This window comes from Pempheris klunzingeri, chromosome 1 (assembly GCF_042242105.1).
Source record: "Pempheris klunzingeri isolate RE-2024b chromosome 1, fPemKlu1.hap1, whole genome shotgun sequence".
Classification (NCBI taxonomy): Eukaryota; Metazoa; Chordata; class Actinopteri; order Acropomatiformes; family Pempheridae; genus Pempheris; species Pempheris klunzingeri.
This window is the reverse complement of record NC_092012.1, coordinates 5801786-5945964: the sequence shown is the minus strand read 5'-3', so window position 1 is coordinate 5945964 and position 144179 is coordinate 5801786. Positions and strand designations below refer to the sequence as shown.

Below are 144179 nucleotides of genomic sequence, written 5' to 3'. Positions count from 1 at the left end.
AAATGGGGCCCACTCATAAATATCACTGCTAACAGTCGAAAATTCCATTGGGTGCTTTTAAAACAGTTTTGAAAGCTTCAAGAAAAGGGTTACTGTGACATTTCAATGAACTCATCCTTGCCAAAATGTTTCAATTTGCGATTGTTATCTAAAAAGTAACACTGTGTGTAAATAACTGACGAAACCAACAGGGCGAACGCTCAGGCAATACTGCAAAATCCAGCTTTGTCTCAGCACCTCGTTTCAGCCCGGCTGAGGCAACCAGCCTGCCACCCTTGAGCTGCTTCTCTGCCACTCTGCCACAGCTTGTCTGCCGCCCCGCCACCACTCTATCACTGCTCCTTTTGTCTGATGCTCTCTTACTTTTCTGCCACTGCTGGACCTCCATGAAACTGTTTCTCTGCAACAAGTTCCATCCTTAAAAAGTTCAGACATGAAAATGGGAATATTTTATCTGTTCATGATTTTTATTTGACACACTGACACAACCTCAGGCAATTGAGTGTGGTTAAGATGAGTCCATTGTCAGTGGCTGCAGTTGGACTTAATGGTGTAAGACTTGTGTCACTTCTCATGTTGACTTAAATGATGTGTTCTCTAAAAGAAAAAATCTCGATTTTAAAGTGTCTTTTCATTCCGGTAGAAAACCTCTTTCACAATAATTTGGATATTCATGCACTCCACAGCCACAATCCAACCAGCAGGAAACTTTAATTTTTTGGCAGCTTTTCGGCACTTAGGAATCGCATGTGACGATAATCAAATTTCTTTTCCGCCAATCAACATGGTCTTGATAATAGTACAAAATAAAGATGAATAACAAGAGGCAGAAATGCAGTCAAGTCTGTCAATTAGTTTTCTGCTATTGCTTGTTCCTCTTGAATAACTATAGAAGCAATGCACAGCACTGTAGATCGTCACCCTGTGTGTGTGTGTGTGTGTGTGTGTGTGTGTGTGTGGGCCTGTGATGATGATGACTTTGCTTGTTGATGTCTGCTGCAGCTGCCATTATTGGCTGTTGTGCTTTGAAGTTTTTCTGCTTATAAAACCAACAGGATTTGACATATAAAAGTTGTGTCAAATTCACTTTGACTAACATGTCTAAAAAACACAGTGATAGCACAGAACACAAGTGTGCCTTTGATGTGCAGAACAGTAAGGCTTGGTACCAAAAATGCAGTGTTTGATCACTAAACCGAATTTCCTGCCTGTGCCTCTTTTCCCATTTTGGCACACTTAAGTTCAAGGTGAGTTACTCATTCCAAGCAGGTGCAGGCAGGGTTAAAAAAACTAAAGAATTAAAACCCTCAGTGTGCTTGATGAATATGCCGTTCCACTGGCAGTAATCTCCACAAAAACAGAGCCGACAGACTCACCTGGACAGTCCCACTGACTGCCTTGTATGAAGCTGCCAACGCATGAGAAGCAACAATTGTTTCCCCATGAAGAGAGATGTGACACTGTGCTGTCTTTGGCCTCAAACTCACTTGTTTGCAGCTCCCCTTTCAAAGTGCGAACATTAAGCTTGAAACATGACATATGAAGGAGCACGGAGCGAGATCTTGTCTTAAATTTGTTTAAGAAAGAAAACATGATGCTTGGAGCTGACAGGTCTGTAGAATCAGCTATACTTAAAAGGGTTTTAATGACTTGCAATCTCTTCATTCTTAAAAGTGAGTGAATGTCTGAGCAGTGCAAAGCGAATTTGTATTTGCTTTATGTGTATATTTGCATCAACTGGACCATTTATCAGTGAGTTTCTTTTAATCTGGGGCGCTTCAAGGTCCTGATAACTGTAACCGACAGTTTTCCACCAATTATAATATTCTAAATATCAAAGACACAGTGAATTTAAGAAAATACACTTTTCAAGTATTATTCTATGTCCCTGTGTTTATTGTTCACTCACTTCAATCTCTTGGAGTATGCCAAATATATTTCCAAAAATTACAAGTGTTTTTATATCATAAGCCCCTTTTTAAACTGTACCCAATCAAATGTGATTCAGAGTAAGGAGGCAGTAAGACTGTTGAAACCAGAATGTAAAAACAAGGAGTACAATTATAGGTAAAATATCCCAGAATTCCACAAAATATCAGTGTGCAAAAGCATTTTCTGATAAGGCAGAGCTGCACGGGAACATACTATTTACTGATAGCAAAATGAATTCCAGTTAGTCCCCCTGGAAACAAAGTGCTCATCACATAACCGGATACAATTATCGACACATCTAACCGAGGCAGCTCTTATTTCTACCAAAACCCCAGAATAAACAGCTAGAGAGGGCAGATGCACGGCACCAACCAGAGTCAATCTCTTTACCATCTAATGCTCAGCCTGCAACCCCTGGCTACAGAACAATATCCCTTTTTAACCCAGCATAGAGGTCCTCAGCACCCTGCTGACAGAATAATGACAAGTTGACAAAGGTCAAACATTGTGGTGGAAGAAAAGACAGAGGACGCAGGAGCATGGTGGGCTGGTAAATGGTTATGAGACAGGTAGGATATGTGGCATCTAAAAGCAAAAGGGCAGCGGGGCCACGTCAGCGAATTGGTTTATGGGCTGTTTAGGCGTGAATGGCAGCTTCTAAGTCACATTTCATGCAATTGGTTCCTGCTAGGATACAAGTGTCGGTGTCAGATTAGAACGGAAAGCTGTTATTATGGCAGCTGCAATGTATTTGATAGGGGACTATCACTTCGCTATTCCCTTTCTAGATGGACTGCTAGGTGCTTGCTTGGGTGAAGATTACAGTACTTCACAAGTCAAAATTGATTCCTGGAAAGCATCAGGTGACTGGTCTCCTCTGTGTCCCCGCACAAAAAAGGAAAAAAAAAAAAAAATGAAAATAAAAATCCATCCCTTAATTTTCCAACTGAACTCCCACTAATGGATACTTTAATATTTCTATTACCTTGCAGTGTTGTTTTGGAGGTTAATATTATTTTGCAATTAAAGCATCAATCCTCATTTATAAACTATATTAGGCAATATATCTCTCACTGATTGGACCTCAGCCTAATGCTGACTCTGCATCTCAGCTGTCGTCGCATACGCTGTACTACAGTATGACTGCTTAGCCCTAAACAATGTGTTTATGCAGACTTTGAAGAAACTGTGGGTGACTTGACTTCTTGGTCAACCAATTATCTATGCTTCACTTCATTTTTTGTTGAGATTTGACATACGTGAGGGCAGTTAAAGTGGCCCAGTTTAGGAGATGACATTAGTGTTCAAACCACCACCGCCGCTCGTACAAACACACACTAAAGATGAATTTGATCACATTTTCTCTTTAAAAAAAAAAAAAAAGGAGAATTTCTTGGCAGTACAAATGCAAATGCAGGTGAACTTTACCCACGTCTCACAGCAACAACCATGAAAAAACGAGGCGTTGAATAAATTTACTCTGACAATCAAACCAACTTTAGGTTCCTACTGGTTCAGCTACTTTTCACGTCCAGCTTGCCAAGTACAGGACATTTAACCAAAAACCACAGATCCTTAAAATACTTACAGCACCGGAGCTAATCACAGGTTACAGCTTGTCAGTGAAAGATTGCTCCTAACTTGGCACATGTGGCGCTGTGAATAGTCAGTGAAAAACTCTTTTATTCTTCTGAGATGGAAGGTTCCCCAGGAGTTAATTTTTCCAGGAGATCTGCAGCTAAACCTGGATTCAATAATGTGAGAATCTTCACAGCTTCAAAGACAATTATATTGTGATTAAAGAGATGATCAAGACTTATTAAAAGATTTGAAACCATGTTGATGGGCTTAAAACTTTATATGTATGTAACTTTTTCTTCACGATTAAAACCAGAACAGTTTAGTTATAATTGACTTACACAGAATACTTTAAATGTCAAGCAAATACAATGGATGAAATGAATAATGAAGACCACCTTCAAGTTCTCAACATGAATATCATTTTTGTGAAGCATATGAACATCAAATACTCTCTCCAGTAATGATCTGATCACATAATAGAAAAAGTGAATCTGATGAGTTGCGCCTATGTAGAATCAACAAGCACATTAGTGTTACAGAGTGTCCTGATATGTGAAAACCACGAGGTGGAGTCTTTTGTTTTTATTTTCAGGAGTGTATCATCACACCTACACCATGACCACTTGTCTACACTATAACCACTTCACTAAGAAGCTGTATTGAAACTTTCATCCATTTTCTAAATGAATAGTTTTGGGAAACAGTATATTCACGTCTTTTGCAAAGAGTTAGATAAGAGGATGCAACTCTCTTGTCTTGTCTCAGCAGCCGGTTTAGCTCACCTAGTCTGGCTCTGTCCAGAGGTAACAAAGCCCACCACCCTCAGTCTTCACACCCAGTCATATGTTTTGCTTTGAAAGTTACTTTATATTATGTCCGTGGGTTTGCAGCAAGTATTGTTGCTGTAGATTCATTTTGTAAAATATACCTACCTTAGATGTCAATGGGAGCTATGCTATAACTATTTGCATGGACACCTGCCAGCCAATCAAACAACTGTATACACGGCGCACAATATAAAGAGTTATATTAAGAGAGGAAGAGTAGAATACGGTGCGGCTGGTTGCACATGATGCCTGGTACAAAAGTAGCAGAGGACAAATGTGTCAGTGAAAGCCAATTCCCGCCAGATTCTGGACTGCTGCAGGCCCATCTCCACCGCACAGACACACACAGAGTACTGTGTATATTGATCAGAACTTTGAATTGTTGCCTTGGCGTTCAATTCATTTTCAAAGTACGGCACACACACACCGCGGCCAAATCTCTGTCATGTACCATACCCTGCCTGGCATTCCCCTAATTTGTCACTTGGCCTTTCATATAATGGTTCACAGGGACAGAGAGATGAGCAAATCATTTGATTAAAGTGGGGCATTACAGTGAGTGTGGAAATCAGGCTGACAAGGAAATGTCCCAGATGTTACGTTTTGGACAATGAATATGCGGAGGGGGTGAGACTCTTGGCAGTTGGCACAGGTTCATTCCCTGCATTCGGATGGCCTCATTCCTGTCACATTCACAGCCACACAGTGTCCGTCTGGAGAGCTAAAAATAGTAACAGAAGCAAAGAACAGTGGAGAATTGTGCTCTCTTAAGGCTGCACTGACCTGAGCACATTCAACTAAGTTGTACCGCCCGACAGCGCGACCTTTTTCTTACACAGGGCAGTAAATGGGAAACTGCAAGAACGATACATCGGAAACTACAATATGTCATCTTTCATAATGACTTTGTTTTTTTTTTTTTTTTACTGTCGAACACTCAGCTGTCCTAGTTAGAAAAAACACCGGAAATTCCCTGGAGCTCAACTAGCTTGTGTCTGAGTCACATGCTCGGTCCACAGATCACTCCTCCTGATCATTAAAATGACTCTCCAGCATTTGAGTTTTTGATGGCTCCTCGCTTTTCCACTGAAGAAATGACTGCCGTGCTGTCAGCCATCTGCAGTCATGACTGCCTGCAGCTCTTTTTCTCCAAGTTTTCATAGTTGGCTCTCCTTCCCATTGTTGCCTCTACAATTCCAACTCTTCAGGAACAGCCAGCTCTCAAGTGTGCGCACTGCAGACAGCCGTAAAATGTCCAGCCTGCTCAGGCATTGTTGCTACAGTGGTTTCTGGGAATCTGTGCTGCTTTCTTAGGGTCAACTTAAGATACACAATTGGTATTCTTGGCTGAGGCAGCGGCTTTCCCCTTGCTTTTCTCCCTCTCTGCAGATAGTGCCTGTTTCATCCTTCACTACCCGCTTGAGAACCTCCTCCAGTCAATGTCAGTTTGTCTTTCATCCAGATAATAAACTGAATAGTTGGGAAACTGTTGAGTTCTTTTCTCTGCCACTACCTGTCCCAGTCCACTTGATCCTGCTGAGCTGCATCCTGCTCAAACCTTCCTGCCACTCTTCAGTTTTAAGAGAGATACTTTATCCTTAAATGTAAACATGAGCAGCAGGAAACCTCCTACCTCGATCAGACTGATCTGGTGTGTCAGGAAAGAAAATAAGCGTTGAGTCCAACAACTTTTTTTTTCTGGAGACAGTGTCATAGTGGAAGTAGAAGTGCGTTGCTGTGTTCTGTCCTGCAGATGTGTGTAAACATAACCTGCTTCATTGTGACCAGCTCCGTATGGGAGGCACTGCTGCTAACACACTAATGAGGACAGAGGATCTTCCTGTTAAGGTTTGTGTCAACATACAACAACACGGGAGGGACCAGAAAAAGTCCCGTCATTCCAATTTCAGAGCTCTATTTGTGTAACATGTCTGCATTCACTATGAAGATGAACTAAAACAGAAATAAATATTAAATATTATAGTGAATCGACTGTATTTGCATAAAGCAATGTTATGCAACTATTTTACCTAAACATTAAACTATCACCTTTAAAATCACTCGTTTTAGACTGACTTGCAATGGGCAGAATGGCGCCTCTTTCATTCCCACTCCAAAGGCCTGATTATCTTATTATTATAAGACTCTGGACTCACCTGGTGCAGTAATTTACCTCTGTGTAATAATTTGTAATAATAATTTTTAATACATCTTTTTTTTTTTTATCCATACTTTTATATATTTATATTTTACTTTGTGTTTGAAGTGTATTCTTATTCTTATTCTCATTCTTTTGGAGCTGTGTGTAACAAAAAGCAATTTCCCCCTGAGGATTATTAAAGTAATTCTGATTCTGATCTCATACTCCGAATTACATCTGCGAGAGCGACCTTAACATCTTTTACAATGGGAGTAGTCATAATTACGACCGGTCCTTGAACGCAACACATCGGGCACACTGTAAACAAAGCGGTGGAAACAGGTGGCAGGACTGACTGACTAATTAAAACAGAAAGTAAGAAAGAGACAAGAGAAACATAAACACAGAGTAGGAGCTTTACTGTTAGTGATTTAAGACCTTTTTTTTCTGCCGCCTAGCGAAGCACATGGAGAGCAGAGAGTTTGGGATGTGAGGCCGAAGGGTGAATGAAAACAAAAACGCACCTGGACTTTATCATGTGGGATTTCCTGTCCTGACGGGTCTTCTTCACAGTCTGCAGTGAGCCAGAGGAGCCGGCTGAAGGAAGGACAGCTGCCTTGGCTGTGTGAAGCATCAGTGTGTCGGACTCCTGGAAGTCACCTGACTGAGTGAACCATTAGTTACCATCTTGAATTAATGGTGTGCATAAACCAGCCCGCCATGTTTTTTTCTGATCAGCTGACGTCAGAGAAATAGGTTAAATCCTGTTCTGGCATTCAGTACAGGTGCAGCAAAATGAAGGAAAGTTTTGTTTTTTTTGTTGTTGCCATTTTCCCACAAGACTTCTTATATATGTGTGTATGAATTTCATAAACTTCCTGTATTAGCTCGTGGTTTGGGTGGTCTCTACTGTGTGTAGGCTCACAGGCCTCTGTCCTAAATCTGTGATTCATGGCTGCCTCATCTTTTATACCTCTGAGAGAAGGACACTGCAGAGATGAAGTAAACATCAGTGAAGCTAGAGTTTGTGTGTTTCCGTGCATGGATGCCTGCTGCTTACTAATCTGAAGCTGTATTAAAGGAGGACTTTTTAAAAATGTACTTTCAAAATGTACTCTCTTTCCTTTTACTTTTATATAAGTAAGCACCTTAATAATGTTTCCACAATAGAATGCGCATGTATATTGAGAATGTAGGCAGGCAGTCTGTGAGCTTATTCAACTGCTTAAGTTTGGAAAATAAAGTAGACCTTCATCTTGTCATGAGTTTAATCGAGTTATACCGATAAACATAAGAATAATGTAGATGATTTAAATGTAACTGGACTGATTATCAGACACACTGATATGTATGGAGTCAGATCAGTCTCACTTTAATGAATGCATACAGAAGTATTCACTATGTATGTTGTAACACCATCCTTTTTAAAAACACATTTATATTGTTAAATACATTTATTTGTAACCCTTATTTTCTATGTGGATTTTTGCACGCATTTATATCAACAATCACTACTATTGTGGAGATTCATCTGTCTGTCTAGATAGATGAATCTCCCAGAATACATTTGTGAATCATTCTCAGACATTCAAAAGACGCCATGACGGGAAGTGTGAGAGGTGACAAAGTGTTATTAACATGCTGATGCATATGGACATGTTTGGCTAAGCTTTAGCCGAAAGCTAGAGCTCATGGTTCTTATGAGCGGGACTCAGTTTTCTCTTGTTGTTTCATGCAATAGCACCCACTAGGTCAGACTACAGCTCATGTTTGCATAGTGTAAAGATTTTCAGGTGAACGCAATGATGCCTGAAATCAATCTTACATTGCTCAAAGCATCTGCATACTTATATGGACCATGTTTGTGCACCCAGAGAGTTGCATTGGGGGAAGGCAAGGCTTTGAAGTACTGGTGGTAAAACATCAATCTATGGTACAAATTAGACGACACTGTAATATAAACTTCATCTTTTTTGTGCTTGTTCTGTCTGAACATTGATTACCGTCTCCCAAAATGCAGTAGAAGACTGCAGTAATAACAGAATCTATATCAGGTTGTTTTCCAGCCTACTTTCTTGTCGTCTTGTCTTGTAGAGGTTTTAAGGATGATGTGGTCTTTTGTGCAATTTGTATTCTATTATCGTATTGAACTTACTGATACAATGCATGAGTAAATAATCAGTTTTTAAGTTAAACAAATCCTTCAATTTTGTCTTCAGATTAGGTGCATAGACAGAAATACTTTATTGATCCCCGGGGGGAAATTCTGGTGTTACAGTAGCAGCATAGAAAGTTAAAGTGACCACCACCATGAATACAAACAAATAAGCAAAAAAATATTAGGTAAGATTTATGCAACGTAATCCTTAAAACTGACTTAGATTTTCCTCGCTTAGATGAACTTTGTTTTCTCTATCCTCACAAAAATTGGCTCCCTCAGAGGCCACAACTACTGACATCAACATAAACACGGAGACGCAAAATGCATGATGACAACGCTGATGGAGATGTGTTGGATGAGTATCTCTAAAGATAAAAGGAGACAAAAATCAGGCTGTTGTTCAGTGAAGAAAAACGTAAATTCAATATTAAACATTTGAAATAAAACACCCGTCTTGCACATCACAAAGAGCTTGTGGATTTGTGGATTCATAAACACAGTTTGCAGTGCAAGAAGAATCAATCCTAAACAGGTTAAAGTTGAAGGAGTTTTGTTTCTGACTAATTACCCTGACTTCATGCATCATTCTGCTGAACTGGTTGCAGGCATGACCTCAATACTGTACAATCAGTCTTCTGTTTCCCAACAGGGGTACATTGTTTGCCTCTGTGCCACAATGAGGCACTAGCAGGTTAATATCTGTCCTTATCATCTCCTCTGTGGCCGTGTTTTTGGTGAAGGACGTGTATTTTTGGGGAACTTTGTTGTGTTCAAAAGAGGGAAACTGCAACTTCTTTAGTTGAGTCTCAGGTGTTGCCCTGAGTAAGTCTAAAAGTAGGCCTACCAACTGTAACAAATAGATAAACTATTCCTTTAATGTTGATTATTTATTTAAGATTTTGGAAGATTAGTTCCTTTTTATCGGAATAAGATGAGAACATTGATGACAGTCCCACATCTTTGTGTTCAGAACAAGAGTCACGAGCATCGTGACTAGAAGCAGGAGGTGGCCTGGTTCTTCTTTTTCATGGGTTTGGTACCATCAGACCTGTACTGCGATCAAAACCCGAATAGTGTCCTATGCGGTATTCTAATCGGTTGTCCGGTATCAAATGCTTAGAGCACTTTCATGCCTTTCTCTGGCACGTTGGTGTCCATGTTCAGAGCAGGGAGCCAGAGTTTCTGTTGGTCCAGCCACATAAAAGCATGTCAAGGTTTTGGGAGCATTTTAAAATTGAGTGTCTGCTGTGGTTCTAGCTTCCATTATCCTACTGTATGGTCAAGTTAGTTGTGAGATAGGTTCTGTGTTAAGCCCACTGAATATTAACAATAACAACAATATGGACTTCTTTTTTCTTTTTTCAGCTTTTAGAGCTGCATAAGCACTGAATGAACAAACTGTTCCAGACTTTCGGTCAAAAGGCAGTACAGAATGTGAAATATTTGGCCTCACTCACTCAATCAGTGAGTGAACCACTATTTCGTACAATTCATGCAATCCTATGCAAGACAACTGAATGAGCATGAAAGCGAGTTAGAAGTGAAGGGAAACAAATGAGTCCAGATACATTTTTATAACATACAGTAAAGTATGACTCAAACTACCTGAATTCCTCATTCATAAAAGATGCAACACACATAAAACCAGTCTGTAGCATTGACATTAATTATTACTCACTATGGTAATGACATGCATAAAACAAATTCTGATGTTCTATGATCTAAATCTAACTGGGCCTTTAGATAAAGATCAAAGACATCAAAAATCTTGCATGTATCACACACGCGCACGCACACACACACACACACACACATATATACACATTCAATACTCAAATACACAGATCCTACATTTCATCAGAGGTTTGGAGCCGCAGAAGGACGCATGCAGGGAAAAACTTTACGAAGGGCCTAAATATGAAGTGATGCAATTTATCCAACACATCCTTCAATAGGTGTGATTGGAAAATCTAACTATTCACTGTTTTTCCCGCTTGAAGCCTCGCGCCTGTGCCTCGCGCCGTTCTCCCAGCGCCGGGGTGATGAGTGTGCAGCGAGCATTAAAGGGCTGCTTTGAACAAAAAGATTCAATATGAAAAGGAATGGGATATTAGGCACCATGAAGCGATCGTACAGCCACAGCTCTCCTCCCTTGAAGCTGTCACATAATTAGATAAAGGTAGACGCTCTGCTGCGAGTCCATCCCCGTGGAGAATTTTCAGCGACCCACAGGTCAGCCCGTAGATAGAACGGCAGGGGGAATGCAAGATGTTTCTACCTTCATGTCAAGGTGACATCACCTCACAACAATGAGGGAAAGAAAAGAGCGGAACACTCTAAGAATACTGTATGAGGATAATTTGATGATAAAAGGGAAAAAGAGGATACAAGGGCACATCTGTAAGGTAAAAGCAGACACATTGAAGTTGTCTCACTCTTTCCTTCATGCAACCAGCCTGCTGCACTGTACAAGTCACAGTTAAAAAGAAAATTGAGGGTCATGCTAACCTCTGTGGCATAATTTTTTCTTATAATTTATTTATTTTTTCATCCACCTCTCCCTAACAATGGAGAGAGAATTTATTCATAAAAGCCATGTGGTGAGGCAGGGAGAAATAGAATGGGGAATATTTGGTTAAAACTTCTTGACATCTGTAATCTGTCACATTTCAGCAACTGCTGTTCTCTGAGAGCAATCAATGTAATGCTCTCTGAAATATCTTTATCTAGAAATCTCAAAATATAAATGTTCTTTGCCTCAAGTTAGACACCCCGTGTAGTTCAATCAATCCCATAACCTGATATGCTTTAATAAGCATAGGTGCACATTTTCTACTCTCAAATCTTTTGCCTCATTCTGACCCAGTTTTCACAACCTGTGTATGATGTACTGACAGGCAAACCCCTCTGCTGCACACACAAATGTTCTGAAATTTGTAGAATTGCAGGCAGTGCAGGCCTTTGGGCGATTGTTGTCTTTGGATAAGTGACATAAAATCTTGGATTTTCAGCACAGCAAACCTTGGAAAGAAGTCTAAAGTCTATTCTATAAGACAGCGTTTCTATATTGTAAGAGTCAGTTGATAGGTGAACTTGAGAAATAACAAAACAGACAGAGAATTAATCCACGGTGATGTGAGAGCGCTTTGCTTCACTGTGTAGGAGGCTGAATCTGTGAAATGATGGAGCATTTATTTCAAAGAATGATCAGAATTTCTTCATGGTGCTGGGAAAAAACACATCCACAACAGCACTGCCCATACAAATGTTCTCATATTGTGTGCTGTTCTCATTCACATTTAAGTTTGAAGGAAATCTTTGTAACAAAGGTGAAATACAGTACAGTACATACAAACATGCGTGGTAAATTATATGAAAAATGTGTTAACTAAATACCAACCACATAAATCCATCTGGTCAGAAACAAGTGTAGATGATGATGATTGGGCAGAGGGACACACAAACTGGGCTCTGTTTTGTGTCTTTTCTGACAATTTTTCCATTTACACTTTTGAGTGAATACTGAAGAAAATATTCTCAAACACGATTCCCTTTGCTTTTGGACTGTTAAATGAATGTTGATTGTTATACTACTCCCCAACAGTGACTGATCAATGTGCTTAATTTCCTGCAAAGTGAATGTCTCAAGATGTCCCCTGTGAGAAGATCTAAAGGCAAAGACTACCATACCTAGAGAAAAAGAGAAGGAAAGAGTCTACAGAAACAATAGGGTGCCGCTGCACCTTTAATGGATGATCATCTAATAATGATCAAAAGTCGACTGTAAGATCTCTCACACTGGTATAGACAGACAAAGACAGAAATAGAAAACTGACAAAAGTGGCATGGAATTATTTTTATGTTTAGATTAGTGAATACTCTGAGATCAGTTGTTGCCGTTGAGTCTTACATGAGTATTTCTTTCGGGGGAAATTAATCTCATATCACATTGTTGGATGTTGATTGTTGCATCAGTTCCCAAATGTGACAGACCTCTTTCATCTCCCCTGCCACTGCCAGTCAGTGTTGCGCAGCGGGTATGTGGTCGAATGCCCACAAATGAATGATCAAACAGTGGAAGCTATTGGGGCAGGCGTTAGAATGCATCCTGTTGAGAATGAGCAGGTGAATTAGGAACACAGGTAAATATTGGAATATTGCAAGATAATATAGATGTTAGAACTGTCTGTTAAAACCTACCTGAAACTAAATTGCCTTTTATTGTCTGCCACAGCATCCATATGTTCTTTTGTAAATCGCTGTGCTCTCCTTTTGAATAAAAATCAGAAACCGAAGGGGAGAAATGTATATTCTCTATGGTATCACAAATGTGCCCCCTAATTTTGTATTAATTGAAAAGAATAAAGTTCTGGTATCCGTTTGTATAGATGCAGACCTATATTTATTGAAGTCTCCCTCTTATCTGACAAACATGAATACTCGTCTTGTCCTACACCTTGGCTTTGTTGAACGAGCGACCAAACAAATTCATCGGGGAAAAGTCAGTTTGCAGGCTGGATAACTAATTAGCTGCTCATCTGCACCACATTAAACAGAATGTAAATGTACCTGCAAATCTCACTGAATGTCAAATGAGGCTGATGTGGTCCTTCACTCTTCAATAGCAGAACATATGACATGTTGACTGCAGTGCAAGTTTGTTTACTTCGTCTCTTATTCCCCACGGTGTAACACCGGCACTCTGCCAGCCTGCCTCGCCAGCTGCTGTCAATCAACCACAGCCATCGACACGCCCCTGCAGCCAGCTGAGACTAAATGCAGACTTTCTGATATTTATATACGGCTAGGACACCATAGAGCTTTTCAATTTGGAATCAGCCAGGACAAGATGTGTTTACTAGTTACATTGGCTACCATGCTCTTGACATACCCGGCATTTTTCCTGTAGTTCTGAAATTTTATCCATCTATATTTGGCAATGCCTCGATGTGTTTTGTGCTTTGAACTGCATTAAAATTACAACACTGTGTTTTGGGGACATCATTTTATTTCCCAACAAAGGTGTAGCTCCAGCCGACCTCAACCTGAGCAGATATGCAGGTAACCCTGAAGGTGTGAGTGTGAAGATCCTTCAGTGTAGTATGAGAGAGAGAGAATGCTTTCACAGTTACAGGAAAACAACATTGACTTTTGCTAGAAAACTGGACTTTGTGCGTTGATCTTTTCACTGCAGCTTTTGCTAAGCGATAAGAGCATCACACATCCTCGTTCCTGCTTTGGTATTGAACAGAAGCAGGTGGTTTTAAGCTTTAAGCTTTTTTTTTTTTTCTTCAAACAAGTGGCACCACTGCTGTCATCTTTCATGGCATTGTATATACATTCATGCTAGATAATAATGCAAACCCATTAAACAGTTGTATGCGCTACCTGTTTTGACTGAATGTTGATGTGAATTAGAACAGATTTTTTTGCCTTCACTGAATCAAATGGGACAAGGACAAGCATGGTAATGCCTTCTTAACAACTTTATTGAAGCGTCCTTCTGTACTCATTCTAAATGCAGTATGTATTCTAAGTTCAGCCTTTTGTTCAAGGACTTGTGAGTTATAGACTTATTTGTTAAGAATTTTAGTAAAAATTGAGTTGGAATCATTTCAAATATTTACATGGAATGATGGTAAACATAAGTAATAGTAATCTAGGCCACTTTATTATTAGGAGCATATCTCAGTGTTCCAAGCAATGTAATTAAGTCAATATGCATAAAAAAATACACCAGTAATGACTAAAAGCTTATCCTCTGTGACAGGAACCATATTTATCAATGTAAACCTGTCTTATGCGGCAGGTTTCGCCTCATTTCCCCTGCAGCTTTGATCCTCCTCACTTGTATTGTCTCAGTATTGAGCTCCGCTTATCAAACTACCCTAATGGGAAATGCTTGTATAAGCAGTGTATGTAAGCTAAGATGCACTATATTGGCAGCCAAGGCTCAGCTGCGACTCTTGAATGCTGGGAAATCCCGTGTGGATATTTGCTGCCGTGTATCCCCACCCTCTAACACTGCACTCAGTAAGTCAGACGTTTGCGGGCAGGGTTATGTCAAGCCTGGCTCCTTGGTAAGTTTCAGGGGCAGCTGAAAAAACAGCTGGTGAGTCTGGCTGGAGAAAGTATGAAACTATCTAATAATAAGTAAGACAGATGCTTCAATTTATCATTTGAAAGTACTGTGGCGAAAGCTGCATTAGGTAGGCACTCAGTGTCTGCAGGTCCTGGTGTATTTATTTGTTTTACATAATTGGAGCTATTGTTTGCCTGTACAGTGTAGTTCACTAAATGCTGAATGGGCTTTTTTACAGCAACAAGTTCAGTTGTTCCATTAGCGTTTGATTGCCAGTACCGAGGCTATTGTTACTAAGATTGATGTTACACTCTGAGATTATTTTCCGTAGATAGGGTAGGGTGTGAATCGAGTATTCGGTGCAGTGTCGGTATGGTGGTGCGTGCACTGGAGTTTAGATCACTGTTTGGAGAATGTATTATTGGTATGCGCTGAGTGCAAAGTATAATGTCTTGTACAAACTGTACAGCATGTAAGTCGATCAAGATCTACATCAGGCCTTAGATTAACAGCAGATGCTTCTATTTACTTCAAATCCCTTTACAGTGAGTATAGGATTATGCATTGAATGGCTTCCAATGAATGAGCTCTTTGCTTGCTTCTGGGATTGTGAACATGAGTTTATCTTCTACTGTAGCTAGAAAGCAAAAATGGACTGTGTTTAGCAGAAAAGTACTTTCCATGATGGGATAGTAAAAGTGTGAAATACCAAGTGTGAAAAGAAGTTGGACAATACATTTTGTTAATTATCTATAAAAAATGTGAATGCCAAAGGGTTTTTGATTATACATGGAATAAAAGCTGCACACCCCACCATTGTACCACATACTCTGCACCTTTTTGAGTTGTTTTGCAATACAGTACACATTTTTCATTTCCTTTTAATTATGTTTCTTCTACACACAATAATTTATCTGAACAATTTTGAAAATGTTTTGTATTAAAAGGCAACTTTTTTCACACCTTGCTTCAAATAGAGAAGCGCCTCACTCAATCTCACAATAGATTTACGCTTTGCTTGTGGCTTTACAACTCAACAAACAGGAGGTGGAGGACTGCTTGACTCTTTTTTTTTTTTTTTTCTGAATCAAAGCCCAAGGTTTTAGCTCACAACTTTGTCGGGGTTTAACAGAAGTGATGAGTTAGAAACTACTTCATGTATTTTATGTATAATTCCAAACATGTCCAAGGCACCCTATTGGATAACAGCATTATTTATCAGGATGCCATCACCAGTATCTCTACCTCTCTTCACTTTCCCCATATCAGCACCATCTCGCAGTCCATTTAAACGAACAACTTGTAAGGTTGTAAAAAAAAAAGCCCTTTTGAAACACTTGTTTCAAAAAAGAATTTTCAGGTCATGCCCAGTTTAAAATCTAATCAAGTCAAAATCTTGTTTGTTTGTTTTTTTTCCATCATGATGCTATAGACTTCTTAAAAGAGTCTTTAATTGTGGTCGTTTGTGGATGTTAACTGGATGGTCAGTGCTTCGTCAATTAGAGATTTTAACACAAATTACACTTGGTGGCTGTCCAGTAGCATTCTTGCATGGAAATGAGATCTCACAGTGGTGGCAGCACCGTGTTTTAATTGCATACTTGTATGCAAAGCAAGTTCAGCCACAACCTCTTGGTTTAACAGTGATATTGCTGTGAAAGAAAACCCCTGCATGCAGACATGAGGCCAATTGTAGCCTATTTTTAACACGATGACACACTGTAGAATGGCAAAGCATATAAATAGTCTATAGAAGAAGAGCACTGTGGGATTTGGTTTCATGCTTATTTTTTGGGGGTGAATAATACTTAGAATGCACAAGCTATTTTATATTTAATACTGTGATAATTGGCGAAATATAAAACAGAATATGTTTAGTTTCGCTTAACATGTACGTGTATATCATATCTTTCTAGGTATCAAAATAAAACGGGGCTGTAGAATGATTTATAGGTTTATGGAGTTCCTTGAATGCTCTGTCTGCTCTGCTGAAATTACTGTGCTTGGACATGTTGTCCCATTTATCATCAAATCAGTCTTTTGGAGGATTTGCTGTTCTCCTGCATTCTGTTTTACTTTTTTGGTCAACATAGAATAGTCTCAAGTTTTTAACATCTCTACGTTCATACTCTTTTTTTTTCTTTTTTTTCCATCTTTAACCCTTGTTTCTATTCTCTTCAATCAACTCATAATGTCTCCATGCAATACAATGTCTTAGGGGATGCCACTCACAACCAAGGGCCAATTTAGCACATGGTGGGAAGTCAAGACTTGCTTTCAGTGAGTCTGAAATAAATGAGTGCCAAACAGCACTTTCTGGCTTAGTAAATCACACAGTTGGAGTGATTTGATTAATCTCATCACCCGTTTCGGATTTACAACCGTCACACCTTAAATTTAATATTAATCAGGAAAAATGAGCTGTCTCCCCATCCGTCTACATTGCAGGCATGCAGTATGCTTGAGCACCTGGTCAGCAGATTATTTCTCCATAAATACCTTGTGAATTTCAGCGACTCTGCATTTTTTTGTTCTCGCTAAGATTCCAATGGCCATTTCACAAATGAATGTCAAAATTGACAAATTATATGACATGTTTTTGGAAAGCATAATTTTTTATTGATTGGGCCCTAAATGTTTTTCATTTGCATTTCCAGCTTTATACATCCCCCAAATAGGATCAGCTTTCCCCATTAAAATCTTGTCTGAAAGGCTGAGCGAGGCATACTTTGGCATGCTGTAACTAAAGAATCAGAGTTAAGTACATTTGGAGAGCAGTTGGACTGTTATCAATGACTTGTTCCAGGAGTAATGCTCATTCTGCTATAGACAATCTGCCTCCTCTTAGAGCAGGTTTTAATAGGTTTTAATAATCCCTTTGTGTGGTCTTTTCAGACATCAAAGGATTAGCACCATAGGCGTAGCGTAGTTTTAGAAGGTGTTATCCAGGGAATGTAAACGGTTACTTTTGGGACATGAGTGTGTAATTGGTATTGACAGTCGTTTTATTTATTTATTTATGATATACCATTTATTATATACTACAAAATCCTCTCCAAGATTCTGCGAAAACATGAACTTGTCTGCAGCTGGTTTACACAATGCTGCATTCTTGGAAACGCCGTGACAGGGGCGGGTTTGGTCTGCTGTAAGGCTGCAGCACTTTGTAAGGAGGCTAGAACAGTAGACTCCTTGTTTCCATGGCAACCCCGCGAGTGTGTGAGTGAAAAGGAGGGTGCCACGGTAGAGATGCTTGAGGTAAGTTCATGATGCAAAATGATTTGACCACATAATATTCTTCCTTAAATAACTGGGCTGGTAAAGCGGCATCTCTCCAATGTGTGTACTGAATCCCAGTTGTTCTTTATTTTTCCTCCCTGCTCAGCATATGGCCCACGCCTACTGTAGTTTTCTTCTAAAATAATAACTTGAGGGTGAAGGCTGCTGATAGTACATTAAAGGTGGGAGACTGACATGTCTGATGAGGATATCTTCACTTTTTTTCAGCGCTCATTATTTCAAAAAAGGGAGTGCTTTGATCTTTAAGAAAACTCTCCAGAGAGTTGTGAAGTATGTGTACGATGCATAATATATTTAAACTTTCTGAATCTCCAAAGACTTCCTTTAGAAACTCTTTTTATCTCCCATGACCTCTATAAAACTAACACCAGTATACTGTAGCTCAGTCATTTGTTGCATATAAAACACTGACTAGAAACAAATCAGCAAAAAGAATTGTTAATCATTTTGCTCCTGAAATTTGAATATAAATCAATTAGCGTTTATGTTTTTAACTTTTGGGTTCTATGTTCTTAGCTGCTGAACGTATAATTAAAGTAATAACATCATCTTCACATTTCAAACACACTTGGCAATTAATTAGTTTTTACATCTGGGCATCAAGGCAAATCCATCCATTTATGCATTAATAGTTTGTTTTTTTTCTCTGTACCTTTTTTAGAGACGAGGCAACAGAGGAAATGGAAAACCCATCACTTGAATCCATGTATTGATCCAGGTCTCAAATAAAAAGGCTAACTGAACATTTAATATTCAGAGATTATAAATTTCTAAAAATTTCTAACAGTTCAACATTTCTCTCTTGTCTTTTCAAATTTGGATGGAAAATTAAAAGGCTAAAAAGGTTGAAAAGGAGAATTACCCTCATTCCCATCAGCTGTCAGACACCAACAGCTTGTCCTTCAAGGTTCACTGAAGTGCTGCTGTTTCATCCTTCTAGCGTTTGGAGCATAATTTAGCTGTCCTTTTAGCTTTTAAATTAGAGCATGGTAAAATGAGTATGGCGCTTTTGCTCATGCAATACAACAAATGCCTGTGCTCATTTGGCACCACTGCTAGAGAGCAATAAAACTTGCTTTCTAGACATAAATGGGTGGCTTGATGTACCATCACCAGGCTGCGTAGATGGAATTGTCTTAAAAAGCTTCTGGATTTTCTGCGGGAAAGAGACCAAAGTACTTCAAAAGTCCATCTGGAGGCAGATTTAACAGATGGGAATGTTTGTCAGTGTCATTTACATATGAAAATGCTGCTCCTAAGGACAGATTCAGCCATCATCTGCATGTGCACCATTTCTATATAAATGATTATTGTTTGAAGTGTGCAAGCTGAGATCAAAGAATTTGATTTGAGATAAAACAGTGAGTTGTGTTAATAAAAAAATAAAAAATGGCCACCCAGCTATAGGAGAACATTAAATGGGTTAGAAAAATAGTGGATGAAGACTAAAACTTTTTTTCAGTCTGGCCTTTCTATCCTTGTGTTTTTCTTCGTTCTCTCTTGAGTAACAGGAATTTTGCTGCTTTCTCACGCTCCCACCCACTCCCATTAGCCTACAAGACGTGTTATGTTGTTGTTGATGTTTATTGCTGTAGCTGCTGGCCATGTAGTGCAGAAAACTGCAGCTCATCCTTCACCAATAGAAAAATCCTGCTTGGATTTCCCACTAACATGCACCCATAGGACTAAACTGCATCAGTAGGTGCTACACCATGAGGCATTTTAGCGATGCTGAGGTGGCAGTGGGAGTTTTTATTTAGCATCATGGCGAAGACGAACCTTTGGAATGCCATTTCCAGAAATTTTTAAATCATTATGGATTTTGCAGATTTCATTACCAATAAACAGTTATATCATATCATTCTGAACTGGAAACAAATACATCTCCCTCAAGCAACTCGGCAACAACTACTCCTTCCTGGCCTCATTATGGAGCAAACTCTGCCTCTAGGCTCCTCAAATAATAACATGATAAGTCAGATGAGACTTTATACCTATTGGTTCGATGCTGAGGGCTTATTTTGTCATTCCACATTGTCCTTGGCATCCATTGCAGCAATACAGGCAAGATGTGTTCTTAAGTTTGACAGCATTTGACGAACCACGCAGTCTCTTCTCGCCGAGTGTTTGATTTTAATTTCTGCAAGGAACTAGACGTCCCTCTCTTTCTTACCATCTCATTTAGTTTGATCTCACGTCTGATTACAGTACACCGAGCTGCTTGTGCCAACATAAGCAGATAATTATCATAGTGTGGAGGGCAAATATTGAGTGTGGGGGGGGCTCTCTTTCAGCCACCCCACTTTCATACCATTCAGTCTTCATTTCCCCACACATCAACCTCTATCGGAACTTCACTGCTTTTGCACCAAACAACATTGTCACTTTAGCGATGAGTCAACTTGTTCTTTGACACATTAATGATTTTGCTGTGGCTGAGGCTGAATGTAATGCATTTCCACTGCTCTTTGGTGTAAGTGCAACCGTGACTTGATTTAGAAACCACTGATGTATTTCGATATGCTGTAATTGCATGCTGGTTTCATTAAGATCAATTTATCAAACTCGGCTGTCTCCCCTATCAGTGAGAGACATTTCTTTGGTATTCTGTTTGATCTGAGAAATCATCAATTGTACAAGGAAATGAAATGTCTCTTGGAAGAAATGTTTCCATGGATGCAAAAAAGTTTAGGTTTGGAGGTAGAGAGGTAAATACAGGATAGACTTAGTGAGTTACTGACTTCACACAAATGAAAACAGGACGTAGAGACCCTATCTCTAAACTTATCTCTGTCTACAAGCTGTTAGTGAACAACATTGTGAACTAAGCAAAAATGCATCTATTTACACATCCAACAGGCAAAATTATTCACATGGAGGCAACTTGGAAAGTATAAGACTCCTTCTAACTTTTGGTCTCTACCAGTTCTTAAAGGGGAATATCTGCCTTTGTTCACCAGCTAGTTGCTCACTTTGTCTCGCTACTTGTGACCTTAATTTAACAGCATCTGGATCATCTCCTGCTGGCTTAATGGAAATTCTGAGCAACAGTCAAAAGAAAATCTGGGATTCAACCTTTGTAAATCACACCCCCAAACTATTGAACATGATACTTGGAGATTTCGTGGAAGCAAGCTCACTAGATACTTTTAAACCTAAAAGCTTATCTCTTCACTTGAGCCTTTAACTAGCTACGATTTTCCTGATTCTGGCTTGAAATTCTATTTTGCACTCTGCTCTGCACTTATGCAATATTGGCTTTGTTTTATGCATTGTATGAATTCTGTTTTTGACTTTGATATGATGATAATAATATTAATAAGTAATAATTGTTGTTATTCAATCTGTTTTATCCTCCATTTCATATGGAGCATGCATTTAATTTCTTTTTTCAGCTGCACCTCTTGTATGAAAGGTGCAATTGTAATGAAGTTTTATTACTATTATTATCTGAGTGGCGACTTAAAGTTGATGTTTCGTAACACTAAAAGGCACAGCACCATACATTTTACAATTGTTAATGCTTTGTATTATTACAGTGTTGGTAGTATATGCAAATGAACAATGTTACAATGTTTGACTTTCCTCGTTCTCCCGCAGTGAGAGGTCAGCAGAGCTCCCTCTAGATGTTTCGTCACAAGGCAGACACCATTACCAACACTGTCATGACACAAAGCCGGTAGAAAATCAGGAAATTACGCCCTTAAATTCCAGCAGCATATTCTGAGTCAGTTAGCCTGACACGTGTCGTCACCTTAGTAACAATACTATTAGCTGTCTAAGGAGCGTTAACTTTGTTACTGCACTGTGTTCGTTTTTCTGAGTGGTTTCCATCTCAGATGATGTATGCTTAGGTCTTAACCAACGGTCTTCGTCTGCATGCCCTCAAGTTCATGTCATTGAAACATGTCATATATGCTATTGAGAGATACTGCAACAACACATGCAACAGCAGAGGGAGCTCGTAGCCTTGTGCAGAGAGAGAGAGGTAGTGCGGCAAGTATGTTGTGCAGTGCAGAAGTCGGTCCACTTTCGCCCCGTTCGTCCCGCATTCTGAACGGTCAAATTTTAAGACATTTCTGTATAATAATTCAGGGATTTCCTGCATTAAAAGTGCTAGATTTGCGGGAATCGATTGCACTCCCAGTAATGTTGCACTGAAATTCAGGCCATGCACTATATTTTAGTTTTAGTATTTTGAATTCAAAGATATCGAATCCAAAATAATAATAATGATGATGATAATATTCAGACCTGAAACCTACATCCTGTGTAGTGTAATTGGTAAAATTTGTACAATGTAAAGTCCTTCAAGTTCCCCATATTTCCTGAAACAATACAGAGGACATGTGGCTCTGCCCATAGGTGAGTGTAATGTATGAAGGGATCTTCCTCCTCCTCCTCCACTCAAAGGTACCACACTTTTGTAGAGCTGGTGCTTGGTAATCATCAAAGTTATTGGTTATTTGTGGCTACATTTTCTAGCCAATTAAACACATCAGTTACTTCATGTCCGTGATGTAGCATTCATGGGGAAAAGGAAAAACATCTAATTAAAGATTTAAGTCATACTCAACAGCAATAAATACACCTGTATTCTCTGTGGATTTGAGTAATTCAGCTGTGCCCATAAACATTAGCTCCATTTGAGCTAATTCTGACATTGCACAGACTTTTCCACTTTTTTTCTCTCTCATTTGGGAATTAATTGTTATATAATTGAGTTTGTATCGTTTGATCTCGTTTTAAGTCATTCAGTTGGGAAAGCTGACGTCTAAATGTATATGTGTGTGTGTATATATGTGTGTGTGTGTGTGTGTGTGTGTGTATATATATATATATATTTTAGTGTGTTTATCTCACGATGCTGAAAGATGAAACTGGCTGCCATTCATTGATATTTACACTACATCAGAAGGAAAAAGGACCAGAAACATTGTAACCTTTAGGTTTTTTGAAGTGTGAAGAGTTGTATTTATTTCATTCACTGGTTTACAATATAAATTATGGCGGAACAAGCTTCCTCTGTGGATCAAATAGCCTAGACAAATTAGGGTATATGCACATGTAGATTTGAGACACTATACTTGAAAGATAACAGCACTGTCCATCTATGCATAAAAATGGTTTTCTCCATGACTTTATCTGGATTGAGTGTTTCCCGTGCTCAAGAGGCAGTAGTAATGATACCCTCCAGGTACATGAAGGGTTCATTTGAGTGACCAGTGAGGCAGACACACTGCTTCTCTGTGACATTCAGATGTTCTTTGACAAAAATTCTGCTTTCATATGATTATTTTCACAATTTGTACTATTAATCATCAGAAAACGGTGGGAAAAAAAAATTCCAAAGCATCCAAGGACAAAATTGCTTTTTTTTTTTTGTCTGACCAAATGCACACAAATCAAAGATATACAGTTTTACTGAAAGACAAAGCAAGAAGCAAAATCTCATATTTGGAAAGGTGTAACCATCAAATGTTTGGCATTCTCACTTAAAGAATTACTTCCATCATCAAACATCCATCATCAAAAGAATCAGCAAACTTTGGCTCTTTAAACATAACGGCATACGTGGGCACCATAACATTGCAAAAAGGTAAATGACCAGCACTTACACCAGCATTCTGAATGAGATGCATAAAAACATTTGTATAGGTTGGCAAATCTTGCCTTTTAGTATCCACCTATTAGGGAAGATGGCAAAGCTTTTTTCTTTTAGTCAAACTGTGATAGACACAGTTTTATCATGTCTTGAACACAGCATTTCCCAAACCTCTCCTAAAGTAACCCTTGTCCTGCTCCAGCACAGCTGATTCAAATGATTATGAACTCTCAAAGCTTCTTAAAACAAGCTGATCATTTAAATCAGCCATAGAGGAGCAGGGAGAGATCTAAAACACGCCGGACAAGGAGTACTCCAGGAGAGGTTTGAAAACAGATAATCACCCAGACACAAAGGCAGAGGTAGGTTTCATTATCCTGCTGAAATGACTAAAGCTGTCTCAGTTTGAGTGTTGAGTGTGTTCACGTGTCCTCTGAAGAGCAGGTGCAAATCTGAGGTTCCTTGATAAGAATGCTTCTGTTTGCAATGGCTTTGGTCATTTGTGCAAAATGGAGACATGCTGTGTATAACACATTAATCTGCTGATAGTCTCACACTGAATCTCATTTCAGCTTGCTGAAAAACACATTGTCAGAGGATGCCCATTAAGCAGTCAAGAGGACCTCAAACACTAGTGCCTCCCAAAAGCTTTCTCATTCACACTGTAATAGTAAAGCTCCCTGCAGGTTGACATTTTCCTCTTCCATCTAGACCAGTGCAAACACTACACAATATCCCAGCTGATATTGGAGGCTGTGATTCCAGGCCTATAATCTAAACTCTGAGCTTCAAACAAATTCTATTTCTGACACAGAGGCGGATGATATCTAGTGTAAGGCTTCAGTGACAATTCAAAGAGAAGTTGGTGGGCTGTAGATGGTCTGCTAGCAGGGGAGGTAAACTGGAGAGTTTCAGGAAAGGGCTGAGGGCAACCAGTGGGCTTTTGGCAGGAGACTGGTGAATTGGTACACTACAGCAATGCACAGAGTCAACATTATCAATTCTAATACTTCAACTCAACTGGATGCAAGTTGAAGCAAGTGAAAATAGTGGGAAAAGGTCAGATATATAAATTGCTTGCTGTTTTTTCAGCTACTATAATAGCCAACCAAAGTATCACAAAACCTGCAGGTTATACAGACAGACTTGTTTAAATAGACAAGAATTCATAAATATTGGCAGGGCATGGAATCATTTTATTTGATATAAATATTGCACTATAACTGTAGGTTGTAGTGTTCATCACTGTAGAGGATAATAACATAATAAAGCCACTGGTCTTACAACATACAGTGGTGGACAAACCACACATGCATATAAAGGCAGAATGGCTGTGCGGACATGTTCCAGACTCATAATATAGTAAAAAAGAAAGTCTATGAACCATCTTTTCAAGGACACTTTGAAGTTGCATGCCACCATCATAAACTTCAGAGTTGTAGGTAGATTATTTCTTGGCTGAGATTCCTCGTAGAATATCTTTAAATATCTTAAATCACTGAAAAGCAGCTCCCTAAATACAGTGACAATTTGTTTTGGTTTGAAGACCAAATTCAGCTTACATGGATGAAGTTTTTTAACGTTCAAATTGTATTGTGCCAGAAAAACATGAGAGTGACAAGGGAGGGACTGGAAACGCCACTGTGAATCGACTGGGGCCATTAGAGGCAGTGGAGGAGTAATAAAGGCAATTCTGGACAGCTGGGACTGAAGTAGTTCAACAAGATTCAGGTAGCGACATGTGATGCAGGGAAGGGCAGTGATGACAATTTCATCAAGGAACACACTGGATGTCTTGCTGTTAAAATGGGGCAGCTTGAGTTTTCTTTGCTGAAGACTTGAGTTGAGGAAAGAGAACTTGTTTTTCTTGTTGATGTTTCTGCTTTTTTATTTTGCATGACAATTTTAGGAAACTGTTGGTGTTTTGAATTTTAGATGGGCAAGAATTTGGACCTGCTTTTAAAAATCCAGGAATTTTAAGTAAAAATTGGTAGCTAAAAATCAAGGGATTTACATGCACTGCACTGTGCAGCATTGCTCAAAAGCCATTTCTTGATTATTTTTTTTTTCCACATTTAAGCCTCTTTCAAACTGTCACTCACTCCTGTTTTCATCCCTCCTGCATGAATGGGATAAATTAAATAAGTGAAACCAACATAATATGGCAGCTTTCATTTTTCACCTGTTTCACACAGCAATTTTCCCTTGTTCTGTTTGCTGTGTATATGGTTGTGCTGTGGTATTTCAATTATTAATGTACAATAAACACTTAAAATGAGCCAACACACACCAAAGTTTCTCCATTCTGAAATTGTCTCAAGACACTGACGCTGTGCTGAATAAGTTTCAGGGTTACTACTGAATTTTACACGTAAGGAAGTATAGCTGCAACTGATGTTTGTTTTATTTGTGTTTTCATTATCCAATAATCTGCAGATTATTTCTTTGATTATTGGTTTGATGTGTAAAATGTGTGAAAACTCTATTTTCACCTAGAGCCCCATGTAACAGCTTGAAATTGTTGTTCCGGTCAGATCAACAGTCAAAAATCCAGAAAAAATTCTAGGTATAATCAGTGAATAGGCTTTTTGGTTTTCAAAAAAATGGCTTAAATTATCATTGAGACATGTGGTGTAAAAGCATTTTCTTTGTAGGATGTAGAAACATTATTATTCTAACCAGACACCAATCAACCATAAGAAATAACTGTTACTTTCCAGGTGAACAGTTTTGCCTTGTCACATTGTTTTCCAGTTATTGCCCAAAAATGGTGTCACAGTGAGTGGCAGAATTGAGCTGTGTGGGAGGTATTTACGCTTTCTCTTTCAGTTGGTTCAGTCAGTTACAAAGGATCATTATAGGCTTTGATATTGTGAGACAAGCCAATAAAGACTGTTCACGACTTCTGCTGAAGCATTGAGACAGCTCATGGATGGGCTCATTCCCCAGGTCCACTGCACTTCACCTCCAAAGATTTGTGCTTTTCCTGTAGCTCTGGACTGCGAGTTGAGAGGCACCTTTTGTTATCACAATGCTGCAGGTTCGAACGATGCCCAAGTTGCATACTGTGGGCTTTTAAATTAAATTGTAAATCTAATAAATGGGCATTGTATGCTGTGTATGAGAATGCCATACCCCAAATTAGAATATTTTTATGGAATGACTCACTATCATACTGTTTGCACAAAACATATAAAACCTCACATGGTATCCTTATATATAAATCTTCCATATAAACATTGTGTTCAAACAGGGGTACAAAGACGCAGGTTATGTCTAGACTTTGTATCTTCTGAAAACATCATTTACACATTGAGCTCCAAATGACCACTGGTTTGGGAGTTGCTGCCTGAGGCTTTGCCTCCTGGTTTCACCACCACAGAGACTCATAAAGAAAAGTTCAAACATAACAAGGTTATCGAGGCCAGCCCCCCGAGTGGAGCAAACAGAGAAATTTTGCACCTGCCTTTTGGTTTTAGGACGAAGAGGAAAAAGAAAAAAAATCACTAACATTAGTAGTGCTACAAACTGACTTTTTAAGTGAAACTAACTAACTTGGCACATGGCCTTTGTCACTGCTTTCACCACCATCTAAAAGCAGCAACACTGCCACACACACTAACAATCTGTTATCCCATCTTTTACGAAATAACAAATGTTCTGTCGTCTTCTGTTAATTTGCACAAACAAATAATTAATTCGGATGAACAGAGTAATTTAGAATAACAAATTAAATGATTTAAGCATATTAATTGCCATTCATGTGCACACAAGTTATTAATTTGATGGTACAAATTTGGAATCCAAATGCAACTCCCAAAGTTTACCACTCTTACCTGCTGGGGCTCATAGAGGCTGTGTTTCAGTGAACATTTTAATAAAGCCCAAAAGTCAGAGCTGTGGAGTGTGAAGCTCTGCCGTGATATAAAGCCTGTATCAAGGTGCCTACTTCCAACAAAACACCAGGTATCTGTCAGTTACTGTCTCAGCACAAGACTGTATTTCAGGACATTCCAGTTTGATAGCAGTAAACAGTAATATCAAACAAAGCATATGGGTGTTATACTTTAAATTAGGGCTGCAACTAACGATTATCTTCATTATTGATTAATCTGCTATGTTCTCAATCACAAAAAAGCAATTTTTGTGTTGTTTTTTTGCTGTCTAGCACGACTGATTGATTATTAAAATTATTGCTGCTCTCCTAATATTCACAAAAACCTTTGGAATATGCTGGCCTACAACATACCCAACATTTTCTCAAACTATGCTGAAATAAAATACACAATATAAAATACACAAAATAAATTGGTATTTGTGCTCCTCTGTAGACGCGGAGTGACACTCAGCTGGATCAGAAATCATTTGGTTATGTCACACTCCATGTTTCACCGATTCAAGCGGAGGAATGCGCTTTATCTGGATTTCTACTGGAAACATGAGATGATTTATATTCATTTCTGCCTTGAGCTGCTTCTAAGAGTTGCCTGCAATTACTGACTGTGCCTGAGAGGTCAAGAAATGAATTTGTCCACAGTAAAGAGGTTTCAGTGCAGCTTTTGAAATCAGGTGTGAAGTAAAGATGTTTAAAAATAGTGAACATGACTCTGCATAATACTTTTGCTATTAAGGCCTTATGAAAATGTCTAGTTCATGCAAATATTGTTTAAAGGTACAGTTAACATTTTTAATAGTGTAATTCTAAGTCTAGGCAAAATGGCTGGATTATTAATGTTATTAACAAGTGTATTATATTAGAAATTTCATTTACATACTGAAACATGGATGAAATATGATATAGATGTTGTCCACACATTCTTATCATGCACATTTTAATACTTTGGGTAAATCTTAGTTAACATTGCACCTTTCAACCTTTAAGTTTTAAATGAGGTAATAATTTCTCCCCATAAAAATTCAAATTAACAGCATTATTTGTCTTCTAAAACAGCCTCCCTAGACTTTACCTTGTGGCGCTCAGATGTGATGTATATTTAAAGGAAAGCACGTGAAGCACAAGCAACCATGGGAGTAGCTAGAAATCTGTTAGAAAATATATCTTTTGTGGAAAAAATGTCTTAAAATGTAGAAGGGCATAATAATCTCTCAGGTGACTGGTATTTCACTACTAAATGTGCAATGGATAAAAACAGACACTCACAGATTTCGTGCTGCCTGTTTTGCACTGCCTGACTTGTTTTGTATGATTTTTGTACAGTATAATGAAACATTTTATTGCTGAACCAAACATGGTTCATTTTAGAGAATAATTTTATAACGTGCAATGTCATCCCACTCCTAGACTTCTTTGCTCTCCTGCACTGCAGCAGTCATCCTCTAAAAGCTCAGCCATCACCCTGGGGGTTTGATGTGGAGCTAAGAGGGGTTGGGATCTTCTCGGTTGTCTGCTTCAATATCAGATATGGGAGATTATGGAGGATAAAGGAGAGAAGTCTTCCAACTACAGTGACCCCTCAGTAGTAAAAGCATACTGAGACTCAGCGTCCCCCCCCTCTATAGCATGAGTGTAACAAGCGAGAGCGAGCTGTAATGAGAATATGAGGTGAACCCCTCTATCACTGAGACACTCACTATGTTTCTTTGTGGCTTTCCACCTCAATTATTCCCATATTTCCAGCTAGTCAGCAGAGACGGACTGAAAATTGTGTCTCAGAAATCTTTGATAAACTGAATCTCACTTTGATGCCAGATGCAAAAAAGTCTGATTTTTTTTCATTTTTTACATTTTTTCCAACTGGTGTGAAAAGGCATTTTGAGATATTGAGCATCATTGCGGAGGAGGTTTAAGCTTCCTGAATTGCAACCATTTTTTACAAGCATGTGAGTTATCACAAGATTATTGATTTAAAATGTCAGTGACTTGTGACCAGGAAGGTTATAAGATCTTTGAAGATTTACCTCCTGCCATTGGAGTTCTCTGTACTAATAAAAAACACTTTTTAAATGTGCCCAGTAGGAGTATCTCAGGTTAAAATGTGTCCTTTAGCTCACCTTTCTCTGTCTCGACTCATGGCTGCTTTCCATCCTAAATGAAAGTGAAAGTTTGTTTTCACTCCTCAGCCAAGTCAATGAGGATGAACAAATTGGAAGAGACAGTGGAGTCCAAGGGCATAGTTCACCTTCTTTCGTTCAGCTTCCTGTTGATAAGCGTGGGATGGAGGTGGGACATCGAGTTTAACAAGAGGGTCATGGGACATGAACACCCAGATATTTACAACAACAATTCCTCGTCTTGAAGCAGAAAGCTGTGTTGTAGTGCAACAAATAGGCAGGCATATTTCCTGCAGCATTAGAAACTGAGTAAATTTAGCTTTTCTATGAATTCAGCTTTAACCCATACAACACAAAGTTTGCAGTTTCCAAAACTGGCTGCAGCTCATAGAGAGCAATAGAATGCAATGAGGTTGCAGAAGTAAGCCTTTGAATAGTTTACTGATGTAGAAGGGCTTATGAGAGCAGGGCTAACCAGCTCTGGTGTCAAGGGAATAAGAAGCTTTTCTTTTTAAGTTGCCTCACATGAAATCTGCTGTATGCAATACTGAAGGGCTTTAACTATCCATGGCTATTTAACATTTATGGATTATTCTTTTTTTTTGGTCAATAAAATGTAAGTAAATAGTTGGAGTCCAATTTGACATTGATAAATATCTCGACCAACGGCGCAAAACTCAAAGTTCAATTCACTGTTCATAGAACTAAGAAAATTAAGAAATATTTGCATTTGTGAAGATTGAACAAGGAAGTTTTAGACTTTTTTTGCTTAAAAAAAATACTTTAACCTTTAAGCATTTATCCAAAGTACTGAGTATTAATTCAAATTGCTATGTATTCATTTTCTTTCGATCATCACTTAATAGCCTTATCATTTAAACTCATGTCATGATAACACTGTTACCATAACATTTGTGCATAATGTAGATATTAACATGTAATAAGTTCATATGAATACAACCTATAAAGCATGATGCGTCCATCTGTCAGTGGGCAAAGAGTTTGTCTTACCCTTCTGTATATTCTTGATATTTTCCCTTGTGGTATCCTACAAGTGACTTATGTACAGTATCTTAAATAGGCAATCAGATGAAGTTGACATTACTGCTCTTGCTTCTGGTGTCTCCTCTGCCACTGTGGTGGCAAGCTATCTATCTATCTATCTATCTATCTATCTATCAGGTGAGTATTCAGATTTGTTCGCAGATTAGTCATTGCGGAGTCATTGAGGCAGCTGCTTTTTACAAAGTCAAGGGCAAAAGGCAAGCAACTTTATTTCTTGGTAATTTTGCCATCCATAGAGTTCAATCCAAAATGCCTCCACACACATGCTTCTCTGACGCTTTGGCATTGTGATTCCTCCTCTGTTTAGATTTATTAGCCCTGTTTAGGGAAAGGTCAAGGGGCATACTATATAGGTCAAGCTGATAATGAATTCTGTGAGCAGCCTGTGCTTGACCATAAGGCAAATAAAATTAATTAAATTAAATGAATTAAATTAAATTAAAGTCTCATGTGCTTTCAGCTGTTTGTTTAAGTTTGAACAGGTCATTAGAGTTCAAAGTACTTAATTTTTTACCTAATTTGAATGAAAGTTCAAATAAAAGGCGACAGGCCCAGTCCCCATACAATTAGCTTGTTTATTGGTTTTTCTGCCTGGTGTTTACTCAGACGTGTTCTTTGTCAACTAGTTATGAAGCATCTGAACTCACTCACATAACATAACACACTCAATAAACCATGATAATTTCTCCAGTGAAAGATTACACCCTTAATAAATGCAAATCTCGTCTGCTGGTAATTAATTGTTTACATATATACAGTATATTGAACAAATGTTTAATTCAAATTGGAACCATTTATAAATAAGGGCTGTAATATATGTCAACAAGAATATTCCTCCTGCAGAGTGAGAAGGGATGCCAGAATTAATGGGTTGCCAGGTTATTGTTTGCTTTGTAAATGCTGAGTAACATACAGCAAATGAGGCTTAATTCAGCACAATGAACACTAATCAACATACATTCCAATGGGGCTATTTTAAATGCGCTGCAGAGTAGTGAGTCTCTCGAAATTCTCCACCAGCTATCAGTTGAGTACTCTTGTTTAAAAAAAAAAAGGACAGCATATATTTATGTTTTCCTGACAAGCATCCTCTTGTAGCAGTGCGAAAAATGATTGCTGTCTCTGAGAGGCAACAATGTATGAAGCGTGATGTCGTTATATCACAGCAAAGCCTCAAAGTGAGGAAAGAGGGTCTGACTTTGATACTAGAAACTACTGCTCACATTGTGCGTCCTACCAAGTGTCAGACTTGTGTTTTTGCACCTATAACCATGATTGCTCCCTAATCTTAACCGATTAATCTCACTTGGCAATAACTACATCACTATATCAACTATATCACTACGGAGTTTAAGCAACTAAATCTGAACCACAGTCTTGGAAGGTCATTGAACGGTCCTATAGTGGTGTAGGCACTAATGTTTTTGTCCGGCTGATTTTGTTGCCAAAGCAGAAAATGCTCATGTGGCGTTTTGAAGGGTGCTGATTGTTTGTGGTTCAGCTCTGAGGACTTGTTGATGATGGTCACTGTTGTGAAAGTATTTTATTAGCAACATTGTGGTAGCTCACATCCGAGTCTCAAAAGATTTCATGCATCACCACCATTAAACCTAAGCTGCTGATATATATTCAGGGAGATCAAACATTGTCATGTTTACACAGCTAGAACTTTACTTATACCAAGGTCTGGGGGAATATTATGATTATGATTGGCTGCTGTGTGTCGATGGAAAAAAGTGATGTAGGACACCCACTAAGTAGTTTGGTGAAACTGTCTATTGTTCGTTCTACATTCACACTTTGGCTGCATTAAATATGTAACCATAGCAACAAGGATACAGCCAAAGCCTTTTACAGACATTAATTTACTGCAAAATCTTTACTTTAACATGTCTAACAATCACTTCAGCATTTCTTTCAACCTAATTTGACAACTTTGACTAGGAGCAGCTGAAGAAAGAGAAATTAAAAGAAAAAGGGGAGGTAACCACCATCCTCCTCTGTGTGTCGAACAGTTCTCTGCCTCCAGATCATCCATTAACTCCTGATAATTGACACCTCGTTGGGCATTACCCCTTACTTAATTCTAAAACAATTCTAAGAGTTCCCACAATTAAAACTATTAGTTTTGACTTAATTCTAAGATACATCAACTTGGTTGGCTTATTTTCACATCGCCCATTAATTCCTGACAATGGACACCTTGTCAGGCATTATCCCTTACTTATTTCACCGTGGCACTTCTGGTCTGACAGCACCTTTTAGACTGGTGGCAGTCAGCCAGTCAACAACTGATGTGTTGTGTCTCTTTGTCCTGGTAATTTACTCTACTCCTTGTTCCTCCTCCTCCCTGCCTGTCGCACCATTTTCTTCACTGGTTTAATAACTGAAATTACTGACAAAAGAACTCAACAGTGGTTTTCTCTAACATTTGTTCATGCATACATATCATGCTCAGTTGGCCCAGACTTTCTTTCCACTGCAGTACTGACTTCCACTCCCCTTTCCAGGAGCCATAGGCAGCTGGACGGCCTAAATATGATGCTGGACAGCTTAGTAAACACTTATGAAACAATGTTGAAAGCGCTCTTCCCTCCAACTGAACCTAAAGGCGTAATATAATTTAAAAATACATTTAGAAGAATAAAAGAACTTCACAAGAGGCTGTTGTTTCCAGAGTCAAAGTTAAACCGGCCAAGACTGCCTCTCTTATCTTGACATCCTATCAAGAACAATTTGGTCTCCTTTCCCAAGTCGTATATGCGCACTTTAACTGTGAACAGAAGAATCATTGAGTAAGCTTGGCTGACTTGCTCACCTCAAAACATCACTTACAGTGGAAAACCTATTGGAATGTCCAGATTTCTCTTAAACGGCTGCACGATCAACAGATCAGGACAACTGAAATTACTTTGCTATTGCTTCTGGTCCGCCGTACTTGCCATAATCACACTATTTCAGTGTCTGCCAGTTTTTATTGTGCTTGTGTTACTTCTTTAACAGGTCAGGGGAACCTATGCGGTATTTTTTTAGTTTTTGTGCACAGAGCATGTTTGTATTTCAAGTCGCTGGGTTAATGTCACAAGATATGGGAGACCACACTCTGCATGGCTATAATATCTGCGGGACCTTTGCATATTTTTAATTTCACATCTCCAGTTACACCAAAACAAATGCAGATGCATGCCACTATTATGCAGTTTTATGTGTCTTGCTATCAGAGTAACTACGTCATCATGAACAACAGAAAACATTTGATGAAGCCAGAGACTCTCATTGAGAGGAGGTGGGTGACGTTGTTAAGATTATAGAAGTTGTAATGTGCATTGATTTAAACAGACTCAAAGCTGCATGAATCAGTATTTTGTTTACGTTAAATAGCAGTAACCCCACATTGACTTTCTGCACAACTCTGCAGGTGCACAGCGCTTTTATAGCCTGTCTTGTTTTAATTGTTTTATGCATCAACTGTTTCCCAGCAGCAGATAAAAAGCTGAAACATGACTTTAAATGGATGATAATGTTGCTCTGTGTCTGCTGAACACTAGGGCTGCCACTAATGATTATATTCATTATTGATTGATCTGATGATTAGTTTTTGTATTAAAGGATAAACTGTTTTGTTAGAAAATAATGAGAAATGGTCATTAAAATTTCGTTCAGCTCAATAAGATCTATATTAGACCAAACAGCTGGGATACGTTGCTTTTTCATCGTGATAAGTTAAAAAGTCCCCATGGTCACAGCCTCCATCTAAATTGATAGCTTCCAAAACTCAAACAGCCCAAAACCTAAACATAATTATTTTCCTGTCATATACCACAGAAAAAGGTATCGACTACTGACTTTTGAAAAGCTGGAACCAGAGAATATTTGGCATTGTTTTAGTTTAAAAATGACAAATGATTATCAAAATAGCTACTGATTAATTTTCTCTTGCAGCTCTATGAGGGCTGTAACTAATTGTTTGGTAACAACTTAGGCTCTGGAGTTCTTCTGCACCTTTGTGGACAAAATCAATGCAAGAATCACTACAAAGATGCAGTTTGAATTGTACTCCGTGTACATGATGGGAAAATCCATGAGGGTTCTGAAGAAAGTACCTTTTTTATTGAAAAAAAACAAATATTAGAGCTAAAAATGTAGAATGCTGTGGAAATTACACATCGGTTTGCTCTGTGTTAGGTGGCTTTATCGTCACTTCAATAGAATAACATGAGGATACTGAGACTTTGTTATCATGTGATGCAGGTTATCAGGTTTTTAAGTGAAACTCAGGAGAGTTGCCAAACATCTTGGATCCTAGAGCTGCTTAAATCCATCCTTCATTTAAGAAAGAATTATTTTTTGTACTCAGCACTTGGCACAGTTTTCTCTCCAGACATTTTGACTAACAAATAGATTTTTTTTTATGATATAGTGAAAACATGCAAATGCCTGCTCGCAACTGCACAGTGCACACGTTCAGTACATAGAACACACACGGTGTAGGCAGGGTTGTGTGTATGTGTGTGTTTGTGTATATGGTAGGGGTGCTGCTTAATAACACATAGAACTATAATATAATCTTTATTGGGCTGCACCAATCAAATATTAAAATAATATTTCCTTATTACTCTGATCATAATGTAGGTATTTAAAGATCCATGGTGCTGCTTAAAGTAAGAATTAAATCCATTCTAACTGGCTTGAGAGAGGAGAAGGATGCATTTGACCATTACAGTGTTTTGCTGTGCATTAGGCCAGTGAAGGCCACACTGTGGATGCTCTAAGATGTATTTTTATGTTGCTGGCATTAATGAGAGCGGTGACAGTTGCTATAAGTTTGGGATGGCTGAAGCGCTTAATGAGTATTTCCACAGCGTCTAAAATAGAAGTGCGCAATTTTCAACAAAGGCCTGTGTATGTTATTTGTAAATTATTCAAAAAGTTGCGTTTTCGCTGCAGCCTACTTTTAAATGCTGTCTTTGGAGAAGTCCTGCTGTTAGCGAAACATGGTACTCCAAACTCTAATGGTGCCCACTTGTTTACTGAAAATATTCTGTCCTCTCTCAGCAAGTGCCTGATTTCACAACATTTTTACAGAGAGTGGAACACTTTGTAGCCTTTTGTTTTAATGCATAGAGCACTATCTAGCATTTGACTCTTCTGCTACTGCACCTTACGGCAGACTGTTCTTACGAGTGTCAAAACCAAGTCTGGCTAATTGTAAAGGCGAAATGCTGAGTGATCACGTAAATATTGTGCTGCAAATAATTGACTGAATTCACTGAAATTGAATCTGCAGATATTTTTATAATCTATTAATTGTTTCAATCGAAAATACCATTTGCCAGTCCAAGCCTCTCAAACAGGATGATTTGAGGCTTTTCTTTATCATATAAGGTGGTGAAGTGAATATCTTTGGGTTTTGGACCAATTTGAAAATATCACCTTGGGCTCTGAAAAATTACGGTTGTGATGTGTTCTTTTTTTATTTCAATACTGTTTTTTGACATTTTATGGACAAAACAATTGATTAAGAAAATGAGTGGCATCAAAATCCAAGTAGATAGGTAATAATAGTGTCAAACTTTGGAGGACAGAGAGATAAGTTTGGGTTTCAAAACAGTGTAAAGACTGGAAAATGAGTTTTGTAAGCCAGAAATCTAACTCGCTTCATTAGTATTGATCAACAACCCTATCAACCTGGGCAGATATATCAAGGTCATCTTGTGCTATGAGGCAGTAAAACCTTGAGAAAGCTTATTTGATATAAGCCATGCCTGAAACCTGTCAATGTTGTTGCATTTCCTTGGTCACTAAATGAGGCTGTTTTCATTATGTGGAAGTCTTTCATCATGGACAGGCTAATTCAGAATTTGTCCTTGCAATTTAAGTTGGTTCTTGATTTTCAACTCATGTCCTTTGTTTATCTTTAATCACACTAAGTTCTCTTAGATTATTTGTCATCTTGTCATTTTGATACAAATGTCCCAGTATCAATACAGTAATACAAGCGCTGATCGTCTGATCTCTTATAATGCTTCTGCCTCCAGACCACTTACAATGTCAGGCAGAGTGAAAAGGCTTCTACAGGCTTCTTGTCTGTGAGCAAACATGCTCTTCTCTGAGAAGTCACTGTAAGCTCTGCAAAAAAAAAAAACTGTTTAAGTAAATGAATACAAAACACCAAGCTGAGTATTTAATAGTCTGGCATACACTGCGTATTAATGTTTTAATAACACTGTGAAAATGGCAATCACCATTGATTTCTTTTTCCTTTCATAGCTCATTTGAAAAGGATACTTCATTTAGTGACAGTGGCCATTTGCATTAATTGTTGTTTCAGAATTGCTCAAGGCTGGAAAATTGTGTGTTTTTACAACCCCAGGCCTTGCTTGCTAGGCTTGAAATGAGAGCTTATGTAACCAAAATGTGGGTGGTGTAATTATAAAGTGATTAAAACTGGAATTAAACAGGCATGCAGATGTGAGTTCTCTTTGTATCGTAATACAAAAGTACTTCTTTTTGTATTAGTGATAAGACTGAATAAATGTCTGACTGTTATTCAGTCTTATACCTCTTTGTGTTCTTTTGCCTTTGACTCCTTGATGAGATGAATTCAGCCTCAACAGTCTAGCTGGAACTCAAGCACACTTACAAATATACAAATGCAAAAGATCTGATGTAAAAATGAATTGTTGAGGCTTTGGCTTTGCAGGTGCAAAATTGAAAAAGGGGGGATTTAGGGCCAGTGCTCATATTGCCCAAAAGTCCAAGCGAGATGTCCAGTTTAGCTCAGCAGCCCTCGTATGTATTTGGACTGACAACCCCGGCATTTTTTTTAGACCACAGGGACATTGGGGCTGATTTCACAGACTCTTGGCTCAGGTGGGCCTCTGGTGTGGCCTTAAGGCACTGACTCATAAGGGCAAAAACTCAACTTGGTGTCATATAAGGGCAATCTATGCAAAACCCCCAACATACTTACTCTTCATCGTAGCTGTACTGATTCTGGGTTTATGAGGTTGATACAGATATCAGTAATTTGAAGTGTAAAAAAAAAAAAAATCAATAAAGATATTGCCTGGCAGAAATTTCTTTCAAACACATAACATGGGACACAAATGATCTTGATGTGGATCAAATTTGATACAAAACAACAATTAAATATCTTTTTAAAGCAATTTTAAGGCAATACATTCTAGCACGTCATTTTTCAGCTTTCAGCTTTTTTAGTGCAGTGTGGTCGACAAGCCCTGTAATGGTGACACCTTATATCTGCAATGAGGTAATACAGCCTCATTTATTGGTCTAGCTGTACTCAACATTGGGTCTGGATTTCAAAACCAACCATGTCTTTCCAACAGTGAGTGTCCTCCTTCTGTGCCTCATCCTCTGAACACAGCAGGATGGACACTGTAGCACACAAGCTGCAGGAAGTACACTGCCAAAACATACTAAAATATTAATTAATGATGTTATTTGCTTACATTACAGTTCTAAGAGTTTTTACAATTAAGATAATTGATTTTGATGACTATTATGTCATCAAGATGTAATCAGTGTTGTGTCAATGTACATCTTTTCCTTTGTCATGTATTAAATTTGCCTAATGAGGAAATATTGCTTTTTTTCATTTGAATAATTCAAGTGATTATAATAATAATAATAAAAATAATAATAATGTAGTAATAATTAAGCTTGAATTCTTCTTCTTATTTTGGCTCAATATTTTTTTGTTTTGTCTCAAGAAATGGTAATTGGGCCAATTCAATACTAAAATGACTTTTTTTTTTATTATGTATTCGATATTTTCTGGTAAATAATGAGGTATAGTTAGTTTGCTCTGTTGAAATTACAATGGATTATGCTTCAAATTTTAAGGGAAAATAAAGTGTGTGATGAGATGAAGGTGGAGGCATCATGGCGTAGCTGCTGTGACACTGACGTCCTGTTTACCAGAAAGATTGTGCAGGACGCAAATGCATATCTGTGTGACTCATCCATGTTCGTCCATTTGTAGCCGTGCTGCAGTGTAGGTGTGTTTTAAACTATGCGTCATAGATATTCAGCATTTAACAAGGAACAAAATGCTTTTGTTTTTGGTTGTTTTTATGACACTGTAACAGACCTTGCCTCTGCTGGCAGCATCTTTTATCTGAATTTCAATGTGAGATTAAGTGGATTCTGAACAGTTACAGGCCACATATAAGCGTGTCGCTTAAAAATGTGTCAAATTGGAGTGGAAAAGAGGATCTTCAGTGTCACATTAAGTTGAATGGTGATTGACCCTGAATTTCTCTTTACCATATTCTCCTTGACATTAAAGGATGGTGTTAAAAGAGGTTTTACAGTTGGTCAGGAGGAGGGAGTGAGAAACTGCTGATATTTGCAAAAACAGGGTAGTACAGATGGATTGAAATGACATCATACCTCCAAAAGATAGGGGACAAAATCAAAAACCAGTCTGGTCAGCAAGTAGAGAGATGGTTGACAGATCTATCTTGTATTTTTCAAGGACATGGCAAGGAGCTCTGCTAAAATATTGTTGTAGTTATCTTAAAAAACAGCATTTCTTTCTACATCTTTTGCTTCCCTATTTAAAAACGTATGAAAAATTCATGCACCATCCGCTCTGAAACTGTTGGAAAAGTGAGGCAACCTCTTTCAATAAACTCTTTCAATATTTGTTGTCCACTGTATCAGCATTTCAGCTCTGTTTTTTAGGTATTTATTATTATTTGCATCTGGGTCTTTTAAAAAACTTAGAATACAGCACCCACCCATTTTTCAAGTAAGCTAAATGGGTGTTTCTTGTTGCCGAGGTGTGTCCTATTATTTTGAATTGTTCAAACAAGGTGTAACCAACATGAAGACCAGCGAGTTGTGTATGGGTGCAAAGCAAGCACCTTTGAGAGGAATTTTAAGGGAAGACGGAAAATCAATTGGAGTCATTGCACAAACTTTAGTCATAGCCAGTAAGACCATTGGAAAAGAATAAAGACACCTCGGGTGTACAGATCAACAGACTTCAAACCAATAGACCAAGGAAAACATCAGCAGTTGATGAAACATTGTGAGAACTGTAAAGAAAAAAACACAAAACAAATGCCAGTGTCCTCATAATCAGTCTCCAGAGGGCAGGGTGAAGGAACCATAGTCCATCATTTCCAGAAGACTTCAGGAACAAAAGCACAGAGCCTCCACCGGTAGATGCAAACTACTCATCAGCAATAAGAGTTGTAATGCCAGATTTTGATTTGCCAAAAAGTAAAAAGATAGGGCTCAAAAGTTCTGGGATAAAGTTTTATGTAGTCATGACGCAAAGATGAACCTTCACCTAAGTGATGGGAAGAACGGATCTGTTCATGATCCAAAACACACAAGCTCATATGGGAAACATGGCGGATTTGGCTTGTGTGGCTGCATTGAGCAATGTTAGATCCAACCACCCATCCCCTCTCCCTCCCCCCTGCTGTTCGACACTACATCGCCTTTTAGCATTAGACGCAGAAAGGGTGCCTTGTGTGTCCGTGTCCCAAAGCGGGTGACAAAGTGGTGGGATTTGATGCCATGGAAATGAGAACTGGCTGAAATATCTGGGAAATGGTCAGACTGATGAAAGAACAGACATCTCGTTTTGTCAGAATATAATAACGTGGATTTGTTTTCCCTGAATTATGCTACTGATTCTATTTTGTTCTTATTTAGAAAGAAATGAAAATTATAAGTACAACCCATGTTCTGGTAATACTTCAGCCTAATTGGTTTCAGCTCTTGATAAATTGAATAAAATTCAGGAAATGAACACATTGTATAGACTCGGGGGCACAAGGAGGTACAAGAAATGTGTATTTGTAAATAGTTTCCCTCTGTTGTAGTCTAATTAGGTGCCAAGTGGGTGGTGTTCACCAAATGGGGGTCCTGGTACTAATGAGTGCTAAACGATCAGAGGAGAATATTAAAAGTCAAAGTCGGTGCTAATCTGTGACTGACATCTAACGACTCGCCACTGGACTGGTGCTCATGTGGTCCTTATTCTGGTGCTCAAAACAGGTTTAAAATAACTGCTTAAAAAATGTATCTGCTCCGGCTTTTTGACCCGGGAGTGCTTCCCACACCGTTCAGAATTGATAGGAGCGTAAAGCAGCTCTTCCATCACAACCCTCCACCTCATTAAAATCATTTACTCTCTCGCCGCATTAGCAAGCTGAGCTTTAAGAGCTGTGGATAAAAGAGCAGATGAAGTGGCCAATCTCGACACACTTGTGCGTGCTCTATAAAGATTTTGCAGTCATTAATTTGTGTCTCAATTCAGTATCATCCCTAACACCAGAAGTTTAAATAGAAGAGGCAGCTCCAGACTGCGTAAATAGGGTTTGTTTAAATACGTTTGTGTGCTTTAGTAGTGAGGGTTATTCACGGTCATGATAGCTGTCTTGAAACTTTGCCCCACACCTATTTCCTTCATTATAATTGTAAAAGAATGATATTTGCTAATGCATAACTGGATAGACAGAGTGGGGGGGAAATGAAACCATCTAAAAATGTTGACACTACTATCCATACCCTCAGTGGTGATTTAGTTGAAGCATACATACTCAGGATTACAGAGATATCTAATATGATCATGCTCTGATCACTTCACTTGAACCACTTACCACAGTGCCATTCACCTCATTACAGCTATCAAAGGCACCATTGTTAGTCATATGAAAAGGCTGGATGGTTATCACTGAGAACTAGAATATCTCAGCATACCAGTGTTTTCAGTTGCTACCTATGCCAAGTGCAGACTACAAGACTTTGAAAAAGGTTTTTTTTCTGCTCAAACTGCAAGACACTCTTTGTCCCAGACTGTATTCACATTTACATGAGACACACCTGATGTCAGACAGGTTGTGCTGATTACAGTACCGTTTAGAGAAACCCAATACCCAATGGTCGTGGTATTCAAAGAAACCCCATGAGAAGTGATGCAGAGCATGTGGGGGTTTCCAGGTGCAGATGTGATGCCTTATGTCCCAGGCATGTGTATCAAATGAAAGGGCAGGTGTAAAAGTAGCAGAGATGGGATCTACAAGGAACTAGAATGAAGAGAAGAAAAATAAATGAATCTTAGTGAAAACACCACAAAAATGTCCAGACTATAGTCTTGAGTTTAAATAAATGTGAAAAAAAAACAACAAAAGATTGAAATGAAAGCTGAAATGCCTTAACATCTTGAAAGCTAACAGTCATAACATCAGATCGCAGTAAGGTGTAATCCTCCTTCTACCACTGACTGTAGTAAGACTGGTTTCCAGTAATAAAGGCCTTTTGACAGGTAACATTTTTGACATTTTGACAGGTCAAAGTAGGAAAACCAAAGATGTGATTTATGAAAATAATGATGGCTGAATACCATTTAACTGGTTTATTTCCGAGGCTGTAGTTCTGCTTAGCAGTTCCACTTCCCCTCGCTTACTTACCTGCACCCTTGGCTATTACATAATAGGGTATGTTGCACTGAGGCCACTCAGAGAGCAGAGGGAAAGTGGGCGGAGGGATGAGTGGGGAGAAATAAATGGAACACACCTGCCCTTGTACACTTTCAGCTCAAACTTTTCAGTAAGGACGCACCAGTTGCATAACTGCAATGCAAAGTGAGGGATATACCTCAGAGAAGGTTTCCCATTGAGTATTTGTGGTTGTATAATGGGTGAGTGTGTGTGTGTGTGTCATTTATTTATTTAAAAAATCTAGTTAGAAGGAATGACAGTCTGATATTTAGCCTCAGTTTGAGTTTGTACCACAAAAACACTCAGCCCACTAGAGGTTGTCCAGCGGTGTAACAGAGCGATGCTTCTTTTACCTCCTAAACACTCTTTGGCTGAGTGTAGACACCAGCTTGCAGAGAGCCCACAAACCCAACAACAGCCAAGTTTTTGGCCGTTGTTGGCTTGCCGTCAACTTTCTCACCGAATTAATGTTAATTAGCGACAGCTGACCTGCAGCAGGTGACGTTTGTAATTCTAAGTGGCGAAAGCAACAGTCTGCGCCAGCTAAACATGAAAATCTGCTTCCTCAGTGTTTTGTACTTTTTGCTAATGAAAAAGACACAGGTAACAGATTTGTCACGGTTGGAGCTTATTGTATTATGTATGTCGGAATAGTCAATCATCGGTGCAACCAAATAATGTTCCACATCCACACACTCTAATTTTCACTCACATATGCCATGAAATGCTTGCATTGAAGAGCCCAGCTGTCATTAATGAGAGCACTGCTGTAACACTAGCAGGTTGAGGTGAGCAAAACACATTATGGATCAGTCCAGGAAGGATTGAATTCTGATCGGCTTTATTTTAGCTGATACCAATCCATCAAAATATGCCTTGACAGCTCAAATACCAATCCTTAGGATCAGCTTGGGACATCTCCAGCTTCCACACATTACTTCTCAGGTGGTTTACTGTAGAGATTATCCAGCACTGCTCACTAGTTTTTTTTCAATTTTGCATTAGGGATGAGAACAATATCCTTTTTTTACTGACACAGCAACCGGATTTAAGAATAGACTACAACCCTGCTGGAGTACAAGGCATGGCATATTGTACTTATTCTTTAAATGCTGAGTTCGGACAGATCATTGCAAATTAAATATTTGATTTTGTTCCACATCTGAAAGGAAGATTTGATACAGTCCCATCCTGCATACATGTTTTATGGTCTAAGACCTCTATGACACTTCCTGACTAGATAGAAGTTAACAAGTTAGTTAGTGTCATGAACTGACACTGTTTGGGAGTTCACTATCTTCTGTTAATAAGTGTGTAAGGAGAATCACTCTGGATTTGACGGTTTTTATACTTGTCCCAAATTGTAGAGTTGGAACAAAAAAATGATTAACTGGAAAGAAGCTTTTATTGTTGTAGTCTATGAGTAACATGAAGTCATATCTGCCTCAAGAAAAACAAAGTGGACGTGAGAATCAGTCAAAGAGGGGTGGAAGGGATGGAAGATTAGCAGGCATACATTTGTAAACTGAGTCCGTCCCAGCTCATGGTAGCAGGACAGAGCTGGTGCTGTAGTGTAGCACTTACTCTGTGTGTCACATGATCACATGAGTGATGTGCAGTCTCTGCATATGATTCAACTTTTTTTTGAGCAAGCACAATAAATTGGAATATCAAATAGAAAAAATCTCAGCACATATTTAATTAGCACTAAAGTATGATGATAGTATCGAATCGGAAGATTGTATTGTCTTTCCAATTGGCAATGACAAACCATTTTCTCATTGGCGTGATGCATTTGTTTCCTGTGTAGCTCAGAAAAATATTAAATCTGAGTAATTGTTCTCGGAAAATACAGCATTTCGACAAACTGTGAAAGGGGGGCAGTAAAATGAAGATGATGTACAAAAACCACACCGTCACTTCAAATCAAATCCCAAGCCTGTTTAATTCATAGCAACCTTGACCATCTTTCTTCTTCCCTATTGCCTCGGCCACTGGCAGCTCTGAGATTTAATGGCTGCATTTGCAAGATGTGCCATTGGTTTCCAAATCCTGGTGACAGGCCCTTTCGTTTGCTTCTCAGCAAGACATAGAACTGAAGGAGGCTCTCATACTTGCAAAAAAGATGGATTATGGGCCTTAAAATAGAGCTGTGCACCTGTCGCCTAACATTTTCCAGCGTGGACACACTTGTATCCAGTGACTGCACCAAATGTCACACCAAGGGGATGCTGTGACCACGAAGGAGATGCTGTGACCACAAAGCTGATTAAAGCAGTTGGTAGCTTTCAAAACCTAAAGAGGAGCCACAGAAGTTTTTCACAAACTACAAACGGCTCAACGGCTCCAGTCTGAAACGGCTACCTTGACATATCATTCTCTAGATACTGCCATAACATTGTAGAATCACATCAATGTCCTCTACAAGACAGCTGGAGACGGATGGGCAATTTATAGTGATAAAGAAACTGAAAGGTGAGGGAGTGGCTTGATTTAAAGTCAAATGTATGTGTGTGTATATATACATTTTATACTTTAAGAATTTCTTTCTTGTTTATTTGCATACTTTCTCTGTATGAATTTGGCTCAACTGTTTTTTAAATTCTTTGTTTATTCACCTGTTTATTGTGTGTCTGCTGTGTGGCTCTGATTGATTTAGTAACACCCCTGAGGACTCCAGTTCTTTCTGTTTGCTCCAGTTTCTTTTCTTTTTCCTTGACATTAATGGAGTGAAGTCATTCAGCCTCAGAATAAGCATTTTAACTTACCCGGTCAAGCTTTTGTCTCAGTTTATGATCTGATTTGTATCCATTTTGCATTGACTTTATAGGCATTCAGCACACCTCTGCTCCACGTTCGGTCTGAACACATGCATCTTAAGACTCATATATACTATTATAATCCCATAATGCTATAGCATTTCTTGACCGCAAACATCGGGCGTCGTGCTGTTTCCTTTGTAAAAATGTCCTTGCAGTCAAAATACGTTGGCTACATTAATGTTGGTTTAACAATACCTATTACCTATACCTATACCTAATACCTATTTGTTCACAATTCCGATCCAAAACATTAATAAACATCGACATTAACTGCAACAATTAATAATCTATTAATTGATAGAAAATTGCCTCATTGGCAACTCATTGGTTTTCAATTTTAAAGCCAAAATCTTGAACATTTGTTGTTTTCAGCTTCTAAAAAGTGAGAACATGTTGATTTTCCTTGTCTTACCCGATAGTAAACTGGTGATCTTGTCCTTGACTGAAGATGATTTTGGGCTGTGGGGTGTGATGACCTTCTTTCACATCTTGTAATGTTTTTCAGACAGAACAATTAATCGATTATGAAGACACACTAATGGACACACTGTGCATGACGGCACATACACAGCATATGAATTTGGCTGGTGTGAGTTTTACATAGTAATGCACAGAGGCAGCACATTTACACATGGCCTTCAGTGATCAAATAAGACTTTTAATAACCCTTAAAATATGCCACTCTGAGAAGTGAATGTGCTTAAATAAGTTTCACACGTTGTATATGAAGATTCACAGTCACCCAGGCTACTGAATAGGCTACAGAATCTGTTGCAGTGAAAGAAAACTTGCTTTGTAGGTTGAACAGCTGGAGCAAAAAAGGTCATGCTGTGACCTCACTCATTTGTAATAAATAATTATTCAACAAAGCCAATGTTTCACTTTTTTTTTTCCAGAAATACAGCTTTTGTTCTGACCTAAGATGTCAAAGCCTCACCAGCAACCTCTTCTACTGTAGCAGTGTCTGACATGTAATGAATATTCAGGAGGCGTGCATTTCGATTGCTCTTTGCACCGTGCAACCTTTTCCTATGTTGATCACAAACATATTCACTCAATTCTTTCCCACAAATAACCATTTATTCTTCACACATTTACTGAAAATTACAGTTTATTGAAAGGACACAGAAAGGTCAGATAACACAGATACATGTAGCTAGGAGTTACTACTCAGTGCATGGCACATTCTCAGGGAGACGACCCATTGTGAGTCTTTGGCTCTTTGCCTCTGGAGTGTTAAAGGCAGAAAGAGTGCTGAAGTATTAAATGTTGAACAGTTGGCCAGCCAACTTGAGCCTCTATATTTCAAAATGTGGAGGAGTAAATTAACCTTGCTACAATGAGTGACAAACAATATTCTAAGTTGGGTAGTAGTAGTAGTAATAGTAGTAGTATTTTTTTATTCGTCAATTGATATACTTATCACAGGATACAGTGTCAGACCTCACCAGTGCAAAGGGATTTTTCTAGAAAGATCACACATTTAGAAAGCAGTGTCCTCACTCAGAATAAAACTCAGATAAGTAAACAACAAATGAACAATCATGAAACAAGTTACCAGTGCCATTGCTACCTTTTTAAAAAGAATTTCTAGAATGCATGCCATTTTACTATGGAGTTTTTCAGATGACAATTTTGTTGACAGTTCCAGTGTCTCAGCTTTTGCAAACAATGCTGATATGCAAATGTCTAGCTGTGTGTGTGTGTGTGTGTGTTTTAAAAGTGTGTTTGTGTGTGTGTGGGCGCACATATGTTTTGTGAGAGTGCGCAAGTGTGTGCTCTTAGAAGGTTCCTTCAGGCAATGCAGGAGCTCTGCATTTTGGATGATATGCCGTCCATTCAGTTGTATTTGTGTGGCTTTGTCTTTTTGCTACTGCCTCCCTCTGCCTCCTCGCTGTCTGAGGGCTTTGTGTCGAATTTTCCAGTCTGCGCTTGGCTCCTTTGCTGTTAGGTTCAGAAGATAAAGATTCATAATGAGCAAGACTGACACAATAATCTGGCACAGTAGACATGTTGTGGTCTGTAATCTGAGCAGGAAATGCTCCTAAATATCTGCAAGATGCAAAGGAAGTACAAAAACATGTTTTTTATAGTTAGCCTTGCATTGCCAACACTACAGTGCGTTATAATCAGACAGTTTCTGATTCCTCTCTCAGCCCTGGTCTCACCACACAACTTTGTCCTATTTTTGGGGCTGCTACTTTAGTTAATGCAGCCAAATGAAGGTGTTTCATTTGGAAGCCTGAATGCTAATAGTGTGAACCCTCTCATCCTCCCCAAACAAGAAGATTGAGAAATTCACCACAAAGGCGCCAGTTAGCTCCTCATCAGCCACACAGACAGCAAAACTAATTATTAAAGGATCCAAACATTAGGATAATCCTTTTTAAGTCAAATTGGGAAATGTCCATCTTTGCCATGCAGTTGCCCTAAAATATTCACTACCATTGAAGGCCAACCTGAAAGTGGCCTGTGGATGTAAGTACAACAAACATAACAAACATACAGAGGACATTTCCTTTTCATTTTAAATTCTGCATTGTTTACATCCACGTTTGCCTGCTAGCAGTCCTCTCTGTGTTGCCTTTGTGCATTTGATTTATTATGTTTGCAAACAATACAGAAGCCCACTCATTAACACTGACCCATGGTACTACTAGAGGTCAAAACTCCACAGAGTTAAGTTCAGTGTCTTCTGAGTTTACAATGTGAATTGTGAAATTTTACATAATCTAGAAAGTTCATAGAGGAATGTAATGCTCAGTCTTATCTTGCACAGTACAAATTCAAAAGATGGTATAAATGGAGGGTAAATATGATTCAGCTTTGTAACTTAGGGGTGTTGAGTACAGGGCAATATTATTTCTGTGGTCTACAGGGCAGTGGTACTTATCCTTCTTTGTAAAAAAGCAAATTACTGTTGTTAAAATACTCTTAAGTCTTAAGTTTAATGGTAAGTATAGCTTTGTCAGCCTGCTATGATGTATTAGCTTTTGAAATGCTGACTTTGTAGGGGGCAGTGCTGGAGATGGGGACACAGCCACGCAGTCCTAAAGTCCCCAGATTTTGAAGAACCACTCTGACAGCAGTCTGCAGTCAGCATTCTGTTTACACTTCAGTGACATATTGAAGCACAATGCAGTTTACAAGAGTGCTTGTGTGTAGGGAATGTGCATTCCTGTTATTTCGCAGTTTCCACAAATTCCTGCAAACATGTGAAAGAAAATTATTAGGCTCCAAAGTATTTCATTGATGGACTGCATTTTTCTTTGGTATTTTGAATAATTTTCGTTAATTTTTAGCAATGACATGTTTAAGCACTGCACACAAGCCCTAGAAACCAATTCCCCAAGCAAAGCATCTGTTTTGTGTTTACCAATGTCACTTTGGAGAATGCCTTAAGGCCCGCTGGCTGCTTGCAAATGACTGAGTTACACATCACTCTGCATGGCAGTGGGTTACAGTTCTATCACCTGGCTTGAAGCAAAACAAAAACAAAAAGAGGCAACATGCACCTCTACATTTTATCCCATCACTTTCAGGGGAGCTTGAAAGTAAACTTTGAATCTGACCATATCATCTGGCCGCTGTGGAATTATAGAACAACAAGAGTTATATTTTCAAAACAGTCTCTCACTTAATGTGCTCATGTAACTTTGTGCCAACCTCAGTTGCCACCCATTGTTATGTGGGTATTTTTGTGCATCTTATTTGTCACTCGAAAAAAACTCCCTTGAGGACATCCAAAAAGTTTTCATGCAAGGGTGGATTTTTGTCAGTAAGAGCACTACTGATGTCAGCTGTCAAGTGGATTTTAAACAAGTTTATCTGACAAAACAACAGCTTATATTTCATGTTACTGCTACATACTTGCATTTTGGCTGTGTTTTGACTCTGTTTTTCAAATGCTTGGATAGAAAGGAACTTCAGAACTCTACTATGTTTTCTGTGCGTTCTTATCCTATGGATAAGAAAATGTTTTATTGTGGCCGTCAGTGAATGTGGGGGTGAACACCAACTAGCTAATTAACAAACTAGCTGCGCCACAGCAGGCAGATGGTTTTTATTTCTTGGGATGTGTCAGCAACTAAAGCTAATCACATCATATGAACCACATTTTCTTTGGTATTGTTGAATAACAATCACAGCAAAGGTCTAATATTGTCTTTATTCAACATTTTTCAAGAATCCTAACATCTAGCTAAGTAGATTTATTTATATATTCTTTTTAGCATTTCCTGACATTCACTCACTGTAATTTTATATTCCAGCTGGAGTGCTTTTATTTTCACCTTTTTAATGAATTCAGGAATGTCAGAAACCAACAATACTGATGCCACTGTGCTTCAGAGTTATGCTCTGTTGTTTGAGAAAGTGTTATGGACTCAGATACAGTACACAACATTGGAATAAATGTTACAGGTCCGATTGTGTACTCTGTCTTTAAAGCCTACACAGTATATTTACAAAGCTGGAACAATGTTATTTTCCTCCACGTTGTTGACATTATAGTTAATCTGGCTGGAAACTCCTCTGTGGGTATGTTGTGTGGGTCTGACAGGCTGTCGATGTTCAGGACACATCAATGAGGGCTTCTTTGACTGATCAGTCTACCAGGGGAGACTGAGTGAACAGACAAGGTCTTATTGTACAATATACCTGACCGAAAAAGTGCACATGCTACTCTGTTTTCATTTAAACCCTTTTTTGTGATGTACAAAAACACATCAAGTGCAAAACTATAAGAATAGATAAGAAGAATTTTGTTCTCCCAGAAAGATTTGAACATAAGGGGAGATGCCACTCAGGTTTTCTGTCTTGAAGTCAATCGAACATGAGAACACATAATGAAGGTAGGGTAGTGACAGGAATGGAGGGCACTTTAATGCAGATTGATCCACAGAGACCCAAATGCCACTCATTACTAATCAAATTGTTTACTACACCATGAATGGCAAGTGCTGTGCATTAGGGACACTAACAGACAGCAGGAAAAGAGAGTAAATTGTAGACTCAGTGCTGCAGCACAATGGGAAAATTTCCCAAATAAATGAGATAAAAAAAGGTTACACTGAAAACAGTCTGAAAAGTCATTAGCCCAACTGAGACGTTCTAGTCACCTCTTCTTCTTTGTTGCTATTGCTTCTTAAAAAAATGAATAATTAAAAATAAAGTGGAACATCAAAGAAATCAGCTTTTGAGTTGAAAAACAAAACCCCACCATTGTTGAAATCTACAGCGCTCACTAACACAGATTTCTTTCTCTTAATGCATTTTTTGCAAGTCTTGCATCTCGTGTTGATTCAGAACGGCACAAACGCCTCTGGGAATGAACTGCTTTTGACTTCAATAACATGTAACATATTATGTAGAACTATTTCACTACATTAAATCTAAAACGGAATACTATTATCTTGTCCTGCTTTGAATCAGTGACACAGTCCACTGTTGTATTACATAAAAAGCAATTGTCAGACTCTCTCACTGAATTTCTTTCTGGCACAAAACAAACCAGTGGAGTCAAATCTGCCCATTTGTGGAGATCTCTATTGAAAAATTCTCGTATTCTTGTGCAAATAGTCTGGGTCTAAAAATGGATCGCTGCCACTTGGAATGCAAGACAGTTGCTCAGTTACACAGTATTGCACTGCATTGAAATGAGATGCATTGTTTTGCTGTACCATCTGCCACCGCCAAACAGGTGTGACTCAATTCAATAATATGATGAAGGAGGCAGTTATGCATAGACTTTGGCAGGGCTTTGAATATCACATACTATAGGTGACATTGGCACACTGAATATTATGTTTTAGTAGACTGTTTGCCTTCTTTTAGGAATGTCATGTAGGCGTTGTGTGTCTCTCCATCACACTGTATCATCTGCTGTGCTTTGTTTCACTTCTTTGTGTCCTATTTTGTTGCATACTGAGGTTTAGCTTATTAGTTGTTGGTCACTCTGTAGTCACACTGAGTTGGGCACATCCGTTTAGCCTTTCTTTCCATGAAGTCCTTTTAACTTGTCAGGGGTTTCAAATTTTATTAACGTGATAGTTGTGTAATGCAATATGTTATTTTCAAAATGGCTACAAATACTTTTTCAACAATCCCCATTTAAAGTAAAGTTTTTATTTATAAGACCAAAACCAGCAATGACTTGATTGATCATCAAGTTATTCCCATGTGTAGCTAAACGCTGATATATCCTATTTCTGTGTGTCATAAACCTCCAGTGTTGTCCAAAAACGTTTAATTCTCCCAGATACACGTCATAGTCGGTGCTGGAAATATTAATTCGGCACCAAATTAGTCCACAACTGAAAAATAGTCCCCAACAAATGCACTGTTTCCTCCTGTTTGAGTAACTTTTAATTCATAACTACAATGTCCAACTGCTTTAGGAAATTACTGAGCATTAAAAAAAAAAAAAAAACTTTATATCTATGACCCATTTTTCAAGATTTGTCTTTTCGTAGGAACAAATGGTCGTGTGGCTGAGAGCCACAGAAACGGTGTGAAGTCGGAAAGTATTGAGAGACTAACACAGTGTTGGTTTTGGTCTTTTCATTTGATCTATTGACGATAAGGAAAACAAAAATGACATAATCCTGTATGACACATCAATAACTGCCTGTAGGTCAAAAAAAAAAGAACAAGAATTCACTGCACCAACAAGAGTACATTTTAAAATGTCTGCATCTGTTTTCCACATAAATTCAAGTGAAGCTCACCTGCTGTGGCTCTGGTAGCTTTTTACTTTCCGGGGCCGATTCCCCCGTCTGATTTTGGAAGCAGTTGCCCCCGGCCTGTAGGAGTAGAGGTCAAAATATCTCAGTGCAGTGTAGAGAAGACATGCTGGGAAGCGTCAACTCCCCAGCCGTGTGTATTGTATGAAAACAGAGTCATATTAGTGACATTAATATGCCCTTTGGTTTGTTTACAAAAAGTTTAACTGACTTCTTCTACAAGCAAAGAGTCGCCCAAATTACCGTCACTAAACTGAATTAGGATGTTAAGTATATTTACGTGTTTACATGTTTACTGGACAAAAATGTTCTATTAGAATGCAGGTTTCTTCAATTAACAGTAAATTAATCGGCAGCAACGCTGATAATGGAATGGTTGATACTTGTTCAAGTAATACTCACTAACATTTGCTGGTTCTAGTGTAAACCTGCAGTTTTTCTCATAGTATCATAGTAAATTGAATACCATCAGGTTTTGAACTGTTAGTCGGAAAAAAAAAGCAATTCGAAGATGTCACCTTGAGTTCTCTGAACTTGAGATGGACATTTTTTTCCTGCATTTTCTGACATTTTGTAGACTAAACAATCAATCATGAAATAACCAACACAGAAAATAATCGTTAGTTGCACCCTTAAAAGATGTATCAATTTTTTACAGCATTGAACATGTGGCTATAAGCAATGCCAGTCATTTCCCTGCTGTGATAAACTGTGATAAGCCATTTTGAGCTCATCAATCAATCAATCAATCACTCAAAGTTCATTTATATAGCCCTTTACAACAGCCCAAAGGGTGACCAAAGTGCTTCACAGTGAAAAATATAAGAATAACTCATGGTAATAATTTGTCTCTCATAACATAGCTGGACAGGATGAACACTAAACATTGTTACTAAAAAGTCTGTTAATTACTCCTCTCTGGTCTGATCTTAAATCTCGTAAATTGTGAATGACTTGCCTGAAGCACCTGATGCACACGAGAACAAGTGGTATGAAGCCACTTGCAGGACGAAGGTGAACGCCGTATCACTGTGAGACAACCTCTAGCCTAATGCATTTTGTATGAAATATACAATTCAAACTGTTAAGTCTGTCTATGAAAAGCAAATAATTCGTTGGGCTGCTGCAAACCTATCACATTTCATTTTCAAACCGAAACACGGGCTGTAAGCTATCCCTGCTGTCTCTCCTCATTTCCCACCAGCCCACGGGGAGAGAAGGACAGGGGGAGACGTGGCGGTGTTCACGAGCAAACACAATATGTGATTCTCTGTTTCAAATATGTCTCCTCTTATCTGTATCAGAATGTTTCACCCTCTCGCTGCAGGATTTTTACAACTCTGCAAAAATTATATAATCAATTATGGGATACCAGTGAACATTGTTTTTGGCATGATTTCATTATAGAACAATCTCTCTGACATGGTTTCCACAGAGGGTAATTTCCTCTCTGGGTGGCATCCCTCCGTACTCCCCTGTCTCCAGTGGTCTATCAACTCATATCTGTAATAGTTCTTGATAGCCACTTGTCAGAAATCCTTATGGACCCTGTTCACTCCCTCTACTTTCTTCAAATCCTCTTGGTTTTGACAAGGTTGGAGATACTCATTCTAACTCTCCCTGATAACTGACTGCTCACAGTTGCCTGGATCTTAGAGAAGCAAGTATGTTACTATAAAGAACCAAAGTCCTCCACAGAAAGTCTGAATTGGAGAGGTCAGCAACTGCTTCTTTTCCCTCTCCCCCTTTCCTACCTTAATAACTGCTTTCACAGCCAGCGAGGCACTCGACTCCCTCAAATGTTCCAATGAAGATCCTCAGTGTAAAACTGTGTTTGCACCGGGTAAGTGCATTTCTGAGAGAGAAGCTCTGTGAATTGAGTGTGAATGGGCACATTTTATTTTTTATCACGAAGTTGGTACTTGCTAGTGTTTGGTAATTGCCTTTAATAATATTGCCAATTTTCTGTTGAATGACTAATCAATGAATAATATCAGTGCTAAAGCGCTATCAAAGTGTAAACACATGACAAGAACAATGCACTTCATTATTTTCTTCATTATGAGGGCTATGTGCAAAAGAAATGCTATGGTAAGCGCACATTAATCTCCGCAACTTGTCTTGTGTCAGGGCTCTAATTTACTGTGATAAATTAAACAAAAATAGCAAATATTTGTGTAAACAGTGAATATTTACCATCCTTGCTAGAAGAGATGTCTTAAACAAGCAATAATCAATAGTTAATTATTTTGATGTTTAATGTAATTTGTCTTCATGTAAGATCGTTTGTTTGTTTTAACCAACAGTCTAAACCTCAACAAGATTCATCTTAAAATGATGTAAAAAAGAACTAAGCAGCAAATCCCATTATTTGAGAAACTTGAAATGGGAAATGTTTTGCATTTTTTCTTCATCAGTGACTCGATTAGTTGAATATCAAGACTAATCACTTTGACACTAGAGACGGATCTAAATAATAACTTTAAAACTAAAACCAGATAAAAACTGTTAACTTAAGACTGTATCATCAAGCTGTTGTTGTTGTTGAGTTTGACAATTAATGAACCTAATGAAGATGCATGAAGTAAAAGTAGCTTGTTTGATTTCTGATGAGGGACTTCAGAATGAATTCTATGACCAGATGAACCTCGTGGATACGAGCCCTCAGGTCACACAGGCCATTACAGTTTAATTACTCCAAAGGCCCACCTTTTCCATCTGGCATTCTTTAACTCCGCCACTGTCTCTCCTCATTACTCCGATGTTCATGGGTGATTTACTGGCTGTGACAATTCTCTGAACTTTAGAGATATCCTGTAGAGAAAAAAAACATTTCAGTTTGGGATTAAAAATAAAAGTAAACAGTTCTGAGTCAAATGTTCATAACTGATTAATTTATAGTTGTTCATTTAAACTAATTCAGTTTATTTATTTGTTGTGAATAAATTATGGCTGGAATGACTATTTCATAACAGGCAGCAGGAAGGGCAAAAAGGAACAGGGTGCTGACAAACTAAAAAGAGAATTATTGAAATACTAAGGCTTGAAAGTAATATTCAACCATCACATAACCAGTATAAAGATCAAAAACTTTTCTTAGTAATTAATTCATTTTGCACAAATACTTTTTCAATTTGAACTACTGCAGCTAGAAGCCAGACTCCCTATCCATACCACCACACCAGATGTTTCTAATGTAGGCTTAAAATAAGTCAAACAATTCTCATCTAAAACTAAATACTACTATTAAAATAAGATTTATGTCATGTCATTTATATTGAATCAAAAGCCTACAGTCATACTACGGCTGGCTTTGTAACATCAGCATGTTAACATGCTCACAAAGACAATACGAACAAGATGATATCAATGTTTGACTATTCTCTTGATGATGTCGGTAGATGGAAAGTCAGACCATCATTGCCGCCCTAAAAATGTATTTCCTTCATATAAACTGTAACAATGTGCCTTCAAAGTCAGATATTGAATTTGAAACCTGTGTTTTGTTCCATGTTATGAGACACTGATATTGTTTAAATATGGGCATTATCAAAATTTCCTTTAGGTTGTCACTAAGGGAACATTCTGTATGCACATTTAGTAAATGTTAGGCAGGTATTAAAAACAGAAAAGTAACTAGATTCAGTCATCTTTGTGGTGTTTACATAAAATGTAAATGCAGTTGTTTGCCAATAGAGGTCTGAGGTCCCAGGTGTTGGACTGTCAAACCAGCATGCAATTATTGTCTTTATAAACATACACAGACCAGTGAAAAGCAAGCATAATTCTGGGAGGTAGAATTGGGATTTACTACTATGTGAGCTGCATATGATGGACAATGGTGCTTTAGTGAAGTCGCCCACTGCAAAAACAGCCGTAGCAACCTGGAGATAGTGGGAGCAAAACAAGATGGACAGCCAGAGATGAAAAGGTTCTCTCTGGAGGTAGTGCAGCAGTCTATATCATCACTACCTAAAATGATGTCTGTATGAAAAAACATGACTCTTCAAGGTTCATGTGCTTTAAAACAGTGGATTAAGAAGAAGAAATGCTCTATTCAGTGGGGGGCAGACATAGTAAATAAAAACTATAGATTTCTGGAGGGTTGCACATACATCATCATTCAACTACTGATGAGTAACGCTATGGCTGCAATTCTGCATTTCTCCCAGAGATTCTTAAAGAAAAAAAAGCAATAAAGAAGATATAGTGTAGCTTAGCATAGTTTAGCATAAACACCATGACCACTGCTGGAGTCACAGATAAAGGAGAAACTAAAGAATTGTAAAATCTTCCTGCTTCCCGGAAGTCACTAGAAGTGGCAACATTTTGCCTTCATCATTAGATATGTAAACAGGGAATGTCATTGACAGAAAAATGATTATTATCCATGGGGTCTCTATTAGAATACAAGACATGCAGTCGTATATTCTGTATATGTCAGTTATTGTGTTGTTATTATATACAGTCAAAGCTATTTTTCAGAGACCTTGATAGTCAAATAAAAAGGCATCGTTGAGCATGGCATTGTTCCACCCCCTACCCTTCCCAGCCTATAAATGCTAACAAACATCCATAATGATTTGGTCTTAAAATTTTATGTCTATATTCTCTATCTACATTATGTACACAATGGATGTTAGATGTGTTAAAAAATTGGCATCAATAGCTCTCAGGTGCATAAAAGCTAGTGGATATTCTTTGCCCGCAGGCTCCCTGATGGTGCAGGTAAGACTAATTTCAATAGTAATGTGGTTGAAAATGCGTTATAATAAGGGCCCCGAGTACAGCAAGTGCCTTCGTCTTGACCCTGTTGTAAAGGGAATGTTGACGTGATTTAGGCACAGCTCAAGGTCCTCACCTGTGAGGAACCAGTGAGGTACAAACTACTCACTATGCCATGAACAGGATATTGAAATGTCAGCTACTAGTGTTTGGAACAATCTATACAAGCTAACTGTACTGCTCATCTATAAGCCAGTGGCTCGCATAGGCATTGGGGACAAAATTCAATGCTAGAAAGGCCATCTGTCAGTTGACATGTGTTCTGAAATATCTCGACATTTAAAAGCAATGCAGAAAGTGTACATCCTGGACTTTTCCTACAATAACCTATTTTTTTAGACTAGTTTATCATACGTTTTCATTTTCATTTCACAAAACACCTTTTATTGGGCAAGCTGTTTTTAAAAGTTTCCAGGCACAATGATTTTTAAATAATTCAATAGTATAACACAAAAGCAATAGAGGAAATTATGCTGGGTGCATATACTGTATTTTCCCAGCTGTCTACCACACATTCTATAGTAAGTACCAAACAGTAAAAGAAAAACTGAGTTTATACAGAAGATTTTTCTCCGAAAGTAACCCGGTCTGTCTTCTACAGCTAGTTTTCTGCGCAAGGTTAGTGCACAGTACCTTCCTTAACTGGGTCAAAAGTGGTCTCACGAGAGCATAAAGCAAGTTGGTTGCAAGACGAACACAAGCAGTCTTGACCTGTCACTGTCAAACTCCATTCTTATTTTGTCAGCTGAAACAACATCTTTTTAGGCAGGTTCAGTGAAAATGCCTTTACTTGTGGAAGTGACCGCTTTTGGGCGGACATTTCATGCATTATTTCTTAACTTTTGACAGCATCCATCAGAATCTGCAGAATTTTACAGAAAAGCATTGGAACAAAGCAAGGCATTTTACATGCTGTTCGGTCTCCATAAGACCAGTTATCCTCCAGTAGAAAGTTAATAAAGTGCTTAAACTGACAACATTTATTACCAGCAAATGTGCTGTTTAATTTATGAAAGGAAAAAAATGGGGATATATTCAATAAGAAAGGGTTCATTTGACTAATGAACAAACTGAAAGTTTAATATCTAATTAGAATTTTTTTTAAAAAGAGCTTCGTTAGAAACCCTTACTTGGTCTTCTTGGCAGGGTTTCTTGCATTTGTTGCATGTCATAAATGATATTCTAACATCCAAATTCAGCTGATAAATATCTTGAATCTACTTTTTTTTTTTTGAACACCTACCACCACCTACTTGCATCTAAGAGATGAATATCCTTTCGATTTATATGGACAAGAAAACAATCATAAAAGTAAATAGTAAGCGCTGAGAACAGGGCAATGAAATGCCTGATTTCTCCTCCGGCACAGTGCTTTGAGCTTCCAAGACATACTCTGATGAAAATTGCATGCCATCGGACCACAACACTTGGCTCTCTCCCAGAGACTGTTAAATATGAAGCAACTTCCACTCCAATCTTGCTGATCTCTGCATCCTTGCACTAATGAATCTTTCACCAGCAAGGAAAGCTGTGTGTGTGTGTGTGTGTGTGTGTGAGAGGGAGTGAGAGAGAGAGTGAGAGAGAGAGGTCTGGGAGAGTCCTATCTGTAGCGTCTACCAGAGCTTAAGGCCCATTATGTTAACTCAAACTATGAGCAAAAAGCCTAAAGTGGTGTCAGTGAGTGCTTGAACAAACATTCCTGCACTTACCCGCTTTGGATTTCAAAAACACAAAGCTGATTTTAGTCCAAGTGTGCTCAGGAAAATCAAATGTATGTTTCATCACTCAGTTAGTGGATAAAGGCTTCCTGGAAATGTTAAAAGCTGTGGAGCGTTTTTTGTTATGCCTCTGCGCTGGATGTTATCACGTTGTTCGTCCATCCTTCCCATTCTTTTAAATGTGGTATAACAGAAAGAGCTTGAGGGAATTTTCTTCAAATTTGGCACAGAGATCCACTTGGGCTCAGGGATGAATTGACCTATTCATTGAGATCACTGAAATTGGTGATCAAATGTCACTGTGACCTCACAAAGCACATTTTTGGCCATAACTCAATAATTAATAATAGGTAATTATGAATATATAAAATTTCACCCAAATATCTAATTAGATACAATGAAGGTTAAAGGTCAACTTGACTGTAACATCATAATGTTGTGTCAAAATACTTCTCTGGACGTTATTCAATACCATAACAGAAGGGGAGATTGTGAGCACTGCCTGCTGTCATGGCTATAACTTTGGGTTCTGTCAAAATCAGCTTTATTAGCTAAGCGTGTGATCACATACAAAGAATTTCACTGTTCTGTTGTTACTCTCAATGAACTTGCTCACTAATAGACATACAGCAGAAAAAGAACCGCAAAGCTTAACAAAATCAAGTCAATTTAATTTATATATCCCTATATCATAGATCTATATGATACATACATACCTACATTATCTATACAGCAAATTACATCTTCTATCCTCAGACCCTCCGCTTGAATGTGGACCAATTCCGACAAAGTCTTCTCTAAATATGAGTCTGAACAGACGTGGATGTAAACTGCAACTTGACTAGTTGGCAGAGGCATACAACTGAGAGACTGTAATTCTAGTTTCGTCCTACAGTCGTGTTGGTGCCATTCTACCCTGTTGTTTGCAATTACTGCCCTTTGATCACCAACAATAATTAACATATGATTAGCCATGCATTTTCAGAAGTATTAGCATCTCTAAATAAATGCATTCAGCTACAATTCACTTATACTAACATGTCGGGTTTAAAACCACACAGCTGAAACTAGGATAAAGGATGTAATAACACTCCTTAGGTCTTTCATGCTGTTAATGAGCATAATGAGGAACATAACAGTAGTTATCAATGAATAAAGTTCTTGACATTTGCCTCTCTATCCGTGTATTATTACCTAACTTCTCAGCTGCGGGCTGTTTGACTCCTTTATGCTCAGTAAGTGCTATTATGTGTTGTTTTTTTTTACTACTTAATTTGAGATAAATTTGGCAGTGATTTAAATGAGATCTAACCCACCTCCACATGCACAGGCAGAGTGGACAGATGGAGCACCCCAGTAATCTTTACAGTGAGGGCGCGCTCAGATTTATCAGACAGCCCGTCAAAGTGTACAGCGGCTACAGGAGATAATGGAGCTAGCAACTGCTCGCAAGTGGAGTGCTGCTATTTGTATGCTAATGAAGTGGGAAGTATAAACTTCATTAGCATAAAAAAAATCTACCCACACCTTCCTTGAGTTTCCTTTACTTGTCTTTTCTTTTCTGAGATGCTCATTTTGCCCACATGCTTGCATTTATTTGGCTCACAGTAATGAAAGCGAGATGACAGGGAAAATACACACTTGTTATGATGGGATCATCCTGTTGTACTGAAAACACCAAAACTAGTTAAAATGTGGACAGAATGTGTCAATTACAGAATATTGTTTCGTATGACACCACTGCATAGGGACAGTGGTGACATTTGTGGTACTGAAGCATGATAAGAAATAAAGAAAGCTAAAAAGAAATTCTCTAAGTGGCATGTCAAATCTAGGCACCCACAAAAGAGACAGAGTAAATTGTGACTGCTTTGAGGAGAGAAAAGCCTCTTAAAGACAGAATTGCTCACCAGGATCATGGCAGATAAGGCGCCACTGTGCTGTGGCCGACATGATGATTTCAAAGTGACTGCAGCGACTGCTTTTCAGAAATCAGAACTAACCTAGACTCTGATTGAGGTTGACGTGACTGCCTGCTAGAGGGGAAAAATAACGGTAGGTACCATGAAGTATATTTTCAAGAAACAGAAGTGATGTGTATATTCTGCAGCTTTACAGGTCTATTTTCTTGAGGTCTGTAGAGTCACAGACATACTTGTAGACATGTAGTTTTGAATCAGTCAGTATTGGTTACTTTTGGAAGAACAAAAAGGTATTGACTGGGTGAAAACTTTGACATGTCATAAGTCCTAAAATGTCAAACTAGCAAAACAAGAAGCACTATCTACACTGAAGGCATAATCCTATTTTTACAATGAATCCTCTTCGCAGTCACCTTTTTTTACTCCTAAAAGGGATTAAATCCTGAGCCCTTGGTTGAGTCAGATGTGACCTTGACTTTGAGAGGCTCCAAACAAAGACTGTCACATGCAGTTAATAATTTCATGGAGAACAATTTTAAGTCCAATATACCAAAACTCAATGCCCTAAAGTAATTGGGCTTTACTACCAAAGCTACAGCACCATAGAATATAAAGACTGACATAAATTACTTCGACTGCTGCTTGATTTAGACATGTTATTATTCTGAACAACCCCTCGAATCGTGTTTGCCCAACTGTTATATTTGGTTGTAATTATTTCCTGGGCTATTCCTCTCTGGAGAGTGATACTCAGGGCATCAGATTGACAAATAGCCACTTGAAAAGGAGGTAATAATCGGCTAACACTTAAATTCATATCACAGACAGTGCATTATGTACGCTCTGATGTGTGGTGAGGTGAATATTTTGGCACCAAGTTATATTCCATGATGATACCAAGCTATGAGTTAAAGTGTGAAATGAATTTCAATTTGAAAATGTTTACACAGAGAGCAGAGAAAAAAAAACAGCAGCTTGCTTTATCTTATCTTGAAAGGCAGAAAAAACTTATACTCCACCATTACAGAAGCAAATCCCAATTCCAACTTGCTTTCCATTTCCACTTTACAAAACAAACTTATCTTATTTTCAGCCTAAGACATTGTAACTGCTGTGTATAAACTGAGGTCACTGACAATCAAACTGATCAGATATTACAAGGCAAAGTCAATGTTACAGACCTTTTCATTGCAGACACGTTGACATGTCAGAGCAGGAAAACCAAAGGTATAATTAATAAGATTAATAATGGCTGCACTCCATTTCACTCTCCCTGTTCTAGGGCACTGCTGTATTGCATGCTGGCTCTCTGCCTACTGATACACTTAAATCCAACAGAGCCACTGTTAATGGTATTAATTACACCTGCACTTTGCCTGCTATGACAAGCCAAAGGGTCCGTGGTGAGCAAGGCCCATTGGTCATGCTTCTGGTAAAATCAAAGGACTGTAGAAATGCATTTTGCATTCAGCCTGCATTGTTCAATAAAGGCCAATGTGAATGAAGCTGTGTTGGAAAAAGACACTGCAATCAACAATGACATGGATCCATGGCACAAAATATGTTGCTCTGAATTTTTTAATACAGCTGCAGTAAGTATTTACAGCTAACATTGTATTTGCAGTAATGTGAGATTTTCAAGTGTGTGTGTGTGTTTCCTATTTTCAACCTCATCCTAGAGAGCCTCAATAGAGTCATGGAAAAACAAATTATGCAAATGACTTAAGCAGAGGTCATGATTTTGTTACCACAAATACACGAAAAAATGACTAAAAGGCTGCATTGTTTGTAAATGTGCTCGTGTAAGAAATGTGCTGCTCATTGTGTTTTTTTCTTTTTTTATTAGATAGTGAATAAGAGTGCCAACTTGATTGACTGAAGCTAATTATTTGCTTGCCAATATATATGAAAGGAATAGAAAAGAGAGATTGTTTTTTAACTTTGGATGAATCACTGTGCTTTCAATGGTTTGAGCAATTTTAAAGGTCCCATATTATGGACAATGCACTTTTTACTATCTTTTAAATACTAATCCGTGTCCTTAGGGTGCCTATCTGAGAAAAGACTGCCCTCTCTCTTTTGCTCCTGCTCCATCTTTTAGTTAATGTGTGTGAAAACCTTCAGTTTAGATTTGGCTCCCTTTATGATCTGTTGATCGTGTGACCTCCTACAGCCCTTCAGCAGGCCGACTATCCCTGTCCACTGAAAACCTCCTGAATCCACTGTCCTCCATTGTTTTTTTCCTCACTAACGGCAGCTTCTGGTAACATGAAGATGTCGATGATGAGAGCGGAGCAGCAGATCGTTATGTTCTTCTAAAACAGAGTGTTCAGACAGAGGCTGAAAACAGCTGCAGCAGCCATGTCTGCTCTGAGAATAATATATAATGTGTAACTGTGAAAACCTGTTCTAGTTGGATCTCCAAATACAAGTATGAACTTAAAAATGAGCAGAATATGGAACCTTTAAAAACTTTTCAGTGTGTTTACAACGTTTATTTACTTCATAATAAAGTATATAAACACTTCACATTGTATAAATGCTGGGTATAAAGCTCGTCTTTGTGATATCTTTAGAAAGGACATATGATGGTCTTACAACATACTGAAGTGTTAGTTCAAGGACACTAGGACCTCATCTCCAGTAGATATATGGTAGACTGAGCGTATCACTTGACCAGTTCATTGAATGTAAAAAGGTTGTATTTTTACAACAACCCAGGCTTTCTTTTGGATAAACATTAAATTAGAACGGGAACTGAGGTGGAATTGTGAATTACCTTGGCATGTGGCTGCTGAAAGGTGACTCTGGAGCTGTTGATGAGTGATGAGTATCTGAACAGGTGGGTGGGGGAGGTGGGGAATCTGTGACTGCTGCTGGGCTGGTTGTGCAGGACAGCTGAGAAGCAGATGTGAACTGTGTCCTTCAGCGCCTTCATCTGAGACTCCTGTCCCCAAACAAGATTACACACAAGAAGATTTCTGAATCCCGTCTTCCATCCATCCACATGAGAAATTTATTTAAGCATTAAAGTCATGGGAGGCCATGCTTTAAAGTGACTTTAGAACAGGCATCGTTAGGCAAGACATGAAGCGGAACTCACCAGGGTGATAAAAAAGAAGGAATGCTCAAAAGATCGTTTACTTTTAATCAATAATAATAATGGACAGAATGATTGGTTTAATTATTTTACAGCAGCCTCTGATGTCAATTTTTCAGAGCTGAACATCAGAATTACCCGTTTTCTTAATCAGCATCTTTCTCCCCAAGCATTTTTAACTCATCTAACTGTCCCCCAGTGACAGTATGTCAATAATTAGATATTAAAATAACATCATTCCTCATATTTCAAAGTGGCTGCATGTTTTCAAACTGCTGACGCTAAATATTTTGAAAATACATCCTCAGTAATGAGAAAAAATTTCTATGAACTTTTTTGGGGGGTTATTTTACCTTTATGATTAACCTCCATCCTCTAAATACCACTCTGTAAGACAGGGATTCATACAGACTACTTTTGCTACACATACCTTACTCATTAAATAATTTAGATGCCATTTCTCTACTGCAGGGTTTGAATGGACCACATGAGAGAAATAAGATTTGTCAAACATTATACATACTACAAATACAAATCATTACTCATTGGTGATTTCCCCCATTTTTCACCTTATCCAGTGCAGTCTTTTCCAGTTCTTCCTTGGCTATGGTCAACTTGTGCTCCAAGTCCATTAGCTGCTGCCCCTGTAGAGAGATGGAAGTTTTGAATCAGCTGAGCTCTCTTTGTTCATACAAACAAAGCATTTTTCCATCCCCACCTTGTCTCCCCAGGCCCATCAATAACACAAATCTATAGCACAAACGATTGAGATTCCTCTTTATTATTTTGCAGATTATCACTTTTGTCCTGACTTTTTCAAATCTGTATTATGACACCTCGCACACACTCTCTCTCTCTCACACACACACACACACACATTGATCGAGCAGTAATCTTCATGTAAATTATATACTTTCAGCACTCAATGAATCCCTCATGTCTTTAGCAGGAAAGTACTGGGATCTCATAAACCTTAATGATAGCTGCAGATACATTCGGAGTAAGATGTTAGTTCTAAAGTGCTTTGGATTCTGCGCTTCTGTATGTTCCATGGAATAGACCAGAGGTATTGTTCACTGGATGGTAAACGGAATCAGATAAGCATAAGTTAATTCAAAGCCACATTAAAAAAAGATCACATCTGTCTTTTAGAAAGAAGGTTTAATCTTGTCAGTTATAAGAGCAGACCCTCTGAAACCATCAAACCCTCTAATGAGCATCTTTGGTAGACTTAAATCCCTGAGCTGAACAACACACACAAAAAGGCTTTTTTCAGTAAATGAGCCAGTATAACTCCATGAGGATCAACTGAGTCCTCTCTGAGGAGTCTTTTATTCTTGATAAATTCATTAGCAAAAAGAAAATAAATTCGTATTGGGGTAATTTGCATGCAGTTTGTGTACAGCCGGCCTTGGTGTGGGACTTTGAGCCATGAACTTTTATTGGGTGCCTTTGACTGGCCACTCAAAATGATAAACTGCACGGGTTTACATTCTTAAACACCCAAGGTCAGCCATCCCAACAAACAGCCTCAGCAATCTCTGGAAAAAGTGTATGAAATTTCAGAGATGGGCGATGAGGCTGATTGATGGTTTTTTGGTGAGTTTTACAGGCTTAGGTGGCACCTGACATGGTGGGGACACCTGGCATGTTTGCCGATTTCACCTCATTTTCATCTCGATTTCTGCCGGCAAAGTGGTAATTTTAATGATGAACATGTCTGTCACTTTTACCACTCAAAGGGGCAACTGTAACCACGTTTAACTTTTCCCTGACAGATGACTCCTGCAGTGACAGTCAAGGACAGGGCAACATTCACCACTGTGGGGTTTCAAAGAAGCCAACAAATCCGATTTGTCTCTCAGAAGGTCTTTTTTCATTTACTACGTGTTTGGGACAATCGCACAAAGTCATTTGTAGCTGTCTGGATGTACTCAAGAGGAAATCCACAGGTAATAAAGTTTGAGGAACGGATCTTTAATCATGGACACAAAGACTTGTATCATCTTTTTCTGGCAAGTGGCAAATGAAATGCACAAGTATTCACTGATGCGCCTTTGAACAAAATTTAACATAATGGGATACTAAGGGGTACTGATAAAAAAAAAAAAAAAGATCCAGTTTCAAAGAGACTGGCAACATATTATTGGATATTTGCCATTACATTAGTCAGTGGACATTGTTATATGCTGTCACAATTGGTCAAAAGGATGAATTTAGATTTTGAAATTCGCTTCACAGTACCATTACAAAATGCTGCACTTTGAGCTGCCTGAAATGTTTCTGTATGAAAGTTTGTGTTGGGTTAAGAGGAAATAATAATAAAATAATGATCACAAAATAACACCTAGTGTTAAATTTAAGAAAGTGTAGAGTACTGAATACTCCAGGTCAGATTAGCTGACAAGCACACAGGAAAAAAATGCATGCCTGCTCATAGTTTGTCTTCTTGGGTTCTGAAGACTGTGTGTTTGTATGCACATGCGGGTGTGTAGCATTACAGTAGAGAGCCATTACATCCATTACACAGAACATCATCAGCGGATAGTCCTCTGAGGACTGCGGGCGCATGGCCACTGACCCAGAAATGCTGACTTTCAGGGTTAGTGCCTCTAAGTCTAAAGCTCCATATTTCTGTGCTGAGTCCATTATAGAGGTGTGAGGTCAGTGGGGTACTAGCCACTCTGCTAGACGAGGCATGCAACTACATCAAGCCATCATTTTTCTTTTCTGTTTTTTTTCTAAGCTGGAGGAGAAACAGCTCTAGGGGTACATTTAAAAGTGGACTGACAGAGAGAAGAAGATGTGAAGGCTTGAATGCGGCTCCTCAGCCAAAAATATTGTCTCGTAGGGAAACGCAGAGAAGGCACCCTCAGTTCTTCTGAAGGTTTTAATGTTGTGGCTGAGCAAGCGAAGGGGAACCTGCCAGTGTGTACTGTTTACAGTGATGAACTGGGACTACACAACTTGGATTCTCAGAGTTGGGTATCTTTTTAAGTTGTCCTTCAGATCTGAGGGCTGTTAATGGAAAATGATGTGGTGAGGAAAACACTGACAATGCTGGCTTATTTTCTAGTACTGCAGGTGCTATTTCTCATTTTGTGAATATGCATTTAACTACATTTTATCAACAATACCCATTTCTGTTGGACTTTCCTTTCATGGCCATACCTGTCAGTTCTAAGAAAGACTGAATGGATCCCTAGATAAAATAATTAGGTTTTGAGGTTTCCTGATTTTGTTTTGTTTCCAGTCTGGCCAGCATGCTGTGTTTTTGTGCACTGTGACATGCTGCAAAATGCAGTTTGATATGGCACAACAGCCGTCATAACCAATTCAATTGCCTCCCGGTCAAGGTGCCTTGACTGACATCCCCCCTGTGAGGTTGATGAGGTTCCTTTTCTTCAGTGACTCTTCTCTACTTCCTACTTCCCCATCCCCAGCTGGGCTTTTGATCACAGCATATGTGGAATACATATGAGTTTTCAGGAATAGCCAGAGGGATCAGTGGGGTCAGAGGGACATGATGCATTTCCCTCTGACCTTTCCATCAGGAAAAAAAAAAACACACTGACTGTCATCTTCCAAAGATGACTGTTTGTTTTTACTAGACAAATAGCATGATCAAATTAGCCTTATCCTTCTGCAGCTGCAAATCCACAACGGCCATAATGTTTTAAAGGTGCACATGAAACGTTTGGTGACATTGAGCAATAAGGTTGTGTTGGGTGAGTGACTGATGCAATTTAGAGATAACGATTTACGAGCAGTGACACCAAGCAAACAAGTCAATGCATCCATCATTCACAGGCTAGAAATAGAACAAGGAACAGGACATCCAGGGACAATATATTCAGGCATTGGGCTAGAAGCATAAAATTCAGTCTGTGAGGACTGAGTTCTTTCTATTCATTTATGTCAGACATAGCTTTATGAATGATCGGTCTGAAAGATCAAAACATACATTTAAGAAATTATATTACAGGACTATGTGGCAGAAATGTCGACTGACATTTTAACACTGCAAACAAGGGCTGAAAGGTCAGTCCATCTACCCGTAAATGCCAATAAATATTACATAACCACTCAGATTTAAGACCGTTTAGTCCTTGCAATACAAGGGGTAGTGGAGTATATACAGGTGGGCAACAATACAGAACATATTATTTTTTGCTACTGGTTATATTGTGCTTGAAAAGGACGTGTGTGAGGAGCAGACAAATTTCAGAGGCCTTATACTATGTGGTTCCCTCTGAATTGCAGCAATACATGGTGTCATTTGTAATTTGTGTCTCAAAGATTCCCATATATGACCTAATGCATAATTCTGTCTCAGCTTCATCCACCGCTGTCCACATCATTTATCCACATACCACCCATGATTGAGAAGGATGGGATAGCTCCCGCAGAGGGGAAAAAGGAGGACAGGACTTAGCAGTATGTGGACTAGGGGCTGGCCAATTGACTTTGCAGGCTGTCGACTGGGAGGGACTTTGTAATTGCAGACTGAATTAATTGGAGTACCTCCTGTGATGGGATCATCCTTTCAATGTGGCCTGAAGTACCTGTTTACCCCTGGTCTGGAGCTACTATAAAGCCACCCCCTTCAGTCCGAACTTACCTTAAAAATTAAATCCTTTTTCCCGTACCGTAGTTCTTTCAGTTGAGCCTGGATTTTTTTGGACTGCAAGGAGAAGATAAGGAAATAAGTGTTAGCTTATTCAAATAGCGAAATTGGTTTTAGATCACGTAGCAGGATTCTGCCAGCTGCAGCAGAAGACTCCTTTGTGAGTGTTCCCTGGGCAAAGCTCTGGCTTAAAGGAAGGCTCTACTGAGAGGAAGAAAATATCAAATCTCCACTTCACTGAACTGCATAGTCCACACAATGATGCAGTCATGCACTGGCTTCTTGCCCACTGTCTAAACCTGAATTCTCCCTCCCACAACACACTTTACCACCACCATCACCCACCACACACATGCAGGTTCCTACAGTAGGTTACGATGGGCTCTCATCCGTCATCCGTAAGAAGCACACACACAAACAGAGCACATCTTTACTGCCGCCCCCAAACAGACACAGTGACCAGCTCTGCCTGACATTCACTCTGCTGCTCCACATCAGTGGGCACATGGATCGCAGAGGCTGTCTCCTAGATAGCTTGATACACAGCCATCCTCAAAGCTGCTCATGATGTGAGCATGAACACTGAAAGCCTCCACATGGGAGTCAGCAGCAGTTCAGAGGGTTTCTCTCTGTGTCTTCAGCGAGGCTGGAAGATGTTTTCATTGAGGTTTTATACTGCAGGGGACTGTGAAGCCTGGCAAGACTGTAACTGTGATTAATTGGTATGCAAACAAAATAATCTTGAATGGACTTGAACTCTAGCAAAGTTGAAGTTTTACAAAAAAGATTGGTAGGTCCATGCATTATAAGTCAGTCGACAAAAGAGTTTATTGGAGCTCATATGAAAAAAAAATTGTTGAGCCTCCCTATATTGAAACTGACTGGAAAATTGATGGAAACCTGATATATCTCTTTCTTTCTACCCATCTATACATTTCTTTATATCTAGCTACTCTATAAACCTCTCTTGCTCCCTCTCTATCTGTCTATGTCTATTGCTTTACTTCATTGACACAAGCAGTAAAAATGTGACATGAGGTCTAATCTTTCACCAAAGCACACTGAACACGATGCTGAGGGACAAATTCACTTCAAAGGGGCTTGTGTACTTGACAAGCACCTGTACCCTTTTTTATGAGAATCTTTATCTTGTTATTCCTCTTCCCAGGGTGCTTTCATGTCCCAAGACACCCATCTCCGTCATGTGTAACTGGATTCAAAAATTGCATCCTGGGGCTCCTCATAAAGAAATTGTAAGGTTAAATAAACGCAGCGCTAACTTTAAAACACCATGTCACAGAGGACAAGCCATATATTTGATTTGAGATTGTTAAATCTGTTTTTCTGTGGCCCCGGCCATAAAATGAAATGTTAACAAATTAATTTTATTTATATCATTTAAGTGGAGCTTTTGAGTTACTTGCTCGTAATAGAATGAATCATATAAAGAGGCTGCAGAGTCGAACGCTGTGGAGTGTTAACTTATAAATGCAAATCTGAATCTCTAAATGTGCTGAGCTCTCAGAATTGCCAAAGCATTGGTCTATTATTTACTCAGAATAAATCATGTGAGCCGTCTCCTCGGCCCAGGAGAATCACAGCAGCATCTCTGCCTTGTTGTTCCTGATGGTTCAAATCCTGCAGGGGCGGACCTGCATTTCTAATAGTTACAAACTATACAAAATACTGTGACATGGTATTCTACAAGCTTGGCACATTTTATTTGCTCTCCTTAATCCTTTCCAAATATTCTGGTAACATATCACTATGATCATCATCCTTGTGAGAATGATGACAAAACTGTTCAATTTCAGCTGTCAAATGTGCAAATTTTGGTAGCTGTGTATGTCTATTGTGACAGTATTGTGTAGCTGTATATTATTTTTAATCTATGAAAAATCTATCTTCAACTTAGATTTTGTCCACTTAGGGACAGCGCAGTAAACTGGAAAGACAAAGCAGACATTTTATTACATTATGAAGTTGAAATAGCAAACTTGTCAGCAAAAAGTAGCTTATACACATATCCAGCAGACACTGTTCATTTCGAACTGACAATTATATTAACACAATGTTCATTCTTCTTTTATCTCTGTTTTGGTCTGCACCAACTCCTGAGAAATATATGTGGCACTTTAAATGCTCCATTATCATTAACACCTAGATGGTGTGTCCGTTTCTTTCGGTGCTAAGCAGGTAATGTACACTGGTTTTATCAGAGCTGGAAACAGTTGCCTGCCTCTGCTGGAAACCAAAATAATGAGCTGAAAGATGCTAAAACACCCCGCAGACCTGAGGAGAACTGCAGTGTTCCCAGCACTTAACACTGTTAACATTACACCAAGCCTTTTGTTCAGTTATTAATTTAAATAATTATTATGTCAACCTTGAAATTGGCAAAATTGACAAGGCATTTTCATTTTCCTAAGCAGGAGGTGCAGTACCTGTTTCTGAACCCACAGAAAATCCCTTTGTCATTATTAATTAATGAACGCCATCTAAACTGGAATTTACTTTAATTTTTTTCATCAGACAGCAGTCAAATTATGTTAAATCTATTGTTAAAGCTTTAGATGTCTGCCAAATACCTTTGAAATATAACAAAATCAATACAACATCTGCACAACCTTACATTTCTCATCCTTTTTTTCTGACCTTGACAAATATTCTCCCCGCCTACGAGGCTACATGCAGTTTGTATATATCCAATTTACTGGCCATTTTGTTTGATGCAGATTAGCTTTTCAAAAATAGATTTTTTGCACTTTCATTTTCAGACTGTGTCAATAACTTTGAGTTAAAGCTGAAGCCGCACCATCCAGTTCTGCATCTGCAGACCAAAAGTATGGTATCACAGCCTTTAAGAGTTTCTCATTATCCAAGTTCAAATAGCCTACAGTGCATATGACACAGTATGTGAGCATATCTTGAATTAGTGCATTCAAGCCAAGACAGAGTTCAGTTTGGTCACAAAGCAAATTTGTCGGATAGATGCCAAACTCTCCAGATTTTAAGGTACCTATTTGTTGTCAGTGTACAAAAATCTTTCAACATTTTTGTTCTTGCTTTGTCATCGCACAGTAGTTGTCAACGTTTTATTTAGGGACGAACAAGTAACAATTGGCTTACATTGTTACTGGAAAACACAAAAGACAAGACATTGTTCCACTTTTGGCAAAGAATAGATCTGTTTTGTATGTACAGTCTGTGCCTATAACTTTGTGTACCATAAATCCTCCCTGTGACAGAGCTGCTCCACATTACATCAAAGCAGATACAAACAGGTAACACCACGGGGTAATGCTGATGTGCAAAAGTGTCCACACATCCTTAGCATACATCTGTATGTGCATTGGGGCAGGAGCACATCAGCATCACAGACCTGCTACGTCGCCTTCCACGTTTAAACAGATTGCCCTATTTGTGAAGTGTGTCTGATTGGCTGAAGCATACAAGCTGAGTAGTGACTGGCTGGCAGCCAGAACCTACTGACTAAATTATATATTTTATTTCAATCATTTCAGTCAGGGTAATCTGATTTATGCAATACGGATAGTGAATGAAGCAGAGTAGCATAGTAATACATTTGTTTTATTTAAAGGGATCTGTTCTCGTATGCTCCCAGTGCACATAACTAATTGTGTTGTGGGGTATATCACTGAAGCTGGGAGCATTCAAAAGCTACCAAAACAACGCATTATCAAAGCAGTAAAATATCAAACATTCATATGTGTAGAAACTCTGCTTTGATTTCTTATTTCTGATCACTGGATGAGGCCTGAGCCATTCTAATATTGCATGGCATTTCACACCATATACTTCAGCTCTTCGCTGCTTCTTGATAGGACAGAGAAACAGTAAATGTGTTGGAGATGCACACAGGGAGAGATTACTTGGATTACATGATGAGGGTCATATGACTGACACTGCTACCAAAATTTTCATCGATTTTCTTCAGTGGTTTTCAAATCAAACCCACATCTAATCTTACCATCTGAACTCTAATGCATACTGTAAACATAGCTAACTCTGCATATGTATCTGCTGATTATTTTCACAGTTAATTCTTTTGTTTATAAAATGTTCATCACAGAAACGCTATGACATCTACCTCAGAAAGAGATACTCTAACTTGAGTTAAATTAATATGCAAACACCTACCTACACCTACATGACATTTCAGACTCACTTCAGGTACATTTATTACTGCAAGAATAAATCAGTTTTGCTTTACCCTGTTCAGACTAATAGACATGATGTTTGAGCACAGAAAAATACTGTGGAACTCCCTCTCACTCATACACATTTAGTCTGTTAATAATAAATGGACACAAAGAACATTTATTAAACTAACTTAGGCTATTAAAGACTAGTGTTATCTGTTTCCTAGATCATTAATAGCCCCAAAATACACAAGATGATAGTGGCATGCTGCTCCATTCAAAAGGCCCTGTAGAATTAATTACATGGGGCCATTCACCTTGAAATCAGTCATTATAGGAAATCCTTCCAAATCCAGCGTATTATAGTTTATCTGCATGAGCTTTAGGTTATTAGATGTTTCCATTAAATCCTGATGCAAGAATGAAATATCATAACAGCTGAAATACTAATGTGCAACAACATCCTTCATCCTTCCAAATGCTGACTGCACGGCAACACCTCAAATGTGATTGAACAGAAAATAGGTGATAAATTCATGCTTTTGAGGAAAAGAAGTGCAACAGATTAAATGGCATCTCTAATGCCACGTGTCGCTCACCTTCAGTGAATGGTTTTAACCTTGACTTTGACTCAGGTTTTCTAAGCTATCAGATGTTTCCCCTGAGGACATCACCGTCTGGTTCAGAAAGGTTGCACGACATTTTCCAATGAAGCGGACAAAGAGCAAAAATAGTCGGATATGTATAGCAGGCAGCAGTAGCTTCACTAGCAGCAGTAGCAAACTGAACAGCAACAGAGACCTGGTAAGTTTCCTTTCCAATTTAAATGGACTGCTGAATGTGTGAAGTATTTGTGATTGGTGAAGGGAACAAACACAGAGTTGAGTCAGGCTAGTGGCTGCGTGCCAGTGACTTTTCTGACTGAACTTCACTAAGCCTGTGATGTATTTTTCTGAGTGACCTATACCCATTCATATGGTCTAGTTTGAACATCGACAATTGCACTATTGTATTTCCAAACTGTATTCGAGATTCAGAAAAGAATTTAGCATCCTACTATAATGATCTGTGGGTATACAAAATCCAACCATTCTTGATCATTTATCATCATTCATTTTAGTGCAAACGATAGCACATTGACTTCACTGAGGCTGTGGCAAATGGAATAACAAGGCCAAGAGTCTTAGTAGCCCCGTTAACCCTCATAGCAGCTAATAGAGTCCAAACTGCTCCTTATACCCAAATGGATGAAATGAGTTTGAACCAACAGAGAGAATGACTTAGCAACTTCACAACTGACCATTCTTGAATCCCCACAATCATCACAAAGACTTAAAAATGAAGGATTATTGGCCTACATTTTGTGATTGTAAACTGAATAAATTTGGGTTTTGAACTGTTGGTCTGACAAAACAAACTACTTGAAATTGTCAGTGTTTTAGGAAATAAAGGAAAGGAATAAAAGGAAAAGCAATTTTCACTATTTGCATATATTTTGTAGACAAAATAATTATTGACTATTCAGAAAAATAGTGGGAGATAAATGATTAAAACAATCATCAGTTGCAGCCCTACCATTAAGATAAACTACAAAACACTGGTCAAGCCAAAGACTGAATATACAATGACAGCAGGTATTTGTACTTAATCAAGGCTCTTGTAGCATTTTCTCCAATAACAGCCAGTTTGTTCTGGACTTGGGGAAACCTTACTACAACCTCAATTTTACTGTCAGTGAAGACATAGGATCAGTTCATGCATATTACTGTTACAGCAGCCATACTGTACATCCTTTTTTACGGTGTTGTTAACATGTAATTTCATGTCTTTTTAGCTGAGTAGTTTTCACCACACCACACAGATTAAGAGCACAAAGCTTGATCCCCCGCCTCACATAGCAGGCAAAAGCCAAGCACAAGTTAAAGCTGCTTTCTAAAAACGATTATCACACCAAATTAAATGTATTCCAATATACAATGCAGGATTCCCAAAGCCAATTTTCACAAGATGAGAACTCAAATCACATGTAAAGGAAGGCTGCTTTTCATACAAAATATCAAAATATATCATGTGCAACAAAAAGGGGTTTGTGCTTAGAAAGTTTATCCAGGGCCAGCTAAAACAGATCTGGCCTAATCTCAGTGTTTGGTCATAGCTTCAAAGCTTTGATGAAAGATTCAAAGATTCTATCACAAGCATTCTTTTAAACTTTGACTTGCTCAATGCTCTGTGGAAATCTTAATTGAAAATATCTTTGAAGCATGAAGAGATGATTTCTAGACAATGATTAAGTACAAGTTCAAGGGTAAATGTGTTAAGGTTTAATCTAGGTTAAGCTTTTGATGTTTTGAGTGGGTATCCACAATTATAATTTGTTCAAAATACTGTAAGAATACAAAACCACCCACACATAATGTAAACCCAATACAAAGAAGCTATGTTTGAATAAGCATATGTTACTTCCTTACTAATAGACAAACTAATTCTAATAGAATAATGTTGTTTGCAATTTCTTGCTCTAGTGGCAATTGTTCTGCAGCTTTAGTATTCATTTCTTTTTGTCACTGCAGTAATTACAGTGTGATTACAGGTTCAGTCTGTAACCCTTCCCTTTTAAACATAAATAACTTTCCAGGATGAAAGTAGGTGCATGGTAGAATGTTCATCTCACTGATTTACTTCAACTTTTATAGCCTGCCAAGGGAATTGAAGACAGTGACCTCCAGTGATCTACCAGAGTTCAAGACGATTCTAGCAGCTATTTGCTCCCTAAAGACCTTGAAGACTGCTTGCCTTGATAACAGTTCTGCTGGAGTAATCAGCCAGACAAAGAAGCACTGGACAAGAACACATCTCAGTATTTAAGAGTGCTGAGAATGAAGATATTATCAACTACAAGCACAAAGCGAAACTGTCATATTTTATCACTGTTTAGATCATTTCTTTTGCTGTTGCTATGAATATTCTGGCTCAGAGTAGATTGGCTGACGACTTCAATCAGGACGTCTTCATAGCCTTCATAGTTCTCTTTCCAACTCCTGAAGTGTCTTAAATCAGACTTGGCTACATAGTCAAATGTACAAACGTCGTCTCAGAGTTTGAGTATGTGATGATAACTTAGATAAGCATATCTGGTGGAATGTCAGAGATGTTCAGCTGAAGGGTTTTTCAGAGCAAAGATGCCTGTAATTTTAAATACCAATTTCCTGTGTCTGAATAAAAACTCAAGAATAACCTTAGTGTTGGAACATACTTGATGAAAAGCTCTTCAACATCAAGAGCTTCCAAACACTTAATTCTTTTTGTAGACCTCTGAGCTGTGGTGCGCATTTAACTGTAATTAAGTTAAAGCTGTAGTCCATCATTGCTGATGGACCAATGGAATTATGGGCTCAAGAAAATGTTTCATCTACTGTGTCGAGTCTAGTCTTAGTCTACTTTTAATTGTAATGCATGGCCTGAAGTAAATAATTATCCACATTGATAATAACAAGGTGGATTTATTAGTATACACCTGTCCGTATAACGTAATTGAGTTAAACAGCACTTCAAATTAAAGCTTCTAAATCGATCATACAGTTGAATCAACATCTCTATAGAACGGTTTCAACAAAAACTGAACAATATATTCTTCATGAAGACAGGATCTATTACAGGGCTGTTGTATGGGACTGCATTAATTTTTAGCTAGGTGTACCTAATAAAGTGGCAATTGAGTGTATTTTCCCATAATTCACTGTAAACTGCTTCAAACAGTGATTACTTTAAAATCATAAATGCTCAAATGGACAGAAAATGTTGATAGTATTATCTTTCAACTTTTCATAAATGACGAAAGACAGTGGGAAGCTTCACTGATAACTGAAAACTAGTGAAAGAAAGGCTAACCTCACACAATGGAGACAGGCTGTCTCTATAATGTGCTATAAGTATGGAAGTATGTGTGCCTGAAGGTGTGTCTGATCAAGAGAAAATGGGCAGCCAAATTAAGTAGTTTGAGGGCATGGATTTTTTGAAAATGCAAATGACCAACAATTGTTTGGTCATTCAAAAACCTTGGTAATATCCTTGGTAGCATTGATCAGCCAAGCCTTAACTGTCTCAGGGGAGGTCTAGCACAGGGTCTTTTGAAAGAAAAAAAAATCTTGCTCTGTACCAAGGTTGCCATCTATCATCATCTATCATCTATCTGTTTGCATCACCACCCTTCTCTATGTTGTAAAAATCCAAAGTTAGTGCATATACTGAATCCTGGATACAGAAAATGTGCGCAATCACAAGCTGCACTGCTGCATAACTATTGAGTCCATGATTACACAGCAACAGCTGCTCTCACTTGGACATGTCATCAGGATGCCCGAAGGACCCGCTGCCTTGTGAGATCCTGCATAGCTAAATTACAGCATGAGCGTTGGTCAGCAGGGAGGCAAAAGCAGCAGTTCAAAGCTTAGCTCAAGGCTTCACTAAGAATGTGAACCCGCTGCTGACCGTAACAACTAGCAGCAGAGCTGAAGTAAGAAAAGTAGGTGACAGCAAAAATGACACAGACGAAAAAATACTTGAGCTGCTCTCACTACAACCTGAGTTCCGCAAATTGCACTGTGCATCCATCAAAGAGATCTGTGTTAGAGATTTTTAGAGAAGTTGTTCTGAGATTCACTGGGAAGTCATAACCAAGCAAATTTGTGTGTGAGAGTTACAGAGAGAGAAAAATGTGAGTAAGAGAGATGGGGATGGGGGACTATTTTGAATCTTTTGTGGGTCTTTTTGTGAATCTTTCATTATGTGCAAGAACCACCAAGAATGTTCTAATTACAGTTATAATCAATGACATAAACAACAGTGAATGGGTTTAATTTTTAGGAATAAGACAAAATCTAAATCCCCAGTCCAAATACAGTAATATTTCATTTAATCATTTCATTTAATGACAGTCACTGAGTTCTCATTTAGATATGAGTATTTTGTATGCTAGCTCACAAGACAACAAAAATGTCTGCAAAATCTTATCATGAATTGCACTTATTCCATGAACAACGGTGATAAAACAGACTGTACTAATTGAAAATCCTTACCTCTTCAGCATAGGCGTCACAAAGTTTGTTTCCCGAGAGTAGTTTATTTTTCAAGCTCTTGTTCTGAAAAAGAAAATAGACAGAAATAAGTTATACCATTGGTGTCTGCCTAGTGTCCTGCAGTGCATGCTTCCTTAAAATGTTTGCTGCTTTATAAAAACTACTTTTGACTCAGTGGGCCTCTGTTTCTCCAGCAGGGCACTGGCTGTTGAGGAGCTCTGACAGGAAGTGCTTGGTTGCCTCTCGTTTTCAGACTAGACTGAAGAGCAGTCAGGAGTGCCCTGTCTGAGGATCTGAAAGTGTACTCAGGCTCATAGGCATCTAAAAGGTCAGAAATGTAGTTCAGGACCAGACCCCCACTGAACTTTAAACGTGATCAGTAAAGCCTTAAAATCATTGACTGGCAGCCAGTAGAGCAATGCCAAAGTAGTGGTCATAGGGTCTCATTTCTTTGGTGCCAGAATCCTTAATGTGGTTTTAGAAATAATCTGGAGGCCCAAGAGTGATTTATTACTTAAAAAGCAATAGTGTGTTCCATTAAACTACGTTAATTTACATGAAATGTGTTGAAAGCATTGAAAGGTTCTCTACAGGAGGTCTCAGCATCTCAAAGCAAATGTGCTGCTGTCCCAGTTGACTGACAACCTCTCTTAACCTCTAAGCCACCTTGTTAGCTCGGTAGCCTAGCCGAGTCTGTCGCTGGGCAGCAGCTCTGACGGTTTGCTCACTGAATGATTCATGAACTCACATGCACTAACATTAGTGCGTGGCTGTCCCAATAACCAAAACAAAGGACAGAGAAGCTCAGGTTACAACACTAAGAGTGAGTGAGATTCATTCTCTGCTCAGATGCCCATTACTCTACTTTACATGCAAATAGTTGTATAATGCTATTTTAAGGTTCTGAATGTCATATAGAAAACCTTTGATGATCATTTCCAGGTTACAAGAGGATGTCAGATGTTTTATTTTAGAACAAATCTTCAGCTGTTGAAAGCAGAATTGTACTACTCTTATTTCCAGGTGCTATATAAATAACAAAAAGATATTTTTTTAAAGTAACATAATGTCTTCTTCTTTCTTTTGTTAATACCTATTTTTCCTCATTTTAGAATCATACCTTAACAAGTACTGTATCTATAATACAGCCTGTTTCTAAAAGGTAAGGTTACAGTAAAAGATAACACAAAGGTTTCTGGCCACAGTACCACGATCCTTCCCTCTTATTTGACTCTGAGTGAACTGCAGTAGTATATATTTAAAAGGAAGTCAGCAAATGACACAGCCAAGAGGGGCATGTAGAGACATAAGAGAGTGGGACCTGAAGGTAATAATAGCATTAATTGACAATGATCTGTTAGTAAGATTGGTCCGAAACCAACTTAATACTCAACCCAAAGTGCCCATTCAAATCTCAAGACAATAAAACACCACTATCAACTGTGATGAAAGCTTCACTAAGGTCTAAAAGAACTGAAATTGTACAGTCTCCAGCATCTGGTGTTGAGAGAAGGTCAGATAGTCTCTGTAATTTAAAACTAGACTGCCTGTCTAAGTATTATTACAATGCAAGAAAGAAAACTGGCAAAAACAGTATAAAACAGCATGTAAAAAAAATGATCCATCTGACTTATGAGGACTTTTGGGGGTTGGTTACATAACTAAGCTTGTACCCCGTCTGTGTTATCTAAAGAAACAAATGTAATTAGATGCATCTCCATCATAGTAACCAGAGGAGATTTATTAACTCTTTTCATTGACTCAACAACACATTTAAATTTCTTAATGAGTGTATCAATGAGCTAATTATCTGTAGTTGAGGCTCTATTCTTCAAACCTATCCAGCATAACTCAAGTGAAAGCAATGAATATTCATTCACCAGCTGTAATTCAAGAGAATTAAACTCAGTGACCAAAAAAGAAAGAGAAACTACGGCCCTGCAAAAGATGTTGACCTTTGCTCTTATAATACAATACATATTGTTTAAGTTGTTTTACATAAACAAGTACATGTAACAGCAACTACTTTTCCACAATTGTTTTATATGTGAATGGATTACAGTGTATGGGCTTAGAACGAGATCTAACAGTCTTTGGAACAGCACAACGGTGGATGGAGGGTGGTCCTGATCATCGCCAAGACTGTTGCTGGGCTTTACGAAAGCAGTAATCTCCCAGCTATACAATGAACGGACCAGAAAACCTTATTACAATGTTTCCTATGTGGGAGGCAGCCCTGCAAAGATCCACATGAGAGATGATGGGTGGCTGGGGCTTCAAACAGTTCATTGTTATGCCACAGTCAACATCACAAAACAATCGTGGAGATATAACAGCCAATTTTGGAACACACAATGCACTTAATTAAAATGACAAATCTCAGATAAAGCAAGTGAAACCAAATATGATCTATTATGTACACTTTTTAGAGAGATGTTTTTGTCATACCCAAAATTAGGAACAAATATTGATTTGAACTGTCAACTAAAACATGAAACCATTAAAACATGTAGAATTAACAACCCCCAGAGAAGATGAACAAAATGCTCTAAATTTCTTTTGGGATTTTGGAGAATCTACAATAAACTTTTTCATTCTTTTCATTTGTCAAAGCTAAAAGAAAAGGAGATCTAACAACACAGCTAAGGGAATACTCATAAAGATTGACAGCTACCTCCTTTTTGTAGTTTTTTTTTAGCACATTGTAATTCATTGCACCACATTTCAGACACTACTGGGAAGCCTGTCTGTTGGTCTGCCCTTCAGAATCAGCCCCAGTTAGTGCCTTTTTGGCTCCAGTGCAAGTGAGGCAAGTTTGTTTTCGTCCCCCTGTACCAACCCAAATAACAGGTTTTTGAAAATACGATATTGCCATAAGCAATTATGGCTTTGAGATGGCACATTAAATTAATTTAGGTGGAGATAACACATTTGACTATTATGTTGCTGTGCTCCAATGAAATATTTTCTGCTTGATGTTGGAGACGGCTCAATGTTATTAGGTGACAAGTTGGCTGTGAACCACAGGGACAGTTTGGATACAGATGGAGAGGGGGATGTGCATCCACCAGCTGGCCCTTGACATCAACTTATAAATGATGTGGCCACCTCCACAATTCTCACTCTGTGTCATGGCACACAGAAAGCGCTGACAATTTAATGCTTGATGACAACCATTGACAAAACAGCTGTATCTGTGTATAGGTAGTATGATCAATTTCTCACACTTTTTATATAGCAATGTTAGTCCGTCAGTCATTTGGTTGGTTGAGATTGAAATCTCTCACCAAGCATTTGATGAATGGCCATGACATTTTGACCATTTAGGGTCCTCAAATGATTCCCCTGGATGGATTTGACAACTGGTTGTTTTGTACCTCACTCACAGGAAAACATGGTTGATTCAGACAATGAGAAGCTAATAATTTAATTTACATTAATTTTTAGAGTAATTACATAAAATAATACACAATACAGACACAACATTGTTTCAATAAACCTTAATTTCTTAATTTCAATTGATAATATTTTATTTCATTCTTTGTAAACAATATAACATCTCCACAGGAACATTTCTTTTTTTTTTTTACCATCCTGCCTCGCCGCCAGACTGTTTGTTTTCCCTTTGCTGTCCAGAGGTTGTTGTCTGTCTTGGCGAAACATCATGAACAAGCAGAGTTTGCTTTGGAAAACTTATAATACTTGGAATTATTTATAATTACAGTATACCACTGTAATGACATGCTGGCAAACCTTGGCAACATCAAAGCTACATTGTCCCATTTAATTATATATATATATATAAAAACACAGCACCAGGGCATTATTAGCTGGTTGGGCTGATTGAATCTTTTACACTCAAACAAAAGGCCATTGTACTCCTGTTAGGAAAGTATGTTTGCTTCTGCACTACATAATTATTAGTTGAAAAATAGGAAACTAAACCTTGAACATGGTGCTGAGGCAAGGTTCAGGTTTACAGTACTTCAATACGGCAGACAGCAAAAGCTACATACAGTTCAAAAAGTGATAGTTTCTCACATATGGTACTCTCTGGTCTCTGTCTTTCCTTTGCAATTCATTCCTCACTCCCACACAAACACACACCTGTACTGTGTACTCCAACACATACAATACATGTACACTGTGCAGAGATAATGAGCTCGGATGGCAGTTGTTTTGTGATTCAGTGAGGCTGAACTGGCCAAGTATCAATTCCTCACAGTTGCACCTACTCTCACCCCTACAGAGGGACCACCATTCGAGGACATGTAGAACTGGCAGCTGTCATGAAATGTGACGTAGTTTAGCCCCAGGACATACTCAGAGTGAAAATGAGATCCTCTGGAGCTTACATGTCACAGTGCATTATGCAAAATACGATATACTGAGCCACATATGTCATAATGTGTTATTCCCACAGCACTGTCATTCTGTGGACCTGGAAATAAAGGAACATTTTTACATTGACATGTTGCTGATATTTTGAATTCTGAAAACTGCAACAGCGTTCTCAAAGGTTTTACAAAGTCTATCTCTCAATCTCCTTTATCATTGATCCATGACTATTGTGGAGTTCCACTCAAAGGAATGATCGACCACTGCGGGCATCTTTTGACTGTGTGTGATGATTTTAAATATAAAATCCTATTATGTTACCTTATTCATGAATACTGCAGAGTTGAAGAATTAGGTAAAGTTATATTAAATAAAACATGAAGTCTAAAAAGGTGTCTATACTGTCATATACAGAAATACAGGCAATCACTAGTCATCTTAAGTACTCCAGAACACAGAAATGTCTATCTGACTCAACTCACCAGAGTTATTTTCACACAGTATAATGTGCTGATATGTGGACAGCCCCAAGTGTTGATATTTACTGTCCATCTGGGTCAACTTTCACACTTCTTGACGCACATCAGTGTTGGATCCTTTTAGCCTTCATGTGAAGTATCAGAAACCAACTCTTCTGGTGAAACATTTTTAAATATAATTCTAGTCAAGTTTTTGCCACATTAACACCATGGAGTGTGATTGTAGTTATGTGCAATTAACCCTGCCATACTGCATATTCATGTCTAAACAAATTCAATTTCCACTGTTAAACTGGCGAGATCAGCCCCCTTGAATTCCGCCCTTTCTGCTCTGTGACAACAAAGTTTAAATAAACCATCAAAAGTGTGATGCCGTTAGAGTTGACATTTTTATTTCCAGCAAGTAGTGTCACACTACCCATGGCATGCACATTGCCTAACACCACTCAGGGGTGGTACATGCAAGGAACCGTTGTCACAACATATTTCAGTTTTAAAAGGTCAATAAGCTTCATTGTAATGACAGAGAAAACAAAATGACAAGATGTTTTTGTTGCATCACTGCTTTAATAGCTAACACGTCTCAATTGAGAAAATGTGACTTCATTATTCATGTCAATGAAATGCCAAAATGAACTGTGCCCAAAAACCCAATCAGAGCCACTGTTTCCAGTGGCCATCAATGCAAGCCACAGATAACAAAACATTCTGAAAATAGATAGCATTTTTCTCTGCGAAATGTTGTCACCACAGGTTCTAGTTTAATCAAAAGCTTATTGAATTAATACTAGGTCATACTTGACTATTCCCTTTGGTGTGTATACATGTAAACATTTTGATAGCCTAAGTAAGTACTCGTAGATAGAACTCAAGTGGTTTCTTTGCATTTGTTTATTTCGTATGATAATTTAGCTGTCACAATTCACCCACCATCCCCATGCCTAAAAACTCAGACGACCTGTTCAGCCTGCAGGTAGCAATCTGAATTTTATGAGACCTTGAGAGTGCCACATAAATTCTGGCTTTGTAGAAATTGGAGGTTTCCAACATTGAGCCACCGGGACAAACAAAGGGGAATAATAGCATTATGGGCTATGTAAAGTTAACGGGAAAGTCCTTTGTTGTGCATTTGCATTCATGTGTCCCATGTGATTCTAATTGGGTGCCACAGCATAATTTTCATTAGTATGAACTGGGAAATATTTGCTTGTCAAAGTATTGAATACGCACCAAAGCTTTGCACTTTTCTCTTTTGTCAGAATTCTGCATGTAGTTCATTTCGATAAAATGTCGTAGGGTAATTTATAGGCAAAGCTCCAACAGCCTCAAAAGGAACTATTTGAATCTAGATAATCCTTCAATGCACACAGTACACACATGGGACTGTTTCTGAAAAGAAATCTGAAAATGAAATCATTTAGAAAATATTTGCTGCTCGGCTTTTCCACTTTATAAGTTTTGCCATGAACTATATGAAATGGCCATCCAAAAAGGGGGATGTTGATCAAGCACATTAAATCTAAAGTTTCTAAAGAAAAGAAACAGAAACTTAGTTTGTCCTTCAATGTCAACTCAGCTATAAATTCCAAAAATGTAATAATTAACATTAAATAATACTTGGTGGGGTTTATGTTCCCCATGTCTCAGCTTTTCCCTGATAATTAAAAGCCTTTATTTATGAATGGCAGCTTTAGCTGTTTACTCTCTTACTTAACTGATTTTTCCCTGAACATTAGCCTTGCTAATGAGTTAAAAACCCATCAATATAATGAAATAAAAACACATTCTATTGCCTATCTATTTGCCAGCCTCTGTCATATATTAATGAGCAGATTCCATACATAACAGTCAATTGTAATTTTTGTCAGTACAGTCCAACAGGCTTGTCTACGTCCTCCAGGCAAGACAAAATAAGAAACTTGTGGCAGGGCTTACACAAATTCTGCAGTTATGTAGCTGTCAAACACATCTAATAAAGATTACTAGCATTAGCAAAGCAAATGTTCACTGTGGATAAGCTATTAAATATGACATACACCCAGACATCTTACAAGGCATTTGGCAGCTTGAGCTGAACACATCTTGGCAGTTTCTTAACGACTCTTGAGGTCAAAGGGGGTATTAAGCATAAGTGAAAAGATTGCTTTCTTGTCACTGTTGTATTGTTCTGACACATAATCATATGCGTACAATATGTACACAGTGTAGTGGAAACATGGTTATCTAGTGGTCATAAAATTTTTTCCGTACCCATCAGTCCTCTTATTTTATCTTTGAGCAAACATATTGGACTTCTTCTGATCTTATCTGATCAACCGTTGCAAAGGGGAGTTGATGTTGACAAAATATTGCAAAGTCAAAAATTGGTTAAAGTATGATTCCATTATCTCGCGCCAGATACTGTGCCGAAACATTAAAGGAAAGTCCAAAGATCTATGTCAAAACTGTCAAATTTCATGTTTTCAGAACACATTATTTATCTTTCTGAAATCAAACTTTTCAATTATAGTCTATTCTCACATTTTCTAGATGCAAAGCACCTGATTTAACCATTTTTTGTTACTGACTCACAAACTAACAGATACACATTTAACAATTTGCAGATTCTCTACAATTGGGAGCTGTTAAATCATTGCTAGTTCTATACATTCCCACCTGCACACCCCTTTGGAAAGAAAAGTAATCACAATAGTAATGCAGACCTGCAGATGGAGATATGTCAATGGCGTAAACCCTGGCTCCACACTCACAGATTTAAAGACTTTGAGGAATGTCCCTGCTAAATGCATGAGGGCTCAGGGCTCTCCCACTGTCACATTGTCAAGTGCATACAGATGCAGCCACCTAGAATTATCGGCTGGGTCTTGACAGGGCTCTGGCACACAGGGTCTAGGTTTAAAAATACATAAATTATCCTTCAACAAATTCAAGTCAGATCAATTGTATTTATCTTTTTGTACACCACAAATCAAAAATTTGCCTAAAGGGGCATTGCAATGTGTCATTAGACCCTCGTCTCAGATGACGACAGTGTCCTCCTGTTCCTCTGATAGTCCACCACAAGCTCATTGGTTTTACTGATATTGAGCTTCAGGTTATTGTCTTTGCACCATGTGATGAAGCTCTCTACCAGTCCTCTGTACTCTAAGTAAGTGACGACAGCATCCTTCTTACTGAAAATTATTCACTAAAATCATACATGACAATACAGTAATAACCAAAACTTACATGTAATAACTTTTTATGGCAATGGGTTGTTTCTGAGCAACATGCAATGTCACGATGATGTGTCTAATTTTTATCCCCCTCGAGCCCTCATGAATCACACACACACAACCACTACAGATGTACACACAGGTGACGTCAATGAAGTCCATGAGGGTTCAGTGCTTTGCTTAGGCCTTAGGGTGGAGATTGGGATTGGGTAAATGTCTCTCACTGCAGGCAAAGAAGCTAAATACCACCTGCAGGCAATGAGTGCTAGAGTGGCATTCACAAGAAAAAAAAAATACTCTTGTGTGTTTATGTTTTGGAGCTGTCAAATTTTACAGTTGCGCTGGCTAAAAACTTACTAACTTAAAAAAAAATTGAGAGACTCATACAAAACACTACAAATAATTCAAGTCCTTAATTTTGCTGATGCTGCTCAAAAGAGCATATCTCTCAACTTTTAAGGATCTGATAATAGGATTTTTAAGTGGCCTTGATATTATCTATATATTGATATGAAAAGAATAAGGGGCTTTTAGGTCTAAAGTGAGGGTGTTTGTTCCCTGTGAAATGTAAAGCTGAATAGATAAAGCCCCTTCAGCACAACTACTGTACCTCAGTACACATTTCAGGTAGTTTAGTTGAATATTTCTACTCATGCTACTTTATACTTCTTCTCCATTACAAATCAGGGAATATTGTCCTTTTTTTTCATTACATTTATTTGTCAGCTGTTATTTATTAGTTTGCATGCAGCTTACATGAGTTCACAAAATATGATGCATTATACACTACTCACAAAAAGTTAAGGATATTCGGCTTTCAGGTGAAATTTCAGGATGAACCTAAAATGCATTCTAAACTTTCCAGGTGAACTTAATGTGACCTTCTCTAAACTTTTGAATGCACATGTCCAACTGTTCAGTGTTTCAGTACTTTTTGCACAAGTTGCTGTTCTCTAACAAGAAGCTTAACAGCAAAATTCACAACAGGTTTGATCCATGAATCCACCAATACATTTCCTGCTTCAGTTAGAATTGGTATTTAAACAGTCCTCCTCATCCTGCTGTTCACATTCTGACATCATGAGACCAAGACGACACCTAACAATTGATCAGCAGCACCTCAACACTGGAGGCTTCAAACAGGAAGTCCTCAGACGGAGGTGTTCACTGAGCTTAGAGGGTCACAGAGTGTCATCAGGAGGTTGGAACAGAGATACAGAGTGACTGGAAGAGTCACAGAAAGGAGAGGAGTGGACGTCCTTAGGCCACATCCCAATTTATTGAGACACTGAAAATGTTTTGTTGTGGTATACCTACCACTGTTGTTAGATTTTCTTTCAATAAATTGTTTAAGGTGAATAAAATTACCATTGCATGCTTCTACTTAAATGCCCTACTTTCATGATATAATATCACTGTAGCATTCACTTTTTACATTTTCCATATATTTCACCTGAAAGTCGAATATCCCTAACTTTTTGTGAGTAGTGTATGTAGATTATAGATTTAACTACCAAACAGTAGCGATATAAAATGACTGTCTCAACCAACTAACAGGAAACAGCTTCTTAAACATTAATGCATCAGTAATAATAATCCAACTATGAAGCCTAATAGATAATATCAAGCACTCATGGGCACAACGTTTCCTAATTATAAGCACTTTTGCATTGGAAACCTTACATTTTGACATAATGGTTGTCATGTGGTTTTACTTAGGTGACATTTTCAATGCAGGTCTATTGCTTGTAATTCTTTATACTGCATTATTTCTGCTTTTACTTGAAATAAAGATTTGAACACTTCTTCCACCACTGTCATAGGATGAACATAATTGACAATTACAGCATGTATTTTATGCTGCATACAATAGAAGAGAAGAAGTTATCTGTCATTTTCAGTCCTTTTTCAGGTATCTATAGTCAGTCCACATGCACCAGTGTATCATTACAATGCATTAGATTTTGCTTTGATGGAAATATTGTCCACATCCTCATTTGACCTGATCATGCGTCAATCCAGTGTTTCTTTATAGAAATCGCTTCCCCTCATCAAATAGCTGTTGAGTAGCTCTGTGAGATGCTTGACAAGGTTTCAGGCTATTTGAGGAAAAGGGATGAGATGAACTCCATTGATCCTTGCAGGGAAATTGGAAAGGTCTGGCGTTTCAAAGAAGAGATGAAATATTCCATATGAAGTAGCCTGAATTACCATCTATTATTACTATTATTATTACAGCATAATAATGGAGCTGCAGGCCATCTCTGCACTAACCCACCCACCTGAACAGTAATCTTTTCTGCTTATTTAATTCATTGTCATTCCTCGTGTTTGTTCAAGCTGAATCAAAAATGGTAGAACAATCTGATAAATCAGATGGAAATGATGACAGTGAAGCCTCTAATACTGAGAGTGAATTATCTGACAGATGAACTGACAGTTGTAAAATATGTAGAATGCCTGTGCAAATTGATATTACTTCAGCTCGAATAAATCAAACCTTGATACATACAATGGGTCCAAAACATTGCTATCCACTCTCACGTTAAATGTAAGGTGGACTGAAATGTATGCGATCAAAGATGATTGATTGTAGATGATTCTGATGACACTTAAGGTGATTTTTCCTAAAATAACCAGCCATGATTACACCATTCTCAAAGTAAGGCAACTGCAACTACTTGGCTAATGCTGCATTCACATGGATTCAGGTAGACAGCAAACTGGATATCAATTTAATGGACGAGAGGGACAGTAAAATTTGGTGAGGCCATCAGAGAATACCAGCAACCATAGTGGTAGATAGCACTGCCGTCCATAGTTCGAATATTTTAACCTCTGGCCATCCTCCACGATAGAATTTACAACCGGATGTTATGTAGCTCCCTAATGCAATGCTGCATTATATACTGTGTAATGCTGTTTTATAATATAATAATGCAATGCATACTACCATTTGTTATGCTATTTGCTTGTTTTTCCCATCCTGTCCAGAAGGTGTTGTCTGTCTGCCTGAATCCATGTGAGTGGGACGTAAGGTTAGGAAAAGAGGTGACTGTAGCTCCAGTGGTAGAGCATGTTATCCATTAATCATATAGTTGGCAGTTTGATTGAATTATCCTTGAGCAAGACATTTAACCCTAAACTGCTCCCAATGTGTATGTGTAGGGAAAAAAAAAAAAAGTTTATTTTACAAAAGCATCTACTAAAGCTAGCCACTGAAAGACATGGTTATAAATAGCCAAAGTTAATGTGTTGCTTGATACATGACACAAACTGTGGCCTCAATCAAAGCTGAACATTCAATTCACCACACTCTCTACTGGCACTTAACATGTGCACACATGTGTGGAATACTTAATACCAGAATTGCCCAATGACAACAACAAATAAACAAATGCTAAAACAAAAAAATGCTCCAAATGCTTATCTGTTTAAAACTGTCCTAAACAATCAATAAGCTGTGGATCTAAGTAATGATTATGCTTAAAAGTGTTTAAAATATCTTCAGCCTTGATATTACAAAGAGCTATTCTGTTCTGTTCTGTTCAGTTTGTTCCATTTAGAGAGATGTTGGACGAAGAACAGCAACATCTGATAGTGTGAAGTGAGTGATACTTTACTACACTAACTTAACGCAAATGAATTTAAAGTGATAAGCAGGGTTTTACAATTACAGCGCTTGTTTATGAGTGACACTAAAATATGTTCAAGGAAAAAATAAAGAACAGAAGTCAACACCATTCACTTTATGTTGTCAGTTATAATGGTACATCAGCAATAGAACCTTATGAAGTTATCAGTTAGCTGCATAATATTATCTAGCTTGAATAATAGTACTTTGTACTTGTTGTGCTTTGTAAGCTCACTTTTAATAAGTAAATAATATGTCAGGACAATTTTAAGTAAGAAAAATAACATGTTGTGGTAGTTGAGGGCTTACCTCCACTTGGAACAGTTGACATAAAAGCACAATTATCATTAAAAGTAATACACAGGAAATCAATAACTAATCTTGTTTTTCCATCACTGTCTTTGCCAGAATGAAAGCAGAAACAAGTTGTGAACACAATTTTGACACATCATGAACTTTTAAGTTGATATGGTGCACAGAGCAACACAATCATTCATTGAGAGTTGTGACTCTGGCCACCTTGGGAATGCCCATTGGCTCTTTAGCTCTGTTTTCGGTCTCCACCATCTCCTGAGGGAAATATCTGACTCTTTAGCTTATAAATGCTCCCCTGTGTTCACCAGTTAGTGGCTAACTGTGTCTGTCTGCCATTGGGTGTTAGGAGGAAGTGTACTGTTCGTTTCTAGAGGTGTTTCACTGAATCAGCTGTCTGCTGCTGCAGAAAAAAACTCTAGGAGGATAGAGCTAAAAAAAATTAGCTTTTGTTTGCTAGAAAGCTACTTGAAACTACAGAGAGCTGCAAGTTCAGGTGATATTTCTTTGTAGGTTCTTTCACATTCTAATATGATATTGGTTACTTATATAAGAATATTGTTAAAGCCTATTTAAGCTTTACACACACCAGACAGTTGTACTATCTGAGGACCCCATGTAATTAAAGATTTCAGTCTTTATCTATGATTACTGTGATGAATTTACACAGGAAAAGCAAATGTCTGTCCCTGTCAAATTAATAATAGCAATACAAATGAGTATCTCTGGATATGACTGCAAAATAAAATGTCTCCATGCTGAGAGGCTGGACAAGACTACTAAATTTGCAACATGCTAAGATGATAACAGTTTTCATGGAGCTTCAATTCTAAACTGGGAGATGAAGAAAGTGTGGAACAACCAAGAAAGCTGATTTCACAGGTAATATTAATAGATGATCTCTGTCTTCGGTGATGGGTTTTTGTTCATTTGCAGTGAAATTTGTACTATACACATTACAGAGATGGTGGATTTGTACAGTATTAGATCAATCTTGGCAGAGAGGAGCATGGCTAATATTTTATCACTCATATCTCCCTGGAATTTTAATTTCATTTGATTGGGGCTTGAGCCTGAGTACACTAGGAAGTGCAAACAAAACACTGTGATAATTATCTACCAGTTTAATCAGTTAAAAAGTTGTGAAAAGTCACATTGAACTAATATTCAAATTTCTTTTTATTAATCTAAAAGTTCCTGTTATTTTAAGAGAAATTGTAGTGAAAAATGATACTGATGGGAGAGGAGTCCTCGTTTCTTCTCCCTGCATATTTCTATGATATATCCACATTTAAAAAACAGTTTCTCAGTTTGTTTAAAGAACTTTCCTTCCATATGCATGTAGGTCAGAATGGGTAGGTAAAGTTGCACAGTCTGCATGGCTGAACACCGATTTGTGTTTTGCAATTCTGCGCTTTTGGAGCTTTTGAATCTTTCATCTCCTGTAATGGTGATCCACGGTCAGTGTGGTGGTCCAGCTGTCAGTCTCCATCACAGCCTCCATAGCTATGTAGAGGAGAGGCTTTTGTCAAAAGTAAGGATCTGCTCTTAATGGTGTATTTGTTTATATTAGATCAGTGCCATCAGATGAATCTTTTGTTATCAAATGTAAACTAGTTACATGGCACATTCTGATAGGATTAAAAATTAAAGAAGATTATCATTCCAACTACAGGACCTTGTCAGGTAAAACATCTCTTCAGAATAATGATGCTTTCCGAGGAACAGTCTTTTTTTTCCTTTGACTGAAATAAAGCTTTGTTTTTCTGGTCTGAATCAATTCTGTGGTGCATTGACACTGTCTCATGGTGTCAAGACATTTTGAAATTGAATGTCCTGTGAAGCTGCAGAATTTGTTAAGACAACTTCTAACTACAATGAAGTAAGAAAAAATATATATATAAAATGTTATTTTCTGAACATTTCAAAGACATATCTGCAGTCACAGCCTTCATCAGTTTTGAAGCACTTGGATGTATTTCTGTAAAAAATTAGGCCATCGAATTTATAGCGTCTCAGTTGAATATCACAGAAAACTGGTCACTTGTCTGGAAGCTGAGGGCCAGAAATCGATACCCATGGCAGGCTGTGAGGAATAAAGCAATGCTGCTAAGTGACACCATGACACCAGGCCTCTGAACACATGCAGCCTGTCTTTACCTCTCTTAATGATTTGACTTCAGCACCAGTATCCTTGAAGCCACACAGAGTGAAATTTTAATATTACAGGCAAAAACAATTTGGAGCAAGACACAAATTTAATCCCATTTCTAGAAGAAATTCTTAAACGTATGCATAAATGTAGGAGTTGCCAGCAGGTAGCCGAGTTACCCCGACAGACATCCCACACACTGCAAATGAGGAAGTATGATTTCTCACTTCAAGCTGGCACAAAGCTCAGAGAAGTATCTCCTTGATGGCGAGGGTAACTTTGTCACTGTTACTTCACTTTCACTGAGGAGTTGAGAGTTGTATATTTCATGGAGTAGCTGGGGCCTGCTTTACTTATAGTAGTGGTATAGTAGAGTATAATAGTAATTTACATGTTGTCGAAACAACTGTTGTATGCAACCTAGATGTATGATCACCCTGACTAGGTGTCTACTGCCCAGACAATCACACATTTCAGGCTTCCTGTGATTTGGGTAACTACAACTGCATTTATTTTTAGTAACTGTGGTCATACTATATATTACAATTGCACATTGACACTATCTTTCATCTAAATCTGTATCTATGGGCTTTTATGATATTTCAGGCAGTGATAGTTTATGTTAACGGCAAGCTGCCACAGACAGGAACAGAAAAAGGAGTTTGTTTCCGTCTGACTGATCAATATGAAGCTGCACAGAAATTGAATAGCAAAAGATAGAAAACTTGATTGTAACATCATCCTGAGTGGTTTTATGGATACATGGGTACATTTTGAACGAGCAAGTGCTGCTTAAATTCTGGACAATAACTGTAACATTTCATTATAAATAGAGCATCCGTCTACAGTGCGGTGCGACAATAGATTAGAGGCTTGTTTCTGTGATTTCTAATACTGTTAGAAAATGGTTTACGGTTTCAAACTAATTGGACTATCCTAGGCTATAATAATAATAAATGTGAATTTCTGAAAGTGAGAAATATTACCTGTAAATAAAAGAAGATTGCTGTATTGGCTACATCACAGATGATAACTGTAATTTGTCTTTTTGCATATTACAGCACTGCGGCTGTGTTGGGAGGAAATGCAAATTTAATATAAGCCGCCCTCTGGCTCCCAGGAGGAACACACCCTCATGTTAGTATGAGACACTGAACCAACACATTCTGCTTTCAGGTTTACCTGCCACTCCAGATTTCATTACAGACAAGCTAGAGCAAAATTGCTGTACTTCATGATTTAAATGCTCCCCAAAAAGCCTTTTTCTCTCACAGAACCTGGTAGATTTGCTCTCTGTGTTTACGTATAAACTCAGTGTCTATGGAAGAGTTTATGTTGAATTCTCACACACGCTTTTAATAAGATCTTACCACGGCATATTTGTCAGTTTGGTTATCATTTCTACTTTTAAAAAACCATCACAAAATTGAATGAGAAATGGTTGACAAAGTTACTCACCCTGATGTCATCTCTTGCATAACCAGACTTGCTGACAATGAAAAAGACACAACAATGCCAGAAAGTATCTCCAGCAGAGCAGCCTCTGCTATAGATGACAGAGTCTGCAGCCTAATCCAGATCACAAAAACACTCACTGTTCACTATCCATACCACTCGCGGCATCTAAATCGTATAGATTTCCACTGTAAACCCTGTCACTGCAAAACTACTCCTGAAACTTGAGACAAACCCAGTCAAAGCTGCCTACTTAACACTACACTGCAATTAACCGTTCATGAAACGATTCTGATGTACTCTCAACCCAAAACAGTTTGGTTAAAATGGTGATTTATTTAGAATTGTGATCCACTGATCATTTATATCCAAATAATGTCACTATTCACTATAGAAATATCTACAGTACTTAACTGTAAAAGAACAAGAAGACTGGTACTAGCGGCTGTTTTAAAGGAAGGAGCTGTTGATTGGTTGATGTGTGTATATACAGTATATATGATTAACTCCTGAATGTTTTTATACAAGAAGCGGGTCCATCTGACAACCCACCGACTCATCCCAAGCCACATTAGACAGAATGCTAAGCTGTCCAATGAAATGAAGTGTGTGTTTTCTATGGTGAGAACAAGGTTTCGCTGACAAGCTTTCCAGGTTTCCTCCTGATCTCAGTGGATGGAGAATCAATGCTACGTGTGGAGAGTAAGATCAGAGCTGTTTTGAGCATGATGTCATAAATTGAAAGTACATTCCCACTGCATGAAAAGAGAGAGAAACACAAGAGAATTATGTGAGATAGAAATGCCTAGAAACAAGTCTAACACTGAAGAAGCAAGGTTCACGCACAAATGCTTGTATGGTCTAAATGTGCTTTTTCAAACAACACATCCTTAATACGTAGTCCTATCAAATTAATAATCAAACCCTAATCAAAGCTTTGTTTTCCCGATCATAGCCATACTCATCACTTTAAACCTGGTTTAAAAAAGTGCAGGAAACTGCTTGTGCCTGTGCTGTTTTTCTACTAAAATCGTATCTTTATTTCCTGGTTTTTAAAGAGTTTGGGGTGGGGGGGAACTCATCTGGATGATCTGCTGTCTATTGTGGTGAGATTTTTGTGCTACCTTTACACAAATCACCATATATGCATATTGCCATAGTAACCTAAGACACATGGATTTGTTGTCCTGGTTTTATTTGCATCTAAATTAAATGTCCATACCTTCCCAGCAGTTTTTTCTTGTACTTTTAGCTTGATTTATCTCACCTTCATGTCAGATTTATGCTATTTTCACATTATCCAACTCGCTGTGCAAGAATATAATTATTTGAATAATTTGTTTTAGAGCTCATGCTCAGTTTAGAGTTCTTCTATCACATGCTTTGGAGGAACAATCTAGTGACATTTTCCTAGTTTTCAATTTTCCTCATAAGAAACTTAATTTGCTGACATGCAGAAAAAAAACAATCATTAATGGTACATGATGTACATAATTTAGCCATGTAGCATGGGAAGGCAGGAAAAGTTATGTTTGTGCTCCACAAATACTTGAATCTGTTCTACATTTGGTGAATTACTGGATACTTAAATTTCATGCTTCTACAAACTATAAAAATAAATTAATCTGGGAATGGAAACCAATGCAACCTGCAAGTAATGGCAGCATTGCTTTGTTTTTAGGAGTCACAAACTGAAAAAAAGTTTGAGAACTGCTACTGTATGACATCAAAAAGTTGCTAGATGAAGCCAAAAAGTCATTGCTCATTCAAAGTCATGAAGTCTGGTTACACGATCACACATGCAGTTTAGGAGCGATGCATGCATTACACTGTCAGTAATCCAAATATAGTGGGTGATTGTGCTCTTTTCATTTACAATAAACGCCGTCACTCTCACTGGATGTCAAATGATATTGCTCTTGTGTAACAAGTCAGTCCTGTTGTCTCTGGTGTGTGAGGGCAATCAATTAGGATGTACATCACCTGTCTGTTCTGTGTGAAAGGTGACATCATATGCCATCACCCGTCTCAACCCATTTCACTTAAACCTCCTTTTTTTGTCAGCACACTCTTGCTCTTAATGCATGTCGGTGATCTTGTGTGTGAAATTAGTTCTTGTAGAGTCTTGATGGCTTTGAGAGCCTCTTTGGGTTAATGTAGTGGCTATATAGTTGTTGAGTAATATACTGGTGGAACAGCGAGGAAGCCATTTAATCTACAAGGCAATAATGCAGCTTAGTGTGTCGTGTGAAGAAATAATAATATAAAAAATAGTTGTAATTATATTCAGAGTTCAAAGACAGGAGATTCAAGCATTTACTGGCCAAATATTAAGAAAAGTCACAGACAGAAGACAGCGTTGGATTTAATGACTGTACTGACAGTACACATTACCTTTGGAATATTTTTATAATTGATTTAATCTGTGCCTAACAATGAAAATGAACTGACATGAAATCTGTTTTTGAAAGTCACATTCTTTTAATATTTGCGTTTTATCACTTTCTGAAGATCATGAACAGGTAATTGTATGGGATCAATCAGTGGTAATTATATTAAATATATAGAAAAAGAGCCAAATAACTTGCTAGACTATAACATTAAGCCTCTATTAAATTCAATGGTTTTCATCTGCTCTGTCTCTGTTCTGTTCAACACACATAATGATGCGGTTTCAATTTTCTGCCTACTTCAGTTTCTTGTCACTTTTTTCCGGTAAGAGTATCACAGAGAGATCCAGTAAATGCCCTGATGCATGATTTTTTCCCTGCCATTTAGGCGGTGAAATTACATCAGGAAGACATGAAAAGAAGAAGACAATGACGGGAAGCCATTTTAGACTAAAAAACATCAGCATCAGCAGCAAGGAGCTGATAGTGTGGCAAAGCTGTCTATTACAATGCTCTGCGAGAACCTGATGAATCCCAGCAGGATCCAAGCCGGCCTGTAAATCATTCTCCCTCAGAATACTCATAATAAGCCTTGAAAGCAAATCATTGATAATGACTTCACAGTGAATTGCAGCCGTAAAGCTTCCCTGCTGACACCACATCACAATTCACAGTGATGTGCAACATAAAAACATTTTTTAAAAACTAATGCTGGTGTAGACAAAGGATATGGTTAGCTTTACAGATGTCTATTTCAGCTCTATCAGGTATTTGCATATGCTTTGCATGGCTAAAGAATCACAAAATGGATGCAATCTAGTGCAACAGCCCTGTAAACAATCCTACCTTCACGAATGGTATAATATATAGTTTGTCATGTATGTTTTACTGAAAAATGTTTCTAATATGTGGTCGACCTTTATTGATAGATATGAGGTGGACAAATATTACAATCGCTTCTCCGTAAAACACAATTCAATTCAACAGCACCACAAACAGCATCCATAAAGCTGAATCAACAACTTTCTCAAATAGTTTCAACAAAAACTGAACATTATGAATATGAAGGTAGGATTCAATGCATATCTGTTGTATGAGACCACATTAGGTTTAAATAGGTCTACCTAATAAGGTGGAAACTCAGTTTGAATTATTCCTAAACTAATGGTTAACATAAAACGATACTGTGATGTGATCTATGCATTCACTTGTGTTATAATCACTACTTCAGTGCTTTTTATTTGAGGTGATCACAAAGACGTTGCTGTATCTTCAACTAGGACATGACGGGGCACATAATTCATGCTCATAATACTGTTTACAAGAAACTGTTGTGTTATTTGTACATTTTTCTGCCTCTGGTGGAAGACATTTTGTACTTTGGTTTTGTTGCTCAACACTTGATTTCTTTTATGAGGTAATGGTAAATGACTGATATAATGTGGAAACCATGATGTCACTGCAGTTATTTCTACAGCCATTATGTGTCAATATGTCATTATGTGAGATAACTCTCCTTCTGAGATGCAAAGTTGAGTTAGTACCATATGACTGAGAATAGTGGACTCTGGGATAGTTAAATGAAAACACTTAAACACTTTTGACCTTTGGGTACTGCACACAAGATATTTTCTGGAACTCACACAAGTGTAATAGATGCAGGGAAATGTTTCTCGTGATTCCCTGCATGTAGCCATGACTTAAATGTCAGAGCGTCACAGATGTCAGAGATTTTCCCAGACTATTGACCACAAAAGAGCCTTCTCTGTCTGATTATAAAGGCCCTGAAACCCAGAGATTTTGTCAGAAACCTCTTCCAAGATGTGTGAATCTGGACTACAAAAAGGCAAACCTCAAACTGTCAAACAACGAAGCACTCATATGATACGGGGGCAGTGGGGCCATAAAAGGTGGTTTAAGTATGTACTTCTGCTCTTTGCCAGCACAGTAAATCAGAGTAACTAACCTCAATCCTGCTACAGTTTACATAGCAATTCTACCAAAAACTGCTGTTATTTTTTTCAAGTCTCTTCAATCAGGTAACTCTAATTCCGGTCAAACTGTTGGCAATGCTATTTGCCAACTCTTTGTTTTGGCAAGATTAGCGTGTACATCAAGGATTGACTTATGGTAATGAGGTTTAACAGAAAACTGAGCTGTGTGTGTCAAACATTGCAGAAAAGCTAATTTTCATGCCTCCTTATCAGTGTCTTGGTATTTGTTCTACTTCCAAATCAAGATGTTGTTTAAGACTAAAGAAATCCCTAATTGTTCATTACAAAGTCAAATCATGGCCTCCTTTATGGGTCATTTAGTCTGCTAAACCGATCTGCTTCGCAGTATTGCCAACATGTGCAACCTCCTGCTGTGAAAATCACTTGATTGATTATGGAAGTGTCTCTACATTTACCTCTGATTACCCCCCACAGAGTTAAGTTTACAAGACCAAATTCAATACGTTATAGACATTCATTACAATGTAACTGCTACCTGAGATATTATTCTTTAAACATATTAATGGAAAATGTTTCAAGCCTCATCTCCTTATTATCTATTCATTCATGTCAATGCCACTCTGATGCCATGATATGGCACTACCATGTAGGTTCACTGGCAGAAGTGACTGTGTGGTTGTGATAAACTGACAAACCGATCAATTGCACAACAAAAGATGGATGTTACAATGTATGTGAAGATGCATTCAGTCAAAAGTAAAAATCATAAAATGCAAAGCCAAGTTTTTGAAAGTTGTATTATTTACATCCATCAAATTAATATGAACATTTGGCATTTTCACTGCAGCATGATGTGGCGATTGTCTCGCTTCATTATTATTTCACATGATCTTATGATGCAATTAAATAACCTGGCTACCTACAGCAATGTGACCATAGAGTGCCATTATAGTGCATTATGAGCCTTTGTAAAATACCAGAACCAGCAGGTATTGTGTTTTTTCAAATAATCAAAAAAGTTGTTTTGTAGCTAATTATGAGTAATTAGCTACAAGATTTGCACTTGCAGTTCTAGTGAGAATGGAATCAGTTAATCTGAGTCAAAAAATTGTATCAAAACCTGTCAGTGCCAGTTGGAAGCAGGCTCCAAGTAAAGCATCTTCCATATCTAAGAAATTCAGTAAAATCTGTTAAGTGGCCGGCACTGCATGAATCCATTTCATTTGTTACAGTGTTGATCTGTCCAAGTTTCATCTTGACATTTTTCCCTCCTTTTTTTTGTTTCATAGCTGACAGTCGAACCAAACATCCATCTTAAAATGCCTAAACGTCTTTAAAGGCAGCTGGTGCCAAGGTAGCTATGTCGCATTTAATGGACTCATGTTGTTTTGATGTTCTTTGTTTATGCATTTTACTTCTTTTTTTTCACTCCTTCAGATGGTAAGCCAAACAGTAGATAATATGGTGTCACACATTTTCAGTACAGCTACAATGGTATTTACCAGCAGAACTTTTTTTTTCCCCTAGCTGTCTAAGGCATCAGCAGTAAATGTCAGATTTTGGTGTCAGCCCCTCAGAATCAAAGAGAAAAAAACTCCTTTTTATACAGACTATTTTGCACTGATGTTCAACAATCATGCAGAGACAAATCCACCACAGAAGAGGTAGAAGGAAAGAGACCAATTTCTCCAAACCAACACAAGCCATGACAATCATGATCACAATCACGATCAAAGACACACTCCAGTGTTTACAAAGTACTCTGTAAAATAGATATATTCATGCCAGCATATGTCCACCTTTGATTGAAGACAAGCAGCTTTCCCCAGAGTCTCTGGAGATTGTCAGAAGGCATTTGGCACACACAGAAAATCATTAAATGAAATGGAAGCAGACAAGGCAGAGGGGCTGGGTTTCTGATCAGTGAATTAGAGTAAATTCTTCCTTTATGGTTGCATATATACCTCATGAAAGCATAAACTGAGAATTAATGATGCTGAATGCAGTTTTTTTTTGTGCTGTGAAATTCGAACCAACATTAAGTAAAACTCACCTCTTGCTGTAAATCCTTGATGATTTTGGTCTTTTTCTCCATCTCCACTTTAAGAAATTTGATCTGAAGACAAAAAGGACACAAGAAAGATGATCATGCTGAGAACCCAGCTTCACTATATGTTTGGTTTTTTTTTTCCAATTAAGTGAACATATTTAATGAGGGTTATGGATGTTGAGTATGCCCATTTAATCAGCGTACATGAAATTAAGTGCAGTGAAAAAAGGTGATTGTGGCAATTATCAAAAAGTTGCGTCAGTATCTGATTTTATTTCTCCAATATTACAGGACAAGGCAGGTAATATTGCATATTTTTTGTTCTTGTCAACAAATACCGCAAAAATACCAAAACCAACCATGCTCTCACCCCAAGGCTATTTGTTACTACTCAACACAGGTCTTCAGATGGACACTGCAGTTTTTAGCAAAACACCACTCAAACAGGAATACTTGTTGCATTCTTGTTTTTGAGGACTAGATTCAGTTGTAGATTAATACACATTTGGTGATCTATTACCCATTAGAGCAGCAGGATGGTGTATGCGAGGGACTAACTCAAACTACAATTGTTGGATTCATTGTATAAAAAGAATACATTACCCATTGCAACTATCAAGTGAACAACATAACTCTGTGGCAATGAGGATTTTGCTTTATTAGGCTTTGGATTCCCACATAACTTTTTGTCAATTCGTTGTTGATTTTGTTTGATTTGTTGATATGAAAAAAGAATATCACCATACTTATCCTTTAATCAACACAACTTATCTTGATTTATATCTTATTGTTAATGGTACAAGCACAAGTAATTGCTGTGCAGAAGAAAATGTTAACAGAAGATCCATCCATTTTCATCCAAAATGAAAGCGGTCTCTAAGCATCATCAGGTAGTGCACGGCAGACTAAGGATTATATGAGGGTTTGTAGCAAAAACTATTTTTACATTTGATTTATTGTATTTAATTTAAGCAGGCTCCTACCATAAATGAACACATGTAAATGTATTCCTAATTTACCGACTGTGGCACACAGGCCCCCTTGCTATAATGAAACATGTCTTTTTTACTTTTTAGCTTGCCACCCATCAAGGCTTAAAGATTTTTTAACAAATAAAACATTTTTTTAAAAACTGTTGCATATTATATTTCTCTTGTGTCTTACAAAGTTAGTATAGCATAATAAGTGCTCAGAAATGTTCCATCTGAGACTCTCTGATTGTGGCACATATGATATGCTGAGGCATTTATTCCTGCAGTGAGCGACTGGCTATTTTCCACTGTGTGCCTGATTTAATAGCCCATATGCTTATCATGTCAGAGTGATATCTTTGTTTATCGCAATCCTTTTATCATGAGCTCAGCATGTCTTGCTGGTATAGGCCTGTGGCTTGTGTTTAGCAGCCAGACAGAGGTTCAAACACCAACTGCAGATGGCAAACTGCTGCCATGGGCTACCATATAAAAAGAACAAATTCTCTGTGTGTGAGAGAGATAGATAGGTCACGGTTTCATCTTTCTTTCTGTTTTTCATTCTGAAATGGTGGTTTTTAAACATTGTGTGTCCTTGAGAGAGGTCATCAAGATAGTCCGGAGGACAAAGAGGAAAAGATTCATGGGGCTGGTGACCTCATACCGGGCATGCACCCCAGGGAACTGTAAACTAAGCCTCACCAGTTGACTCATATCCCCAAGCAGGGCATGATAACATCAAGGTTCATGGTTGAACCTTTCAGTCACTGCCATAGCCCTTGGGAATGACTTAAAAAAAACACAACCTGGTGCAACATTTAGGTTTTTAGTTAAAAGACAACAAAATATGCAAAGACAGTGATACATTACTAATTAAGTGTACTGAATTCATTATTTGATGCAGTTTTACAAATGAAAATGAGAAAAAATAAGCACAGCATGAACAAGGTGTCAGACTTGAGCTTGATTAGATTGAAAATGGATGCAAGATAATTTTCCCAATGTCTGCCTATAACTCATGCAGTGATAACATTACGTCGATTAAGTGATTTGTCAATCAACAGAAAATGTACCCGCAATAGTTTAACTAATTAGTTAATCATTAAAAAAATGATCAAACAAAACAAAAAGTCTGCAGCCGTGCTAGCTGCTCTGTGCTTAGGCACGTTAGCGGCTTTGAGCTTAATGCTAACATCAACATGCTAACATGCTCACAATAACTATGCTAGCATATCTATGTTTAGGTTACCACCACCTTTATTTAGCACGTTGTCTTGCTAGCATTTAAGAAGCAGCACTGACCACAAAGAACAACTAAAGCTGATGAGACTATCTGTTTTGCATGTATTTAGTTATAAACAAAAGTATTGGACAAATAAAATTGTTCACCTGACAACTAATATCTATGCCAAATTTCAAGCCAGTCAACTAGACTGACCAACAAACTTGCTTTGCCATCTATACTTGCTAAGGCTATTGCGGCTTTCAGTTGTGTTATTACTGCTTTTCTACATCAGTTTAATTTAAATATCTCTGTTTTTTTATCATTGGATAAAACAAGCAATATAAAGATATGAAATGACATCTTGTGAAAAAAATAATTGTTGAATCACTGTCCTTGAATTATGTTGCATATACAGTATCTCTATATTTTGCATGCAGGATTTGTTAGAGAGGCACCTGGCTTACAAAAATGAAAATATTTATCACAGCTTCTGATGTGCAGAAATGAAACATTAATGTGCACTGAGCACAAAAATCCTCCACATGCAGAATGCTGTCTAAGATAAAGATTGGCTCGTATCTCATTGCCCACACCCATATACTGAACCATTTAATTGTGTTCTGCTTTGTGTGTTCTTTTGGTGATTTCTGCACAACAGAGGCTGCAATAAATATTTAAATTTTTGCAAGCAAGGTGCTTCTAACATTCTCAATGATGATTCACTCTGGGGTTTTTGGAAGCCTCGTTTTCCCTCTGAATTTCATGCGGAGCTCAGGATGCTGAACCACATATAGTATTTCAGTGTTCTGTTGAACGTCTGTGGCATTTGCATGCTGCAGGAGTGTTCTTTTAAATCTTGAATCTCAGCAGGGGTGACAAATACCATTTAACAGAACATAAATGTCATACTCAAGTCATAAAACGCAGCAACTGGTATTCGTCACTGGTCTTAGGAAAATGGCAAGAATGTCACTTGAAATGTTACTGTACTATTGTTTAAATCACAGAGTGCAGATGGTTTGATTGTTGATTGTAATGTCATGCTGCACATTAAACCTTGTGACTGTGCATAAGAAGTCAGGACTATTGCAAGGCAGGCTTTTCATTAGCATATATTGGCAATCTCAGAAGAATTCCAGGGCTATTGTAGCTGTCAGTGCAGCCAGACAGGCATCATGCTGATTTGGGAGAATACAGTAAGACCACATGGGTGGACTAGCTACAATGTGTTTTAAATAGGCTAATTTTTTCAATAGACATGCAGGTTTACATAAACATCTGTTCTCTAAAGATTTTTTTGGCAAAGCTTCATTTTCTAAAACAGTGTCTTTAAAAGTCATTTTATTTCTTAGGTTTATTTGTAACCAACTATTTGCATTTTCATCAGATTTCACCATAGCAGATAGTCTTCCTGTATTTCACACAGTAAAATAATCTATTTCTAAGATGTGTTCAGTTAATGTTATATTTGTACAGTTCTATTAAAAAAACACATCATAAGCAGAGCAAAACATGTTTTAGATGTTGTTTTAGACAACAAATAGTAACTGAATATAGGACTAATTATTGGCAATATATAATGACTGTAAATGCGACATGTTGTCACACTTAATGACAATATTACTTTGTTGTGTAGGCACTTGTCTAATATTATTTGGTAATTCGATCCATTTGTTTGAATACCCATGGTACTGGCAATAGAGGACCAGTCTAGCAGGATCATTATGAGCTAAGTAGAGTTTAGTGCTTTTAATTAGTAGCATGTAAGTTGAACAAAAGTGATTAATTACTTCTGATATAATTTGAGCAAAGGTAGCATTTTCTGTTGATATTGGATTCCTCTTCTGATTTGCTTTATAATACTGCCAATTGGCTGTGACCATGAAAATAAGTAAATTCAAGCAAGTCAGAAGTAATTTAGTTAGATGAATTTGTTCCTACTCAAAGCCTTTATAGACACACAACTTTTTAGCTAATTCTAATATACTCTAAACTGCCACTGAGTTGGATTTACAAGTTCAAATTCATTGTTTCTAGTTGTTTCTAGTCATACACACAGACAACCTAACTCCAAATACCTTTGTTAAGTCCTTACAACTATGAGCAGAATGTCATCTGTATACATAATCATTTAACATGTGGACAACAAAAGCTTTAGTTTTACAAATCATTACATTACTATTTCAATAATTCAGTCACGCTTTCTCATTAGTCATGTTAGTCATCAAGTAGTCACAGTCGTCTGCTGGTATAAAGCCTACCACTGGACGACTACTTCTGCCTTTCCAACCTTTACTGGTAAAGAAGACAAACAGAATTTGGTAACATTACTAAACCAATATCACAACAGCTTATGTGAAGTGGAACAGATCAGTACATTAGTCAACTCAATATTACTGGCGCATGCTGCTGCAAAGTTATGTTTGTCTTTTTTATTAGTAAAAGTTGTATCACATACTTAATATATGTCTTACTATGTGACATTTTCTTTTGCAGGGATTTTGCCATTTTAATATCAGGGCTCCTTTATCCAAATGTTCTGCCCAAACAAGCCCCCCCACCTCCTCTGCACTATCTCGCAAGATCGCTGTATCTGCATCCTGGGCCTCGCACCGCCTAAGATGATTGTGATTGGTATAAAGAAATACAAACAAGCCAGAGTGTTTTTTTCCCCTGCACCAGAGTAATAATGGGCTTAGTCAGACCTTTCTCCAGAAATGAAGTGTGGGGATGGGTCTGTCTGTGAGAGACTAGTCATTAAGTAAAAATGCCAAACATTTATTTGTTCCAGCTTCTTCAGTGTGAGGATTTTCTATTTTTCTTTGCCTAATATGATAGTAAACTTAATATATTAAATATATTGATTCTGGACTGGACTGGATTTCAATACATGGATGGTGATTAAATGGCGATTTTCCACTTTTTCTGAAATAATATATATTGAGGATATCTGTGTAGAATTTAATGAGAAGCAAAGTGACTGTCTATTGGGCATACCATAGATTAACACCATAGATTAACACCATAGATTAATAGATGGAAAGGTAGATGTTGTAGATGGAAGGAAGGATAGAAGGATAGATAAGTACATGTTCTCAGGTCTTAATGTCTTTGTCCAATCTTATTCATTTTTGCCTTGGGTTGGGGAGGAGGACACAAAGCTTTCTCCCGCTATTTCTGAGACGTTCAATTAAGTGGTGAGGCAAGGAGGTGAGAGAGCTGGCTGCTGGGTAATGAGCGTGGCTCACTGAGGGGCCTGTGTGACAGGTGACGGGGCTGGTTAGGAGAGACCGGATGTTGATGGTCAGGTCAGTTCTGTCTTACCGTGGCCTGCTGCTTCTCTGCTCTCTCATTTGCCTCATCCAGCTGCTTCTGCAAGGCTGCCTGGAGGGACTTCATCTCCTCTCTGTCAAGTGAGAGGGAAGTGAGAAACACTCTGTTAGCACATCCTCCTCACACTCTCAGAGGCCTCCACTGCTCTGCCACAGAACGGCTTTCTTATATATACCACTGTTGAAAGCTATTTTGCAGAAAAATTGATTTGCTTAAAGCAATTTTCACTCTATTGTCTTAGTAACTTCAGTTCAGTGTACATGCGTTGTCATCTGTTATATTCGTTAGACACAAGTTGACACAAGTTGATGCTTTTAGTGCACAAAAATAAAGCTGTTTAAATGTGTTCAAGAATAAAACTTCCTTGCACAAGTTTTGCATTATGCAAAGCAGTACGTAAGCGAAATATGCTGAATAAATACGGTCATTTCAAGTTTTTAACAAATTCAGAATCAAGACATTTTATTTGTCACATAACCTTTTTAACCTCATTTTTGTTTCACCCTTCTATCTTACAAATGCTATAAGGCAGACATTAACATTTTGACTATGCAATCAGGGGGTGAATAAGCTGAGTTGATTTTTAATTGTTCAAACCTTGTTTACACGTTTACATTGATTGACTTTCGTCATTATTTCCGTCAATAGTATATTTTTCTTCTAGCTCGAAAACAATTTCACATTTACTTATTAATCTTTTTTGTTCCCTTTTTTCCATTTTCCAATTTCCATAGTTTCCATAGAATTTCCATTCCATAGTATAGCTGCAGCTACTGTTTGGCATGGCTGGTTATCGCTGAGATAATGCACAGTTTAATACGCACACCAAGACAAATATCATACAGGGAAAAGCTTATTAGATTCCAGGACGAGGTCAATATGAAGAAGTACAAAGAAAACATACTGTAGTGTGCACTATTAATTATTTTGGATTATGTAGTAACATATGAGCATTTGGAATGGCCCACATTCATTTTATGCAGTCTGTATGAAGACTGATGTTGCATTCATTATGCATTTAACATAAATGTTAATGCATTAGAATGCAATTGGTATTTCAGTATCGTTTGATGCTCCTGTGCACAGATAACAGCAATGCACACTGAATTATGAATCAAGTGGGCAAGTGATGTGGGTCAGTGGTTTCAAAAACGCTTGTAGAAATCACATCACAAGGCAGCCTAGATAAATTAAAGGCAACAGTCTATTTACTGTTTCCAAGCATGGCTGTACGTTTTATATGACATGGTCGTAGTCCGCCAGTGGTGTAGTCAAGCGGTGGAATCTTTGAAGGCAACACAGCAACGCTCAGTGTTTGTGTGGAAAGGATCTCACTACTCAACAGCTACACACTTACATTTTATATGCCAGTGGTCTTGTCTCTTGGCATAAGTTCAGTCTAGCAAACATTTTTCTTCACAGCAACCAGCCAACCACCACTGCTTTGGCAATTCATTTATATTCCCATCTCCTGAATCCAAGACTTGGAAACATTTTGTACAAACAAGATCTAAACTGATCAAACTGACAGAAAAGGGCACGGTAAATGCGAGAGTTGACATACCTTGAAAGCACAGAGTAGTGAGCATACAAGTGAGTACAAATCAGTTGACAGCAGATTAAATTGAAGCTGCAGAATTAATTGTTACCATGGTCAAATCTTAAAATGTTACATTTTTAGTGTCTGTACCTGGTCTGTTGTTGTTTTTTTGTTGCATTACAGTTTGTAGAAAAATCATTTTCAGAAAGCAATCAAATTGCTCTTAAGAGTTGTCAAAAATAAATGATTTGCAATGAATCACCTGTCTGCATCCGCCATGATAAAGTCTGCTGGTAATCAGCCTTGGCAGACATGTTACTCCAAAGGTGGATTAATAACATTTTGAAAAAAAACTGCAGCTCACAAATGCTAGCTAGACAACAGTGAGCCAAGCTGCTGCTTTATGGTTTTTAGCTTGATGACATGTGAGAGCTGCCGTGGACTGGTGATAGGCTATTGATTGGCTATCAAGATACTGCACACAGGAGGCTGGACCTCAATCAGGCTGACATTTTAGAGAGCATGAAGGCCACAAATGACTGCTAATCATTAAAAGTCTCATTACATACAACATTAATCAGACAATCCTAACTGGTAAAGCACTTTAACACTTTTCCAGCTCACTTGCAAAAATATAAACCATTAAATCACAGATGCTTGATGTGCTTGTTCACAAAAAGGAGACAGACACATTCTTTTTGAATACAAGGATACTTTATGATTGGATTATTAATTATCCACCTGCTTCTGTGTACACTGCCTTGTATAAGAAAACTGGGCAACATTTTAGGATAATCGGCATCAATAACAGTGAATGAGCCATTATTTATAGCCTTGAAAGCTTATTCTCAGCCTCTTGCTATAAGAGCTGTAATCTAATATAAACACTCTTTTCTAGAAGTCTAAACCACCAGAACTATTCTCTATTTATTTGTCCTCTGTCATCTCACCGGCTTGACGTGGGTGTGACTCTGTTGCATAAGGGTGATGTCACTTCTTTGCATTCACCAATCAGGATTTATTAACATTTTAATGAAGAGTGAGACCACACACACATACTCCTGAAGAAGCAGGACTATGTACGTGTGTGCAGTTCAGTGTTACTGAACACAGAAAGATGGGACTCTCCCGATTAAAGTAATGATCTTGTAGATTTATGACACAATCACCAGTTTTCAACTATTTAGTCAGAATTTCTGAGAAATCCAGTTTTGTCTGTTTTAGCATGGCGGACTGCTCAAAATACAACATCCATGAGCTTTGATTGGTGTTGCTATGGTGAAGAAACCAGTCAGAGACTTGACTAAGAGCTGTAGGGAATTCAAAACTCTTTGTCATTGAACTTTGTGGTTAGTATCTACCCAAAACTGTATGTATTTAGGCTTTTACCTTTGACTTTTTATGAAACAACCAGATATGTTCTAGCACAGCTGTCAGTCTTTTGCACTGATGATTTAACGGGGAGCATTTCAAACCCACCCCAGCTGTAGAACAGTTCCATCACTGAGTCATGCATCATTGTCTTTGGAAAAAAAAATAAAATCAATGGCACTTTGACTTTTGCATCCAGAAATAGCTCTAAACAATAGTTATCACTGGATTCTTATTCATTAATTAGGATTTGATGCTTACATAACAATTGATGATGAAAGTGATCGTGGTCATGTTCAGAAAACATTGCATGCCTTGGATTTGATTCATAAATCGCCCCTTACTGATGGTAAATTCCTAACATATATTTTGATGAATTGCAGGAGCAGTGTGGTACTGTTGGAAATCCAGGTGTAAGTCATCCATGATGCCTCACTTTACCTCTGTTTGTGGCTGAGCTCCAGAATCCTCTGCACATCCTTCTTGGCCACTGAGTCATCATTTTTCAGTGACTAAAAGAAAACAGAAGACAGTATGTCATGTACTATGAAAAACTGTCCCTTTCCTGGAAAAACAAACTCCAAAATGAGAATTATTTCAAAGCACCCACAACAGAACGGGGGAAAGCAAATATACTGCATACACTTTCCTTGAACTGTAGAGTAAATGTTTCAAAATGTACCCAGGTTCTCAAGGTTGCAAGCTCCTTCAAGCAAGAGTGGAAAGCTTCAGAGTTAACAATGCAAGTCCTTGGGGAACTAAATGTAGAATACTATAACAATAGTCAGAAGCATCAGAATAATAAAATAATTGAGGTGAATATTATAAATTGCAGCAAATGTAAAATATTATTCATGCCCTCAAAAATGATATAGCCTATAATGATCTCATGATGACTGTCTTCTAAAGATCTTAATGAGAGTACAGGCAGGCGCACAGATTGGGTTCTTCTGCCTGAAGGGTAATAATGGATTAGTCAGTTCTGTGATTGCCTATACAAGCCCTCCAAGATATTTTTTATTTATTACGTGCTGAACAGAAATGTTCAGACTTCTAAGAAAATGGACTCGAAGGGAGAGCTAGCTCTTATAAATGTGCTTGAAGGTGATATCTGTGGCAATTAACACAACGTTTCCATAAACCCTGTTGCCGCCTATCACAGAGGAGAGGTCTTCCTCAGTCCCTCACTTCACTTCACGTACATTTATGTTGAAGAGTGAGAATGGTGAAAGGAACCAACAGCAGCTCTCTAAAAAATGTCTATTTGCCTGAGATAAGCCATTGTTAAGTTGAAACTATGCACTTAGAAACATAAAACAGCTTGAAATTGTATATTATTATTATCTCTCTCTGGTGATATCCTCTAGAATTCAATGATTTGTATCATCTGCCATACAGCCACAAGTCAAATGGCCACTTTTATGCTGCACCCTGCATCATTGTCTACCAAAAAGGACGATAAAAGCTCAACACACTTATATTTTTACAAGCTTTGTTTTGTCATGTGAAAACAAGCTTACGGTCGCAGAAAAGTTTATAGTTTGGATGCGCTTCCAGTTTAAGATGCCAGAAAATACTCATTCTGGCCATTTTCCAAAGCAGACCACAGTAGGTACAGACGTACATTTAGAAAGCTGACAGAGAGCTGTGGGCTACCCTTCATTAGTTCAAGCTGTAGTTGACACATGCTTGAAATATGTAATCTATCAAACTAATAAGAATAAATTCTTTATTATTATTGGCCTTTTTTCCTTGGTTCATATTTTTCTCAGTTATGTGATTTGACAGTGTTTAAAAGTCCATTCAAGTTTAATAAGAAAGATATTCAAGAATCTAAAGACAAGAGGCCGTAGGTGACTAAGTCTTGACTACAGATTCTAAGTTACTGGAATTTTTTTGCATAACTTTATACTTATTTACTATAGTTATAATATAACTAAAAAACAATAGTATACAAGAATCTACTAAATAAGAATCTCTTGTGACCACTTTACTGGGTGTGTCTTTAGTCCTTATAAGCATAAACTCCCTCAAGTTATGTAATCATGACATTGATTTTAAGCAACTAAACAACTACTTTTAACTTAAGTGCAAATGTCACATGAGGTTATTTCTTCATAGTACAAGCTGAATTGTTGCTAAAGCCCCCAGTTAGGTGCAGTGCAAAAGAACTTCTATTCTTGTACTGCCTCCTTCACAAGATCTCACCCAGGAGCTGGTGCCAAGAATAAATTCCTCATCACACAAAGCTTCATTATTGAGGCTGCTGACCTCCACCTATGGGCAACTCGTTAAAACTATAAACACTTGCTCCATCAAATCTTTCCAGAAATACTAAATGCTTCTCCCTGTTGACTTGATTCTTTTTGAAAAGTTGATGATTTTTATGTAGATGATGTTTCCCCCCTGAATAATAGATTTATTCCACAGCATACTATTGCAGATCTAACCCAACCTCTGCCCTGCCCAGCATGCTGGCGCAGGGCCCAGGGCGGACATAGATGCCAACCTAACTAGCCTGGAGTGAATAGACATCAAAGCCTGCCCTGGGGATGATGATAGCCAGACCACATGAGCTTTTTCTGGACACAGGGGACATCTCACACAAACACACACATACACTAGCAGGAAAAGTGTGCATATTCATTGTTTTATTATTGATTTCCTGACAATTATATTGCCCCCTCCCAAAAGTTGCCTGAAGCCTAAAAAATATCAACACCATGCAAAGAGGAAACTACTCTTTGCACTTAAACTGCAGCGGTGGGAGTGCTGCACAGAAATGCAGGGCATTTGGCACCCAAGGTCTAAATGTCCAAGAGAGAGGCATGTTTTACAAGATCATCGTTGCATACACTAATGCAACTGAAAAATACTAAATGATTAAATTATCTGAATGTATAATTGAGCTTCTGCTCATATCCTGTCATTGCCAAGAGCTGTAATGATGTTGACCTAAACTGACTGGTGAGAAGTGATGTGCATTATCTTGCACTGAGATAATTGTGTTTTGTGAAATGCTCTGAGAATTATAATATCTATAGTATAATAAGATATGTTACTTAATAAAATGCCCAAGACCAGTATTTGGCAAAACCACCTGATACCTCCCTTTGCAACTGGGATAATAATCCTCCTCATCATTAGTGTAAAGTTGTCTTATGAACTTATTCTTATTCTCCCTTTATGCAAAATCACCCCTGGAGTAGGGGTATATATTACACTTTTGATTTCAGGCCAGATTTAATTAGGGCACAAATCTTTAAAGTTTTCCAGCACACACATGCATGTAAAGTGGGGTAAGTGGGGTTTGGGTGTATACAAACAGGAGTTTAAATGACAATATGTTGGCCAAAAAAAATTGGAAAATATGGACATCTCAGACAGGTTTGTTTATAAGGGGTTTGAAACTGTATCTGTAGCCTTTGTTTTTTCTTCCAGAGAAATGTAACTAACCTGGGGGGCTCTTTTCATCCTGTATGATCATCGGATTGCTTGGATTTGTTACCCCATGTAGACCTGTTTGTGGTGGTGTTGCCATGTTCCCAAAACATTTATTTTGGAGAGTACAATGTAACTGGTACAAGCGAGGGTAGAAGATTTGAAAATAAAACCCAAGTTGTAAAAATGTGTTGTTATCCATCAATACCTTCCAGAGTATCGATCATTACTGTTAAAGGCTTGGAAAATTGGATGGAGCAGTGTCAAAAATCATTGTCAAAATCATTGTGAATTGATGGTCCAGTCATTTTTTTCCCATTGTATCTTTCTTTTCTCTGCATTAGTGCTAAAAAAAGTTACCAATTGATCTGCTTTTCCGTCTCTGCATTATTTATTCAGCAGCTGAATTTCCAGTAACATATCACATACATAACAATGGGTGGGCTCACCAAATTGAAAAAATATTGCACATTAATATTTAATGACGGCAAGTTGTTACACAGCAGATTGATTGAAAATTAAGTGAGAACAGTCACTGATTTCTCAGTCATCGGTTGGATGGAAATAGATGCTGGAATATTACCTCTGAGCCAGAGCTCACAGCCAACTATGCCTTCTAACATTGCTGTATCTTTTAAAAAAGAAAGAGTGCATTTCCAACCTGAAGGTTGCCTTTTATGCTGTCCAGCTCCTTTGATGTCTTGGAAAGTTGGTGCAGGATGCTGCTTCGTTCACTGAAGACTTCCTTTAGCTTCTTTTCCAGCCCATCATAGCTTTGTCTGGTGAGAGAATGAGAGAGTGAGATTTCACTATTAAATGTCTGCCACGGGGTAAGAGAATTCACTATTTATTGGCCCCCTTGGGAGAAAGAGGTGTTTTAAACTGGATTAAAAGCACCATCGTTAAAGCTAAAGGGTAGAGCAAGATGAGAGAAAACTAATATCTACTCAGTACAGTCCCTAGATGAATAAGAGAGAAAAAAAAACTTCTATTCCTTTCAATCAACCAATTTAGTGAAGGCTCGTTTTACAGAGATAGGTCTTTTGACCAGAAGGATGCCTCTGCATCTCCATTTAAATATTAATGTAGTCCATCCAATGATTAAGAGAAAAATCCTACAGGGTACATTTGTCAAATCCTGTTTTTGTCTTTGCAAAACTGAACTCCTATTTAATGGCACTGCAGAGGTGTTTTTGTCATTTATTTATGGGCTTCCAGAGAAGCAAATATTACTTCACAGCATGTTAGTATGAACTATACCCATAATTAAGATTTTCACTGTAAATGTAATCCCACTGAGTGATACACTGAAGAACAGGGCACAAAGAAGACCTTGGTACTAAAAGAAGAGTTTAAGGACTGTGGTGTTCCATAATTACACAGACACAGAAGGAATGAGCTAGCTAAAAGATAACCCAACACCTTTGGCATTTGGAGGGTCCATAGTTAAAAACTTGATCTCCTTTTTACCTCTTTAATCAAGAAGATCAGAGATAAAAGAGTTATGAGTTACCATATGTTCCCTTTCACTGCCTAACACACATTTAAAAACCGGAAAGTCATTTTTTCTTTAATCTAACATCCTTGTTTACTGACTCAAGGACCGCAGCAACTCATTTGGGAGCTGTTTAAAATCAAGTTTATCTGAATGCAGTTACCCGGCTAATAAAAGAGCCTTGAAGCCCTAAATTTCCTCTAAAGCCCCTAAATGGACGACCCCTTGAGTTTTCTACTTTGTAATTGCATATAATAGAGCCCATGCACCCCTCTCTTCTGCAAATAGCAGGGAGCTGAAATATAAAAACAAATGTCATGACGTAATCTTAATAATGGAACTCAAATCAAAACAAGAGGCCTGCCTCATTATGTGATCTTCACTTAGGCAAATGTAAAAAAAAAATACACAATTTAACAACAAGATTGCACTTTTAAGATTGTAAATTTGAATTAGTATTTGGTACAGTGAGATAGGTGGGTTACAATAAAAGAAGTTTTTCAAAAGCTTTAATCCTGCCTTAGTTACCACAACTCGATATTGTATGGAAATGACTGCAAAGGAAATGTGTAGTCACTGAAGATTTTCAACTTTATTACTTCTCCTCCAAAACGTATCTCCTCTTGCAAATAAGTAGTATATGCATGTCATTTTTGGGGGGATGGGTTCTTGCAACAAATAAACTTAATCTTAGTTTTAAATCAGGATAGTTAGAGAAATAACTACAAAAACACCAACACAGCCTGTTAAAAGATATTCAGTTTATTTTTTCCTGCACAACAAAATTGAAAACATCAAACGAACCCTCCGCTCACTTCCTTATGTAATCACAAACTCCAAAAGACAGCAGCAGCTTCGAGCAAAGAAAATGTACTTGATATAGCTGAATGATTCCTTGCTAAATACATGCTGGTAGTCACAAAATCTCTCACTTATGCCCCACTTTACACGAATTATCTTTTTATAGAAGCTGTGGGACCATTCCTCACTTGCTTCTGTATGTCAAAAAAAAATTAAAAACCAAAAAAAAAAGTGATTAGAAAGCTGAAATGCTCATAGATGGAGCAGAGCCCTGCCACATTATGCTGCATCCATGACTTTGTTTCAGTCTGGGCCATCTTCCAAAAACCCTGCACACCCCATGTCATAGATCCCAGCAGCAGATCATACACAATAACACATAAATCACTAACAGAAAAGCAACACCTGGGAAATAAATAAATAACACAGCATACTGAATTCCACACATGACTTGCCACCATATGGCATTGGCGGGAAATTTATTGCAGGTTCATGCAACAGGGGAAGATGGGGCGAGAGATTCCTCCCTGTCTGCCATATTATTCAGTACCCAATGGAATAGGCCCTTGGGTATCTGTGAAATAAATAAAACCCATAATTTGAGGCCCAGTGACACAGAAACATGTATATCACAAGGTTCTTAGATAAAGTAGGGATGTTTTTTCTCACCAAATGACTATAAATTGCACATTAGAACAAACAACTGGTAACAGCTGCAGGATTGCACCATGACCTCTTAAGAGTCCAGTGTTCTAGCAGCCTCCTTCCAAACAAAGATCCTCCTTTTTCAAGGCAGAGAAGTGTGATAATGATGAACAGAATGCCTGACAAAAAGGCTTATGATCAGAAATGGCACCACCAGCCACATGGCTATAAAGCAGTGGTGATGGGATAATGAAATCTTTCATTTCAGACATCTGCAGTTTGAAATCAGTCCCTGGCTGTCCTCATGAAACTCATCAAACTCCGGAGACTGAGGGGGAGGCATCATTTATTGGATCCGATCACTGAGGACAAATATTTCTTTACCTTTGGAGGTCTTGGAGTTATATGAGGCTGACCCTGCAGTGTGAAATAGAACAGCTGTGGTAAAGGAAGCGTCACTGAACACTACAGTCAACATCCAAGCAATGGCTCAATGAGAGAAGTCAAGGCTGTGGCATCCAAACTCGCAAAGAGAGCTGCAGGAGCTCATGGTCCAGTGTTGACAAGGGCTAGCCAGAAAATACTGTTACAGCATACATATAGAGAGACATAAGAGCAGTTTTCCTGATGCCACATTAATTGTTCCCACAGTCTTTTTTACTGAAGCACATGTCTACGACATCACTGGTAGTTTGCATTTGCAAGCATTGGAGCCTCAAATGAGCTCTTTGACCAAAGAGCAATCTAAAAACATAAGACTTGTTCTCATGGCATAGCTCATTAACATAATGTAGGTCAGATCATGAGGATATGGTTTTAAATGAGCTAATACTAGTAAGATCTTACTGTTTAAATCCTAACCCTGGAAGTTTCTTTTCGGGCCAAAATAATTTTGTTACAGAGAACCGTTACGTCATCGTGTTAAGTAAAGTCTATTTCTTGAAATAAAAGTGTTATATAAAAAAAGGCAAACGATGTAACAACAACAACCCAGCAGCGAACGTTAATGGTTTGAAGTTGGGGGTTCAGAGAGGAGGGCAGGGAGCAACCCGTAAGAAACAGCAGTACGATGTGTCTTATGTTCAGTCTATTCCCAGTATCCATTGAATGAAACCACACCAGTCACATCTGGTTGATTGTAATATCTTTCAGCATACATCTATCTCAACACCCACAGACTGGTTGTCTGATGTACCCTATTGTAAACTGGCTGTGATGCTATACCTACATCATTTTCTCATTTTTCCCCCTTCTATTTTACTTTGTTATACTCATTATTTGCTGTTTGGGAGTGTGTGGAACTGGCGAATCATCCATCTGCCCATGTTCTTTATTCTGTAACTACTGAAAAATATATGATAAAAAAAACTGAAAAAAGGACGGATCCACATTTGTAGACACCAGTAAAATTTAATACAAGGACGCTGAAGATATCATCCACCATTTTCTTCTTGACAATTAACTGCAGCAAAAAAAAAAATCATATAGGAGCTCAGTGTGAGCAGGTTGAGTAATCTGTTGTGTTCCCCTCCCCAACATGAACTCTCACTGCTATTTTTGGAAAATTTGCAGGAGACAGTCGGCGGTTCAGACAAGGACAAATTAAAGGATTCCCCAGGGCTCGGTGTCTTTGGAGGCCCTGCCACTATCAGACCTGTTATTTCAATACCCACCCACAGCTGAAATCTGAGCACTATCAATCATTCATTACACCTGTCAGCTACACACATAATCCAATGACCATAATAAATACACAGCCAAGAAATACACTGTCATTTTTACATAACCGCATGTCATCTGGAAAACGAAATACTCTCCACCCTGAGTGAGAGGCTGCCCCTCCTGCTTCTCTGTCTATTTGGCTTTGTGCTTTGAAGACTAATTACTGAAACATCTATCATCCATAACGAACAATTTAACAAAATCCAAAACTAAATTGGTCAACTAGTTCCTTTAGCGAAATAAGACTTGTAGCTGTCAAGTCCGTACATTCCATTAAACTCCTTCATTTATTTTGGAAAAAACTACCTCAGTATCTGATATGGCTGTTAACCTTACATAAAATCAAAATCACACGGTTAAATAAACTAGTTAGTCCAAATAAACAAGCACAGCTTGATAGGGTCAATTCAGGACAAGGTCTCTTCAGCCAAAATGTGTTTCCCCTTGAAGTGTAATCCCAAATTGCTGATAAGATGCCTTGTGCCTATTCCTATCCCTGGAGTTGTGTGCTGTCTCCTGCATCCTGGTTTGTCAATTTATGTACCAGAGTGACCAAAATGCAGAACACAGGGGCATCATTGCCTATCAGTCATTAAACCAATCTTAAATACAAATTGGGGAATATTTGCTGTAATTTGTTTGTGGATGAGTCAAGATTCAACAAGAATGAGTTTGCATGTGGAAAAAACAAAGCTACACATAGAAGCATTTCAACCCTTTCTTCTGTTTTTGTTTTTCAATGTAAAGTGGAAGACAAAAGTTAGCCAACAGTGGTTAGGAGGTCCACTGTCAACTGTAAGATACAATCACCCTTAAAACTTTTCACATGTGATTTACTCACTGCATGAACATCTGACAAAAATAGATGTGAAGATTGCATCAGTATTCATCCGACAGCTCAGTAACCATTGCTTCCAAGCTATGGACTCGAAATGAAAACACATTCCAAACAGTGAGTGTAGTGCCAGTATTATGTATGCTAATATAGCATGCATGTCCCTGATTGTAGGATCAAAGTTAAATATTCAATATTTTACAAGGCAACAGCCACAGAAACCAACAGCAACGTAGCATAAAAGGCGTTTATTTGCCGTCATGCAGATTATAGGCAGACAGCGGTTTATGTGGTACTTCCAATTTCAGGCTGGATTAATTATGCCATTAGGAGGGGGCAAATAAATAGTTTTAATAAGGGGGACTGCCCAAGGCCTGTCAACGAATTAATATATTCCTCTAGCAGAGCATGACCACCATCCAACATCTGCAACAAAAGTCAGTCCTGTTTACCAACTGCTGTATAAACAAAGCAGACAGCAGGGAATATTAATTGCATGCATGTCATGGGATGTGTGGCATTAAATCTTCTTTAATTGTTTAGTGGGGGGATGTGATGAAACAATTGGTGATGAGGAAGCCAATTTTGCTTTATCAACAAAGGTCAAAATAAATAAAGCCAGGACATCTATTGAACAAATGGGAAATATGAAACACACACATTTCTGTTTGTTTTTGTTCTTTTGTTACACTTGTAACTTAGAGACTTGTGTCTTTGGTATTTGTTTGGACTAATATCTTTATGGGTTAGTAATGCTGTTGTTGGCAAATATTTCAATGATTACCCCCCTTTTATCCTGTTTTTTTTATCCTACTGAGTGTAGACTACATCAAAGATCTCATTTGTTTTTGTGTAGTGCCCAAAGCTCCCTCAAACTTCGAAAATTATCTCCCAGCTTGCCGTTTCTCAGTAGTTCTTACAAAAATTGGGTATTATGGTTAGGCACTATGAGAAAATAAGGGTGTTTATTTGTAAGGAAACTTATTTCTTCTCATGTGTTACTGATTTTATTCTTTGGTACTCACACTGTGGGATGCCATCTTGGGAATTATTCCAATACTGTTGTGACAATGTTTTCAGGTTGTCACTGACACGAAAATTTTTGAGGATTATTTTCTCTTTTTAGTCATATTTTACATTTCAGTTCCCCAAATGTTTTTTATATTAAATTAAACAAAACAAATTAACATGAAAACATGAAATCTTGATAAAGCAGCAAAATAATGTGTTCCAAATTAGTTTTCATTTAATTTTCAATCTTATCATATCACTTAAAGTTATGATTTGTAAACAAGTACCATCCAACAATGAGAGCCTGGGTGCATCTGTTACAAAATAATTTGCATTGAAGTATTTTATCATTTAGATAGATGAAAAGAAAGTAGCGTAAACCAATTTTACACATGAACAATAAATGCTGACATTCTGCATCTCTCAGTCTTTCTTGAATTATGGAATTGAAAATTGGAAGCGTGTATAAAAGTAATGGATTTACTGCCTTCAGATGTGCTTGTGTGTGGATGTAAAGATCACAGGAGATAATCTTAACCTGTGGTTAAACATGTAAAATGTCCAGGAAACTCCTTTTATTCTTTAATTTGTGTTTGAGCAGTTGATATAAAACTGCAGTGGGTGTGAATTGTGATATGAAAATGATATAAGATCCCCCCATTTTCACATCCATGATAAGTGAGTCCTTCTAATTTGTTCATCACTTAAATTATGTAATTTTCCACCAAGGGAGGTTTAAGGCATTGAAATAGAAATACTTAGCATATTAGATGAATAATTCAATGATTACTCGCAGGCATTTTCATGCATAAGTAGATGCCAATTACTTTCCCTCGACATTTAACGCTATCATTCTCTACATGCACTTGGAAACAATACTATTTCTAGACAGTTAGGTGGAAATGCAATTGTCACAAAAGAAATACAAATTAGACAAAATACAGAAAGGTGAAACTTAAGCCCATAAAACAAATGATAGCAAATTAAGCTAATGAAAATACCAGAAAAACATGTCGATCCAATGAATAATAACAATAATAATATTGATAATGCTAAAATAAAAATACTAAAGAAATGAGATTTCTGCTATAAATAGTAAATTCTGCTTCTTGCTTAGTTCTATCTTCAGCCATATGTAAAGAGAAAAGTAAATCTTGAGTGTATTTCTCCATGTCTCCATTTTATCCATTTCTGCCTCACTTGAGCTCATCAGACAATCCACTCTGTCATGTACAATCCAAATCATTTTCACAGTGACATGCAACCCTCTCAATCAAACCACAAGCATGCCTGGAAAAGCTCCATTTGATTTAAAATTAACCAGGTCAAAGCCAAACCCTTTTTTCTGGCAAATTTTTATTCACACAGTGCTTGTTTTCTATACATTTCTATCTTATTTAACATAATACATATGTTGGGCATCACAGAGATGATGACATTCAGTTTCTACGTCTTTCTTCAGCTTGATGTATGATGTTAATGTGACTAATTTTGTCTTCTTATGGCAGACTCTCTCATCTAGGGACATATATCACACAAATTACGGCTTTAAAAGCATCCCAGAAGTCTCTTATGGTTGCCAGCTTCAATTAAATCTGGGATTTCAGTGTATCTAATGCAATTCAGCCCATCCTCGCTTTTCAAAGCTGTGTTTCCAGCTTCAGTAATTGTTGTGCTATAATCAAGCTGGATTGCGCCTGGACTTTTTTGTTTACTCTGAAAGACATACTCCGCTAGACATCAATGCTTAGTACTAGTGCGACCGATAAAACGATCCCTTTTGTGTGGGAGAGCCTCACCTTTTTCCTCAGAGACATTTTACGACAACATCTAATCCAGCTTTGTTGGAGAATTATACAAGTAGTAAGTCGTTTCACACCAGAGGCAATATCCTCAGGACATTAACACTACAACATCAATGCTGACTGTTTATATCTTAATTTCTTAGAGCAACAGTGTGAACAACAGAGCACTGTGACAAAAGTGCCCAACATTATGAACAATAGGAAAACACAAAAACCACAAACCTAGGCCAATACATAATACAGCCTTATTGTTTGTACATTTAAACATGGTATAGTAAAATAACATAGTGTTTATTTGTTCAATCACTTATTCATTATGAGTGTGAGACGTGTTGTACTTATATGAGTGAGTAATGTGATATGTTTTGGAGTTTCCACATAATGCATTGCAGTGGTAAGACAAGTAAAACATTTAGTCTTGCAAAATAATTAATGCTTCACTACGGTACAATATGGTTCAGGACACTTATAAACGTCTTAAACTTAAAACCTTGAGCTGATTTTATATATGGATTTGCAGGTTTCTCCCCCAGGGCACTGCATAATGAAGATGGCAAACGCTTGATGGAGGATTTGAGCCACAACACCAAGCCCAAACCCTTCTTACAATACCTGCGTGTGGCGTTGTTGATGTGCAATATAACACATTTGCTTGTTTTCCCTGGAGCTTCATATTATAAAAGTGTACTAAATAGGGCTTCAAGTAAAACTTTTACTTTTACATATGTTTACTTTGCTTGATTGTTTGGTTTATAAAGTGTACATCACAATTTCCAAAAACCTAAGGTTACGTTTAACATTTTAAACAGTCAATCAATGGTTAAATGTGTAATATGAATAGTTGCAGATCAAGTTTCTGATGATTAGTTAATTGAGTAATGGAATAATTTTGTCAGCACCAGTAATAATTTTAAATTGACATTTGCAAAGGTGCTCTTCGTATATGGTGAGCCATATGCTGTAGCACATGAAAATACATGGCGGTGTTTATTTTTGGCTTTTCCTCTATAATGTGTAAATTTAAAAAGTGGTGTAACTAAAACTAGAAAATGGCACTGGTATGTTGTTACCTCGCATCTAACCAATTGCTAACAAGCTGGGAACTGGCAACAAGCAGGTAGATGCATCTGATTCACATCAAGGGCAATCAGCGAAGCCTCTCCCCAACTTCTAAGTGTCACTCAGGGAAAACACAAGAGGATGAGCTAAGCCAGGCAGACAGGAGGGAGGTGGGCCGGGTGTGAGGTGGAGAATTTGGAATAGGATGACGGATGTGACTTGATTACTGGCTAACTACCCTGCTGGTGCACCACTCCGATCTGGATGAGAAACCCGCTGGCGGCTGGATTATCAATTTGGAGTAGGCAAGACTCCATTTGAATCTATTGTTTCATCCCAGGCAGGCTGACAGTTACAGGGCCTCTGTCTTTGACTGAACTTAGGAGTTGGCTTTCTTGCTCTTACTTGCCTCAGTGATTTGCCACCTCACCAACTCTTTAATAAAATCTTCCATCAAGCTTTTCATCAAATTTATTAGTGTTCTGTTGGTATATTGAAGCACCTGCACCTGCCACAGTATTCCGGTTCTCACACAATCCCGCTGGCCACAGTTAAGACTGACATGATGCAATGCAAAGCAAAGCCAAGCATGCGGAGAGAAGCACATCTTTTCTCACCATGGCTAACTTAAGAGGATAGGTAAAAAGAATGAGAGGACTGACAGGAGATTTTGATCAGCTTGAAATTCACAAATTCAGAGAGGTGTGGACTCCATTTTGCCTTGATATATTCTGGACCATGACTTACTGTCTGTGTAAAATTTGATGTATTTTCTGATATGGCTGGTGCAACTACCATATACCATTTTTTCTAAGGTTACTACTTAGGAGCAAAGAAAACTCTGCATCATCATCAAAAAGGCATCTTAAAGAATAAAGATTTTAAACAAGACATTTAGTTCCATCATGGTCAAGGTCATAGATGTGCTTTACATGGTGGTTATTGATCATTAACTTCAGTGATGATTTCAAGTGTCACACTACCATTTAACCAGATTCTGATTTCACACTGTGTAAAAACACATCTAAGGTAAAGACTATCCCACGAAGAACAACACAGTAAAACAACATATGCCAATGACATTGTTATAGCCCGACAAAATCTGTGGAAGGAGGCAATCAGATTGGATGGATGGGACTTTTAATGGCAATTTAAAAAACATAGGAAAGGTTGAAGACAAACATCAACAGGAAGACTCTTTCTGAGTTTTGGGGCTCCGACAGCAAAAGCAGTCTTCTGTAGTTGTGAATCTCTGGGGACTGTTAGCAAGGCTTTGTTGTGAGATCTGAAGTTGAGTGCACATTGATAGGTGTGTGAAAGTTCACACATGTAGCTAGACCATGCTGGGGCTAGACCATGTAGTATTAGAGAAGTAATGAGTAAAACCTTAAAATCAATCCTGAAATTAACTGTAATGCAAAGAGGCTAAAAATTGGGGCTAAATGATGTCTTTTGTTTTTATCCAGTTAACAGTCTGATTGCAGTGATTTGTATAACTTGAAATCGATAAAGAGTCAATTTTTAAATAAATTTTTACTGAAAGTAAAGAAAATTATAGAAGTTATCTGATTTTTAAAAATAATCAAAAATTAATGAAAGAGGGATGAACTACCTTCTTGACATGATGACAAGAAGAACTCCTCAATGTCTGGTATTTGGCTTATCAGATTTTAGGGACAAACTTGATAACCTAGTTCTGTTGTGTCTAATGACCCGGATATGATCATTTTTGATTTTCTTCACTGAGTTGAAGGAAGTTATAAAACATCCAGCATTTGATATACTTTAAATGGGTCTTTGAATAAGTCACACTGATGAGGATCATGGTTTTACAGACGCATAGAGTTGTGTGTCATAGACATAAGAATGAAAGATACGTTATGATTGTGTAATAATCTGCCCCGTGGAAGCATGTGAATACAGAACACAAGAGAATCTAGGACAGAGCCTTGAGGTACTCCGTAGTTCATAGTGGCAGTAGATGATGTGAAGTTTCAAAGAGTGACTGTAAACTGGCCACCCTAAGAGGAGCAGCCTCAGTGTTTTTTTTTCCTCGAGGACCAGATATCCAGTTGGCTCATGTGGGCAGTTACTTATTTGTATACAAACTTTTATAAGAACTATGACATAATAGTACATAAGTATCTGAATTATTATTTTTTTGTATTTGAGAAGAGTTTCCACAAGAGCATGCTTGAAGGACCACGATGCATAACATTTAAAACTTGCATCTTTTTTCAGTTTTGATGATATTTCTGACCAGATTCTTTGTTTCGAAGTAGTTTTTTTGCACATAAACTTTACCAAACAATCAGGGTGCCAAATCAGAAAATGCCACTGTGTGTCATCCTAGAGGAAATGGAAAACAAATTTGAAGGTATTGTTTAAGGTATACTGAATCAGAATCTTGCTCTTTGTTTGGTCATTGGTAGTACGATACAGCCAGCCAGTTGTATGATATCCTCTGTGGCTCTGGAGCAACTTTGACACTCGCTGTGTCCAAGCTACCTTTTAGAGAAAATAATGGTCATTTCTTAAATAAATATCTCACAGTTCTACCACACATATTTTGCTTTACTGAGCTAGGAATGAGCCATGGTCTTAAACACCTACAAGCGTACCATCCTGGAATTGCCTTTGTGCTTATTTTTATTTATTTTTTTTTAAATCACTCAAGATAGAATAAGATATTGTAACCTCATGTCTTTCCCAAAAGCCTACCTAAAGCACCACCGACAGTTGTGCATTTTCATTCCTCCACTCTTACAAACCTTATTAAATGTGCAGTTTTTAAGCTCAGGAAACATTCTCTGGTGGATATTTGTTTGGGTATATTGTTTCTGATGTTGTTGCTAGTTTTTCACATATCATCCTCAGGCAAAAAACCAACCTACACACAAGTTGCAGGACTGCGATTTTCTACACACAAGCGGCAAGCAGCTTTTTGTCTTACCTCAACATTGCTTTAGGGGATAATTGAGAGTTCTGAGTTCACAGGCATTTCATGCATTTGCTGATTTTTTATAATCCATCCATCAATTCTTTGGATTAAATTCAGTGTTGATTAACATAAATCATAATATATTTATATAATGCTTCAGTGCCGCAATGCCTTGAGTCAAGATATATTGAATGGGAGTAACTGTTAGGTAAGGAAGCTAGACGAGACAAGACAACCACTAGCTGCAGGACCAGTACATTAGACATGGTACAAAATGTTAGTAAAGATTGGGAATTTGGTCACATATTTACTTACTGGAAATATTCAATTTCTCAAGGATATGTAACTAGCCTAAAACGTCTCTCAGCTTCCCAGCAGAACCTTCTTGTGTATAAAATAATAATGCTATCATCTATGTCATAGGATCAAGCTGATTTCAGGTGATGGCGAGGAGAATGAAAGGGTTTCTGAACATTTGAAGTGCATCTTTAATGCACAGCTGTCTGCTTGTGCTTTGCAGGGACTCAGAAGGAGAGGGTATTATGATGGCACCTGTTAACACCAAAAGGTTGGATATCAAAGTGTTGTTGTAAATAAAATACATTTTTTCATGAATGCATTGATTTAGCCACTACAGTCAGGCAAGTTTTTTCTGGCAGAGCACTCCTCAACCTCTAAAGTAATGGGGGTGAGTACGGTGTTATTTTAACCTGTTAGCCAGAATTAAAACACTAAGGCTCAGGTCGTAAACCAATGGGACCATTAACATGAAAAAATTAAAAAAGATTTAAAAAAATAAATGTTTTAAACATTTGTGTGACTTTTATTACTATTCTACTACCTAGTGGTTATTACATATGTACAGTTTTCTATCAAACAGGGCTCTTTAGAGTATACAATGTTTAAAGAGTGCATACAATAAGGTGTCACAATCATTATTAAGCGTTCAGCGTTATTAAAGTGCTGACCAGGAAGAGGTTCTGCCTGATGAGGGAGATGGCCGACGTCAGCATGCTGATAGAGGCATTCAGGTCAGAGACACAGCCTTGATTTAAATACGTTGACAACAGCCACCGATCACCTCCACCTTCAACAAATTCCATTTTTTTTGGACCAGACCCATTAGTCTTGAAGGTGAAAACAGGCTATTGTGATGCAAACATACAAACATGACCACATTTGCCTTTTAATCAAAGCTGGAATTTCCCCTCAGGGATTAATAAAGTATTTTGATTGATTTATGTTCAGTGAAATTCCATCAGAAGTCACAAACTGGGAGAAGAAAAAGATGAAGTAATGTGTTGATATATTACATGGAAAAGGCAATGATTCTCTGCTTAATCTGAATGGATTTGATATCAAATTTATAATTGCACTTATTAGCATATTAAGTATAAAATTAAACTCTAATCTGCAGGTCATTTACATTGCTTTTCATGAACTATGTCACATTATGTTGCATTGAAACCAAAATTATCTATCATGCCTACAAATACCATCAATCTGTAAAAGGACTGAAATGAACTGAGGTTAATAGAGGTCTTTGCCCTCAGTGAATAAGAAAAAATTTGAACATCTGTGGCTTCGCTCAAGACTGACAGGAATACGTCACTGGAAGTATAACTTTATTTTAGCCTTAGATACACTTAGATAATCATCCAGTTACCATCTGATACATTCCTTCGTAACACATTGCTGTCACTGCCTTGCCTAATAGCAATTAGTAGTGATAGCTGGATGCTTGCTGGGTACTGGAACAGGGCTATTAACAATAGTATAAAAAGAAACTTAGTCTTTTCCAAATCAATCATTGTATGAGCCAACAGAGCAGGAATAAGAACATATCACCACATGTCTGATCATCCTACAACAATCTGGTTTAGAGCACAATAATTTGAGGACAAACTTCAAACAGCATATCATACAGCTACTTATTATTTTCACATGATAGACCCAAGTATTCTCACTTAATATATGCAGGGGAATTGGGTCATATACAATTAATTCAAAGAGTAAATAAAAATTCAGTGTAAAGGTTTTTGTTTATGTAAAGTTCTCTTCATACTAAGTTTGGAAGTTCCTTTAGTCTCTCTGGAGAAGATTTCCCAACATTTAATGAAATACTACTGAGAGACATCTGAGTGTGGAGCTGCTTTTTTCAGTCAGAAACAGTAATGATGACTACTTTGAAATACAAATCCAGTGGTTGCTTTTAGGCAGATATTTTCAGGTAGTTCCTCTGGCACAAGGCATATTTATCCCTGCCTTTGTATTGGCATAACTCAGCTCCTATTTATTGTGCTATTTCAGTGAACCTGCCAATCAAAGTGTTTGTTTCTATGCTTCATGGTACCGAACCTCTCAAGCTTTGCCATCTGTTAATATGCTTAATGTGCTGACTCTCTTTCAGCTTGACCCTTTCCCAAAACACATTTCTGCTTTGAAAAAGCATCCATCTCTTTGTGTTGTACTCTGCTGGCTCAGTATCTTTTTCACTTGAGTAAGGCTGCAATGTAAGTTTTCTCAAATTGCTTGTCTGAAGAATAAACTACTACTTGATTATATTTGTTGGGTGAGGCCACTTTGCCCTAAGGCTTGCTTCAGTTTTAAATGGGTTCATCATTCATTTCTCAAATCTCTTGCAATAGCCCTTCTTGGCCATGAATATTAATAGCATAAAAATAGTCATATCTTGCAGCTAAACGCTAATGAAAATGCAATTTTAGTGGCCATTTGCATAACAGTGAGGTAAGATATGGGCATCATGTGCCGTCTTTAACTTGGCATGAAATAGGATTATACACTTATTTCTAAATGGAAAGATTATGGTCACACTTATTTGCTGGATTAGATTTAACAGTATAAGCCCACGCATTGTATATGATTACTTGAGGTGTTCCAAGTCTTAACTTGCTAACAGATAATATACTCCATGTTAACTTCCTGCTTTAAGAATATTACTTCAGTAAACCATGGGTGTTTTAGTAGTTCAGTATTATACTTCAAAGGTATCCTGTGTTTTTCTTGGAAACAAAGTTAATGCACTGTGTTGGGTGCACTTGTCGTCTAACACATTTGCAGAAGTGATGTTTACATCCACTTTTCTAGCTGTCATTCCTGCCCTTCCTGGTTCAGTGCTGTTTGTTGGTGCATTACCTTTGTTAAATTAGTAGAAAAGCATGAATGTGTAGTGCTTTGCATGCATGCATATGCATAGCAGACAAACAAAACTGTGACCCTTTCATCAAAGCATTGGTCAATAGCACTACTAGTGGCCAAAGATTCCACAGGGTACCCTTAAAGTGGCTATAACTACATTTTCACACTAATAATGTATCAAATGACAATGTGAACATAGTGGAGCATTTAGCTGCTAAGGACCAGATATTTTCTGCAGGAGTTGGTGAAGATCAACAACAGAACTAAAAGACAGTGAACGTTTGACTTATTTTTGCTAGGTGGTACAAATTTGTTTGCCAACAAGTTTGCCATGTCAACTAAATAGGCAATGATATGTCACTGCTGTGTTCATAACTTATTTCTGCTGCACCAAGTGGCAAAAACCTCATAACTAAAAGTACAGTACTTGAGTAAATATAATTCTACACTTTAACCTCTGCTCTTAAGTATTCACCACATTAGCAATGATCCTGAAAAAAAGAAAATAATTACACATCTCGGGTAGATGTTTTATTCATGCTCTTATGATAGGAAAATGGGTTTTTAAGAATCAATTTAATTTGTTTCAATTGTTCCCCTTTTAAAAGCTCCTAGCTGACTTGACGGCATAGCTTTGATGATCTCATGACAAGAAATTCAAAGGATCACACAATAATAACATTTAAAATCAATTATGCATATTTAACTATCTACATAAACACGGCACTTGCCAGGGTTTTGCAGCAGGGGAAGGGTTAAGAGGTCCCTTCCTGACTGTCTTGGCAGATCAGTTACCCAAAGCGGCGGCCGTGTACAGTAATAACATCTTGGATTTAAATCCTGTCCAGGACCTTTGCTGCATAGCACATCTTCTGTCTCTCATCTTTTTGTCTCCCTTCACTGTGAACTGTATAATAGAGAAGAAATGCCATAAAAATGGTCTTTAAAAGGGCACTTATCCAGAAATGCTAGAGGGGTCTGAGGCCATGAATCTACCCCCTTGAGACTTTTTTTGCAAGTCTGCCATTCTGGTGAGTTTTGCACAGCAGCATGCAGATTTCCTATATAAGGAGAAATCACATGTCTAAACTCATCTATTTATCAAAAATATTCAGGTATTGAATGAAGTGCAACATTAAAATAAACTATTAACTAAACTTTCAAATACCATATAAGGCCCTGCCATGGTATCTCTGTTTCATCAACTAGCAAATAAGACAAGTGAAAATGTGTAAACTGGAACTTAATTTCTAATTTCTCCAGTGGTTTCCGTAGCACACACTGGGAAGAAAAGGAAAGAAAGTGTCCTTCCACTTAATGGGGAGGATGAAAACATTCATGTGCCCTTTAAATGCTCACCACTTACTAAAGTATACTCTTGAAGTAAGGTGCACTGAGTCTGAATAGCCTACGTACTGTATGGTGGCACTGCTTAAAAGGTTCTCCAGACCTAGTATGTGTCGCTTTTGCTTTGTTGCTCTCAATTTTACAAATGCCCCTTCGACTAACCCTTAGATATGGAGCTTAAAAAATTATTAGGTAGACTGTGAAAGCAACATTTAAATGATGGTTGTTATCCACAGTTGTAACCTTTCTCGTCATCTTAACAAAAACAATTTCATATAATTGTTTTGGACTGTTTGGTTAAGTTTACATCATGACCTCCTCTCCTATACCTTTTGCAGTGGTATGGCAGCGTCATGTTTACAAATATTCAATTATATACTAGATTTAGGCATAAATAGAAAATTAATACTGTGAAGAACTAAATGAGTTGGTTTATAATAAGCTTATTACAAACTGCTGTTTATGTTATGTTACATTTAGCACTGCCTTTTCACATTCTGTAATTTTCTCATATTTGTCACTTAGTTTACCCGATTTGATTGTAACCTGCAGGTCATCACGCTGTTACACATTTACCTTACATTTAACCAATGTCATCGAATGAAAGCTAAAAAAGTCAAAGGAAAGTGCAAGGAAAGATTACATCATCTTCTCCATATTTGGTGTTACTTTTGGTATTGACTAAGTCAAGCCTGTTTCAACACTCTGTGCTGTCACTGACTTGTACACGGCTTATCCATCCTCTTCAATGACATTAATTAACTGAGCATGAACTGGCAGTAGCTAATCCGTTGAGCTTGGATTGTGAATAAGTTCAGAGAAGAAAATGAGAGGCACATGAGAGGATGTGTGACACAAAAGGGGTCGTGGTGCTTCTAACAAACAGCAGACAATGTCTAATAAACAGGTTCAAAGCACTTTTTTCTGATAAATCCCAAGAGATGTCTTTCTTATTTATAAGGAAACTATCTGACAAGAGAACATTTATTTTGACACTGAAGCAACTGTTTCGTTCAGAGAGTATGTCACATGAAAATGTTATGAAAGATGATGTAAGGCTTGCATATGCATAAGCCAAGGTAGAATAATTTATGATTTCATGTTCAGTATTTATGAATGTTAAAAAGTCCATAATTTTTTATTAGTGGCAAAACTGAACTCCACGTTCAAACAGACACAGAAAGGATGTGTTGGTTCTGTCCATTTTAGATGGTTTATCTTGAATGTGTGATTCTGAGACTTTTGTTTATTTATTTGTTTATTTACTCTAAATTAGATGTTGCCCTTATAATGTATCACACACTTTGCAAGACTTAACTTATTGCCAAGTTTTAAGACATGACATCAGAAACAATGAGCACGCATGCTGGTCGTGTGATACAGTATCACTGTGAATTAGTGACAATGACTTTTATTACCATGCAAATGATTTAAACTGTCATCTTACATTGGAGACCCGTACAATGTGCTTTTACTGTGAAGAGTAATAAATGTGACATATGCTTGATGAGTCCCATTTTTCCTCCCAAATTGGACAAATGGCAGAAGAACTGCACGCTGGGCACGAGAGACAATCTCATCACGGACAAGTCTTTAATGATGTCTCATCTGCATTTTTCAATTTGAACAGGGCCAAAAATAGATCACCGGCCAGGCTTTGTTGAAATGATTCATGTTAAATGGATAGCAATGAGACAATCACTTATCTACGGCTTACGTGTCTATTTTACCAATGTGTCATTTATTTGTTTATCAAAACCTATTATTAATTAAATGGTCATTTCCTGTTGAACAAAGTAAATACTGGCTGGGGGGATTATCGTAGTTTATCTTTTTATGGTAACAGATTAAGGTGTTGAGAGCAATATATTAAAAACAAAAGCTATCAAGTACCTGATCTACAAAAAAGAAAACTAGATATATGATAGATGATCAGTCTGAGTAAGTAATTAAGTAGTAAGTAAGTAGTCTTCCTCTGCATCTTATTTGCATAAAACACACATGCTATTCACGTGGCAAGTGCAATATTAGGCACAAAGTGCAAAGATAGTGTTACTTTCCCCAAAGATCTGCCTACCCTGCTAAAAGCTGGGGCAGAGGCTTGGCCTTCCACTTCAGATATTGGCTGAGCCAGTGACAACACTGAGGCTCTTTTGCCGCTGCTACTCTGCCAAGACCATTAACATTTGGATAAATTCTGCTGGGAGACTGAAGAGCACAGGATCATAAGCCGATGCCTGTGATGAAGTGAGACAGATAATGGCTGAAGCTCACACTACGTTAGGGATCAGAATGCCTTGTTTGTCGCTCTTCATTTTGCATTCTTCTCTCAACATGGCTTACACTGTAAGCTCCTCACAATGTCTCCACTTCTTCAAAAAGGCAGAGCAGGGAGCGGTGGCTTAGGCTCAACCCTCTCTCCCTCCCTCCCTCCTTCCCTCTTGCCTCTTATGTCTCTCTATGTGAGTGCCAAAACCAGGAGAATCTCTTATTCTTGTTGCTCTGGGTCCTCAGTTCATTCATGACCTTTAAGATTAAAGATAAGCCACAAAGTGTTAGCTTCAGTTCGGTGGTCTTTTTTCCTCTTATTTGCTGGTTGGTTTTTGATGAAAGATTTACAATAGCATTTGAAGAAGCTTCAAAGAGGGCTGATGTGCAAATGAAGCATTATGTGCTCATTAATCAATCCTGAGAAAGAGGTGTGAAGAATTAAGGACTGGTTGATGCAGGAAACTGTGATGGAAGGATAAAAAATACAGAGTGGCATATTCTTATCTGTGTGTGTGTGTGTGTCCAGCTCCAGCGGATTAGTTAATGCTGTTGATTTGCTGAGTAATTAAGCATAAATGTGTCGTTCTGACCAGCTTTTAACAATCAAAAAAAGATTCAACAAAGCTCAGCTCTCATCAGCGTAACCAGACCCGCTTATTATCTCTTATTCAATTTGTGTTTGTAAAAGGAATCCTGTGAAAATAGTCAAATTCTCCAAGTATGCAAAATTCTACTTCAGTTTTACTCCAGAATCTTTAAAACAGTCAAGTGTTTGTCTACTTTTGCAGCCAAAAATGAATCAGCTCTGCCTTCAAATGCGTCAAATATGTATGCAAACTCTACCTGAGCTGCTGCATTAAAGCTGTACCAAACAAAACACTGGGCAAATGTCAGGTATGTTCACTTTATTCAGTTTGGTATGTCTCTATTAATTTAATTCGCCAAGCTTGTCATCTTAATTAGTGTCCTCTATTTATTTCGCAGATGACCAGTGTGTGAGAGTTGTCAAGCATTTTCCTACTCACTGTCTCCATGGTGCCAAGATTTTATGCTCATATGCCTACAGGCTGAGCTGTGTACAGTGATGTCTTGTCAGTCTGAAAACCTTGAGACTCCAAAATCTTGAATGACATATCAAATATCATTCAGTATCAGTATCACTACACAGCATTAAGAGATATTGCCAATGATAGCAGATAATATTGCTGTCAAAAACATAGAATGCTGGGAGCCCTTGAGGAGAACTTATGTTCAAGTGCTGTATCTATCAATTTGTACGAGCATGGATACCATGCCATAACACATTTAAACGTATTAAATGATGGGTCTCTATATCACTCTTTAACTTCTAGGAAAAAACTGCATGAGATATATTACAACTGCATACGAAGAGCAGCAGGAAAATAATGGTGAGATGAGCAACATTCAACATAGCATATGCTGGTATTAAATGTTAGATTATTAACCTTTAAGAGTTTTGTATTTAAAAATAGCCAAAAATATAAGTTTGAATAATTTCACCTTTTTTAAAAAAAAGAATGTAGTGTAAACAACAGCTTAGCTGCCCTACATCTATATACACACACACACCCACACAAAAACAACAAGGTGTGATCTGCACAGTCTCCAGCGCAAACACCTCTGGTGATAAAACGATTTAAATGGCTGCAACATATAGAAGACAACGACTGAAAATAGCCATCCATTTCAAATAGCAAAATGACAACCAGCAAATAATGTGGGTTTGGGTGGTTTTTCTAATGTGCTCCTCGGCTCAAAGAAAAAACCCAAAGAGCTTGCACAGCCAACAGTGATAATAACAATAGTAACAACCATGTTGGTGACATATCACGTAGGCAACATCACACTAGGTGTTCTGCAGACATCACAAATAAACCTGAAGTCAAGACTGTAAAACTATTCCCCTCTCTGATCTAAGCCTATCGACTTCCCTCCAAAGAGCGAGAGCAGTATGTTGCCAGCACACCGGCGCTGCAATTTGTAAAAGAGCCTCAGTGGAGAGTGGCAAATAGAAAGACGGAGAACAAAACAACATTCATGATTAATCCTTATTTAAAATTACATGGTGGGGTTCAGCTGGTGGGAGTGTTTACTGGGGGAAGAAAAAAATTGAGAAACACGGAAAAGAGTTGTTTAAGTGGTCAAGCCCATATTAAGCGTTCAGAGGCTGCAGTCGTGTGGTGATCTGGCCGTATATCCAGAAAGAGATGGTAGAATGTGTGCTCCTACATAATGAACATGTCTGTCTGTCTTACAGAGTGAGACAGTATTACAAAGTTATACATTTTATAGGCCTATTGTATTGCTTCACATGCAGATTTCTGGTGTTGTATGCTTAGGTTGTCAGGACAGTAAAATCTGGTTAAACCACACTCACACAGTCATGACATTATCTTGGTTTTTCAGTGTTGATCTCTCAATAATCAAAAATATTCATTACTATTTTTTTTTCTCACGACTTTAGGTTTCATAAAGAAATACTGGAGATTTTAAACCATGTTTTCAGAGGTTTTAATGAGGCTCAGTCTCTGCGCTGATACTGATCTAATGGATTAGATCAGTACATCTCTAGAACAGAGGTCAGAGCAGCAGTGCTCTTCCTCCATACGACATCCAGTATGGGACTACTTAAGACCTTGCCAGTCCACACAGACTGTTGACCAACATTCATTAAATACAAAGGTGAAAGGATGCTCCAATAACAGCCTATTAGCTACAGTTTTGAAGGATGCTTTGATGATCAGTATAAAAAATGGATGGATCTGAGGTATCAAACCACATCTGTAGCCATGGCAAGAAATGCTGTTTTGGCTATTGGTTTTGGCTGTTACAATCAAGTTTTTGGGTTAAAAATGACAGAATTTCATGAGAGGATCAGCCGGCAGGTTCATTTGGAACACATGGATAGTACTGATATTGGTCATACATAAAATCTTGCACACTGATCCCTGTACATGCTTTAATGACATGAAGTGTTACTTAGATTTGAGCTCTTCTGCATCAAATGGTTTGCCAAAGTTGTTTTATAATGCATGACAGCACATGGCACACTGCGGTATTGTGATGAGAGGATTTTCAGAGCGTACATGGTTTTTGTCTTTTAAAATGGATCTTGTAAATGCGGATGGACAGTCTCCCCAGATGAAAGGTTATGTGGTCTAAGTTTGCTGAAGTAAGTACATTTTGTTGTTCAGCATGTAATTTGCATGGCTTTATATACAGTCCACAAGCCAGCTGAGGCCTGACAGTGAAGGCTTAAAAATTAATGAGTAGCAAAGCTGACAAAAATAGGCTCAAACTCAAACAAAGCTCCTTTTACACCACTAGTGTGCCTAACATATATTGTTCAGACAGTTGCACACTTCAGTGGCTAATTCAGAGCATGGTAGAACACGGCATGTAATTTGCAACTCTTAGCACCCGGCGATTTTAAAGAGACACACTAATGAATGCTTGCACAGGTGTTCATATCCATTTTATTAATTAAATACCAGACATCCCAACAACGTAGCAGCCTGCTCAAATAAAAACAACTAAATGATCGTACCCCTCAAGACAGTCTGAGGGGAAAAATCTATTTCAGTACAAGACATCACGTCTGCTGCTTTTACTATTGCGTGTGATGGGTTGATTCAGTTGATACATAATTCACTTTTGCAACCTTGTGGTTGACCTTCTTTTGACCATCCTCAACCACACACACACACACACACACACACACACACACTCCTTTACCATTTTATTCTCTGTCTCCATCTTTCAGACAAAAATACCTTATTGAGTGACCTTTTCCCATGTACTAATCATTTCTGCAAATAGGCATTGCATCTTAGCATAGAATGTGAGAAAAGAGGGGATTAAGTACCATTGCTCTGAACCAAGCACCCATTGAAAAAGATCTTAATGAGGGACAGTTAGTATAGGATGAATTTAGCTGTTAATTTCAAGTGTTGAATTTTGCATGAAATCATGTTTAAATATGTCAGGGGACAGATTTCATGGCTAATTCCAGTGACAGGCCTTCAATGTGGCATGCTCAGGGGCTGAATTTTGATGTAGATGTACAATATTGCCATTTGTCTTAATTACTGGAAACAACAAAGGCCAGCAAAAAAGCCAAAAGACCTTCTTCAAAGATACAATTAGACGGTTCTAAAATAAAAATACATTTGACAAATACCCGTGGGTGGATAAATTGAGAAAGTATCTGCAGAAACACACAAACATACTACAGAGGCTGTAAAGGTGTGCTCAGCTGAATTGCTGCCTCTTGTGCTTATTGAAATGTGTATGATAAACAACATGCATAGTGCTGTGTTCATTTATAATATTAATGGACTACATTGAGGTCTGGACCATGCAGTCTTGCACATTTGTAACCTCAAGGGAGCTGACAAAATGGTAGGCGTATACACCCAAGGCATGCTTTTCTGAGTCTGTTAGGTTTTCAAATTGCATGTAAAATTACATGTAAAATGTGTTTTCACTTAATACTAGAAATAAATCTCATGGAAAATTTTGCTGCTGCTGTAATTGTTGGCCAAAGGACAACTTCTCCATGTAGCAAAAGTATTAATATTACAACTGCTGCATCCTGAGTCTTAATGTAATACCATATAACTGTAAAAAGTAAAAATGTCAATCATGATTGACTACCTCTCCTTCTGTGTGAAAGGTTGAAAGCATAATGAGGAAGCCAGTGTTGCATTAATCAAGCAGATACCCCTGCCATGTTGCTGTTGACCAGCCACATTTGAGCTTAGAGCTCTGTTGTCCGCATGTCTGTACCTCAGCAGGGGTAGTTTGTCATTTGCTGAAGAGAGATGGAAACTCACTCACTCTGCAGCTGGTCTGAATGTGCAGTGAGATGTATAAACACTCACTGCAGTTTTTCTAATTTTCATTAATAACGTATCATTGGGATAGAAGAAGTCAATATGTGAAAGTTTTCTCACATTAAACATCGATTAGAAATCGTCATTTTTTTAAAATCTCACCCCTACCACCCAGTGAAAATCTCATCCTATTAAAGTAGGTGTGCCTCTGTCAATTTTAATCTTCTATTAATATTAATAACTGAATTGCCTGATTGCCCCCTGTACACACAAATGCACACAGCTCCAATAAAACTAGTCTATTGTGACTCATAAAATCCTCTGTCAGGGATGGCATACTGATGTTTCATCCAGTGATAGAGGAAGATGATCCCAAACCCCATAGACATGAAATGTCAAGAAATGTTTCACCCGCCCCCACTGGGGGTGGTGGTGGTGGTGCGTTCTCCTCAAGCTCAGGTCTTCTATCAGAGACCTGGGAGTTTGAGGGCTCAATGCAATATCTTAGCTGTTCCTAGGGTTGTGCTCTTCTGGACAGAAACCTCAGATGTTGTACCTGGAATCTGCTGGAGCCATGCCCCCAGTTTGTAGGTCTCAGCCCCCAGTGCCCTGATCATGACTGGAATCACTGTTGCTGCCACTTGGGATTGCTCCATCTCCATCACCACTGTCTCCTTCTGGTGTTTGTCAATCAACATGATGTCTGGTTGGTTAGCCATCACAAGTTTGTCAGTCTGAATGTGGAAGTCCCACAGGATCTTAGCTCAGTCATTCTCAACCACTTTGGTAGGTGTCCTCTGCCCTTGGGGCCATCTGATGTATTTCAGGATCTTTGTTTTTCCATCCTGGACAGCAGCTCTGACGCTCACCAGTCCTCAGCCTCAATTGCTCCACTCAGTGTACAGTCTCAGAGTGCTGGACTTGAGATGAAACCCTCCATACATTGTGAGGCGCTTCCTTGTCTTAATATCAGTGTCCTCGATCTCCTCCTTTGGCCAGCTTATTATAACAGCAGAGTATCTGATGACTGGCAGGGCGTATAAGTTGATGGTTCAGATCTTGTTCTTCTGATTCAGAAAAAAAAAGCTTTTTCTAGAGCGTTCAACCATATAACACGGTTGTCATTGGCCGGGGGGGGGTTAGTAAGCTCAGTGGTCATCACATGACTGAAGTATGATATTTCGAACAACAGAGACATCACAGTGACAACAATGAAAACTCCACTGACTGATTGAGATTGTGAAATGCATTTGAAAGCAAAAAACTAGCACGTGAACTTTGAGTTAATTTTTTAAGACATTTCAAGACAGTCTGGACATTCATGAAAATGGTCTGAAATTTCTACTGACCTTTTTGGATATCTCTTGAATTTTTACTAAATTATTACTGTTAATAGATCCACTTAAGATGCAGCTCAAAGTAAACTTCTTTCAGTCACTGTCAGTCACTCTCAAAATCCACATTCATTTTCCATTAATTATTTATCCTGAAAATATCCAACCTGTCACCAAAACAGACTTATTGCATGTGCTGTAATCTTCGATCTAGGACTCGTGAGAGATGAACTTGAAGATGTTAATATGTGAAGTAGTAAGAAAACTATGAATATGCCAGATGTATCTACTGTGTAATTCTTTGTCTCAACTGTGCTCGTTAACCCACCATATCAACAGAGTGCTCATGGCCAGAATAGACCTTTCCAGCTACTTAGGAGTTCATTTAAATGAGGCACTAAGCATCTTCTGTGTGTCCTCAAAGTGCCTGCCAAACAGCAGTAAATTATCCTCATAATAAAGATAAACAAATGAAATCTAGATTAGTGTTAGTTATATGCCTGTCAGCTGTGTGCATCTTAGCAAATAAAGTAGTCACTGAATGTGCTTTTGATTTAGACAAATGTTCTAAAATGTTTTAGAGAGAAAGAACATGAGCTTTTGAGTAGAAATATGCCAGGCTTACATGTCATGAAATTAAGAGTCTTGTCAATAAAGAAAAGCCAATATTGTATCTATTAATGCAACATTCAAGTGCTATTGGATAGTGGACTTAATTCTTTATGTTTACAGTGAATAATGTGCATAAAATACGGAGTACAAAGCACATTTACATTCTTTCAACTACAGTTCCTGCAAAGAAAAGTCCAGTATCAAGCAATAAAAATATTTCTCTAAAACTATTCCGATCTCATGCAAACATGCCTCGTCACAAGCCACAGAAGAATTCATTGTTCTAGTTTTACTACCTTGACACATCATGTTAGTGATTCCTTTACAGCGAGAGACTGTTGCCAGGTGTAAAAGCTGAGGCGAGAAGTGGCCAGAGGGAGTGTGCTTTTATCCATCTGGATAAAGACAACTACAGGTGACAGGGAGACAGCCAGAGGAGCATGTAAGTCTGGGCACGCTATTACAAGTCAAATCCTAGGTACACTACTGATCTGACCTGGTTCAGAAGTGTGGGATTCCCATTTCTAAAATAAATAACGTGACATAAAGGATGGATAGATAGATAGATAGATAGATAGATAGATAGATAGATAGATAGATAGATAGATAGATAGATAGATAGATAGATAGATAGATAGATAGATAGATAGATAGATAGATAGATAGATAGATAGATAGATAATCAAAATTGTTGATGGTTTATTTCCTGACTTGTGGATTAATCAGCTATGGTTTGGGGTCCTAAAGAGAATAAACCAGAATGAGGCTAAAAAGAAATACAAACAGACCAACACAGAACAGGTCCTGATTTCAAAGGTGACAGCAGCTGTTCTGTTTTCCTAAATTATTAGGGGCTTTGCTAAAAATTGGGCTTGCCACTTTTATTTTGGTTGATTACCAGGCTTTTTAAACCCCAGACATGCTGGGTTGCATATCCTATTTGCAATCTGCATAAAATTGAGAGGTAAAAAAGAAATCATTCACTGTAGACAGGAACTATTTTTTTTCTGGTCTCATTACCGTTCTTATTACATGACAGGGTTATAAAATAATACAGCGTAGGTTCTTTTTAAGATTGAGAGAATTGGCACCCTCCCTATCTATCCCAGCTTGTGTCTACACAGAGCGTAGTTGGATATCAGGGCTCATTTTCCTCCTCTAAGAAGTCATTTGCTGTCAGTCATTCTTGTATAGTAAGAAAAACAACCTCCAAGACATGAAAGTTGCCCAAGTAAGATGATCTAGCACAGTAAACAGGAAGTCCTAATTTATTTTGCAGTTTTACTTTTTGCCTGAGTTATGCTCTGCTTATACGTGGCATCCACATAAGAAAATGGAGGCTGAGAGGAAGTGCATAGAGTTGCCATTTTATTAGGTACACCTAGTTAAAAATGTTAAATTAAGGATTATTACAAAGTTATTACAATTCATCTGGAGGGGAACTTAAATGTCTCCATTTCACTCAAAACCACATGTGAGCCTGATGGTGGCGTTCGAGGAAAAGCGAAGGAATCACCAAGATCATTAAGCAGTCTGCACAAGATTTTATGCCAGTCCATTGAGTACATGTTTAGATATTTCACATTGAAGTGAAGACCTTGACCTGGTGGTGGCTGTAGATGACAAGTCAGGGCATCATCCAACTCATTAGGATCATCATCCTTTGGGGACCACGAATGTCTGCACAAAATGCCATGGCAATATATACAATATTTCTTGAATTATACTAGTCAAGAAAAATCTAAAAAGTAGTGGAATAACTGACAGACTTATCGACGTTACAATGTGTACAGCCATGGATACTAAGATACAGCATACAATGTAAAATAACGCTAATCGTGTAAAATATTTGTAGACAGTCCTTCGTGGTCAATAACTCTATTACACTGGAATTATTCCCCAAAACAGTAGGTTATCCATGAAAACATCACCTGCAGTGTAGTAAAGAAGATTCCACGGCATATCTAGAGAGCATTGTATATTGATTTTCAAGCTCGGTGTCTGTGTGTGTGCTATTGATGCCCTTTTTCTCCATTTGAGCCACTGGCCTTGAGGTAGTTTCTAAATGTCCACAGTATCGTCAGAGAGCAGACAACTACATCAGGGGGAGAGGCAAGGTGCACGCTAGTTTAGCACAGCCAGTTTAAAACGGAGGCTTTCACCCTGAAATGAGGCATCATGGGGCGCTCGTGAGGAGAGGCACTGAGTTAGGTATCTGTCTACTTTCATCAAAAACCACTCATGAGATAAGACTGTTGGCTTTGGAAAGCACACACTGCACACAATCTATTGACCGACTCTTACCTTCTAATGATAATTCAGCTTGTGAAAATGGGAGTTATTTCCTCTGCCTCTCCATCTCTTAAGAGTCTGCATAGACCTTGTGTTGCTCCATGGTAGTAACAGTAGTAGTAACAGTAGTAGTAGTAGTAGTAGTAACAGTAGTAGTAACAGTAGTAGTAGCAGTAACAGTAGTAGTAGTAGTAGTAGCAGCAGTAGTAGTAGTAACAGTAGTAGTAGCAGTAACAGTAGTAGTAACAGTAGCAGTAACAGTAGTAGTAGCAGTAACATTAGTAGTAACAGTAATAGTAACAGTAGCAGTAACAGTAGTAGTAACAGTAACAGTAGTAGTAACAGTAGTAGTAACAGTAGTAGTAACAGTAGCAGTAACAGTAGTAGTAACAGTAACAGTAGTAGTAACAGTAGTAGTAGCAGTAACAGTAGTAGTAGTAACAGTAGTAGTAGTAGTAGCAGTAACAGTAGCAGTAACAGTAGTAGTAGCAGTAACAGTAGTAGTAGTTCTAGTAGTGGTAATTTTTAAATCTGTGCCCCAGGCAGTTAAGAGGACTCCAGAACCACCAGAAATGAAATTCACTCAGTTTAGTTTCAGTCTTAAATGTGATATGTTATTCACTACACTGCATAACATGGTGAAGCTGACTGATTGACCATGAAAAGTCAGATTACACTGTGAAATTGCATGAAATGAGCAAAATATTACTGAAATGAAAATATTAATTAAAACGATTGATTCATTAAAATGGCAGGATAGGGTTAGATACTGTAAACTTATATTTTTCTCTTTTCTTCTCCCGCCCCTTTCTCTCTTTGATACTTTAGTCTCTCCGTGTATGTTGTACTCAGCTAGTTGTTCACTGACTGTTAATTTAAACCCTGTCATGCCACACCTGTCCACTAGACGCCCCCAACTGTTTCTTTTTCTGTGCCTCCTCCTGACCATAGCTGCATTGTATCAGCTCATTACCCTTATAGTATATAAAGATGGCAGATTTTTTTCTTTGACCTTTGTCTGAGCTGTCTTCGAGTGCTCGTTTTTCTATTGTTCCATCTTCATCTGTACCTAACAGCTGCAAACCTAACTCACAGACGATTAGTGCTGATCTGCTTGAAGATCCCGCATTTATGAGCATGTACCGCTGTTCCCTCTCACTCATTACATTGAATATCATGTATTCACACTGACAGCCTTACCTGACAGCTGTCATATAGTCCTGTCAGAGTGCTATACACCCACAAAGATGAGAGGATAAAGTAGTCACATGTTAGAGCTACCAGTATGTTGATGGCACCCCTCATTGCTATGCAATCACTGTGATGCAAAGAAGCTCACGTTTGAACATGTCTCCATTCTTTTAATATAACAAATGCACATTTGTACCAACCTACCAGATATTCATCAGCTAAATGAGGCTCTCACACTGAGTGCAAAGTGCAAATTATATTTCCATGTCACTGACAGCCTGAAGGCTCACAGCACTGTCACATTTCACTAAATTAAATCTGAGGGCAAGTGTAATCTCAGAAAAGGTCAATAAACCGACACTGCTGGACCTAAGGATCGAGCTCTCGTGATCAGAGTATTTGCTGGAACCTGAGGGCTTTTTTAAAAAATGTGTGTTGTCTTTAGGCTGTAATTTTTTTTAACAGCTTGTGTGACATTGCATGAATTCCACCCCCGTTGCCTAAATCCCTCATTGTGATTTGCTATTAACCTTGAAATCGTGACTGACTTTCCTTAGATGACAGTGAAAGCTTGGAGCAATTTTCACTTGCTGCTTGATGAGGAAGCAAATGGCCAAGAATCTTACATTTGTCAGCATACAGGAACAAATGTTAGATGTGAGGAATACTTGAATCTAAATATTAGTTCAAAACAGTGGCGTTGCAATATACTGATATTGACAATAATAGTGATATTTATAAATGAAACATTGATACTATGTAAATAATACATTTTAATATCATGTACACATTCAGATAGCGTCTCACTCCAGCTTGAAATCTGGTAAACTAAACATGCTCGTCATCCTCCATGAAAAATTGCCAGAGACCGAATGTGAAAAATGGAGAGAGGAAAAAAGTGTGTTAGGACATGGTCGGTGAACATTAAAATCACGGTATATCAGAGTGGTTTGCTGTCAGCCTGCGGTGTCAAACGCAAACACTCTGTCCCCTGCTTCACACAAGTGATTACATTTTAGTTGTTTAAAAGAGTAATTTCTCTTTTTGTACGCTTTTGTACAGTTTTGGTTTAAGACTTCTTTTCCCACTTCCCCATACTTGCAATCTTAGTTTACTTCATTTGCAAAAAAGAAACGAAACGCACAATAAACAAAGATAAAGATGAATTGGACCGATAGCATTATCATCATCATTTTGAGTCATCTACAGATATAAATCACAGTTCAGAGCGTAGCTCGGGATTGAAATCCCAGTTCGGTTTCGATTTCTTACTTACTACTTTTGTCAATACTGCTGCAAATGGCTGTAGCCAACTAATGAAAATGCTTTCATTGTATTCAAGGTATTTTCTTTTTTTTGTTTTTTAAGAACTGGATTTGCACTGCGCTTTGTGTTTTCCTCGTACCACAGATGTTCACATTCAGGGTATGTCATCTCAAATGAGGGAGCACGTTCGACATAAAGCCAGTAGCATACCTGATCGTAGTTGAACAATGGTAGCATATAGCTTTTGTCTGATCCTCCTGTCTTTGTCTATCATCTTTGTAATTAACTGAGAAACTTTTCCCAAAGATGAGTCCTGAATGATACTGGAGGATCTTCAAGCTCTGATTTATCTGCATTCGTTGTAGCTACAAGTCTGGCCTTTGCTAAATTATTGACAGTCGCTCCGTGATTTGTGCAAGCATGCACAGTGGCTAAGATTATTTTATGGGGTGTGCATGGGCTGAACAAACAACATCCAGCCCATTCCAAAGGTTACAGGGTAGCTCAGACTTTTAAAACTAGTTCTGTACACACACAAACGCTTCCACACATGTAGTGGTTACACCCCTAATAGATATAGTATTGATTAATAATCTTAGTCCTGATACATTAATTTTCTCAAAGAGTTATTAACACGGTACCTATAGTTTACTAAATCTTATTAAAATAGTTTTTGCTAAAACAATGGCCATGTCTTTCATAGCCCACACTGCTGGTTCATATAACTTGAGATAACTGATGACATTGTCACAGTTTTTTTCTCCAAAAAAGCTCTCCAAAGCTCCAATTTGCAGCCACAGAGGACATTAAACAACTAGTTTTCTCAGGCTGAATATTAGTCCTTGTGACAAGTAAACTGATCTTCATGTGTAAAACCTGTTTGCCTACTTGAAATGTGTTGCACAAGTAAAAACAAATACATTGAATATCCAGAGACATCAATCCCTGAAAATGATCCCAGTCAAATAAAATGAGACAACTGTCTGTGCCAGAGTTCCTCTGAAGGTCAGTCTCTGTGAGTCAAGTGATGGTCTGACCTTCACAGCTCCTGCAGAATCAATAAAGAAATCTAATCAAGGAATGTTAGCCTGGGTTCGAAACCAAATTATGTCTGAAGAAAGGGTCTTGCGATTTGTGGGCAACCTGTTAAATCAGAGCAGAATGTAATTTCATTAATTGGCTAGCACATCAATGTTTGCTTTATCTATTATACATTACAAGAACATTTGGGGCCTCCTTCCCTTGTGCTCTTGGTTGCTAATCATCTCTGAGTAATGCATGCAGTTAACCTAAAAAAGCCACATTGAAAAAGCAATTTTCATTCTAAAGAATGGACAACATTTACAGTGCATACCCACGGTACACTCGCTACTGCATATACTTTGACACATAAATTTCACAAAGGTATTTACATGCACAGATTAACAAGGTTCAGCTAATATGCCTGTATTTACTACAAGCTCACAGTGTTTATTAATCAAGTGGACTGTCATGCGCTGTACCAGAACCCCTTGGCTACAGGCACCAATCAATCATGTCCATCCTGTCATAAACTGCAGTCATGTAGCTGCCCTGAAATTTATGTTACATCCATGTAACTTAATCACAATTTGTCAAATAGTCCCAGGGCATGAAGGCTGGATATAAAAGAAAGATAGCTGGGTGTAAAATTTAACAACTTGAGAAACCGTATGTTGATTTACCAAATATGATTTTTGCAGTTATTTTGCAGTAATTCATGTATTTGTCACAAAGGACAACAAATACAATCTTAACTGGAAAAGCATAACTAGGTTGAAAAAAAATATGTACGTAAACTACTATACTACTATAAAAGCTGATTATCTTGACATAAAGTCTGTAAAAATCTGTGCTTTCAATATCTAAAATTTGAATACTGCTAGTAAAAGTTTTGAGTTTCTGTACTTATTGCATTCTCTTATTATTTCCTTATTTATGTGATTTGGCTACTAGATTTAGAAAAAAAGGAAGCAAGATTAGTCCATCTGTTGTTGGTTTTCATCTTGGATACTGGGAACCTACGGAGCGTTTTGAGTTGATCTTAGTAATTCGTTTTGGCTGAAAATGACAGATGTGTTACCAGCTTTTGGTGCTCTCACTATAACAAATTAAAATTGCTTGAGAAAAAGGACACTACCCATTTAATGGTCTGCCTTTATAGTAGTAATCTACCACAACATTGCATTTGGTTTTGAGAGGCTGCAAACTACATGCTTTAGGAGAGAGTTGCCTCCGCTCACCAGTCAAGTTCTAGTTTACATCCATATAAGTCCAGACCCAAGATTAGTGTCAGTATCCAACCAAATGTGAAACATGGTCACAATCCCCCCTCTGTTCCTTAGTTATGGTGTTGAATAATGGCCAGATAATCATTTTTGCATAACAATAATGTTGCATCAAAGTTGACCCTTGACCTTAAAATGCCATCACTTAAAAATTTGTCAGAATTTGCTTAAGAATGAACAAAAATGTGTTTTGTGAAGTCACAATGACGTCTGACCACTAAAAT

At 38.0% G+C, this 144179-nt stretch overlaps 1 protein-coding gene across 1 annotated transcript; it reads right to left on the bottom strand.

Moving 5' to 3' along the window:
• Positions 1-46852: 46852 nt before the first annotated feature.
• Positions 46853-135652, bottom strand: luzp2 (leucine zipper protein 2). The gene is made up of 13 exons (XM_070831650.1): positions 135511-135652; positions 112423-112477; positions 111669-111786; positions 108008-108078; positions 104647-104728; positions 99130-99192; positions 77147-77209; positions 67903-67965; positions 63851-63925; positions 62961-63128; positions 54466-54570; positions 51742-51816; positions 46853-46957 (listed from the first exon to the last, which is right to left on the bottom strand). The coding sequence occupies exons 1-13, from the start codon at positions 135650-135652 to the stop codon at positions 46853-46855; spliced, it is 1185 nt and encodes a 394-aa protein (XP_070687751.1).
• Between the last annotated feature and the right edge of the window lie 8527 nt (positions 135653-144179).

Bases quoted from the DNA above. Each gene is read 5' to 3' on its own strand.
- luzp2 (XM_070831650.1), bottom strand. From the start codon at position 135,652: ATGTTGATTGACAAACACCAGAAGGAGACAGTGGTGATGGAGATGGAG. The intron at 104,729-108,007 runs GTAAAGTGAGGC...CTCACTTGACAG, and splicing joins GAGCTCAGCCACAAACAGAG to AGAGGAGATGAAGTCCCTCC. The intron at 77,210-99,129 runs GTGAGTTTTACT...TTTCTTTTTCAG, and splicing joins TCAAGGATTTACAGCAAGAG to AACAAGAGCTTGAAAAATAA.